This window comes from Protomyctophum bolini (genome assembly GCF_963924005.1).
Source record: "Protomyctophum bolini genome assembly, chromosome: 17".
Lineage (NCBI taxonomy): Eukaryota > Metazoa > Chordata > Actinopteri > Myctophiformes > Myctophidae > Protomyctophum > Protomyctophum bolini.
Window position 1 is genome coordinate 32,120,863 of NC_137878.1, and position 134,759 is coordinate 32,255,621.

At 43.2% G+C, this 134,759-nt stretch overlaps 8 protein-coding genes and 2 long non-coding RNA genes across 10 annotated transcripts in view; 7 read left to right on the top strand and 3 right to left on the bottom strand.

The window, feature by feature from the left end:
• Window positions 1-9,026: 9,026 nt before the first annotated feature.
• On the top strand, window positions 9,027-11,654 carry LOC308331719 (importin subunit beta-1-like; the record flags this gene model as incomplete). Its single annotated transcript, XM_080787210.1, has 1 exon — window positions 9,027-11,654. The coding sequence occupies one exon, from the start codon at window positions 9,027-9,029 to the stop codon at window positions 11,652-11,654; it is 2,628 nt and encodes an 875-aa protein (XP_080643336.1).
• Window positions 11,655-22,140: 10,486 nt separating this feature from the next.
• On the bottom strand, window positions 22,141-45,268 carry LOC308331720 (immunoglobulin superfamily DCC subclass member 3; the record flags this gene model as incomplete). Its single annotated transcript, XM_080787211.1, has 13 exons — window positions 44,968-45,268; window positions 41,413-41,557; window positions 40,613-40,743; window positions 38,746-38,883; window positions 37,688-37,846; window positions 27,503-27,668; window positions 26,353-26,603; window positions 25,883-26,047; window positions 25,383-25,571; window positions 23,392-23,505; window positions 23,002-23,128; window positions 22,647-22,770; window positions 22,141-22,233 (listed from the first exon to the last, which is right to left on the bottom strand). Exons 1-13 carry the CDS (start codon window positions 45,200-45,202, stop codon window positions 22,141-22,143), a joined length of 2,037 nt encoding a protein of 678 aa, XP_080643337.1. The 5' UTR covers window positions 45,203-45,268.
• A 22,882-nt stretch (window positions 45,269-68,150) lies between these two features.
• Window positions 68,151-73,333, top strand: ssr2 (signal sequence receptor, beta). The gene is made up of 6 exons (XM_080788207.1): window positions 68,151-68,233; window positions 69,604-69,761; window positions 70,363-70,461; window positions 70,788-70,896; window positions 71,826-71,903; window positions 72,166-73,333. The coding sequence occupies exons 2-6, from the start codon at window positions 69,604-69,606 to the stop codon at window positions 72,274-72,276; spliced, it is 555 nt and encodes a 184-aa protein (XP_080644333.1). The 5' UTR covers window positions 68,151-68,233; the 3' UTR covers window positions 72,277-73,333.
• A 67-nt stretch (window positions 73,334-73,400) lies between these two features.
• Window positions 73,401-102,802, bottom strand: LOC308331721 (uncharacterized protein; the record flags this gene model as incomplete). Its single annotated transcript, XM_080787212.1, has 11 exons — window positions 73,401-74,324; window positions 76,069-76,298; window positions 85,292-85,550; window positions 85,803-85,958; window positions 86,771-86,880; window positions 87,263-87,425; window positions 87,964-88,135; window positions 91,186-91,275; window positions 91,842-92,020; window positions 101,169-101,458; window positions 102,664-102,802. The coding sequence occupies 11 exons, from the start codon at window positions 102,800-102,802 to the stop codon at window positions 74,154-74,156; spliced, it is 1,959 nt and encodes a 652-aa protein (XP_080643338.1). The 3' UTR covers window positions 73,401-74,153.
• On the top strand, window positions 77,565-84,566 carry LOC308332349 (uncharacterized protein). Its single transcript, XM_080788206.1, has 4 exons — window positions 77,565-77,709; window positions 78,640-78,773; window positions 80,710-80,855; window positions 81,774-84,566. The coding sequence occupies exons 1-4, from the start codon at window positions 77,574-77,576 to the stop codon at window positions 81,991-81,993; spliced, it is 636 nt and encodes a 211-aa protein (XP_080644332.1). The 5' UTR covers window positions 77,565-77,573; the 3' UTR covers window positions 81,994-84,566.
• LOC308332453 (collagenase 3-like) lies at window positions 94,493-99,433 on the top strand. Its single transcript, XM_080788359.1, has 7 exons — window positions 94,493-94,645; window positions 95,156-95,269; window positions 95,629-95,717; window positions 96,236-96,526; window positions 97,144-97,363; window positions 98,151-98,564; window positions 98,935-99,433. Exons 2-7 carry the CDS (start codon window positions 95,176-95,178, stop codon window positions 99,327-99,329), a joined length of 1,503 nt encoding a protein of 500 aa, XP_080644485.1. The 5' UTR covers window positions 94,493-94,645; window positions 95,156-95,175; the 3' UTR covers window positions 99,330-99,433.
• A 2,001-nt stretch (window positions 102,803-104,803) lies between the features above and the next one.
• LOC308331722 (cytochrome b-c1 complex subunit 1, mitochondrial-like) lies at window positions 104,804-106,240 on the bottom strand (the record flags this gene model as incomplete). Its single annotated transcript, XM_080787213.1, has 1 exon — window positions 104,804-106,240. The coding sequence occupies one exon, from the start codon at window positions 106,238-106,240 to the stop codon at window positions 104,804-104,806; it is 1,437 nt and encodes a 478-aa protein (XP_080643339.1).
• Window positions 106,241-110,704: 4,464 nt separating this feature from the next.
• Window positions 110,705-111,628, top strand: LOC308331815 (mitochondrial glutamate carrier 1-like; the record flags this gene model as incomplete). The annotated part of the gene is made up of 1 exon (XM_080787329.1): window positions 110,705-111,628. One exon carries the CDS (start codon window positions 110,705-110,707, stop codon window positions 111,626-111,628), a length of 924 nt encoding a protein of 307 aa, XP_080643455.1.
• A 1,761-nt stretch (window positions 111,629-113,389) lies between these two features.
• LOC308331994 lies at window positions 113,390-121,234 on the top strand. The gene is made up of 4 exons (XR_013965645.1): window positions 113,390-113,527; window positions 115,300-115,475; window positions 115,868-116,011; window positions 118,369-121,234. It is a non-coding gene; the product is annotated as an uncharacterized lncRNA (long non-coding RNA).
• Window positions 121,235-124,624: 3,390 nt separating this feature from the next.
• The window catches only part of LOC308332019, an 11,391-nt gene continuing 1,256 nt past the window's right edge, over window positions 124,625-134,759 (top strand). Inside the window, exons 1-4 of the long non-coding RNA XR_013965648.1 lie at window positions 124,625-124,796; window positions 127,541-127,720; window positions 129,351-129,494; window positions 133,677-134,759. The exon at window positions 133,677-134,759 is cut by the window's right edge and continues 1,256 nt beyond it. This is a non-coding gene — a long non-coding RNA (uncharacterized lncRNA). The remainder of the gene's footprint in view (window positions 124,797-127,540; window positions 127,721-129,350; window positions 129,495-133,676) is intronic.

Here is a 134,759-nt window from a genome sequence, read left to right on the forward strand (position 1 = left end):
TGGCCTGGCTCTATAAGGCCACAACCACAACAACAACAAAAAGGGGGGGGGGTGTTTAAGGTTTAAGGATTAAGCAATTAACCTAGAGTTTCCAACTTAACCTGGCAGGGAAACATGCTGATCATTAAACTGAACTCAAACAGAGGCAAAGCAACAAAAAAGCAATGCTCTTGTAGCCACCACCACACCTGGGTGAGCATTGCAGAGCAGGTGTTTTATAATTATTGGGAGACACTGGCCAGGTGTCTCCCCTTTCACTGATCATATCTGGCTCCACCCTCCAAACCAGCACTGTGATGGTTAAGCAGTATCAGCACACACACAGTTGGACATACAAGGTTTCCACCCGACAGTGACAATATGAGAAATGTTGAGCTGCGTCAGACATTCAATCTGCATCAGCAAGACTGAACAGAAGGAGAGCAGGGCAGACGACACACTGAACAAAGCCAGATGGATAGCAGTGTTACAAGAAGATAACATCGCACGTACACACAGGCACACAGGCACACACACACACACACACACACACACACACACACACACACACACACACACACACACACACACACACACACACACACACACACACACACACACACACACACACACACACACACACACACACGCACACACGCACACACACAAGAAATACTATTTCTCTTTTTTTACTTGAGTAAAAGTATCATTACCACAATATAGAAAGACTCCAGCCACAGTGTTGTGGGATCTATAACACTATATGTTTGGTCCAGCCACAGTGTTGTGGGATCTATATAACACTAAGGGCTGTATTTTGCGTGTCTTAACCAGGTCTTATTCCCTAACTTGAGTAAACTAAAGACCTGGAGAATCAATGCCATTTGGCTATTCTGAGTGGCCAAAGAGCATTGATCACGCCTCCAGGTCTTTAGTTTACTCAAGTTAGGGAATAAGACCTGGTACTTAAGACACGCGAAATACAGCCCATATGTTTGGTCCAGCCTCACAGTGTTGTGGGATCTACTGTATATAACACTAAGGATCTTTGAATGCTCCACAAAGACCTGATTAACAAATAACTGCTCATCTACAAACAAGTATAGCCTGTATGAGTTTATGACACACTTAAAGGGAGTGTAATGTTGATATATGTCATGTTATTAAATAACTTTATGACACACTTCAAGGGAGTGTAATATTGATATTGTATAGTGATATGTCATGTTATTAAATCAATGCTTAATAGCTCTATTGTGATATTACTACCTGTGTGTGTGTGCTTTTAGCACAGGGTGTGTGATGCGTCAGTGCAGTAGTACTGTGTAGAAGTGCTTGTAGTTAGTGCATGTTGCATGCTGCTCCTGCTTGCTACTCTCTGCTTTCAGCTACTGCCGTCGGCTAGCCCTCCTCGCGGGGGGTGAAAAGAGGAGCTGAGTTGCGTAAGTCTCCTCCTGCCGGTACACAGCCTCTCCACCACCAAGACTCCTGCAGTGCCTCCTCGTGGCCACACACGGATATGTGTCCTTGCGGACACCAAACTAAAATGCAGGGGATCTCGGAGCAGCAGTGGGCCCCAGAGGTGAGGTGTGCAGGCCCACCGGTGTGTGGACACGCCCTGGCACCTTACCAACCACTGCCCCAGTTATGGGTAAATAGCATGGGCAGGTGGAGCTCATAGCCGAGGCAACCCACCTAGGAGAAGGACACTCCGAATTAAAACCAGGACTGTGAGGAGTTGCGCCCCACAGTTCTTATATAGCATTGTAAAGTCAACCATGGAAAGTCTAGTCATTTCAAAACCTATACTTCCAGCGGCGGGAGTCCGCAGGAGCCTAGCAGCGGACCGTAGTGCTGGTCCTCCCCCGGGGGGACAACATGACGATTGGACCTTAAACCCGCAAGGGAGGGTTCAGTCCGAAAACAGCACACGGTCTAATGCAATCTTGCGTTGCAGGAAACCATTTATAATGGGAACCTTCAACGCATGCACGGTCAGAGAAGATGGGAGGTTGGAGGAGCTCACACACTGTGCAGAGAGCAGAGGAGTGGAGATCCTAGGAGTCCAGGAGCACAGAAGGGTGCACAATGAGATCACCACCATCAAACACTGCAGGGTTGAGAGTTACACCTTCGTCACCTCCTCGGCATGGAGGAACGAAGCCCAGGCAGCAACCGGAGGTGTGGGCCTGCTGTTGAGCCCTAGAGCACGTAAGACACTGCGGAAAACCCACCGATTCTCAGAGCGGATCCTCATCGCCGAGTTTAGTAGCAGTCCAGTAACAACCATCATGGCAGTGTATTCACCCACCAACGTGGCGTCAGTCGAGGAAGCGGAGAAGTTTTACAGGGACCTAGCAACGGCAGTCCGAAGCGTCCCGGCACACAATTTTCTTGCGATTCTGGGGGACTTTAACGCGAGACTCGGACGAACGGACGCGACATACACTTTCCATGAGGACACAAACCGGAATGGAGCGTACCTTGCCACACTACTCCAGGAACAAGAACTACTAGCTGCAAACACCATGTTCAGAAAAAGAATGGGCAAAAGATGGACCTTCCAGGACCGGCCCACCGGTATGAGACGTCAACTAGACTACATACTAGTGAGACGAAAATGGAGGAATTCCATCTTGAACGCGGAACCCTACAACACCTTTAACTCTGTGGGTTCTGACCACCGGGTGGTATCCATGAGAGTGCGACTTAGCCTCAGGGTCCCCAAGCCAAGCCCCAAGATCCGGCACGACTGGAAGGCATTCGCAGCCGACCCAGGCCTGCAAGCCAGGTACACGGAGGAGGTTAGGAGGCGCTTTGGGCAGCTGGACAAGGGAGCTGAGCCCAGCAGCGAATATGAGAGATTTGTTGTTGCGAATGAGGAGGCGACCAGGCTGTGCGTGCCAATGCTGGACAAAGCCAGAGTGTCCATGCGGTCCAGACATCCGGAGGTTGTAGCTGCACGCAGCAGGGTGGAGGAAGCACGGCTCAACTTTGAGCGCGAACCAACCGTGGAGAGACGTGTTGTACTGAATGAAGCCAAGCAGTTTCTCTTCAGTACATACGACTCCATAAAAGGAGTGGAACTGATGGAGAGCGTACAGAGAGTGCAGGCAGCGCATGGTGAACGGCAATATGGGGAGGCCTGGAAAGTCATCAATGAGATGACTGGGCGGAAAAGAGCTAAGGAGGGACAGGTGGAGGGACACAGCCCAGAGGACAGGGTGACTACCTGGTTCGGCCACTTCCAGGGGCTCCTGGGTACAGCAGAGGATGGAGTTGAGGAGGATGTGCCGGCAATCCTCCAGGGCCTGGACATCGAAGATGGTCCCTTTACGTCCAGTGAGCTTTCCAAGGCGAAATCCACAGTGAGGGAGGGCAAGAGTGCTGGGCCAGATGGCATACCCCCAGAGGTCCTAAAGAACTGTGACCTGGATGACCTCACCCTGGAGTTTTGCAACCTGTCACTAATGAACAACAAACAGCCTGAAATATGGTCTCTGTCCAACATCATTCCAGTGCCTAAAGCTGGGGACCTCTCAAAGCCAGACAACTACAGAGGCATCAGCCTGACTTGTATCACTGCAAAGATTTACAACAGAATGATACTAAACAGGATACGGCATGCCATCGACCCTCTCCTGAGAGAGAACCAAAATGGCTTCAGAGAGAGGAGAACTACCGTAGCACAGATCTTGGCACTGAGGAGAATGATTGAGGGGGTGAGGAAGGATAACTTGACTGCTGTACTCTGCTTCATCGACTTCAAAAAGGCGTTTGACTCGATTCACAGAGGCACAATGGTGAAGATCCTTAAGGCCTACGGTGTCCCTCCCAACTTGCTCCGGGCAATAGAGTCCATGTATGCGAGAACAAGGGCCAAGGTGGTGACCCCAGATGGTAACGGTGAGGAGTTTGATATCCGGGCCGGGGTAATGCAGGGGGATACCCTAGCCCCTTTCCTCTTCATCATAGTCCTGGACTATGCGCTCAGGAAAGCTATCAGTGGACGAGAGCAGGATCTTGGCTTCACCCTAACCCCAAGGAGGTCAAGACGACATCCCAAGGTAGTCCTGACAGATCTGGACTATGCGGATGACATCGGCCTGCTCTCCGACAGCGTGGAACAAGCTCAGGAACTCCTGAACAGTGTGGAGCTGGAGTGTGCCAAAGTTGGCCTTAGGCTAAATGCCAAGAAAACTGAGGTTATCACCTACAACATCTCACCGGAACATCCACCTCTCACAACAGCAGGAGGCAGGAAGGAAGTCAAGGACTTTAAGTACCTCGGCTCATGGGTCAACTCAACCGAGCAAGATCTGAAAGTGAGGAAGGCACTTGCATGGAGGTCCCTGAATGGCATGAACAGTGTTTGGAACTCCAATCTCCCCCGACAAATCAAACTGAGCTTCTTCTACGCAACAGTGGAGTCTGTTCTCCTATACGGCAGTGAATGCTGGACCCTGAAGCCAACCCTGGAGAAGTCCCTTGACGGGTGCTACACCAGAATGCTGCATGCAGTACTTAACATCAGCAAGACTGTACATGTCACTAACATGACTCTGTATGAGGGACTACCGAGGGTGAGCCAGAAAATAGCAGCCAGGAGAATGAGACTAGCAGGACACTGCCAAAGACATCAAGAACTGCCAGCCAGCAAACTGGTGCTCTGGGAACCAACACACGGCCATCGATCACGAGGACGCCCCGTGCTAACATACGTGGATATACTCAAGAGCGATGCAGGAGTGCAAAGTACCAACGAACTGGCCGGATGTATGGAGAACCGAGATGACTGGAGACGACGATGGAGGGCTCGTCTGAGGACGACCTAGAGAGAGAGATTGTGATAGTAGTCATAGCTATTATAGCGTGTTTGTTCAGTAACAGTGCTATAGCTCTATTATGAGAACTAAAAAACATCTCATGGATGCACCTGGGACGTATCCTCAGTGATGTATCCCAAGGTCATCGAGGTTTCCGGTCTGGCAATATCATACCCCTCACTCAGGTGACCCAGCCGGGGTGATCAAGTCCCGACTTACGTCCCAGTAGCTACCCACGATCAGTCACATTAGGGAAAGACAGGGTCATACAGTCCGCCGCTCCCTAACTACTCTGCCGGGACTGGGAGGTCTGGCGCGTGGAAGAACTAGGCTCTGTGTGTATGTGTGTATATATATATATATATATATATGCCTCAGCCTAAAATCTTCATCATTTGAAAAATCCACCGGTTGGTGGCGCTGTAACTGGCCAATGTGAAAAGGGTGGGATATATTCCTCAGCCTATAGTATGAAAGTCTGTGAAAGATTCCACGTAAATTGCATGATGCCTTCATGATTTGAGTCATTTTCAAAAATCCATCTTTAACTCTATACTGTACTTTTAGGCAGACATAAAATAGTACAACAATAGTACAACAAATGTCAGTAACAATGGAGGAATGGAACACCTTTCCAGAATGTAATTTCCAGAACAATGGAGGGGGTGAGCCATTCATTCTCCATCCATGCATAATTTTCATATGACCAACAACAACAAACTTGTTCTCCTTTGACAAACAACATTGATTCTACTATGAGCAATGAGGTAAAAAATAAACATGAAATAAACATGGGGCGAGATATCCGTGCTTTGGGGGCGAGCTATATCCACGGCGAGCCGTCTTTACTTTTCGAAATTCCGGGGCGAGCCGTCTCGGAGGAACTTAAGCAAGACTCAAAGCTTGAAATTGTCAATGCAACCACATTTGTAATTTCCCAGAATTGTGCCTTTCTATAGTTTACTTATAGGCAAGGAAACTATACTTTACTTTTACTATATTTTAAAAGTTTAGTCTGCAATACACATTTATACAATAGGGCCCCTGCTTCATCTCTCTCTAAGGGGTCCTTGGCCTGAAAAACATTGAAGACCTCTGGTGTATACACCTTGCATGAGTTACTGTGAGAATAAAATGTCTTTATGGCATGCGGGTAATAATATGTAAAATTATCAATTTATTCATTATTATTTATGTTTTATTTTATTGAGGATAACTCAATAATTATTATAACTCAATAACATATTATCTAAAGCCAGGAGATTTTTTTCTTTCTTTCTTTCTTTTTCTCATTAAACATTAAGCTATTATGCAGTAGGCTAGGCACGTGCTTAAAATGTATGTGAATAATTATCTGCTTATGTCCATTATGGAATTCGCAACACATATGGTGATTGTGAACTTGTAGGCCCCCCAAAAAGCTTTGTTTTATTCCCCGTAGCCTATCATAGTGTGCTTGCCCACAAGGACAGATCTTCAAGCTGACGACGTGTGTTCTTGTCGGCAAGCGCCGACCGCCGTTGATTGAGCTTAGGGAAAGGCGTGGCGACGATCAGTGCCATCAGCAAGTGTCCTCCACCTCCACCTCCACGGCCCCATGCACACGACACGCACATTAAAGACCGAAGAAGGAAAATCGATGGACAAAGCTGATCAGATGAGAACAGAAGATTATACATGCGTTTCCAATCCACACGTAGAGCGCTGCCCTCTTCATCAATAGCCTATTGCACATATAGCTATACTAATATTATAAAGACTACAATAGTTTCATAGCTATAAATAAACGGTCCGAAAACGGTGATGACTGTTGGTTGCCTATCGCTCTATCCTCCTGCTGTGGAAATTGAAAGTGTTCCCAATAAAATAAACACCACGCAAATAGCCTATAACACTCATGTGTTACGCAACGCAACAGCAGCATCTGCAGGGGAGATTGGGGGAAGACAAAAAGAGAGAGAGAGAGAGTTGGCCGGAGCGATCTCACATGCACTTACCTCAATCTATGCAGGTGTATATTACAGTTTAGAGTTTCACAGAATAATCCACAAAATGTTAAAATCTAGATCCGTGTGAAAGAGAGAAAGGGGGACAAAATAACGCGTTCAGTAGTGACAGTTCCATAGAGCTGTCCCGCGTGCTGAAAGACCGAGCGCTGTCCAAGGTTCTGAAATGAGACTTTGAAGTCTCTATCCATCAATGACGAGCCAAGTCCTTTAACAGATTTCTATCTGACAGCGGGGGGGCGATATCACGGGAATACAAGTAATGGGAGTCATTAATCCAGCGGTTTTCGCGGTCCCGGGGTTTTGTGTGCGGGTCGGTCACGGTTCACAGACTCCATTTTAAGCTACAGATAAGACGACCGTATAGGTGTCAGATGAACTTATCAATAGACGTGTGACGTCACGTCAAGCAAACACTTTTGCTAACTAACACATCACAATGCAGGGCAGACCATGCAGGCACGTTTATCTTCAAGTGTTTGGCTGTGTGAGTAAATTAAGGACCATCTGTATTCCGGATGTCTTGTCATGTGAGATGTGTGTAAGCTATTAATGCTGCCTTGTTCAGGTACATTTCAACATGGGAATGCGGTGCCTTTTCCGTTTTCTATTCTATTGCTTATACTCACTCAAGCAGAAACTCGTGGTCATTCATTGTGATGTTTTGTTTCGGGTCCCCAGTAATGTACTGTAGTAGCAATAAGAATTGAGAATAACATCAAGTGATAAGATCAATAAAGATGGAAGTTTCTTGTTGGTATATGGATAAATTAATAAAGAAATGGATAATTTAATAATTGACTGAACAAACGAATGAACGAATGAACTTAATGAACAAATGAACAAATGAACGAATGGATGAATGAACGTTCATTCATGAACGAATGAATGATTTAATGAACGAATGAATGAACGAACGAATGAACAAACGAATGAATGAACGAATGAACGAATGAATGAATGAACAACGAACGAACGAATGAATGAACGAATGAACGAATGAATGGATTTTTTTCATGTTGAAATATTAATGAGTTGCCATGTGTACTATACCTGGGTTTAGTGATGGTTTTACAAAAGGGTATAGTGTTCTAGGTTAAAGTATCCTTTACAATACTTGAGTAAATGAAGCCTACTCCACCAGGCTGATATAACAGTGATGATATAACAGCATGTACAGTGTTGGCTGTTGTCGCAGAACCCATGAGTGACTACAGCATCATTCCCTGTGACTCACATTCCCATCGATCAAGTTGAAGGCCAACAAATGTCCAGGTTGTGTCAGGGAAGCTGCCTATATGGAATTAATGAGCCGAGAGAGACAGATAGAGAAATATAGTAGTGCAACAAACCCATTCATTTTTCCAATAGATATCCACTTTCCAGACAACGTTACACTGACATGAAGAGTAATGCGCTCCCATCAAACTTTCAGATGCTGTTTTCCTCCCAGTGTGAAGGAAGATTTTTTAGGATGGATGTTTACTGTGATCTCTCGCTCTTGAAATACAGTATATACCTTGTTTTATGTTGTGTGCAACCAATTATGACGATTCTCAAAGCAGTTGTCACCCAAACTCCAGCTCTAGTTGCAGAGGCAGCGCTCCTATGATCACAGCACTAGAGCCTGATCGCACAGCTGTATCCATCAAATCTAATTTATCTTACATGCCCTGGAGGTCTTGAGCTCTACAGTGTTGTTAGCTAAGGTGTCGTGCTGCAGTGCATCTATATAGGTTGAGCGCTCCATGCATCTCCTGGCTTTTCCCTCCTCATGGGTTGATTCCCATCGTCCCACCTGCTTGCCTCTAGTCCCGGGTGCCTGACACAGTGCCCTGCCAGCCTCATCCTTCTCTCTCTGACTTTGTCTGTGCCCCATGGTAGGTCCCTATGGAGGACCACATTTCTGATGTCGTCTGTCCATTTTACACCTAGTGCCATTCACAGCATTCTTGTGTATAGACTCCATCCACGGCCCTTTATTGTTGTGCTGTGAGCAGTGTCAGAGTCCATGTCTAATAGATTAAAATGTTAGGAGGAACTAGTAGAGATTCAGTATAGGCAGGCATGGCAACTGCTTGTGTTGTGTGTGATGTCACGCAATAGCTTTGGACCACCCATATAATCGGTTGGACTTCCTGAGGGAGCAAGCAAACCATTAAGCTTTAGACGCAACTCCAGCGAAGGTAGAAGCAGCAGCCGCCGGTGGAACGAAATGGAGCTCATCACAATCCTTGAGAAAACGGTCTCTCCAGTTCGTAATGAGCTGGAGATGGCGCAGAGGTTTTTGGAGCAGGCAGCTGTCGAGAACCTGCCGACCTTCTTGGTGGAGCTGTCCAAAGTTCTGGCCAACCCGAGGAACAGCCAGGTGGCTCGCCAGGCCGCCGGCCTGCAGGTGAAGAACTCTCTGACTTCCAAGGACGAAAGCGTCAAGAAGCACCACCAGCAGAGATGGCTGGCCATTGACGGCAACATACGGCACCAGATCAAGGCCTTTGTTCTTCAGACACTGGGCACAGAGACATTCCGGCCCAGCTCTGCGTCCCAGTGCGTGGCAGGGATCGCCTGTGCCGAGATCCCGATCAACCAGTGGCCCGAGCTCATACCCCAGCTGGTGGACAATGTGAGAGACCCCTCCAGCATAGAACACATGAAGGAGTCAACATTGGACGCCATTGGATACATTTGCCAGGACATGAATGCGGAACACCTGCAGAACCATGCCGACCTCATCCTAACAGCCATCATCCAGGGAATGGGGAAGGAAGAGCCCAGCAACAACGTCAAACTGGCAGCAACTAACGCCCTCATCAACTCCCTGGAGTTCACCAAAGCAAACTTCGACAAGGAGGCGGAGAGACACTTCATCATGCAGGTGCTGTGCGAAGCGACGCAATGTCAAGACACCCGGGTGAAAGTGGCGGCCTTGCAGAACCTGGTGAAGATCATGTCTCTGTATTACCGGCACATGGAGAACTACATGTGCAAGGCTCTCTTTTCTATCACCATAGAGGCCATGAAGAGTGACATAGATGAGGTGGCCCTGCAGGGCATCGAGTTCTGGTCGACCGTATGCGAGGAGGAGATAGACTTGGCTGAATCCCTAACTGAGGCAGAGGAGCAGGGCCGTCCTCCAGAGAACACCAGTAGATTCTACGCCAAGGGGGCCTTGCAGTACGTCGTTCCCATCCTGACCCAGACCCTCACCAAGCAGGACGAGAATGACGACGACGATGACTGGAACCCGTACAAGGCGGCCAGCGTGTGTCTTATGTTCCTCTCCTCGTGTTGCGAGGACGACGTAGTTCCCCACGTCCTGCCCTTCATCAAGGAGCACATCAAGCACCCCAACTGGCGCTTCCGCGACGCCTGCGTTATGGCGTTCGGCTCCATCCTGGAAGGGCCTGACCTGAACAAGCTGAAGCCCCAGGTGGTGCAGGCCATGCCCACGCTGATCGAGCTGATGAAGGACCCCAGCGTGGTGGTGAGGGACACCTCTGCCTGGACGGTAGGCAAGATCTGTGACCTGCTGCCCGAGGCGGCCGTCACCGATAACCTCCTGCCCCCGCTGCTGCAGTGTCTGACGGAAGGGCTCCGGGACGAGCCCCGCGTGGCCTCCAACATCTGCTCGGCGTTCTCCAGCCTGGCGGAGGCCGCCTACGAGGCCGCGACTGTGGACGAGGAGGAGCCTGACACGTACTGCCTGTCCTCCTCCTTTGAGGTCATCGTGCAGAAGCTGCTGGAGACGGCGGACCGGACGGACGGCCACCAGAACAACCTGCGCTCGGCGGCCTACGACGCCCTGATGAAGATTGTGGAGAACAGCGCCAGGGACTGCTACGCCACCACCCACAAGACCGCTCAGATCATCATGCAGAGACTGCAGCAGGTCCTGCTCATGGAGTCACACATTCTAAGCACTTCAGACAGGATCCAGTACAATGACCTCCAGTTGTTGCTGTGCGCCACTCTGCAGACCGTGATCCGTAAGCTGCGGCGCCAGGACGCCCTGAACATCTCCGACGAGGTGATGGACTCCCTGCTGAGGATGTTCCAGAGCACTGCCGGTTCGGGAGAGGTCAAGGAAGATGCTCTCATGGCCATGTCCACCCTGGTGGAAGTGCTGAACAGTGACTTCCAGAAGTACATGGATGCCTTAAAGCCCTTCTTGTGTGTTGCGCTTAAGAACTATGCAGAGTATCAGGTGTGTCTTCAGGCAGTGGTTCTGGTGTGTGACCTCAGCAGAGCTCTCAGTACCGGCATGCTGCCGTACTGCGACGAGATCATGCAGCTGCTGCTGGAGAACCTGGGGAACGAGAACGTCGACCGGTCGGTGAAGCCCCGGATTTTGTCGGCGTTTGGCGACATCGCTCTGGCCATCGGCGGGGAGTTCAAGAAGTATCTGAAGATTGTCCTGGACATCTTGCAGCAGGCATCCCACACCCAGGTGGACAAGACGGACTATGACATGGTGGACTACCTGAATGACCTGAGGGAGGGCTGTCTGGAGGCCTACACGGGCATCGTCCAGGGCCTCAAGGGAGACCAGAAGCGCGTGGTGCACCCTGACGTGATGCTGGTGCAGCCGTGGGTGGAGTTCATCCTGTCCTTCGTCCACCACATAGCCGATGACGTGGACCACTCAGACGGAGTTGTGGCCAAAGCCGCAGGCCTCATAGGTGACCTGTGCAGCACGTTCGGTACGGATGTGCTGAAGCTTGTGGAGGGTCGTCCGGTCATCAACGACCTTCTGACTGAGGGACGGAAATCCAAGACCTCCACCACAAAGAAGCTAGCAACCTGGGCCACCGAGGAGCTACGCAAGCTGAGGAACCAGGACTGATCGGTATGTCGATGTTGATAGGTGTGGGATGCCCTTGTGATCGATGTTTATTGGTTACCACAGCACAAGTTTAGCTCCTGTCGATGGCAGTGACCGGCCAGCCTCATTATCCTGTAGTTGCTATTTTACCCACCATTGGTACATCCACCCCTCAAACAGATGCTTCTTGGTAACATCCTCATGTTATTCCAGTTAAATGAACTCTGAGGACTGTGCAGTGTAGATCGTGGTCCCAGAGATTAAACAATAAATTAATATACAATTATATCAAATGGGGGTCTTTGGCCCTAATGTAGGTAAAACAAAACGAAGGTCCTTGAAATTTAAAAAAAAGGGTGAGAACCACTGCCTAGGCTGCTGTAACTAGTTACTGTACCTGAGTGAAATCCCCTGTGAAGGCCTGTGGACTGCACTGTACTTGAACTAGCAGCAATACTGCAATATGGCGGCTAAGCCATGCATGGTTTATATTTGAGGGGTGCTGGCCCCTCCTATGCCCATGCTTTGTGTGTACCAAATAGATGATTTGATTGGCTGAGCACGAAATTTGATGTATATGCTGATGTATGATGATAAGAGCGCCCCTCACTTCACACAAGTGTGATTTTTCAAACATCTATGCCTATATGTCCAGCTTTTGGTGTGTGTGTGTGTGTGTGTGTGTGTGTGTGTGTGTGTGTGTGTGTGTGTGTGTGTGTGTGCTAACACAAACGTTGTCCTAATACAAACATTAAATGCCATTGAATGGACAATTTTGAGTGTTCGTGTGTAAGCACAAACATTGCGTAACACAAACATTGAAGACGAAGGGAGGACGCAAATTGTGATTGCCCGGAATGAGATGATGTACGATGATAAAAGCGCCCGGCCTTCACTTCACATGGGTGTGATGTTTTACTTTTTTTTTACACTGGTGAAATCCAAAAGCCGTGCAGCCTTATTAATCGTATGTGCATACAGTGTATGCATGGGAGTGATATAACACAATCCTCATAATAATGATGATTCAGTTAAAGCGGACTCTTCCAGCCTATATATATGTTCAGGCCGATAGCCGATAGCACATGGTTTGGTCCCTGGCTGACTGGGCCATTTGCTGCATGTATCCACTTCCCTCTCTCCATGTTAACCTATAGTCTCTCGGACAGTGACAGATAAAGGCAAACAAGCCCCCACAAAATTAACTAAAATAAATGTAATAGCCAATAGGTCGCAAGTGCAACTTCTCTGTGATATTATACGGTTGATGATCACCATGTTATCACAGTTTAGAAATCAATAATCTGCACATTTTGCTTCGTGCAGGGGGGGCATTGAGGCACTATATGCTGCATTTGTGGCTGGGCAGTTCCACCGACAACACCGCAACACTACAGACTGCCCTCTCTAAAATATACAGCTTTGACATTTAAAAAAGACCCACTCTTGAATGTTGTTGAATGCCAGTCCAGAAACACTATTGGATCCAGAGCCCCTGCATGTATGTGGATGAACGCTCCACCTCCCATACAAGCAGACTGTACTGGTTTAAGCTGTTGTTTGTACTGGTCATACTGGTGACCAGTGGTTTACTTTTTTTTTTCTTTCTTTGTTTTTCTTTTTTGGTGACCTGTGGGTTTAAGCTTAGCTAACAATCTATATAATAACATTCTATGTCTCGCCAGCGGACATATATAAATGTATTTGAAGGTGAAACAAGCTGTGGACATTAAGTAGTTCACCCAAATTACTTATTTTCTATAAAATGGTAAATGGTAAATGGTGCATTTATATAGCGCCTTTATCCAAGGCGCTTTACATAGATTGTGCATTACATTCACCCATTCACACACCGATGGCAGCGGAAACCATGTAAGGCACCAACTAGCACATCGGGAGCAATTAGGGGTTCAGTGTCTTGCTCAAGGACACTTCGACAGTAACTCTGGGGGAGCCCGGGTTCGAACTGGAAACCTTGCGGTTCCCATCCAGGCACTCTACCCCTGAGCCACCGCCGCCCTCTATCAATTGCATACCCTATGAAGCCTTGAATTATTTTTTTTCCTTTTTGCATTCCTAAAGCAGTCTCATACTGGCTGGTTCATCGGTCAGTACGAGACTGACAGAGTCAAATGATTAGCTCTGGAATGTGACAAAATCACCATGAATTCAAGGCTTTGTGCGGTGTGTAATTGATGGAAAATAAGTCCTTTTGGGTTGGGTCAACTACTCCTTTTAAGGTGGCTGCCACCTTTAAAGGTACTCATTGTACAGAATGTATAATCTTTTGAAAAATAGCAGATCTACAAGCTCACAAGACGTATTGTGAGCTTGGCTATTTTCAAATGGCTGAAATGTTTTGTAATAATAATCCAAATCTATAAAGTAACTATTATAGCCTATAACTACATTTTTAAATAGTGGAGTATAAGTAAAAGTATCTGAAATGGGAAATGCTCATGATAGTAAAGTACAAATAGGCTACCTCTACACTGTACAATTACAGTAATTGATATATGCACATAGTTACTGCTACCTAGTGCTGACTTGCAGACTGGAGGTGGCATGCATTTAAATCATCACATTACCTAGCTCTGTTCCTTAATGTCACTACACTCTGCTGGCACCGTGCCTAGAGCACGTAGGCTACTGTGCATGCACTGTGGCAACCCAGGGGAGAATAGGCAAGATTCAAAATAAAATAAGAGGATCAGAGTCAGATTCAACATGTAACTTAAATTGTCTTTTAGTGACTTGTTAGGGAAAGGGGAAAACGGGGCAAAACATCAATTTAGGTTCCTGCTGTCAGGGGCTTGGGCTTCTATGCACAGTCCTGTGGGCAGAGCAGAGAGAGAGAGCTAGTGACTAACGCATTCAGGTGGAGGAAGAGTGCTGTATGCTCTCCCTTGTGGAGTTCAGACAGCCTAGGAGGGAGGGAGAGAGAACGAGACCAGGTGAGCCACAATACATGCACAGCACATCCAAGTGGGTCCAAAGGTTTGAGTTAAATCTTGTACTCACTTGTGAGATAGCCTATCCCTCATACCAGCCTCCTCATGAACAGAGTGATTCCTGCTTCCTCACTCCTCCATTAGTCCAAATTGACTCACCAGGCAGCTTGGGCGTCGGCTATTTAAAAGCTTCTGTTGATTGCCTTACTGGCTGCAGGTGCGTCCATGTCCAAGCTCCCATTGGCTCCAATACCTGCACAGGGTGATACTCCCTCTATCTGTCTATCACCTCCCCCAGCCTCCTTCTGTGGGGAATAGGCCTGGCTGCTTCCCCTGGTTTGCCACAGCACACACGCGCACACATGCATGCACGCACACACACACACACACACACATACACACACACACACACACACACACACACACACACACACACACACACACACACATGCACGCTACCCCACTGCAGGATTTTTTTTTTTGTAATGACAATGTAATGCTGAGTCTAAAATATCAAACCATTAGCACTTTGTACACAGTTGTACAGCTATCTGCAACCAAACGCGTAAGTGTAACACTGCAATCACTGCATAATGAAACCGGCTGCAGACCAATATTTCGAAGGCTCTCAACCCCGACCTAGCCTGGGCACCATTTCATTTCGGTATATGATCCGGGAGGGAGCGGATGATATGGTTACGTCATGTTATAGTATTGTTTTGTAGTCGCCAGACAGGAACAACAGGCGGCGGCAACTTCCTTTTCCCTCTCAATAAAAGCTACAGGCTACGAGAGCTTTTATTGAGAGGGAAAAGGAAGTTGTCGCCGCCTGTTGTTCCTGTCTGGCGACTACAAAACAATACTACAACATGGCGTAATCATCCGCTCAAGCCCGGATCATACGTACTTTTGAAACAGAGACCAGGCTTTCCTCCGAGGTGGTGGAAAGCCTGGTGAGGCGAGGTTAACCCCGACCCAGTTCACCCGAAAAACTACTTCTTTCCTATCCCATGAAGCCTTGAATTCTACTCCTTAAAATGTAAGGAGTAGTTCTCCATGAATTCAAGGCTCCTTAAATCATTGAATTAACTGTAAAACCTCAGAATAGAATAGAATAGAATAATCTTTACTCATGGATATGAAGCATCAACTGATGGTGAAAAAGTAAGAAAATAAACTCCAAATCTTCTCCAAACACGACATATAACTCAATATCATAAATGACATATCACATACCTGATACAATCGTGCGGCTGATGTGTTTATTTTTTTATTTTTTACCCTCTTTTTCTCCCCAATTTATGTCAATTAAGTCCTCCTCCCCCACATCCAACACAGACTTCTGTCTGTGTTGTCACTGCTGTTGTATCGTACTGGCTCACCTGCCAGTGAGGAGCCCCCACTGGGACGACATATAGTTGTAGGGCCTTCGTCCTACTCCTCCCGCCAAATACTCCCTGCTGACAGGTGCCACCCCCAGCCCATAGGAATGCATGCAGTGACAAATATCACCATCTCGCCCCGGCTTCCCTCCCCCTGAACATGGACCTTGTGTTCGCATGGACGTCCGACAAAGCCGGATGCACCACGGTGGATTTCGAACCCACAATAACCTCTGTGGTGGTGGCCGGACAGGGACATGAAAATGCAACAGAAGCACATAATCCTATTCAAATGTCTTTATTTGGTTTTAGGCGCATGGAGAATGTAGACAAAAGAAGCAACGGAACCATGGCAGATGGCAGACAGCATGTGAGCAGACCTGAGAAACGTAGCCCGGCTAAACATGTTAGTATGCTTAAACCCATTTAATCCCATTTAACAAAGAGATTTATATGATGTGTGTGTGTGAATATCAACATGCATAATATACACAAACAAAAATGGTTTCCTAGGACTTAAACCAGAATGACACTTTGGTAGAAGTTTGGGTTGTTAGCCTACATGGTACATGGTGTAAAAACGCCTAATATTGGCTAGATGTCTTCAATATGGTTGCTTTGTTGATTAGAAACCGATAATCCAAAAATAATTTGTGGATGTTACGCATTGGCACAATCTGCTATATATGTTTGCAATACAAGACTGCTCTCTAATCAGTGGAGCAGCGGAGCAAGACTTGTTTGTCTCCAATATTTAGAGTCACGTCATGACAACAACTGCACAACCCAAACCACAACCAAAGTTGAAAAAACCAGCGCTGCTGGTTAGTATATATGGCTATTATTGGCTTAAATCACCCGTGCATAGATTCTGGTGTAAAAAAACAAAAACAAAAAAACAAACACTATGTTAATTGGTACAAGGGGTTAAATAAATAAATAAATACAAAATAAACGGATAAGATGAATAGCATTGTGAACGTAAACAGGTCAGTTTGCTCTGCGTCTGGTATCTGCCAGGTTCCTCTGCCTCCTAAACATTTTGGTCTGAGATGAAGAACGGGAACTCGGGAAGCCTTTCTTTCATCTCTCAACGGTTTTAAAGCTTTCGGTTTTCAGGCTGACTATTACACAGCAGTGGAATGCATCATTAAAGCATCGTTTACATGTCATGGACTTGGTTCTATAGCGGGTTGGTTTCTAGCATCCCTACACACAATTATTTATTTTTTGTTCTTTCTCCTGCTTTAGCAGGCCTTAATCAGCACAGCCAGTGAGTTTCACGTCAAAACCAGGCAAACCTAGAGGTACGCTTCGTTGAGCTGCTTCGTACTGTACCCTACAAGTAACAGCATTACAATAGGGCATAGCTGTGGTAGGCCATTTTGTGGTTCCAAGGATAGAAAACCCATTCAGATTTCCCATAGAGATGTCTGAAAATGTTTAATATTAATATTGTCTAAGCCTGGAACCAAGCCATCCAGGCTTCTGCTGGTCATGATTCACCAGGAGCCTGGATGGCTTGGTTCAAGGCGTAACATAATTTATATAAATATTTATATAAATATATATGGGGGGGGGGGGGTGAATGGGGTTTATATCTGTGGCAGCACAAAATGTCTGCCAGTGCTATGCCCTATAGCTTTGTAATCGCTTGGCAGCTCAACTTAAAGGGGGTATTTCACTTCAAAACAATTCTAATTGCTAATTGTAACATCTACTCGGACATTTGTGTGCACCCTCAGTACCGTATCAGTCACCAGAACCAGGCACACATGTTTTTGATATAGTTCAAATGGGGCATGAATGTCCAATGGGGTTGTATGTCAGATATAATGAATGGCAAATATCTAAATATTAATCAAGCAACTTAAAAAATGATCTGGGATGCACACAGAAGCCAGAGTAGACGTTAAACTTGCCCCAGAAGTGTTTTTTTGTATTTTTTAACCCATTTTTCACCCCTGTGTCAATCATCTAATGTGATCCTGGGCTCTACACACCCTCCACCAACCTAGTCCCCATATATGGGGGACAAGGGGAGAGCAACGGAAGTGTTTTAAAGTGAAATACCCCTTTAACCACTTTCACCCTGGTGTCCCTACTTTGGGCACATCATTATACTGTAGGTGTAATTAATCATAATCATAATATATTTTTTACATACATTTTCACAAATAGTGAATAGAGCTGATTTATAAGCTCACAACGTCTTGCAATGGGACACTTTGTGAGCTTTTATATCATCCATTTCCATCATTCGACAGTGTCGTAAGATGAAAGTGGTCGCCTGAACTCAGTGCCCTTTTGAATGTCAGTGAAAGCCGCTGTGCCTAAACGCCTTCAAAACATCATCAATTCTAACACACATCCTTACACATTCTACTGAAAAATAATAAAACATGGGTCAGGAATTCAAAATTAATAACAATAATATATCAAAAACAACAACAAAAATGAACATTAGCATTTGTTTTGGCAATGTCTCCTGTGCACAGCAGAAATAGACAAATCTAGACAAACCTCTACACAACTCACACTACCAAGAAAGTCTCCCACATAATACTGTATATCATTTTTCCCTCAATTGCTATCATATTTCATTCCTGTGAGAAACGAAGTTGGGAGTTAAAACCAGTGGTGGACAAAGAACTCCACGCCAATACTCAAAAGTACAGATAGGCCTACTCAACAAGTGAAAGCTGCCTTGTCAAACTTGTACTTGAGTACTTGAGGTTAAAAAGCATTTATAAAAAACACTCAAGTATCCAAGAGTACACATAAATGAATAGTACACATAATAATTAAATAATAGTGAAAACAGAAGATCTATTTTCACTATGTTGGAACTATATGGCTTAAGTGGTCATTTTTGTCTCCCTTCCTGGAAACGTGGTGGAGTCGAAAGTACAATATTTGTCTTTGAAGAGTACCGGAGTGAAAGTCATAAGTATCCGAAAATACAAATACCCAGGTAAAGTAGAGATACTCAAGTAAATGTAGTCCTAGTTACTGTGTCCACCACTGGTCAAAGCCCTGGTCAGGCTTTGGTACTGCAAAGCTTTTGAATAAACCTTTCAACACTCATTAATGGCTTAGGCTCAACCTTGAGGAAAATATGGCTTCAAAAGACAACCCACTCTTTTGGTTTGTGAAATAAAACGGTACAAAAAATATATCCCATCATGTTTCGTCTGCCAATAAAATTCAGCATCGTAGGCAGTGGGATAACACACATATGGTCAATAGAGGCCTTTCACTTTGCATGTCTTTTAAATATATATATATATATATTTATTTATTTTTATGTCTGGTGTTTCATCTTAATACATTAATTTATTTTGTCTGATATGCTTCGTATTCATGTTCGAATAATATTGCAATTTAACTACATTTACATTTATTATGTTCTTTTCTTTTTTTTCTTCTTTTCTTTTTTTTTTACAAACCAACCCTTAGATATATGAAATATACTGCAGATGTCGAACCTTATTGTAAATAAGTCAAGAGCATTCTCCTAATACACTAACACTGCACATAAATTAGGTGTTAAGGAAGGAATTCCTTTGGTTACAGCAGCCATGATAATTGGAAGACAGTGCAGTACAGAGAGTATATTTTATATAATGTGAAAGGTCTCTATTGCGTAGCCAACTATATATAAAATAAAATAAACGAATAGTGAATAATAACTTTAAAGCTATGGTGTGGTGTTCCTCATACCACTATCATCCTCAAGGTTGTCATTCTGTCACACGCACACACGTTAATACATTCACATACACATGTTGCTGTGCTTTTGGTTATGAGAAAGTGTCGTTAGACGCTAAAGACAACGAATGTTAAAACTTGTAAGAGGTATTTGGTCACAAAATTCTTTCATCAAAAAGATAGCTAGTTATTTGGCAAAGTTTCAGCTATTTTCAAAAAAGAGTAAGCAAGTATTCCTTTTTTTGTATAGAAAATCTTGAAAATATATACCATTTTCATTTGGATACTCTAAAACGTTTATAACCAACAAAAATTTGAACGTTCCTTGTCGAAGGGGCAGACCACGGTTTACAAGCAAAAAATACTTGTAAATATCTTTAGAAATTAAATTATAAGGAATTTTTTTGGCTTATTAGGTTCAGTTAAAGCACTTTTTCATAGTGACCGCCCCTTAAAACAGGAAGAACATAAACTGAGAAGCAAACATAGTTTCTCTTAAAACAATGGCATGAAGGAAAAACAAGGAAAACCGTCAAAACTCTTACATCTTTGGGTACCATCAAGCTTGGTTTTCATATAAAAACGTATTTTCTTTTCTTCTTTTTTTGGATAGGCTGACAAGGCTTTTTACATTGGAAACTAATGCCAGGTCAATTCCACCACAAAAGAATCACCTTCAATCTTTCAAGGGAAATCTGTATAGCCACCAACTCGGCATCGGCAAGTCTCCCATGGTGACCGATTTGGCATCTGGAGAGTTTCACGTGACAGCGTGGCCTAAGACAAGCCACCTACCGGTATTTGGACTTTGAAATGTTTGTGGAGAGTAAACAAGATGTCAGCTTGTTTTGTTTGTTGGACCGCGTAGAAAAAGCCAGAATCTACCTCATCCCACGGAACAGGTCATTGGATGGGAGAGGCGTTCCTTAAGGTCCATATTTTCCTTGAGGTACCAACGCAACATGAACAATACGACTGTAAGTGAAGAGGTCATGCTTAATTCAAACTCAAAGCTGTTTTCGCTCGCCACCAAGAGCTGTGCTACGTTTGACAAATGACGGCTTCAGAACGACCACGAAAACGTCATTCCAGATCATCGTCCTGTATTTTCTCGTGCACCGAAAAGGAATATTTGAAGCTCCTCCTTCAAAAAAGAAATAGACGGTCTATTCATGAAGAGCCGAAGCTTTGGCAGAGCTAAGCGGGACACGGGCCGCGGACGTATGGCGTAACGGAGCAGGATCAGGGCTCAGGGCGAGCATGACTGTTGTGGTTTCCGCCGAGGTTCCACTCTCCATGGGCGGTCATCCAGGTGGACACTTGGGACGATGGCCATCGTTGGTGGCTCTGGCACAGGGACACTGGCATTGGCACAAGTCCGGGAAGTTGGTGTTATCATTTTAAGGGTAAGGGTTTCATATATTTTATCATCTTGTGTTATTTTTGTTTCTTTTTTGGCAGAGGTAAGCTAGCACAAGCAGCATCAACGGGCTAACGTTAGCCTCGCCTATGGCTCACACATTCTGAGGTAGCTATCTTTGGAGGTATGCAGCTTTTGGTTGTAGTGGTTAGGGGGGTGGGGGGGCAGGGGGGTGTGTAAAGGGATTGGTTGCTTTAGCGGTTCCTCCAGATCGACCCTCCTCAAGGCTAGCACGGTGATAAAGACAATCATTTCACCTCCAATAAGGCTATATCACAAAGGCCGCTCTGTTTGTTAAACTGAAGGCAAACTCTAGTCATGACTCAAGCAGTGAGTTGAAACTTGTACACGGATATCTTTGCTACCTCACGGGCAGTGCTGTTAAATGTTGGTTCTGTGTCTAGAAGGCCCCATTAGTTTAAAATATTTGGCATCATTTGGGGCTTCAAGGTATCATGTAATTGTCACCAGGACGTGGCCACACCCAAAGGAGAACATTTTGGTTACGGGAGGAACACTCCCTGGTGACATAACACGATTATGTTGTATTTTTTTGTCGAAATTCCAACATGACAGGATTTGTTCTTGAGGGACAATACTTTTCCCAAGGCGTGGGTGTTTTCTGCATACACACATGATGTACAGGCAATAAAGGCAATAAGCTTTGGTTTTGAGGTGGGTTAAGGGGATGAGGGAAGGAGGGCGAAACAAAGCCACCAGAATTAAGAGCCAATTTAAATGTTGTCACGCAAAATATGACTATTTCCAGTCCGCAACGCCATTGATACAACATAAATTAGCAATGTCTACTTTGTGTCTACTTTGCTTCGGTTACTTAGGCTCAATAACGTTGATAAAGTTCAGAATTACTTGAGTTTATTCTTTACCCGGTTGAGGTTCAGAATAACTCTGTTTCTCCCGGAGAGCGACAGAGGGTGGTGTGGGGGTAAGGGGTAGGGGGTCTCTGTGTGGGTAGGGTGAGGAGGAGGAACCATGCAGACCACTTGGGCTGGGAGTTGGGGGGTGATATCATGCGGATAGTGCTAGCCAGTGCCTGTGCCAGGTAGACCACCTGGTGAGGAGTGTGGCTCGATGAGGACCTGGCATTGGGTGGGTGGGCATGCCGGACCCCCGTCCTGGGTGGGCGGACAGAGGGAGGAGAGAGAGAGATGAGGGAAGATCGGTGTTACTTTCGTCTACTATGGCGGGAAAATGTTTGTCGTCTAACTTTTTTAACGATGACTAAATATACTGACAATTTTGTCAACAAATAAAAAAAAACTAGAATAAAATGTTAGGGAGGGACTAGTGTAGAACAAATCCAGTAGAACTAGTAGACAAGTCATTTTATGCATGGTTACAATTTACAATGTAGGCATTAAATTAATCCAGTAAGCAAGAACAACACAAGGTAATACATCATAGAAATAGTCATAAACAAGCTAAGAACGTAATATCTGTCTAACAGTAGATTATCTGTACAGTGAAGCTATCAGTAGGCTATACATTATAGAGTGCTATATGTGATTGAGCTGGACTGAAAGGCTACCTGGGGGACCAGATCCACCCTGGAGCTGAGCGCTGTGTCCTTGGGCACTCCATTGTGTCCCTGATGTCCCCCGTTGTCCCTCGGCACAGACCAGCTGTCCTGCGTCCCCTTGCTACAGAACACACTGAGGGACACACAAGGACAAACCTTACTGCAAAACATCCGCACACAGCTCTATATCCACAAGTTTACTATAGATCAGTGGTTCTCAAACGTTTCTTCTAAAAATACTAAATAGCAGAATTGCCGAAAACTAAATGCAAAACTAAATAGAATTTTATTTAAAAGACTAGGACCAAAACTACTTCAAAATGTGCTGTCAAAGTGAACAGGTGTGTGTGGTGTAGTCTCTTACCTGCGTCGGTAACCCAGCATCAAGAACAGAGCACAGAAGATGATGCAGGCCACGCCGATGTGAATGCCAACCACGATGCCACCCAGAGAGCCCTCTCCGTCCCGGCACTGGCACGGTGCCTTGGCACCTGCATGGCGGAGAAAGAGTAGTTAGGAGGTTAGGAGGATTAGTTTAGGTTATGTTAGGAGGATTTCTGAACTGTATACCGCCGGCAAACAGACAAGGATTCATTTGAAATGTCTTTGCTTATAAAGAATAACAAATGGAAGTAATTGTCAGCCATTGCCAAAGATTTAGGCTTTAAATTGCTTTGTTGGCGGGGATGGGGGGGTTGTCGCCGTGCCGAACGGGAAGGGACAAGGCTGGGGAAAGCACTAAGGTTAAACTCACCAGTGTTCTGGGCGCTGGTTCCATCTTCTGCTAGTGACACTAGCCTCTTAGAACACTCACTCTCACCATTGCCATTATAAGCCACCAGACACACCTCATACACCGCCCCGGGTTCTGTAAAACACACACACACACACACACACACACACACACACACACACACACACACACACACACACACACACACACACACACACACTCGTCAGATGCATTTCCCCCGGATATGATATTTTTCGGAGAATGTAAACAGATTTGTAAAACGTCAATGTCATTTCCTTGAGCGGTACTTCCGACAAAATCCCGCTATGGCCGCCAAATTCTAGCAATCCACTCTACAGAGTAGGTCTTGCCCAGCGTGGGGTTTAAGTGGTATAGATTTGTAAAACATCAATGTCATTTCCTTGAGCGGTACTTCCGACAAAATCCCGCTACGGCCGCCAAATTCTAGCAATCCACTCTACAGAGTAGGTCTTGCCCAGCGTGGGGTTTAAGTGGTATATTGCAAATGAAATAATAATTACACTGTTTAAACTAATACTTTGATACAATGATACACAATGTGTGCAGCTCTGGAAGAAAAATAAACACTGAACGCCCTTAGGTGCTGATAATTTTCTATTTTGAACATGACATGTCATGATTTTATTTATTTTTATACATGAGAGTTTCCAGCTTTCCCTACAGGTATTGGAACAATTAACGGTAAAGCCATGTTCCATTGCTTCACAAAGACAGCTGGGGGGTAATTCTATGCTTGTTGTTGAGGGAGTGAAAACTGCATTAGTCTTTATATTGATCCTATTGGATTGACAGGAGGCTCACAGCTTGTACGGAGCTCCCGATTACAGACATCCACCCAGCTTTTGTCACAATCCTGCTCATCAAAGGGAAAAAAAAGCTCTCCTGTAATCGTGCGCCTGCATCGTCCATCGATCAGATGATTTGAACACTGTTGTTCAATCAATCCCTCAATATGTACAGTTTAAATCCGTTATGGATTATGGATTATGCCGCATTTATCTGAAATGCACAACACAGTTTCAGGTTGAAAGCTGGTACCTACCTGCCCGCCTCATATTCATTGTAACCACCTGTTTCATTACAGTTATTCAATAGCGGTCTGGATATCAAGTAGATTAGCTATGTCACAGATCTATGGCACATTTTGATCTGCTACTTTCTGTGTGTGATAGCAGCGCACTACTTCAGTACAAAGGGGGGGGGGGGGGGGTCAAGCAAATTACATCATGTGGTCATCATAACGTGATCATCCAATCAGACTGACAATCATGTTATCACCACACTGGCAGGTGTTTTCAAGAGGAAAATCAATGATCAGGGATTGGAAGGGTGTCTATTGACACAGCAGCGTGGGTGATGCTGATTAGAGTGTGGGTCTTCAACAGGCAGTCTGGGGTCCCTAGGGGGTCCTGAGAGTTGCAACAGTGATTGGGACTTTTTTATTACATTTTTTACTCTAATCACTTGAACCCTATAGCATCCCTACACTAGGAACAGAACCCAAAAACTAGCCGATCTACAAGCCCACTACGCCTCACGCTGTGTATTAACACGCACACCACGTGATTACAACTCAACTAGACTGACTGGGATCAACTTAATCCACAGTTTACTGATCCGGTCTAGTCTAGTCTATAGTCTATAGTTCTCCATTATTTAATTTTTTGAGGGGCGCTAGCCCCTCCAATTCCTGGCTTTTGAAATTACGTCATGTGGCAGCTAAGTCTATGGACTTTTAATGTTTGTAAATGGCAAACATTGACAACGTGAGACGCCATGTGGCCATGATACATCTTGTGACTGATTGCGTTTAATACGATAATAACACACTGCATTCATGTTTCGTAACGTACAGTATATAGTGGCAGTGAATCTGCAAACATTACCAGGCTCCCCACACTTCACAATGAGTGTGATTTAATATGGCAACACTGGTACACTGGTACACGCACGCATACACGCACGCTCACCGAGTTGAGAGAGGGTGTGCACGTTGGTCTGGCGTGCAAGCAGGACGGGCCCCTGGTAGTCAGCGTGGGGGACCCTGCGGTAGGACAGCCTGAAGCCCTGCGTCTGGCCTACTCTGGCGGGGAGCTCCCACAGCACCTGAACACTGCTGCTGTTCAGCACCTTGGTGAAGAAGGTGGGGGCGCTGGGGACTACACACACACACACACACACACACACACACTTGAATTACTGTACACGCGGGGACATCAACAATTTAAGACAGTGATTTTATGAATGCCTTAAAAAGTTATTAAGAAAACCAAGAAAACTCGGATTCACACGCCACGTCAAGGCTTTTATTGGGTATAGGCCCTGAAATTATACGATCACTGGGACATTTCTGGTTTGGGGGTTCCTGTCTTGATGACTACAAACAAACCCAGTGACTACAACATGTGCAACACAGTGGTAAGATATCATCCATGAACCTCCCAGGCTAGTATCTGTTGTGACTCCATACCTCCCCCTAGTGTGGTGACCACCACGGTGCTGCTCTGGAGGCTGGCCCCCACAGGGCTGTAAGCCTTCAGGTAGATGCAGTAGGTGGTGGCAGCGTCCAGGCTGCCGAAGTCATGCTGAAACGTGCTCTTACTGACTGCCTCCTGGAGCTCGCGACTGTCCGGCTCTGAAACACACACGCATGCACGCACACGCACACGCACACGCACACACACACACACACACACACACACACACATGCACGCATGTATACACACACACCAGTGTTGATTTCGACAGCCAATTTTTTATTTTGTTTCATATTTTAGTCATTTGAAATGTTTTAGTGTTAGTCTAGATGTAGTCGACAAAATATACGCTTTTAGTCACTAAATCTACAGTCAGAAATGCATTTCGGCGGGCTTTGATGATGGCAGATTTTACACTTGGTTGCATGCTGAAAATAGCCCATCTACAAGCTCGTACACCCACCTCCGATCTTGCGGAAGTGCAGGACGTATCCGATGATGCTGTCGGTCACCTCCGGCGGGGGCTGCGACCAGGTGACCTGGAGGGCGCTGGGGGACAGGGGGCCGGCGGCCAGGCCCTGCGGGGCGCCGGGCAGGTCGGTGGCCTGTGCCACGGCCAGCCGCGCGCTGGCCTGGTTGGTGCCGGCGCTGTTCTCGGCGATGCACTGGTAGATGGCCTCGTCCGTGGAGGTGATGCGCGTCACCGCCAGCGTGCTGCGCACAGACACATTGTTTAGACCTGAGGCCCATTCTATAAAAAATCTATAAATCCTGATTTTCTGATAAACCTATGTTTCTATGTCAGTGGTGCTCAACCTTTTCCCCCCCATCTGAAAATATGTAGTTCCAGGGACCCCCCAGAAGCAAAGAGTTAAAAACATTTGCTCTGAAAGAATAATGAATATATACCGTATTTAAAGATTTGCGCCACATTTTCCAGATTTTTCAAAAATAGCAGATCTACAATTAAGCTACGAGCTTGTTAGATGTGCTATTTTTCAATAGCTAAAGTATAACATAATGCTTAAAACACCAAAAGGGGTTCCCACCAAAAAAAATCCAAAATTTTGATTTTCTGTGCAGTGTGTCCATTATGCTTGTGGTGTTTAATTGTAATCCTACTGTCCTTGAATTAATTTTAGTATCTGCACTTTACTTTACGTACTGCACTTATACTATTTGTATTTTTGGGATACTATGACTTTCACTCCACTCCACTTCCAAGACAAAACAAAGATAACATTGTGAATTAAGCACTTAATCCATAGTTCAAATATATACTGTTGTGAAAATAGTAGATCTACAAGGTCCCAACACATTGCGATGTGACACATTGTGAGCTTGTACTTCCTGCTATTTCTGCTACTTTCATTATTATTGCTATTTGTTGGGACATTTCTGGGAAAATCTACATTTTAATGCAGCAATGCATTAATATTAAAATGAGAAGAAATAGCAGATATACAAGCTCACAGCACATCCCTCTGTGCCGTGCTGCAGGCTTGCACATCAGCTATACATTTGCAACAATTCTGAAAAATCTAGAAAGTGTCAGAACCAGTGACATTTGGCGTTTGCAGAATGGGCCTCAGGGTTAAGGGCGGTCGTCGTACTTGTTATTGTTGGTCAGTTTGACGTTGTCTCCGGGCGTCAGCACCTTGCCGTTCTTCAGCCAGATGAGGTGGGGTTCGGGGGTGCCCTGGGCCACACAGGTGAATACTGCACTGCCCCCCGCTGGCTTGGAGACGGACTGCGGCCACTGGACGAACTCGGGCGGTGCTGAGGAGAGAGACAGAGAGACATTGGGTTGTGTTATACACTGTGCAAAAAATAAAAAAGGGGGAAAAATGGTTAGGTTTAGACAAACACTGAACAAACACTCTATACAGCAATGTTTACTGTCACAGTATAGAGATTCAACCTTTTAACGTTTTGTGTTGTTTGTTTTAAGCAAATAAACACCACTAAGGCTTCACTCACACCTGCACAACAGATTGTTGTAGCTGATGCATGAGACTTGTTTACTGATGCAAGCTCGCAATGCATTTCCAATGGGAGTCACATGGTTTGACACAACATTTTTGTTGTACGGCTTTCGAAACAAGTCTCATGCATCAGCTATACAACAATCTGTTGTGCAGGTGTGAGTGAAGCCTTACACCACCACCTTTAGCTCACTGAGGAGTCATGCAGGACACTGCGTTGAACAACTAACTTCACTCTCACACACACACACACACACACACACACACACACACACACACACAGACACAGACACACACACACACAGACACACACACATTCACACGGCAGCCAGCCGTCCGTTCGTCCATCGCGGGGGGGAAGATCGGCAGGGTCGACCGTTCCGCGTGACACAGCACTTAGAATTCACACAATGGACATGCATATATATATGCCGTATATATACGTAGCACTGCCGTAATCCCTATCCCCAACCCCCATGCATCTCATTGATCTATTTGACCCTGAAGTCGACCCTTCACCCCCCCCCCCCCAGGAGAGGTTGTGTTAAGCCCCGATACTTGGTAGAGCAAGGGTGTCAAGCGCCAGAAACAGACCTACAAGCTCACAATATTTCATGGACACGACACGTTGAGAGCTTGTAGGTCTGCTACTTTTGGAGAGTAGAATAGAGAAGAGAAGAGAAGAGAAGATAAGAGAAGAGAAACAACTTAATACAAAATTAACTATAACAGAGTAGAATAGAGAAGAGAAGAGAAGAGAAGAGAAGAGAAACAACTTAATACAAAATTAACTATAACAGAGAAGAAAAGAGGAGAGGAGAGAAGTAGAATGAAGAAGAGAAGAGAAACAACAAATTAATAATAAAAACAAATTATATATAGAGTAGAGGAGAGGAGAGGAGAGGAGAGGAGAGGGGGTTGGGTTGGGTTGGGTTGGGTTAAGCCAGAGGGGTGAAAGTGTCAATGAGAAGGCCTATTTCAATAGGGAGACATAAATCAATGTGTTCATGGATTTCTTTCGATATTCCCCAAACTGCTGTGCTCTCATATACGAGTGGAGCCCTGAGTCCTCTAAAGCCTCCCGTATAGGATATAGATCCATCCCACCCATCTATTCCTGCATGACCTTTACTGTTTTCACTGCCTCGTACCGTTGACTTAAAAAATACAATAATAATACAAATATTGTTCTGAATACCGGCTTGTATAATCATATCAGGAATATTTTAATAGCTGACCATAAGCTGATCTATACAAGCTTATACGGAGCGTCACTTTGTGAAGCGATGTGAGCTCGTAGATCATCTGCCCTAGCTGTGCTTTAAATTAAATAGTTTGTAATCGTGATAGCCCTACTGAGTGACCAGTTTTTGTTGTTCTTTCTTTTTTTCTACCCTTTTCCCTGTTATAGGTTTTGAGGCATGTTGTGAACTGTGAAGGACCTTATTCATATAGGACCACATAGTGTCAAACATGAAATAGGTTTTACCTTACCGCTTAAAAGGCATTTATGGTAGTTTGATAAAGTGGAACGAGAAAACGTCCATTGCTCACTCTGTGATAGCCTCGGAAACCCAGACGTTTTTATTTCCAGGGAACTCTGTGATGGCCTTGATAGCTGGACTAGAGACCACAAAGCCATGCAAAGCTATTGGCGATGACACACTGGTCTATCTGTGTGTTTACAGTAATGCTGTCTGTCCACTAGAGGGTGCTAAAGTGAGCCTGTAGATATGCCATTTCTTTTGGGGCAAAATGTTCCCACCAGAATAAGGAAGGATGCTGGAGTTTAAGTGGGTGGTTTTCAACCAGTGGTCTGGGGACCACCAGTGGTCCTTGAGGGGGTTCCAGGTGGTCCCCAGATGGACAGTTTGTAACCAAATGGACCCTCATTAGATCTTTAAATCTTGAGAACGTAAAGAGGGTCCATTTGGTTTAATTTTACGCTCTCAAGAGTGAAAATATTGTTAAACATCTGCATTTCTTCATTTACAAGAAGTCTAGACAATTAGAGAATGTATAAGAATTGCATTTTTTTTGATCAATGTTTAGCCTATACAGTATCAGGCTACTATGCCTACCTGTGTTATTTATCTCTTTTAGTTAAATGGTACCAATATGGTATTTGTACTCAAATATATGCAACATGGAATTGTGGACCGAATCAAACAACAACGTAGAACAACACATTCTAAGTTTTGAGAGCCTGCGAGGCTAAATGTCATCAAATGGTGGTCCTCCATGGCTCAAATGGCGAATGCATAATGGACCTTGATATAAAAAGGGTTGAAGACCACTGCTTTAAGTGGTTAAGGCAGAACACAGCGGGTCAGAGGTCATTCAGAGTCACAGCCTGGCTGAACAGCAGTGCTGATAGGGGAGGGGGGGGGGGGGGGGGTGTCATAAATCATCTGTGATTCACTTGGACTTGACCATAATGACTACATGCTGATTTGGAGGAAATATCTGTTTGTTTGATTTTTTTTAATCAAAATGACTAGTTATTATTATTATTTTTTATTGTTAGGGGTCCTTTATTTCATTATTTTCAAACTAGCATGTAACCGCATTATGCATGGCTTTTCCAACTGCTAGATAGATGCTAGCTTGCTAAATTACTGTTTACTATAGATGTTGGATACTTTTGAGCACATTATGTGCAACATTTTTTATTTAGATAGTCTACCATGTTGTTTTAGAAAGATTCATTGTTTACCCGGCATGCTATAGTTTCAAATACAGAATGTTATTTAGATAGCATATCGTCTAAGACTTTAGACAGATGCTAGGTTCACTGTTACCTGCTATCCCATAGTTGATAATGTATTGTATAGGCCTACAGTATGTTATTTAGATAGCATATCGTCTAAGACTTTAGACAGATGCTAGGTTCACTGTTACCTGCTATCCCATAGTTGATCATGTATTGTATAGGCCTACAGTATGTTATTTAGATAGCATGTTGTTTAGACCAGTGGTTTTCCCTTCCCTTTTCATTTCAAGTACCATTATTTATTCGTCATTTGATGACATCAAGCCTCTCAGACCCAAAACTAGAATATATTGTTGTCGTTGATCCAAATAACAATTCTTCTACATTCTCTAATTGTGTAGACTTCTTGTACATGAAGTAATGCAGATATTTAACAATAATTTAACCCCTCAGAGCGTAATATGAAACCAAATGTAACTTGTATTATACAGTTTCTTAGGTGACTAGACAGCAAAAGTCAACCGCGCGGCTCGATCCAGAACAACGAGAGTTCAAGGTTTCTTTATCTGTCACTGACACACTGGGAGACAGCCAGATGGATAATTAAATCATGCCCTGTGTGTGTGTGTGTGTGTGTGTGTGTGCTTGCGTGAGATTGTCCGTCCACCCCCTCATCTGTCCTCGCGGCGTTAAGATTTAAGCTGTCAAGCACCCCCGCCCGTCCATTTGTCCGCCGATCCATACCACGTATTGATCAGCTATTCTCTCTGCTATAGCCAAACGAGGCTTGACCTTGAATTTCACCAGAGGTCATTCGTTCATTAGATCACTGGGCTTTGTTTTGTATATAGGCCGGTGGTTCCTGTCTCTAGCTGTGCCATCTGCCTTGGCGTTCAAATAAAGCAAAAACAAACGTATGTCGTTGTTGTCGTTGGTGTCCAGAAGTGTTCATTATATATATATATATATTTAACTTTTGAAATATTGAAAATAGCAGATCTGCAAGCTTGTAGATCGGCCATTGTCGCTATAAACTTCTGTGCGACACAATTTACGGAAAACATAACGATATATGTCTCATGTTATCATGTGACTTGTTACATACTGTAAATATATATGACCGGAGTATAGGCAGCTTGCACAGAGCACCTTCAATTTGATATTTCTATGTTAGTATTATGTTTACTATATCCGTGTTGGAAAGTAACCAAGTGTATTAATTCACGTATTGTACTCAAGTACCATTTTGAGATACATTTACATTACTCACCATTTTTCCTATAATTACTGTATGTATGTGGTTCTACTACATCCCAGAGTAAAATATTGTACTAAATATTTTTACTCCACTACAACTTTATGAAAACGTTACTTACAAGTTCGTTTGCAGATTAATGTTACAAAAAAGAAATACACATTAACCAATTAAGACCAACATTTTCTTATGTTGGCTATTTGTGGAAAATAATGTCTATTGTGAGCTTATAGATCAGCTATTTTCAAAAGATTGTTCTGCCCCAAATAGATTAATTCATATATGATAACGAGACCATATGAGGCATGTGAGCTGATATTCATAAGATCTCTTTCAGTATTCACACACACACACACACACACACACACACACACACACACACACACACACACACAGCTGACCACCAGCTGTGCGGAGGCCATGCCCCCCCTCCTAGGGGGAGGGGTCACACACTGTTCGCTTCCTTCCTCCGGGAGCCCATCAATCACACGGAGCTCCGCCCCCTCCCCCCCTCCTATTGGTCCATCTACTCTCCTGCAGGTCCTGAAGGTGGAGGTCAGGGGTGAGAGGTCATGGGGCATCCTTTGACCCTCACTCCTCCCCCTTTAAACACACACACACACACACACACACACACACACACACACACACACACACACACTGCCCTTGTCATCTTTTGTCCCTTCAAGCTGCAATGACCATGAACATGGACCAAGAAACAGACAGACAGACAGTCAGACAGACAGACAGACAGACAGACAGACAGACAGACAGACAGACAGACAGACAGACAGACAGACAGACAGACAGACAGACTTAAAATACCTGTAAACTATAGGGTACATTTGGTTCCATTTCTACACTCAGAGTTACAGATTTGTTCCATTGCATTTGTAGGCTACACTCGATCATTTCATTGCGGACCCCCTGGAAACCCCCTCAGGGACCCCACTTTGAGGAAAATCTGCCCAGTAGTTCTTTGTTCATGGACAGATTACAAGTTCACACATAAACTCACAAGCAAGCCTTTTAATTGATGGGTCTCTAACTATCTCCCATACTCCCATACCACGAATCAAAGCAATGAATGGCATATAAGCATTGCTTTCTATACAATAACAGTTGTGGTCGGATAGAAAATGAAAATGTTTATTTTAATTAATTTTAATAACAGTCAAATCAATTCTTAGATTTTCCCCTTTCTCTCACATACTCCATGTGCAGTACCTCCTTGTACCCCTAGGGGTACACATCCCCCCATGTGAGAACCCAGTGGTTGTAGCCCACAGCGCTCTGGCGTGGTGTCCACTTTGAACGTGACATATATACTGTCAAGTGTCAACAAATCAATACTATAACAATACACTGGCTTATGCCATTGCTTACCGAGCCTGTCTGCTCTAGCCTACTGCAATGCTTCATTCGGTTGACAATGATACAAGAACGTTTAAGACATCACATGCTTTTGTTATAAAGTTAAAGCTCTGTAATAATTGCTAGTGGTTGTTCAGTAACCATGTTAATAGCTCTATAGTAGGTAGTACTATAGGCCTATTGTGATAGTAATAACCATTGACTGTTTGTTCAATAACAAGGTTCTCCATGTCTCTCCAAATCTTTAGGCCTCACTCACACCTAAGACACTTCCTGTGTCTTCTGTGTATCATGGCCACCTCAATGCATTTCCAATGGGAGTCACATGGTTTCATGACACAACCTTGTTGCATGCTGTCTTCAAACACTCTATAGTCTAGCAATGATTACTATCACAACAAAGAGCTATAGAACACTTATTTAACCACTGTTGTTTATGTCAACAACATCACACACACACACACACACACACACACACACACACACACACACACACACACACACACACACACACACACACACACACACACACACACACACACACACACACACACACACACACACACACACGTGCAATTGTGCATGCATGCACTGATGCACACACTCTCAAATATGCAGGACACAGCAATCACATGTGAAAATGTTGTTGGCTACAGTATATTTATCCCAAACACCTAAGTGATTCATTCCATTATCCATCCATCCATCCTTCATCCATCCATTCTTTTTTACATTCTTTTGAAAGTATCAAATGTTTCAATATGAATTTCTATATTTCAGTTTTTACGTGTCATATCTCTTGATTACGCAGCCTAAAAGCCCATACAGACATGACATGTGTGTTTATATTATGTCCCAATGTTTGATGCAAAAAAAGTCAATTATTTTGCATGACAATCGATGGTCAACTTGAATGTTGTCATTGTGACAGCACTGTCCTTCCATCCATGAAGGGAGGAGAGGATCAGTCAATGCTATCAGATTGATTAGTGGAGGGGGACACACACCATTAATAATATTCATTCAGTTATTGATCCACTACTCCTCTCTTTTTGTCTGGAACTGAGAGGAACAAAGAGCTTGTTCACCCTGAATGATGACCCTAACCAATTAACCAACCTATATCAGTGGTGCTCAAACATCTTACATTTCTAGGACATTCATAAGGCTGAGAGTGTACAAATTAGATGAAACCAAAAGGACCAAAAGTGTGATGAGTTAAGTTATAGTTACTATAGTTACTTTGTAGATGTATTGTTACAAAGCATACTTTAACCACTTCAACCCTATTTCAACTATTTCTATTTGAAAATAAAAACGATCTACAAGCTCACACCGCGCCGTGATCCGACGTGTTGTGTGCTTTTAGATCAGCTGTTTTAAGACATTATGATAACTTGCGAAATGGGATATTCTGCATAATGAGTATACTTTTACTTTTGGTACATTAAGTAAATTCTGATGGCAATATGTTGTACTTTTTACTTAAGTAAATTTACTTTTACGTGTATTTCCACATTGCCGTACCTGTTCCACCACTGTAACAATGGAATCATGTTTATTTAACCCATTCTGGACAGGAACCCCTTTTGGTGTTTTAAGCATTATGTTATATATACTTTAGCTATTGAAAAATAGCAGATCTACATGCTCAAAGCGCGGCACTCTTTGAGCCTGTAGATCTGCTATTTTTGAAAAATCGTGAAAATGTGTTGCAAATCTTTGAATATTCTTTCAGAGCGAACGTCATGCACGTGTTTGTTTATGTATGGCTGTGGTGGAGATGTGCCTCGTCTCATTCACGCCGATGAGGGGTGACATATGAACCTCGATGGCCACCGTCCGTGGTTAATGAGCTGGACCCTGCCGACGACCAATTAAAACGGAGGCACATAATGACAGTCTGAAATATGAGGCGGACCGAGTGTATGGACACGCTGCTGGCTGATGGATGGGTCCGTGTCACAGGGAGTGCACGCACACACACACACACACACACACACACACACACACACACACACACACAGGTAGAGCTAGCATCAATGGTTAATTATAAAAAAGGGGTGGTGGGTGTCGTCAGGTCAAAGGTAAGCATGAGGGGCGGAGCCTGGATATCGACTACATCAAGGCCCCGCCCCCTCCTTGTTTGTCCTTCCCCCACTTATAGCCATCACCGGTCAAGACCAATTCCAATCTGCTACAATGTTGTCTAGTACTGTGTTGTATACACACACACACACACACACACACACACACACACACACACACACACACACACACACACACACGGCAGAAATCATGTATCTCCATATCCATCCATCCATCCATCCATCCATCCATCCATCTATCCATCCATCATTTCCAAAATAGTCTATAGCCCTATAGCTATTGTTATGGCTGGTCTGATCAAAGACTGGATAAAAAGTAATACATTAATAAAAAATGTCTTACAACATATATTATCGTCTCTGTCGGGTGGAAACCTCACATGTACAAAACTGTTACTTTTCACTTCAGGATTCAAATTAAAAAACAACAAAAAGTAGCCGATTTACAGCGTCTACTAAAGCGTGGTATGTGGTATGATCAAGTAGGGCGGGGGGAGAGAAAGAAAACATAAACATATAAAGTTAGAATATGAAGATGAGAGGTTTCTGCCCAACAGCAACAATAATGTAAGGAACGCTGTAGGCCTATATTGACATCTTCCCAAACCCGTCTACTCAGCTCTTTTAGGAAAGATAATGATATGCATTATTTGAGTGTGAGCACAAGCGTTACTATATTGACCCATAGTGCCTATACTCGTAAAGTGTGCTTATGGATTTATCGTATCAAACATTGATGTTAACTCTTACCTAGCATTGGTTGTGGGCGCACGCCCACTAAGCCTCTAGTAAAATGTATCATCGACAGCAGTGTTTATTTCTTGTGAGTACAGACGAGCCATTCCTAAAGCCAGAGAGGCCAAAACTGAGATGGTTTGGACATGTACAGAGGAGGGATAGTGAGATGGTTTGGACATGTACAGAGGAGGGATAGTGAGATGGTTTGGACATGTACAGAGGGAGGGATAGTGAGATGGTTTGGACATGTACAGAGTAGGGATAGTGAGATGGTTTGGACATGTACAGAGGAAGGGACAGTGAGATGGTTTGGACATGTACAGAGGAAGGGATAGTGAGATGGTTTGGACATGTACAGAGGAGGGATAGTGAGATGGTTTGGACATGTACAGAGGAAGGGACAGTGAGATGGTTTGGACATGTACAGAGGAAGGGATAGTGAGATGGTTTGGACATGTACAGAGGAGGGACAGTGAGATGGTTTGGACATGTATAGAGGAAGGGATAGTGAGATGGTTTGGACATGTACAGAGGAAGGGACAGTGAGATGGTTTGGACATGTACAGAGGAAGGGACAGTGAGATGGTTTGGACATGTACAGAGGAGGGACAGTGAGATGGTTTGGACATGTATAGAGGAAGGGATAGTGACATGGTTTGGACATGTACAGAGGAGGGACAGTGAGATGGTTTGGACATACGTGTACAGAGGAGGGATAGTGAGATGGTTTGGACATGTACAGAGGAAGGGATAGTGAGATGGTTTGGACATGTACAGAGGAAGGGATAGTGAGATGGTTTGGACATGTACAGAGGAGGGATAGTGAGATGGTTTGGACATGTACAGAGGAGGGATAGTGAGATGGTTTGGACATACGTGTACAGAGGAGGGATAGTGAGATGGTTTGGACATACGTGTACAGAGGAGGGATAGTGAGATGGTTTGGACATGTACAGAGGAAGGGACAGTGAGATGGTTTGGACATGTACAGAGGAGGGATAGTTAGATGGTTTGGACATACGTGTACAGAGGAGGGATAGTGAGATGGTTTGGACATGTACAGAGGAAGGGACAGTGAGATGGTTTGGACATGTACAGAGGAAGGGATAGTGAGTAGATGGACGTTGAGGTTGGAACTGCCATGCAGGAGGCCTATTCACATTCTTCCTATAGGCTGTATGTGTTCCACTTCCTGTCGATTTCATTGGATATCATTGGTCATTTGACCAGTTTCATTGTATTTCATTGGATCAAATCGACAGGAAGTGGAACACACACAGCCTAGGAAACAGGTGGATAGAGGAAGTCCAAAGAGGAGATTTATGGATGTAGTGCAAAGAGGACATGTAGTTAGTTGATGTGAGAGAAGAGGAGGCAGACAGGGTGAGATGGAGGGAAAAGCCGAAAGGAAAAGAGGAAGACATTCCAAGACATTCCAGTCACAAAGATAGCCTGCCATTGGCACTTTCAATGGAAAGCCAACGGATGTATAGCCCAAGCCTTTGCACAAATAAATGTGTGTGTGTGTGTGTGTGTGTGTGTGTGTGTGTGTGTGTGTGTGCATGCGTGCGTGCGTGCATGCATGTGTATGTATGTGTGTGTGTGTGTGTGCGTGTGGGACTCACATTGGACCACCAGGCGTCCCAGCGCTGTGCGTCTCATCCTGGTGCCGGGACGGTTGGCGGCGCACACATACACGCCAGAGTGCTGCAGGCTCACGTCGGAGATCATCAGGTTCCCTGTCCCCAACACCTGGATGCCCTCCACACCGATGGAGCGCCCGTCTGTACACACACACACACAACGATAAGGTTAAAAATAGTGTCAAATGTGTTACTGTCTGTTACCCATTAAATCAGCGGGTCTGCTACTGATGGTAGGCCACTGTTTAGCTGCGCTCCACTGTTATGCTCAAATGAGTGACCCTAAAGAATTGTGAGGCAACATGGCATCTAGGTGAATAGTTGCGAAATGGTCGTCTACAATTCATGATCGTTGTCTAACCAGGTTGCTAAAGCAGCTGGTAAAAACATTCATGGCTGCATAAAGGCCCTATTCATATAGTCTAGTTTTCGGTGAAGAGGTGACCACCGAAACGGTGGTTAGTAAAAACTGAGAGATTTGTGTTGTGTGAACGGCGACCACCGCATCGTGTCATGTTGTAGTTTTCGGTGGTCACCTCTTCACCGAAAACTGGACTATGAATAGGCCTTAACACTGACCTTGTAAGCAACAGAGCTGTAGCTAATCAAATGAATAATGTGTGTTGGATTTTATGTGTGTCAATACTGTCTAGGACGCTTCGCTTTGGCATGCCCTTGGCTCTGGACACACTGGGATTAAATCTAACACACTCATTATTAATGTGTTTTAATTGGTGCGACTGTGTTGCTTACTAGTCTGCCACGTTTTTAACCCATTCAAAATCATTTTAGATTTGAGATTTTAGATGTTATAGCCACATACACATTTCAGAAAACTCTTACTTAGAAGAGTGGCTCTCAAAAATAGCAAACATTTTCAGAATGGGAGAAGGGGACGACGACGACGACAAATGCATATCATTTTGGGGGTCCTTGGCACGATACAGTTTGAGATCTACTGATTTTAGAATCGGCCTCAGGTCTTAATGGGTTAATAAGATGTAGTTTGTAACCAAACAAACAACAAAAAAACATCCTACCCAGCCTGCTCCAGGAGACGATGGGTCGGGGGTTGCCTGTGGCGATGCACTCCAAGATGGCGGTCTGGTGGACAGTGATGGTGATGTTCTGGGGTCCGGACAGGATGACCGGCTCCCTGTACGTCTTGGGAACTCCGCCTGGATGGATGGGCACAGCAGGGAGAAGAACAGCCCATTAAGTTTAAGGGTTTAAGATGGAGTGCCGCATTTTGTATGCGTCTATGGAGTTAACATTACTCTAATAGAACCCCAGGTGTGGATATAATATTCAAATACAGTATGTCTTCCCTGGATATTTTTGGTTTCTTCCTGAAAGCTGAAAGCCTTTGAGTCAAAAGGTCCAATCGAAAATACACCACTTTAGTGACATCATAACACTAACCCCTCCCCCATTATCATACGGCACACAGCTGTGGGCGAGGCTTAAGTTCAGGTGGAAGTTAAGGTGAAAACCAGGTAAACGTAATGAACTGGTGGGTGTGGCCACATAAAATCTTATTTTCACATTTTCTGTACACTTTTTTGAATGGTCACAGAACTCCATATTTAAACTAAAGCTCAAGGCACCCCTGTAAATCAGTGTTGATTTTGGTAGCAAAGTTTGAATTAGTTTTAGTCATATTTTAGTCATCTGAAATGTTTTACCTTTTAGTCTAGTTTTAGTCAACTAAATATCATGTATAGTCGAGTAAATCTACAGTTGATTCAGTTGATTAAAATGTATTTTGGTGGCCCTATATGGCGGCGTAATGCATGATTTCACACGTGGTTGTATGCTAACAATAGCCGATCTCAAGCTCCCAACAGCAGCACGACGCGTTATGAGCTTGTAGATCTGCTATTTTCAGAGCGCAACACCCGAGTGCAACCAAGCATGAAATGACTTATCTTTTATTTCTACTGAATCTCTTCTCCTTATGGAGAACAACTCCAATTGCATTGCAACAATTGCATTGTTACCTTATTACACCTACATTTATGTCATGGTACGCTACGAAAATATGTCTTTCCCCCCAAGATACAGTATGTCACAGAGGAAAATCTAAGAGAACATCCGTTTCCATATGGGACAGATTGAAAATAAATTCATAGTTGACAGGGCAGGGTTTCTACCAAAATGTCAAAGCATCGCAATGCGCTGTGAGCTTGCAGATCAGCAATTATTTGGCAAAGACATTTGGTGTAGATCGAAAAAGAACGCACCAAGTACAGTGCATCTCGGGTCCATTTTACTCATTGGTTAAACTGAAGTGATATTGATAAATTCTAAATGTTACCAAAGTATTCCGCAGCACCCTGCCTAGACTGGGGGTACAGGGATGGGATGATAATTGTTATTAACGTTTATTGTGATAAAATACATTCACAATAATTTGTATCTCAGAGATGAAACTGTATCGTGAAATTGTCCTCCGTCATACACTAGGATGAATTATAGCCTTTGTCGAGCTGCAAATTCAGTAGCTCGTGAGCTTGTAGATCTACTGTTTTTTGCAAACATTCCCCCAGAGTAGAGATGAAAAAGAAAAAAGAGAAGATCCAAAAACCATCCTCTGGTGAAAATGGATATTATTTTTCACTCTACTGTAGTTATTTGGTGTTCGAGTGGTAAAGTATGAGAGGGGCATCATCATCAGACCTGGAAGTTATGTGGGAACACCTACTGAGTGGCAAAAAAACGACTTTCTGGCCTTGACAGCCCATACATCCAAACAGAAAAGTCCTATTGCATTAACCGACGTTAAACATACGTTATATCACTTTGCCACTCGACTTGCCACTCAGTCACTTTAAGCATGCGCATAGCCGCTATTCTTTTTCTCGCAATAACCGTGTCACAGGTGGAGTTGGAGGAGGTTTTTTTTACCCGTGACGTTGAGCGTAGCTTCGTGGCTGTAGCGTGTGTTGGCGATGTTGGCGGCGGTGCAGCGGTAAACGCCGCCGTCCACTGGCTTCACGCCCGTCACCTGGAGGATCCCCATCGGCAGCAGAGTGAACCTGACAACATAATGGACACGTTACTGAGCGTCTTCTCAAACCTGTTTTGTCTCAGGTCACCCCTGTAAATAACTTACTCTAATAGAACCTTACATTTACGGCATATTACGGCACACAAATATGTAAATCTTTGCCCCTAAGATACACAGTATGGAGAGTCACATTCCATTACGACAGACAAATTAAACATCTTCATACTTGATATTTAACCACTTGAACCCCATGTCATCCCTATCAAACGTGCCACAACGTGACGCAAAGTACAAAGACTAATCATTGTTTGTGTGTAGGCTATTCCTGCACTATCTGCATCGAGTGATCTTGGTACATAGAAATGGATTCATTGCTGGTGATTCTGACTTTCAAATGTACATAAATGTTGTTTTGATTGTATTGTATATGTATTGTATTGTTCCACCTTTTGCTTTGCCAATGTAAACGTATGTTCTCATGCCAATAAAGCTATTTGACTTGAATTGAATCTGTGTGGCAGGGGGAGTGATCAATGAGGTCTGTCTCTGCCAGTTCACAGGCACACCTGCAGCACATTGTGCCAAATTAAATGAAGGACAGCTGCTGTGCATAAGGGAGCTAATGTGCTTGTGTTGCAGTGAGAGGCTGGCTCCAGACAGAGTCCACACAAAGCGCCACATTCCTGCCTCTCTCTACCTGTTATCAGTGTTGCTCAGAGGCACATGGTCTTTCTCCCAGGTGATGTGGGCCTCGGGGACCCCGTTGACCAGACACTGGAAGCGAGCCACTCCCCCCTCGTCCACCAACATGGACTCTGGCTGGCGGTGAAACTTAGGCAGAGCTGAGGGGAAAGGAAACACAAGCGCGCGTTACACGCGTGCACACACAAGACATTCATTACAAATAATAATGTGTATTCTGTTTTTCATTTCCATATCACATTAGAACTCATCGATATTGTGTGTGTGTGTGTGTCTACATGTGCACATTCCCACACACACCGTAACACATGCACAAACACACATTTGTTAATATACATTATATCCGTCCCGTGGTCCATTATCTCTCTCTCTCTGTCTGTCTCTGTCTCTCTCTGTATCTGTCTCTCTCTGTGTGTGTGTGTGTGTGTGTGTGTGTGTGTGTGTGTGTGTGTGTGTGTATTCTTAATAACCTGGTCATTGCCATAATCAATAACCCCCCCCCCCCCCACACACACACACACACACACACACAAAGGGTTGGCATGTGCAAATGACTGCGCATCACCATGGTAACACTGACTCTACACTGACCAAACACCACCCAGGGTCCGACATTATTTATATTCACTGGATTAACCATAAACCACTGCTTTTATAGAGCTGTGTGTGTGTGTGTGTGTGTGTGTGTGTGTGTGTGTGTGTGTGTGTGTGTGTGTGTGTGTGTGTGTGTGTGTGCGCGTGCTGTTTTATTTAGACCTGGAACAGTATAACAGTATACATTATTATAACTCTCAATCCGCCCTTTTAGTGTAGTTGTAGTTGTACAGTAGACGAATCCATAGTTGCAGCCATAGCTGAGGTGTATACCAATAACGAGCAGCTTGACACCTCAGTATTGATTCCCTACACCTGGCCTACAGGGCACCGTTCCATGGATTTATTTATCTATAGCAACATCCTTTTTTATAAATATTTTAAGTTATTCAGAAAACCTAGGTCAGAATTTAGAAGGTATTTTTTGGAATCCGTTTAATTTACCGGGTACTATGCTGTTGCTGTATTTTATATTTCTGTCTAATAAACGGTCAACACATCAAATTATGTGAGCTTGTAGATCGGCTGTTTTATATAACGGAAAAGCCTGTTTTCTTTCACATTCTATTACAAAAATAAAAGTAAATAAATAAAAACATTTGTTTGGCATCTTATTTCTGTCCACAGCCCACCACAGGTGCAGTAGGCTACTTCGTTTAGACCAGTCATTGGTTAGACAGTCATTAGTCCGACATCGACAACCTATCTCTACCCTAACCAAAACATAACCGCAAGCACGGGAGCAGCGCAGTTTGAGCGGTGGTCCGACCATTGTTTCCGAGGTCCTTTAAAATATAAAAGGTTACTTCTTGCACCATTGTTCCTTAAGTGCAGTTTAATAAGGGGTCCAGGCCCACTAGGGGGTCCTCAGGCTTAATTACTACAGGTGGTCTCCAAATCTGAGTGTGATAGGAACTTTTTAACTTTTTTTTAATGAATTCAACATAATAATAGAAAAGATGATGTGAACAGACTAATAATTTCCACAACACTTTCGACGATAGTGCTGTCAAACGAGTCTATGAATCTATTTATGAAATCTATTAAAATGTTTAATCTGCAACACAATTGTATGCAATATGTAGTGGGGCGGGGGGGGGGGGTCCCTGCTTCATCTCTATCAGCTGAGGGGGTCATGTGCTTAAAAACCTTGAAGACCCCCGCTTCAGAGGATGAGCATGTCAGAGGGGGTCTTGGGTTGCCAGGTATGGGGCGAAGGTGTTCGCCATGTGACGCGCCATTTATAACCCCCATATGGCTTGTTTTGACAGGGAGGGGAGGGAAACCTGCCGAGAAGCTTGGACCTGGCACAACAACAAAGCCATTCCTCAGCCTCCCGCTTGCCATTTTTATGACTACCTCCCCAACCCGTCTCTCCAGCTCTTTAACAAACAAATACATTGTCAGGTCGGGATACCAATGGAACTCATGCCACAATTATTTTTATTTTATTATTATTATTCTCTCTCACTGATTGGAGGAAATTTTGTCTCGACTTACTTAACTACGCGTTTTGTTTTAACCGGAAAAACCAAACGAAACATCACTTTTAATTTAACTTGTAATTTAGCCCTGAGAGTGGGCAAATGGAAAGGGATGGTTAAAGTTGTCCACTCTCGGAGCTACAAATGGGAAAAATAAGATAAAGGCATAAAAATATGAATGATATACAACGTCCACAAGGGTTTTATGTGTATACAACCCGAAAGGTTGTACAGCAACACGAAGAACAAAAAAAAGCAGTTATTTAGGCCTCCCGCTTTGCCGTTTTCTTTTTCATGACTTTGTGTCGGATGAAGCCGGTATAGGTCACTATAAATAAAGTCTAGGCCTGGGGGGGGGAATGGCCGTACAGCTCGATCTGTGACACAGGGGAGAGAGTTATCCCCGGTTTAAATCAGTTTGATGACTGCACCTTATTGTGTAATCCCTATACCGCTTCAAAGTGCACTCAATCACAATGCTCACATGGCTACTTCATGGCTTTTCACTGCAGCTCTAGCTGCTGCGACCTCTTCTCTTTTTCATTAAACCATTGCTGGCAAAATGTATATCTTACACTTGTACAGGACCACTTCGACCATTTTCAACCTCATCTCCTTGCCTAATGCTCATTGTAAGATGCTACCTTTTCAAACGGTATTATCATTATTATTATTTCACTTTAATGCAAGAACAATACGGCTTCTGTTTCAGCATGATAACTTTCCAGGAACTGGACGAGAAAGACTGTAGTTTCTATTAGCTTGGAATCCCCACCGATGATGTAGTAGGCATGTTTCTGAACTGTCCACCAATGAGACACAGTGTGAGTAGACATGGTGCCATACTATAATGAGCATTAGAGGACCAATTATATAAAGATATCGGTTGAAAATGGGTGAATTGCTATTGGACACTGGTGGTTACATTTGGTTACGCTGTTGTAAGTTATAAGTGATATTTTGGTTAAAGTAAAAAAAACGTCATTGTTAAAAACTTTGAGCTCTATATTGTCATAGTAATCATTGCTACCGTATAGCTTGTTTGTGCAGTAACAGGGGACCCCCTGTCTCTTCAGCTCTTAAACACAGAATACATTTTATCAGGTGGATTGTAAATTCCATCCAATGAGGAGAGAGATCTCCTCATTGGATAATTGGATAACTTTTGTTCCAGTTTCAGTACCTGATTTCGTCAAATTAGTATCTCAACCTAAACATAATGAAAGCTTTTACTTTTGATTCCAATACTTTTGTATAGGCCTACTTTTACAAGTAAAGTTTCAAATACAGGCATTTTACTTTTACACATTGTGATATCCATACTTTTACTAGAGTAATATGGGTCTGTCGGTTGGATCGGCGATGCACCTGCCTGCCTGTGTCCCTTTTATGCCCACACAGTACGTGGATCCCTGATGTCACCAGCATTTGCCCATATGGCCCATATACAGATGTGTGTGTGTGAGACTCACATGCCACCTGGACCTTGGCCTTGCGGCTGACCAGCATGCCGTAGCGGTTCTGCGCGGCACAGTCATACTCGCCCGCGTCGGGGTCGCCACCGTCCCGCCGCTTCTGGAAGCTCTGGATGTGCAGCGTTCCATTGGCCAGCACACGCACCCGCGGGCTGGTGGGCACCGGGACGCCGTTGCGCCGCCACGTCACCATGATGGGACCCTCGCCGCCCCCCACCCGACAGTCCAGCATCAGGGGCCGGTCCCTTACGGCGATGACGTCGCTGGGCTCCTGCAGGAATGCCAGCTCGGACGATCGACATACGTCTGGCGGGGGGCGAAAGAGAGAGAGAGAGAGATTTGATTTTAAAGGGCCCTTTATTAAGCACTGCCGGGTTGTACAGACCATTACATGAGCTCGACTACATGCCTAACTTATGGATTTGATCCCTCACTGTACACAATACCCTTAATGCCCACTTTACACAGTCCTCGAGATTGTCCACCATTTTATAATAGGAATGTTCTACCCTGGTGCCTTTAACAGTCTGGCCAACAGGGTCCACACAGCCCACCTCCTGGGCCCGATTCCTTCAGCTCAGCCAGAAGGAAGAGTAAAGTATGAAATTTACTTTAAATACTTCAAAATTGTCCAGTACAGTACCCCGTAAGGGTCCATTTGTACACTCTCAGAGTTACAGACCCTTCCACTTGGTTCCATTTGTACACTCTCAGAGTTACAGACCCTTCCACTTGGTTCCATTTGTACACTCTCAGAGTTACAGACCGGTATCGGTCCATGTGGGTCAATAGACTCTCAGAGATAGGGTCATTTGGTTGATAACTATCAATCATTGAGTTGCATGGGGACCGCCTGTCTATAGGACCCCCTGAGGGTCCCAGGACCCCACGTTGAGACCCAGTGATATAAAGGCTGATAAAGGGTGGAGAAACATTAGGGGGCCATTTTCACTCCACACACAAAACCATCAGACTTGATTGACAGTCTTTCCCCCCAAAAAAAGATTGCCTTAATAGCAGCCAAATGTTGCAGACCCACCCAGCCAGGGGACAGCAGAACAATGCAGGAAACTTGGGGGAGAAGTGGTGGAAAGTAACTAAGTACATTTACTCATGTTCTGTCAAGTACTCAAGTACAATCACCCACACACTTCTGGATCTGATGCGTATAAGTAAGCTAATGTACCTGTCTGAGACAATAATGTGTATTATTATTATTATTACTACCCTTATTATTATTATGTATTCTCTTACTTGCATGCATGTTGCACAACAACACATCACTGCTTGTACTTGTATAAGTCAGTGACAAGTCAAACATGAGATACTTTTACTTTACTGTCATTATTAATTTTTTAACTATCCTACTTTATTACATCTCATAGGCAAATATTGTACTTTTCACTGCACTATAATTATTTATAAACTGCAGGTAAAAGTTACTTTGTAGATTTTGATTATTATTACGAATACATACCGGAACAAATTAAGCCCTATTTTATACCTTTGTCCATTCAAAAATAGCAGATCTACGAGCTTATAGATCTGCTATTTTTCTAAAGAGTTTGACTTGTTTTGAAAACTTTAGGAAGAAAGAATTGTGAAATGAGATATTCTGCTGCATAATGAGCACTCTTATTTCTGATACTTTAAGTATATGTTTCGATACCAATTAACTCTTAAGTTACAGGACTTTCACTTTCACAGCAGTTACTCTATATCGTGGCATTGCTACAGCATTTTAGATATACAAGCTCATAGTCACTCCGTGCCATGCTATGAGCTTGTAGATATGCTATTTTAAGTATGTAAATCTCTGAATATATATAAGCAAACATTTCTAAGTCAAATCTTTGCTTCTGGGCGTCCCTGGAAGATGCATGGGGGAGAGGGGGTGTCCGCGGCCAAACAACATATCATATCCACATAACATCAACGTATCCAATAAAAAAATTCAGAACCGCTAACATATAGCAACATACGTTTTTCTGTTGGGATTTAGAAGACATTTTAATTTAAAGAATTCCGTCCTCCACTGGTGAGAACAATGCAGGACCTAGGGGTGGATGGGTGGTCATGCAGGGTTTCCTCGCCGGGGTCAAGTGAGGAGAGCCTGCTATTGAACCAGCTGCAAATAACGCACAACAATAGCTTTGCGATGATGCTTAATTCTAACCCCCCAAACCTCTTTAAAAAAAACTCCCATCAGCCATCGTGCAGCCGCCCGCTAATACCGCCATCTGCCCCTTGTTATGCATCCCCTCCGACCCCTCCCGCTCCCCTGTCCCCTTTCACCCATCCTCCTAAGGTGACTTTCCCATGACACCCAGTCGCTCGGTCCCCTTCTCTCGCCTTGACCTTGGGGGACAATCGCCTTCTCCTCGTTTTCTTTAGTTGTGTTTTATATTTTGGGGGGTTGACCGTGAGCAATGCATGTCCCCAAATTCGAAGCACCCCCGCACAGAGTGACCCCGCCATGGTAAGTCGCCGCTGTCTCCCTCCCAGCTGTTGTTGAAAGGTGATGATGATGATATAGGGACAAGCGGGCTGGTCTTGAACTTGTGTGACGTGAGATCAAGTTCAAACGAGGAGCTTTTGCAGCAGCTGTTTAGCAGCGCCACCTCTGTTCTCGTCACTTTGTGCGACGCAAACCCACAGCTTCCATGTTTTGGCCACTAGTGGGGTTCTGGTTCCAGAGGTTCCAGAGGGTCCAAAGGAGAATCAGTTGATATACTTAGCATCAAAATCAGTTTAACCAGTTTGACCACATTTTTGGATATTTCTATATATATTTTTTATATTTCTAAAACCTTTTGACAATTCTTGAAAACATATATTTGTGGATTATTTCAAACTCTTTAAACACAAATCTTCTATTCTGGGGGCTGGCTGGCACAACATACTGTACAGTATTTTCAAATGGGGGTCCGTGGAGCAGCCAAATACAGATCGGATTAAAACGTGGCAGAGAAAATTGTTGTTATGAGGGTCGGCTTGGCACTTTTTGGCACATTTAGTGTCCCCCCTCGGCGTGTTGCCTTACGTGCAGTGCGTATTGTGCGCATACAAGCGACATCGCTGTGTTTGTGTAAACACAAACATTGTGTAACACGAACATTGAAGACGAAGATGAGGATGCAAATCCTGATTGGCCGGAATGAGATGATGTATGATGATGTACGATGATAAGAGCGCCCCTCACTTCACACAGGTGTGGTTTTATTTGTTCTACTGCCATGTAGGCCATATCCATACCAAGCAGGTAAATCAATGCACGCATGCATAAAACATATAGGCCTCAACAGCAGTGCTATTCATGGCAGCTGTTTCTATATGCTGTCAGAATCATGCTATACAGTATTATGCACCTTCCATGATAGAACACTTTCAAGGTATTACACAACTGAATTCTTCGTGGTTTTAAAGGGATAGTTCACCCAAAAAAAACTATATTTTTTCTTATTGATTACTCATGCATGGAGACTTGAATTTGTGGATATTTTTTCGTTTTCGTCGCATGCTAATAATTTGATGACCAGTAGTGGTTCCCTATGGAGACACAAATTGGGCTGTATTTTGCGTGTCTTAAGTACCAGGTCTTATTCCCTAACTTGAGTAAACTAAAGACCTGGAGGCGTGATCAATGCCATTTGGCTATTCTGAGTGGCCAAAGAGCATTGATCACACCTCCAGGTCTTTAGTTTACTCAAGTTAGGGAATAAGACCTGGAACTTAAGACACGCAAAATACAGCCCTTAAAGAGTCTCTTTTGTGTCTCCATAAAGGGAGCCGCGTCCTTTAACTTCCGCCAATAGAGGCTATGCGTGTGACATCATCTTAACCGGAAGTTGTGCGGGAACACATGTATGGGCTCGATAGCCCATACATCCAAACAGAAAAGTCACACAATCTAATTGTATTAAACAACCATAACTCACCACAACACAGCATGGAAAGCTTGAATTATCATTATCCTCTTTCTATAGGCAAAGCTTTTTCCATCTCACAATGCATTGTGAGAGTGTACGTAGGTCTGAGTTAGATGTGAGCTTGTAGAACATGTAATTTGCTCGTAGATCAGCCATTATACAACAGGTCATTTCGAGGAAGCAATCTGATTGGTTGAAACAGCCTTCTATAGCGGTGCTAAAACGAGCATGATCGAACGCCTAATCAAAACATAAAAATCAGCTGATCTGTTCTCCCAGAGTGCAGCCGACTGGGTTTAGGCTAGCGATTTTCTTGAGACATTTGTGGGACAAGGGTGTGCTTTAACTTTCATTAATGCACTTCTGCGCTGCCTGTTTATGGAACTCGCCCTGAGAGCTGATCGTTCCTGCAACAACGCAGGCGTGTATTAATGATGATAAAGCACACCCTCTCGTGTAATATTGCTTAATTGTAACACACACACACACACACACACACACACACACACACACACACACACACACACACACACACACACACACACACATACACACACAATGACAGCAATACCCTAGATTGAGGCAATTTTCACTCTGATGGTGGACATTGGCGGTTATTTGCAGTTATTTGCATGCAGAACATAAAAAAGGTGAAATATGGAGATTACAAGGTTTCTGCCCAACCACAATGACATCGTCCATTTTTTATGTGTAGGGGTGGGGATCCTACAAATGACTCAGCACCAGGGAGGGAGCCCCCTCAAAACCACCATATCCCCCCCTCCCCTAAATGGGACCCTGGGTTCACCGGCCCAGCTCAGCTGTGTCCTGGATGAACTGATATAACCCCCCCCCACCACCACTCTGACAAGCCTGCTGTCCCTTGTCTCTGCTGGCTGCATGGCCAGTGATGAGATTCAGAGACCCCTGGGGGGAGGGAGATGGGGGGACATGGAATGGGGATGGGGGGCTTGCATCCCAGGTTAGAGCAATGCTTATCGAACGCCTGGCACCGAGACCTTTAGGGACCCAACAGTGTCAATCTCCTATAAAGCAGGCAGGCGTGTGGGTGTGTGAGTGTGTGTGTGTGACGTGTGTGTGTGTGTGTGTGTGTGTGTGTGTGTGTGTGTGTGTGTGTTTGTTTTCTAATATGCGGAGTGGACATAAGCAGGGTTATGTCACACAAGGACACTTTATGGTTTGGTTTATGCAACGATTCTCAACCTTATTTTGTTGATAGGCAGTAACACCACGGACCCCCATTTGATACAGGACCGTGTCGAGCCACACTGTAAATGTAAAAGCATCAGCGTTCCTTTAACTCTGAAATTTAACCAAATGGACCCATAAAGCTGCTTGATAAAGGACATAAGGGGAGCTACAATCATTACAGCCTGATTTGCTTTTGGAGAGGCTAACTCCATGGTACCATTTGTACACTCTTTGGAGTTAGGAACTATAGTAGTGAGATTTTTACGGTGTAGTAATAAGCTGATGTTTAAATATGTTTTTCACAGGTTTCAGAGGAATTAGGAGGACTCTCAATGCTTACGAAGTTGCTTTTCAATTTCCCCCAAAATCTCAAAGCCAAAGCCCGTTTTTGCATTTCAATCAAATTCAAAGTTATTATCATATTCATAGCATGACTTCCGTCCGTTTGAGTTCCCTTTTTGGGCTGGTGTTAAGATTTTTAAAGAAAGCCTCTCTGAATGGCGATACCGAAATATACATCTCAATAGCGCACTCTGAATTAGCTCGCTGAAATGTGCACCGGCCTTGACACACTATGGCATTGACAAAGAGATCGATGGAGGGCTCCCTCCTTTTGTGGTTGGACTGCGTTCAGACGTTAAGACTCCTAATCAGTCCGTATGCACGCCTCCGAGGCAGCAGCAACACGCATGACGGATGAAAAGCCAGGGCCAAGCGGCAGGAAAGAACCTCCATAGAAGGGATAGTTCACCCACAAATTCCTCACCCCATGAAGCCTTGAATTCATGCAGATGTTCTTGTTTATTGTTTTGTTTTGTTGCTTTCTTGTTCCAATATTCCAATGTTTGATTCATTTTAACTAAATCAAGTTTTGCAAATGCAAAGTTATACTGTATATAGAAATTATCATAACTCCAAAATAACTCTCAGTGTAATCACTGGGAGGACTATACTGTCCATGTTTATAAGATAAATGCTTTAAATGTACTAAATAGTAAATAGTACTGCTCTTGTTAAGCTTAGCCAACATTGCACAAATGTACTGTTGAACATTACCACTACTGCTGTAATTTAAAGAATACAGGTAACTGTTGTTATAAGACATGTATAGTATCTTGCACATTTGTCATGTTGATGTGAATACTGATGTGCTATTACGATTGCTGCTATAGTACAGTGGTTCTCTACCTGTCCCCACATGACATTCTGTGGGTCCCCAGACAACAGTGAAGTGACTTTTAAGACCCTTGTAATGCCTAAAAAGGGGGGGGGCATCACTGCATTAAAAGTAATCAACAAACTATACTATAAAAACTGGTCAGACAAAGCCAAATTGTCAAATAATGTAAGAAGAAAAGATAGCAGATCTACAAGCTCACAACACACGAGTGAAATTGCATTTTACTTCTCGTACTCGCATGAGCCATCTTGGTTCTTAGTACGTCTATACACCGATGACAACTCACCCTACAACAACACTGAGTCTGTGCAGCATTGGGGATGAACAAAATGTTGATGAGGGTGGCGGAGGGTGCGATAAATTTAGATTTCTTTTAGGAGAGGAAGGGAGGGGGGCTGGCTGTCCAGCGAGCGACCCGACCGACCCCCACTAGTACCGCAGGGCTGCATGGTGGTAACCCCTAGCCCCTTGAGGGTCATGAGAGAGGTGGCGGAGGCAGAATGGATGCATGGGGGGGAGGACAGAGGGAGATGGATGGAAGGACAGCTTGTGTGTCCCACCCCTCCCCAATCCCTTTCGTTGCCCTGCTCAGCCCATTGTTTACTAGAGAGCTGCATGTGAACTTCACACATTGTGCACCATGGCCTTGACACCCAGGAGCCAGAGAGAGAGAGATGGGGAGGAGAGTGTTTCTGAGGGATAGGGATAGCATGCATGTATGATGTGGTCACTGACTGGGCTATTGGCATGTACTTAACTCTGAGAGTGTTCAAATGCAACCAAATGGACCCATCTATCTATCTATCTATCTATCTGTCTGTGATCAGACGGATGGAGACTCTTAACTGTGCTGTCTGATGGTTAACAGAAATCACCAGGTTGTGACCATTATCAAGTCATTACTGTTCTGCATGAAGAAAGATAATGCAATCATGAGACTGGAAGTAAAGTCAAGGTCAGATATTATTTTGTAACAGAGGTTTGAACGCTGTTCCGAATGCGAATTAACATCCGTGGCTAAGTGACTATAGGGAGGTATACCTTAAGACTATCATAGATACGAAAGCAAATGTCAGACTCGTTAAAATCTATGATAGTCTTGATCAAAAGGCTGCCGTAAGCCCCATCATACTTTGATTATTATTATTATTTTACATTTAATTTGAGGCTCTACTTTTACTTTGCTACACTAAAGTAATATTTAGATGCCAATACTTTTGTAGCCTACTTTTATTCGAGTAACTCGAGTATCTATCTAAATGGTTGGCATTGCTACTCCTACTACTTAAGTACATCAAATCAGTGTTTCCTCCGTGGAGTATTTCTTCCACCACTGCGCACACACACTTCCAGAAAAGCCACTTGGTAGCGCATGAGCAGATAGCGGGTCCCTCCTCCTCCTGCCATGTATCCATTACGCAGGGAGGGGGTGAGTTTAAACAAAGCTGTGAATACACGGACCAGGAGGAGAGGCTAGTGGCATGGAACATGGCTGTGTGGAGGGTGTGTAGCCCCCCAAAAACTCTGCCTGGGGGTTGACTCCTTTGTCCGGCTAATAGGAGTTAAACTCAAACCAAGTTCCTTTCGCCACGCTACGCAAACATACTATTGTATCCTGGCTGCTAGGTGCACTGCCCGGGCCCTTTTGTTTAAAGCCATTGATTGCTATTGTCAGTCATATGGCAAGTTCAAAGTCAAGCTAAACAGCCTCTGCACTCCAAGAGAGAGGAGAGCGGAGGTGAAACAGGCCCACCTCAATGTTGGCATGGTGGGATACTGGTATTCTTGGTGTTTGTTTTCCTTCTTCTAATCACTGTAAAATCTGTGATGTTAATTTGAGATTGTACAGACCCATTCGGTTCCACCTGCACTCTGAGGGTCCATTTAGTGTACACACTCAGAGTTGCAGACCTGTAAGGGTCCATTTAGTTTCCCTTGTACACTCCCAGAGTTGCAGGGGTCCATTTGGTTAATTTAAATCAATCATTTAGCTGGGGACCCCCTGGAGCCCTGTCAAGGACTCCTGAAGGGGTTTCCTGGGCCACAGCATCTGGATACTGACCACAACATCTCTATTCTAGGCCTGTCACCATAACAGGTGAAAATACAATAACATTAATTTCATGCATTCAGCAAAGAAATAGATTGCACTGCGGAAATAAACTTCTGCTAAAACAGCAGATCTACAACCTTACAACGCAAGCTTTTCTGTTGATGGCTCTATGGAAACCACGGCTTCGTGGGGCTAACAATCGACACAAATTGCAAATCTACAAGCTCGGCTATTTTCACGGAAGTGATTTAGCGTATACGGTGTAGGTCAAAAGTAGGACGAGGCCTTGTATTGAGTCCTTGAGAATCTGATCAACTAAGTATGGGGTTTAAGTGGTTAAATGCGAGCTTATTGTTTGGGGAGAAAAAATAATCACTTTTTCAGAAGCCAATCCTCAATTTTTTAACCTATCGACAGCAGGGCTGTGGCCATTGATTGATGGTGGGTGGCATGCAGCCATGCACCCATGGGACTGCCTGCTAAGATGTTCCCCATCTGCATTGGGAGATTGGCTGCTCTCTGATTTGTGTTAGCGCCCCCCCACCACCATGGATGTAGAGTACATTTACTGTACTTAAGTAGACTTTTTGACTTACACTTTACATGATTATTTAAATTGTGTATATAGGCCTACTCTATACTTGTACTCCACTATATCTCAGAGGAAAATATATTGTACTTTTTACGATACAGGTATACAACTTTAGTTACAAGTTACTTTGGATTCTGATCATTTATACAGAAACATGCACTAACCACTTAAACCCTACTTTATAATTTGGCTATTTTCGAAGAAGATCGAGAAATACCATACCATTTTCATGCAGACACTTTTATATACTTTCGCTCAAGTCAAATACGGAATGCAGGCCATTTACTTAATGTAACAGAGTCTCTGTATTGTGGTAATGATACTTTTACTCAAGTAACAAAAGAGAAATAGTATTTCTCTTCCACCACCGCCCCCCCCCCCCCCCGACCCCAGTCCTTCTGCCGATCGATAAGCAATAATGTCCAATGTGATGGGAAAAGCCCACCTCCCTGTGTGTGTGTGTGTGTGTGTGTGTGTGTGTGTCCAGCTTCCAAGTTCCAATCACAGAGGCACAGGGGCCAAACAGAAGGGGCCCACACTGACTTTGTATTAGGGAAATGTCATTAAAATCAGAAAGCCTTGTGGGGGCCACTGGGGCCCCTGGAAGACTTAACCCGTTAAAACCGGGAAAGCAATTTTACTGTTATAGTATACTATAGGAGAAAACTTTCGCACACCTAGACATTAGGCATATGCACAGGTGCGTAGGCCGGTGGACATCAATGAAAGCAATAAGGTACACCCGCACACTGTGTATTTGCTCGGTACATGAGTATTGTCTTATTTAATGAAGCAACGTTTCGGTCCCTCCGGACCTTCCTCAGGCTGTTATAGTATACACATACAGTATACAGGGTTGTTCTATCATCGCTCACACAGATACCTTCCAGTTCAAATCTGCTGCTGAGCTAATCAAATTAAACTATATGGGAAAATGAACCGGAACAGGAAATAGGTATACTTTCTGAAAACCATGTACTATTCACAGACAGAGCTACTAGGACAACTTCAGCCATTTTCTTTGTATAATGCTCATGATAATATTGTACCATTTCTGTCTACTCTCAGATGAGGCCCAGGAAGCCGGCTACCGGGCAGTGACGTCATCAACTAAGCTAATAGAAACAGCAGGCTTTCTATTTCTGGAAAGTTAGCATGCTATAATGGAAGCCATATTGTTCTGGCATGAATCAAAATCAAAATCGAACAATTTGTTTGGGGGGGGAAAAAAGAAGAAAAAACAGAGAAGAAAAACTTCCAAATGATGATGCCACTGGTAGGCGGGTTTCTGAACTGTCCACAGCTGCAGCTAATCAAATTATTAATGGGTGTGTTCGATTTAGATTATGTTCAGAGCCATGCACGTGCAAGCATACAGTAGTCAGTATATTGTCAACGCACACATTAACACCATCTTCATATGGTCCTCACTCATGATGCTCATTTGGAGATGGCAGCATTTCTGTCTACAAAATGTCTGCGTCTCTCCCTGGAAAGTTTGCAAGAACCAACTATACCTGTAAGTGAACTAAACCCTATAGCCTATACTGAAATCAGAAGAAATTAAACATCATGAGTCGTTTCAGGCAGAAACCTCATATCTCTATGTTTCAGTTTTCTGAGGGAGTTGGGGGTTTAATGTCCTATTTCGTTCTACAACAGTGTTGCTCAAGAGCAGCAAAGAATAGCAGATCTGCTATATGTCCTTTGTGTGTGTGTGCGTGCACGCCTGTGTGTTTTTATCCTTTTTTACCATTTCCTGAAAAGTAACAGTTTTGGAGTGACAGCGTTTCCAGTTTCCACTCCCGTTCCGTCAGTGACGATATTTGTGCTTTCTTTGTGGTCAGGTCAGTGTTGTGGACAAACAGCAGCAAACCCCATTAGGTCAGACGGATTTGGATTGGGACCGTCAAGACTGTGACATGGGCTGTCACAAAGTCCCCTCGTCATTAGCATAAGCCACCTCTGTCTCCGCGAATAGAGAATAGAGATGTTAGCCATGAGCTCTAGTCACGCCAGTGTGTGTGTGCGTGCGTGTGTGACTGTGTGTGCGTGCGCATGTGTCCAGGGTAATCCCCCCCTACAGCTGCCCGTGACCGTGTCCACTCCACACACCCACCCACACACACACACGTACGTCTTTAATAAGGTCTCAATCCGGGGGTGTCGGCCAGTGTTATGGAGATGAGGGGGTGCAGGGGTCAGGTCAGGGAAGGGGTCGGGTTGGGTTGGGGGGGGGGGGGGTCACCCTATTGTCTCTCTGACTTTTTTCTGGTCCCTTCTGCTCAGACCCCAAAGGTTACCCCCCCCACCCCACAGATCCCCACCACACCTCCTTAATAGTCACAGCCAAAAAACCCGGAAGGTCATAGGTCACTGGTCCTAACCCCCCCCGGCTGGGTGATGGTGGGAACACAAATAAACAAAAGGCTGCTCTCTGCTACCGGTGAATCTCTTATTGATATTATTTATTCATTTTAAAAATAAATGGACCGCTTGCATGGTTTGATCATGCATTATTAGACCACAGGACCCCCATTTGATACCATTTTATTCATCAATGGGACCCCCAATATATACACTGTAAAATGCATTGTGTTTATTTATTTATGTCTGACTGTGTGCAAATGGCACCAATTCCATTTGTGCACTGAGTTACAGACCTCTAAGGGACCATTTGGTTCCATTTGTGCACTGCAGAGTTACAGACCTGCAGTATAAAGGTTTATCCATTTGATTCCAGGTACACTGTCAGAGTTACAGACCCATATGGGTCCATTTGGTTCCATTTGTGCACTGTCAGAGTTAAGGACCCATAATGGTTCATTGGTCCCCTTGGAGGTCCCCAGACCCCATGTTGGGAAACAGTGATCTACCCCCTATAAATAACACACAAAGGAAACCACACAAGCCTAAATAATAAAACAAACATTCTGAACAGAACAATCTTAGTCCTTAAAGTATTTTTAAAGCCTGCATGCATTGTCACATTTCCTAAAATCAATCAATATAAAGATTGAAGTCCTGTGCCATGTCCAAATTGTCCCATGCATGCAATACTTGACCTTGAAACTTTTCAAACTTGATCTTTTCCTAAATCATGTCGATTGTCATGAGCAAATATGTTGCTTTTGTGAGTGGTTTAGTTGTAGGACTCTGAACTGACATAGAGCCTGCCTGCACAAATCTGAAATGATTCAAAATGAGATAAAACAGCAGGCCTATATGTATATACTTTAGTTGAATGTGTCTCCTCAAATGAATCCACTGTTCAAGTAGCCTGTCCTTTAGAATGAAAACCGGTCTGAGGCTACCTGCCCTATAGCTGTGCAGACTGAGAAAGCATCACAGAACAGAAGCAGGTGGATTTGCATGCAAGGATCACTTATGCAAGGGGCCAAGGGCAGCTGATATAACAAAACAAAGCAACTGCAGCTTTCAAAAATTGAACAATTGTATCATGACTGCCTGGCTTTATGAATATCCTAATAGAATATTTTTCCAAACTGTTCCAAAAACTGTTCCAATTACTGGACTTTACTCTTATGGGGGTCTCTATATGGCTCAAAATCATTTCAGATGGGGGTCCTCACCCAGACAAATACATCCTTGATTCATAATTGACATTCTTGAAAACCAATGGTCTGTAATCTACAACTCAATCGAAACACAACACAAATAACCATTTCCACAATATATAATAAATAAATAATGCCTCAAATCCTCCTTTACCATCAGATAAAGGAACGCACGGCACGCAATGATCTCTTTCGGTAATTAGCTCAATCACAGCTCATTACATTGTCAGATATGCATTTAAGTGCCAATTCACAATTTACAGCCTAGCCTATATGCCAAAGAAAGGTTTCCTTTACAACCCAATAAATAGCAACGGGACAGTCGCTCGAACGCAGGTGCGATCCGTGTCATCACTCATCACATAGGCTAACATCAGCAGCGACACTTGTCTCTGGCTTGAAGCCAAGAAAAAACTTTAAACGTATACTCACTCAAACAGACACACGTCGCCAAACAAGCGAGTAAAATCCTCGGTATCATTTTTTGTTTTTTTGGATCTGGCTTTCTTTGGTGTCAAGCGTCGTCTTGTCTCCCCCTCGAACCTCCCAAGATCAAAAAGCTTTGAAAAAAGTATTCCAGCGAAATATTGTGTTTGTCTTTGGTAATAAAAGCTGGAAATGAGAGATTCTAGTTAATCAAATCATGATGTCTATTGTTTTGTTTTTTGTTTTTTAATCCCGGCTGGCTGGTCCCCTAGTGTGCTGGTCATCACGTCCAAAGCTACTTTGACCATACTATCTGTACGCGCACCTCACGGTCAACCAGGCTCATTAGCTATGCAGCGTTATTGCGGGGTGGGAGTGTCGCGGCTCATTAGTTATGCAGCGTTGTCGCGGGAGCGTGAATGGACACGATACACTGCTTCCTGGTAGGTTGGGCCCCGTTCAACCAATCACAGAGTCCGGGCTGTGACTGTGAGAGAGGGGGGTCCGCCGGTGGTGGGGTCATTCATTTGAACGGAGTGGTCTCTAGGGACAGCCGTGTGGTCAAACATGGACACGCGCGCGCACACTTACACCCTGGCCTGACTCTCTCTCTCTCTCTCTCTCTCTCTCTCTCTTTGATTGATTGAAGTAACAGTTTGCAGAATTACAGTACATTTCAAGAATAACTCAATACAAAAAACTGTTAACAGTGAGTGGACGACCCAATAAACTACACTTGTTTACAAGAGGGTCCACCTTGTTCAATTCATCATAACATAGACGTACAAACATACACTTATATAGCCAAAGAACAGGAAATCATCATAAAGGAGGTAAAAGGGGAAAAGAATTAAAACATATACAGTGATGGGAAAAAGGGGTGGATGGGGCGGGGGATTCAGATGTTATGGGGGCCAGCTTTGAATTGCAGCCGTCCGATAGGGCTCTCTCTGATCTCTCTCTCGCACGCACGCACAGTCACACACAGTCACACACACAGTCACACACACACAGTTATGTGATGTTTTCATGGCTCATGAGGCTGCTGAGTCTATGGTGGCCTATGCCCTACCACTGGGTGGGATATGATTTATGATATGACATGGTATGATATATAGGCTATGATATGAATATATGATGTGATGTGATATGATATGATATCACCTAATTTTTCAGGTTTTATATATTTTTATTTCATAAATGAATGCTATTTACGTTTGTGTGTTGGTTAAAAAAATAAAAATTGAACCAATGAAAAGTAGGCTATTTAAAAGCACTTCGGACAAAACATCTTAACTCAAACTGTCTGCTAAAGCAGCTAACTCCATGCACCACCTCTCCCCCTCTCATGCAAGTAAATGAGAATTGGCAGATAAGTCACAATACCAACTTTGATGAGGCAGTATTGCATTGTTAAAAAATATATATATATCCTGAAAGATTAAAATGTTGGAGTTCTCCATGACAGCAGCTATATATACAAGCTTGAACATCTTGAAAGTGTGTGCATGCATATAAAGTGAGTAGTGGCAAAGTAACTTCGGGGTACGTTATTGATTACTTGGATTCAGACATCAGGGAAAGGGGTAAGTTTGATGAGGTCAGATCAACATATGGAATGTCAGAACAGGTCAGCTCCATATATAGAGATCTAAGGGTGGCAACGGGGCAGCCAGGGTTTGATGAGGTCAGATGAGGTCAGATGAACATAATTCATTCTGTATCGGCCATATATGGCGGCGTGACGGACGGACTGACAGGTTTTGCAGGATTTCAGAGTAATCTGCGACCTATGGTCGCAATGACTGCCCCACTGTTCTGAGCAGCCAATCAAATGCACTGCAGGAAGCTGGTGAGCCAATCAGATGCATGTTAGAGCTGATATGAATTCAGAATGGCAATGCCTTTGCCATACCTGCAGTCAAATTAAAGTGCACACAAGCACAAAAATAAATACTCAACCTCTGAACAGGACAAGGATGGAATACTTTGTACTTTTCCTCCTAATTAACACATGTGAGTATATAGCACATTTACAATATTAACAGATTTAATACCGTATAGCGTATATATATATACCGGTATATAAAAGTAGAAAATTATAATAAGCATTATCATAATTAATGTTGAGTCACATTTATTTGTTTTATCTTTTTTTTTTTTACATGAAGCTCATACATACTGTTTGGAAATGTAATGATGACATCTGTTGATCTGATGACCTTCATCAGATCAAATGCTATTTATAATCAAACTGTGTTTAGATTAAACATGCATACATGTTTTTAAATAAATTCCATTGTATTATTTATATTCTTTATGTTCCAGGTGTGGCCCAACTGAACATCTCTCAGCCGATTCCATTTCAAGCAGTGCAGCTGGGTGACGATGTTACACTTGAGTGTTACACATCCTACAGTGTACATAGGGTTGTATGGTACAAATTGACAGCAGTGAAGGGTTTCCACTGTGTGATAAGAAACCTTTATGGAGACATGTACTATTGTGACAGATACAATGACAGTCATGTTTCTCTAGAGAAAGACACAGTTAGACACCACCTTAACATAACAAATGCAAGACCAGAGGACACTGGAACATACTTTTGTGGAGTAAGTCATTCAGACATTACTGAATTTGGACCAGGAACCTTCCTAATGATACACGGTATGTATTTCACCTATATGTTGAATTTTCAGGGATAATAGGTACCAGTAAATTCATTGCTGTTAATTCATCAGATTAGAGCAGTCGGTAATCATGATGTAAAATATGATATATAACTTTCAAAGGTGTGGAGCTGGGCAACAAGAATTCTGTCGTCCAACTGCCGGTGTCCGAGTCAGCGCAGCCTGGAGACTCTGTGACTCTGACCTGTACTGTCTACACCCAGACCTGTGGTGGACAACACCGCGTCTACTGGTTCAGATTCAGAAGCTCTGGAGAGTCTCAGCCTGGTCTTATTTACACACAGGGGAGTATGCCTGAAGCCTGCCAGAAAGCTCCTAGAACTAGTGGACAGTATAGTTGCGCCTACAAACTCACTGTGAGGAACGTGACTGTTGCCGATGCTGGACATTATGTGTGTGGTTTGACCCTCTGTGGGGAGATGTTCTTTGGAAATGGAAGCAGGCTGGATGTTGGGGACTATCGTAACCAGGTGGAGACCCTCGTGCTTCTCTCCATCGGCAGAACAGGAGTTCTGCTCGTATGTCTCCTCATTTTAACCGTCGTATATGTGACCAGAAAATAGGCATAACTTAACCATGATCCACAGCAGTGGTTTCTCAAACTTGCACGCCAATGGGCAAGTCGAAATGTCAACGCGCACCATGCAGTATTCACGTCGAAAATAGCCGATCTACAACACGTTTTACATAGTGATGTGTTCGGCTTGTAGATTACAAAATAATAATACATTTAAAATGTTCGCCTATAATGGTAGGATACCCAAAATAATGACATCAGGTTCAAAGTGCATGGTTCAAATACATTATTTTAGGTTATATATAATTTGCTTCTGCACTGGTAAAATGAGTGTGCAGAAAATTAATGACTGATACAGTAAATAAAATAATAATTTGTGTAGGCCTATAGTTATAGGCCTACACAATACAGTACTGCAATAATACTGTGTGGTTGTAACAAAATCCCTCCTGGGGGTCCCGACCAGGACCACTGGCCTACATGACCAGAAAATACAGCCACACTTATCATAAAGACTTAATTTCCACTGTTTCATCATGCTTTATAATGCCACAATAGCATAAAAAAAAGATTACTGTTGTACTCTATATTATCTTTCTTTGATGATGATATTTCTTATATTATTGGCAAGTTGCAATTAAATGACACATCATTACATGAGGTTAAATTCATTGTTCAAAATGTACTTATGTTCATGACCCAAGAGTCTGGTTATTGGGTGACGTCACATTGATTAATACAAATTTTTACAAAACATACTTCGTGTTGCTCGCCAGTACTGCTGCAAAAAGAATCATCCTCGTTAATTGGAAATCTGTAAAATCTCCTTCTCAGAAACACTGGCTGAATGAGCTTGTGTCATACTGTACCCCTGAGAAAATTCTTTACAACGTGAGAAGAAGGCCTGCTACCTTTGAAAAAATATGGGGCAGGTTCTTCGAGGTGTTTCCTTCGATATCTCCTTCTGGTTGATTTTGTTTTATCTATATTATTGTTATTTTCATATATTCTTTTTGAGTTGATGCTATCAAGAGGTGCTGTGCACAATAGAGTGAGAGAGCCGTGTAGTTTTCCTTTCTAGGGTTGGGGTGGGGGGTGGGTGTGGGGGGGTTTGTTTTTTGTCTCTTCTTTTTTGAGTTTGTCTTGTCTTGTTTAAAAAAAAAAAAAAAAAAAAATCTTGATTCTGTAATTGTTGTAAATGTCTGCATTTCCAATAAATACATCTTAAAAAAAAAAAGTTTTGTAAGAAGAGAAACGTGAGGTGTGATAGCAGGTGTGATAGCAGACCACCTTTCCTGTGTAACAACTAACAAGCCTATTCTTGGTATTAAGGCAGTGTGGTAAACTTGTAAAGTATCACAAAGGAAATGAGGCCCTGAGCTAAAAAACATATTTTTACTAAATACCCAAATGTTCATGTGTATGCATTTTATTAATACAAAAGTGTCCGCTTCATCTGTGAGGGTCATTCCGGCTAGTTCCACACACACACACACACACACACACACACACACACACACACACACACACACACACACTACAAAATAATAAAATGAATAAATCATTTGCACGTGTTCACATAGGCCTAAGAAAAAGAGAATATCATTGTTATTGCACAAGTCTATAGATACTTTCTTCCGATCTGCACCTTTCAAGCTCAACTGAAAGTTCAGGTTCAGGTTCAGGTTCAGCTGAAAGTTTCAGCTCGCCTCTCACTCCTGTGTTTAGTTTCCTTTGGTGCACAGACTAACATGCAGTGAGGACAGGAAGACCGCAACCACAAACTCAGAGACTCAGCCAGCTTCAATCATCACCCACATAATAAAACCTTTCCATCAACAGGGAGGGACACATCCCTCAAGATTTCAAACTTGCCAGTTGCCAAAGTAAACCCCTGCACAAGAAAGGGAGCAAATTAGACCCCGGCAACCTCCGCCCTATTTCTATTCTTAGCTCCATCTCGATAGTATAATGGAAAAAATAGTCTATGAACAGGTTGAAAAGTATCTTGCCACTAAAAAACTAATCCGAACTTCCGAACATCCTCATCATCAAGATCATTATTCGACCGTGGTCGATATCGTGGATTTCACAATATCACGCCAGACTTCCCGGTCCTTCATTGCCACCCCCAGTTCCTGCTTACTGATGCCTGTGTCCCTCGCGATGACATCAGGGAACGACAGTTTTCTACCTCTGGTCTGCTTTGAGGCAGGACTCCAGAGAAGAAGGGAAGATATGACTTCATTGTCAGCTCTGTAGCAGTGGCCGGCAAACTGTGTTCTTCTGGATCGGACTAGTGAAGAAACACAGAGAAGGTTGCCGTATATTAGATTAGTCGATGGGTGGCTTTTCCAAGACAGATTTTGCGCTCTCATTAGAAGGCGGGTGTAAGTGCCATCCAACCGTTTCTCTAGTTTCTTTGAAAGTGTCCATGTCTCGGAGCCATAGGGCTGAGTAAACTAAAGACCTGGAGGCGTGATCAATGCTCTTTGGTCACTCAGAATAGCCAAATGGCATTGATCACGCCTCCAGGTCTTTAGTTTACTCAAGTTAGGGAATAAGACCTGGTACTTAATACACGCAAAATACAGCCCATAGAGTAGAATCGGCTCAACGGTCGTCCTAAATATTTTTACTATTAACATCTTACTAAGCTGGGATGACCAGATCTTATGCATGTCATTGCAGGCTGACCAGGCCATACCCTTCCTAGTTTGAAAGTCCTTTGGGAAGAAGATATATATGAACCCAAATACTTGTAGTCATCAACCTGTTTCAGAGGAGTGTTGTTAAGTGTTTTTATAATGTGGTTATTGTTGGATTTGCATATATTTACGTATTCAGTTTTCGTCTCGTTGAGATAAAGACCAACACAGTTGGAGGCCTGCTCAAGAGACTGAAGGAGAGCCTGAGCGTATTCCAATGATTGACTGATAAGTGCGATGTAATCAGCGAAGTCAGTGTCGGTTTGGTATTTAGGGCCGATTCATACTCTTATTTTAGAGACGAATAAAAGTCAGTTCGGCTCTGTAGTGCCTACAATGTGACGTCATTTGAGGTTCGGGGGGGCGGGTACCATCCTAAAGTCGCCTCTTCGGTGCTACTGAAAATTTCTGACGAGCCGAAATCATTTCGGCACTACAGCGCCGAAACAGCTGTAAAATAGGAGTATGAATCGGCCCTTAGCAGGATGACGAGAGCTTCTCCTAGGGTTTAGTTGGTATAGTAGCCCTTATCATTGATAGTATCAACTGAACATAATCAGAACATCCTACTCCACTGACACATGCCTCCTCTATTTGAGTGACCACATCAAATACAAGGTGGATGCTGGCAAATATATGCAGCATGGTAATGCTGGACCTTTTTTCAAAGGATTTCAGGCTGGAATGGCTTAGGGTTGACAACAGAGAACAGCATCTTGCAATAGTTCTGGTCCACAAGATTCGCTACACCACCAAGATACCCATGTACCTAAATACTTATTTAATGTCATTGAAGTCCACACCCACAACACCAGAGGGAGTTCAACAAAGCATGTGCAACCCAGATTCGGCAAAAAAGCAAGGAACTAAATTAATTTCGCTCCTATGCCACCAAAATGTGGAACGCCCTACCAACAGCCTTTAAGACATGTGAATCCCTTGACTCCTTCCAAACCGCTCTCAAAGGACACCTACGGATGGCTGCAATTCGAAACTGGCCCCAGTAAAGTCTGAGTCCCCCCACCCCCTTCTCCCCTTACTGTACTTATTTTACCTCCTTACATGATTTCCTGTTTTTTATATAAGTCTATATTTATCTCTAAATGTTATGATGAATGGTTTCTGGTTATACAGAACATCCAAAGCACTTTCATAGGCAAAATACATTTCTAAACATTACAGAAACATCCATAACAACTGTCTGTCTAAACATCCATAGTGTCACAAAGTTATCAAACAAACAATAAATAGTAACAGCAAACTTAGGTTGACCATCAAACTGTTGTATGTAAGCCTATGTACTGTGATAACATGGACAAAATACACTTACATATCGTCATTGACGCACAGTCAAAAGGAGGTGTTGCTCTGTCAAACACAAACTGAAACTGAACTCTCTCTGCAGAGCAAGGTGAACCTACTAAATTATAATTAACAGCACAGGTGCCTGTAATGCAGTCTCAATCAGTCCAATCAAAGGCCCTCTGCACATGCCTGCAGTGCAGCAGTGCAGTGCAGTGTGAAGTATCACAGTATCTTACAGCTTCTAGCTTGCCTCAGGATGGTTTACATTTACATTGTCTGTCCTCTGTTCAAAACTTTGCTTGAGTAAAAGCAAAGCATTGAAAGCAGTAGCCTACTTTATTGTTGCAGCTCGTAAATGTGAGGCAGATTTTAATGACTGTATGTGCTGTCGGGTAGATTAGCCTATAATACATCATTCATTTATTTATCACTTAGCCTAATGTAGGAATGTTATGAATAATCTGCTATTTCACAATTTTATAAAGAGTGTTAGATTGATTTATTCATAATGCATGTTTCTCGTGGGGAGACACTACATTCCTGTTTTGGGTGTGGAGCTGAAGAGATTAATTAATAAACCCTGATGCAGTGTTACGACAACTTCACGAATGAACTATGAAAACTAAATATAGCATTCAATACGGAGACAACACCTCCCTCTGGTGGTGATGGTGATAATGAATAATAAAGCTGTGGTACCATGTCCATGAGGTGCATGAATCGAAGAAACCTTGTATGAGGGCTCCTGTTATGGTCTTGACTCTTCAAGGTGTTTTTCTTGACCAGTGAGGAAATCCTGTATACACAGGAATCTTGTTCTTTGGTTGACCTTTTTTATTACATTGGTGGCCATTTTATCACAGGAAATATTTGCCTCCAGGATGGAACCTAGGTAATCTCATTTTTCCATGTGATATTGTCACATGGAAACCGTCATGCAGCCTTGCTGAGATTACTATTTAATCTTTGGTGTAAACAAGTTTTATAGTATCAGCAAGGCAGATGGCTTCTTGGTTAGAGTGGGTGACAATATTATCACACGAAAAGATTAAATGACCTACCTAGGTTAGGTTCCATCCTGGAGGCCAATCTTTCCGGTGATAAAATGGCCACCAACGTAATCAAAAAAGTCAATCAAAGAACAAGATTCCTTTACAGGATCTCCTCACTGGTCAACAAAAACACCTTGAAGACCTTAACAGGAGCCCTCGTACAAGGTTTCTTTGACTATGCATGCACCTCTTGGTACCACAGCACCTCAAAGGCCCTTAAAACAAGGCTCCAGACCTCCCAAAACAAACTGGTCGGGCTCCTACTTGGCCTCACCCCCCGAACCCACCTCACCCCTGCCCACTTTGACAGGCTGGGATGGCTTAGGGCCGACGACAGAGTACAGCATCTTGCAATGGGTCTGGTCCACAAGATTCGATACACCACCAAGATACCCATGTTGTCTAAATACTTCCTTAATGTAAACGAAGTCCACACCCACAACACCAGAGGGAGTGCAACAAACCATGTACAACCCAGATTCGGCACAAACAAGGGACTAAATTATTTTCGCTCCTATGCCACCAAAATGTGGAACGCCCTACCAACAGTCATTAAGACATGTGAATCCCTTGACTCCTTCAAAACCGCTCTCAAAGGGCACCTACGGACGGCTGCAATTTGAAACTGGCCCCCGTAAAATCAATCAATCAAACTTGCCCCCGTTCAATCAATCAATCAATCAATCAATCAATCAATCAATCAATCACTCAATCAAATAGCTTGTAGAAGATCAGCTCTTTTCAAATACCCTAAATTAAAACTCTTGTCCGGTTTTAGAGCCCGCCCACTGTATCCGGTCCTTTAACTAGCCGGTTCCGTATCCGCTCTAGACCGGTTGAGAAGTGAAACCCTGCAGTGTATTACAACTTACCCTCTCCATTCAGGTCCTTCACTGGCACCAAAGGCTGCAGCAGAAGGTCGAGGGATGTTGCACCTGAAAGAGATAATTTCATATTTGTTAGCCATGTAAACTTATTCTTTCTCTATCCAAAAGCTGGTTTGGCCTGTAGCTGATGTTCTTCAGAATTACCACAGTTGGATACTGTGGTAAATGTAAGTCCACCTTAGCCCTGAGACAAGCAGCAGAAAGATACGTGAGCAACAATACATGTAATAGTTTATAGAGAGAAGTGTGAGTGTGTGTCTGTCTGTTTGATTGATTGAAATATTTATTAACAGTTTGCAGAATTACAGTACAATTCAAGCACAACTCGATACAAAGACTTAACTGTGAGTGGACGACCCAATAAAGCATTATACTTGTTTACAAGAGGGTCCATGGTCCACCTTGTTCAATTCATCAAAACATTTAGAGACGTACAAATAGACACTTATATAAAGCCAAAGAATAGAACAGGAATTCATCATAAAGGAGGTCAAAAAGGAAAAGAAACATATACAGTGAGGGGAGAAAGGGGTGGGTGGGTATAGGGTGTGTGGCATATCATTTTGTTACACATATCCATAGGATTGAATTAAAATGCTTTTTATTGTAGAATATTGAATGCACGGGTGCTAACCCGCACACGTGCTCAATCCTAACATTCGTGGCCCTGGGGTGAGAACTTTATATTTTAAATATGAACGTTTATGTACACGTTCACTTTGTAAAAATGTAACAATTAAGTCTCGCCATGACTCGTGAAGAACGAGCGGCGTTATGAGAAACCAAACATTAAAACATTTGGTCCAATAGTGCTGGTATAGTGTGGGTAGTATGGGGCTTTGTCATGTCTTACCTTATCAAACTGTATTTATCCGTAAAAACAAAAAGTTGTTGTCGCTGCATATAGAAGTTGTTGTCACTGCATGGTGCGTCTCGGCGCCGTGACGCAGTGACTGGGGGGCGTCGCCATTTACTCAAACCCGCAACGAAAACCATGCCAGCGTTGAGCTGTGAAACCCGGAAGCGGAAGCGATCCCAGTCTACTCGTCATCAAAGCACGAACTCACAACTTGTGCGCTTGCGCAGCCTCGCTCCAGTCCTTCTACATTGGAGTAACAGAACAGCAGAGCAGCGGTGAGAACCTTCTCCTCCTTTTTCTCTTTATTTTACCTCAAATAGACATTAAATACACACGTTTCAACGCTCTGCCTACATTCGTAAACACGTTTAATAGATTATGGATAGGCGCGGATAATGTTTGAATGTAGAAAAACTATCGACAATTTTATAGCGTAGTAGTAGCCTACCGTCAGTTTGGTCGAGTCAAGTACACGTAAGCGTCCGAGTCTTTGTTTAAGCTTTATTTACCATAAAATAAACATTACGTGTCCACGTTTTAACGCTCTGCCTGGATCCATAAACGTTTAATGACATATTTATCGGTGTGGATGTTGTTGTGTAATGTATAAAATGTTACAATTTGTAGCAGTTTGAATGGTCGAGTCAAGTACACGTAAGCGTAAAGGGCAAGGCGTCTCATGATGATCCACCCATTCACTGCAGCGCGTTCAAATTTAACTCATGACATTGTTTACTAATGTGGATTTATTTAGTACGTTTCACACTTTATTTTAGTTTTTCTTAGTTTTTTCCCTAGCCGATGTACAAATTTCAGTGTACTAGTACAAGTCCAGTGATTTATAAGCGCAGTGAGCATGCAGATCAGCGTCCCGAAATGTTATTTCTTTTTTATGTCTTTAATATTTTTTAAACACTTTTCGAAAATAGCTGATTTGCTAATATCATTGTGCTACAAGTCCAGTGATTTATAAGTGCATTTTGCATTGTTATTTTTTTTTTTATTGTCTACTCTAATTAATATTTGAGTGCATTGAGATAAGGCTTATCAATGTATGCGATGTAGACATGCTATTGCTCGTGTTAGCTAGGCTGCTTAATTGTAGACGTAGGCTAGGTAGATTAGCTACCTCTACTACTGTAACGTAAAAAAAGCACTTTTTTTGGCCAAACCCTTTAAACTGGGTCATTCTCTTTGCAACCACTGCAAATTTGATCTATAGAATCCTCAGTCTTAATTATTAAAGTCCATGTGTACACTCATGTACAGATTGTAATTGGTTCCATCTATGCAATATGCATGTATCTTAGGCCTGTCTCAATTATTACATCATCTAAATTATTTGAGATAATCACAATTATCTTTGCTCAATCATTTCCATGTTCCAACATTTGTCAAAAATAGCATTTACATATACATTTATGTGTCCTGCTGACGTACCCTAATTTAACAACTTAAGCGTTATATTTCGCTGCACAGCGGTGAAATAGGAGTACAAACTCACAGTACGATGCATAGCGACACGGTGTGAGCTTGTAGATTTTCATATGCCCTAAAATAGGGTTTGCTACTCTATAATTAAATGATTGATTATGGATATTTTTCCAGCCCTAACTCAACTGTGTGCGGTTGTGTGTGTTTTCAGATGAGGACTGTGCTTGTGTTTGTGCTGTTGGCGGTGCTGGGAGTGGGAACGGGAGAGGAGGGGGCTCGCCTGCTGGCTTCTAAGGCCTTGTTGAACCGCTACGCTGTGGAGGGCAGAGACCTCACCCTGCAGTACAACATCTACAACGTTGGCACCAGGTACAGTGTGTGTCCATGGCATTTACTATGATGTGCCCAAATCATTGTGGCTCAGGGGTAGAGCAGCCGGTGATGTTAAAATGGGTTTGCATAGGAAGGGGTCGTGTGATGACCGTAGACATAGAAAGGTAGACTCCTCCTTCAGCTCTGGGGCATCTGTACTCAAGTGAGGGCAAGCATCCGCGTTGGTGCCTCACCAGTCTCTCGTAGCCAGACAACTTTTGTGAGAGGCAACAGTCTGGCAACGCAAGACTAGTGAGACACTAGTGAGACTAGAGCAGATAGTCGGGTCTGACAATTCCCGGAAAAGACTCGCTGTGATTGTGATTGGCCAGTAGTCACTTGAGTGGCAGTGTGGCGCAGTGTGCCTTCCGCACGTCCGGCGTACTTCCGCCCTCGTGTCGATAGAGGTCGCTCCAATGAACGGCCAATGAGGCATCCATTTACATACATCTATGACTATACTCAGTGGCACTGCTCCTGGTAGTTGGGTGGGGGTGGGTAGGATGCGTTAAAAATATATGTACAGTAGGCATATATATATTATATATACAGTACACACACGCACACAAATCAATATTATTATTACTTTCCTCCACAGCGCTGCCCTGGAGGTGGAGCTGTCCGATGACTCTTTCCCCCCGGAGGACTTTGGGATCGTCTCAGGAATGCTGAACGTCAAATGGGACAGAATCGCACCGTATCCTTTTAAATATGATGACCAACAGACTCTTAACACAACTCCGTATGTGTCCATCTTGCAGGTGTCATTACGTAGTAGATCTGCAAGCTCACAATGTGCCACGATGGCGAGTTTGCAGATCGTCTTTTAAGTAGTATACAATTAAATACGTGGCCTTGTTTAGAAAAGGCTAAAAACGCAAACATCAATATATCTATCTTTGTATTGCTCTATTACCGTGTTCACTGCCAAAAACACATAATTAATTTGTATGACAATCGTCATGAACTAAAATGTATTGACATATCGTGTGTGTATGTGAACCTTAACCCTCACCCTCCCAGTGCCAGCAATGTGTCTCACACTGTGGTGTTGCGCCCCCTCAAGGCCGGATACTTTAACTTCACCTCAGCCTCTGTCAGTTACCTGGCCCAGGAGGGAGGTAAAGTGGTGGTGAGTATTCTAATGCAGTGGTTTTCAACTTTTCTAATATCAAGATCCATTATTTATTTGGACCACCATTTGATGAGATTTAGCCTCGCAGACTCAAATTATATAATACTATTTTGTTGTTGTTTGATAAGATTTTGTCCGCAATTCCATGCTGTGTTGATGTGGTACCATATGAGACTATAGGCGATAGTGTAGACTTAATGCCGATATTAACAATAATTTAACTCTTGAGAGCAGCACAAAGTGCTATGAGCTTGCATATCTGCTATCTTTTGAATAGCCATAGTATACAAAATGACAGAGGCTTTCTTAGTTTTAATGGGTTAATAAAAACACATGTAAAGCGCAAACTACACCGGTAGGTCAACCAAACCAATGCATTAAAAACTGTCTCGTCCTGATCCGACCATTTTGGTGTTTGGGCTTTAGGGCTGCATCTGTTGATTATTTTATTACGTATGTGATTAATCGAATAACCAAGAACACAAGTTTGTTTTATATATCGGCTAATCAATGTGAGAAATGTCAAATACATTTCTTAAAATCGATTCAAATGTAAACAGTACAGAGTACAGTACTTAGTCCAAAAGGATATCACCGAAAAAAAGTCCTTGAGGTCTTGTTTCCATTCAGTTCCTGGGTATTCATGGAACATGAAAAATGAAAAATTGTGTCAGTGTGAAAATAGATCTACAAGCCCACAACGCCTCGCATCCCGAGCTTGCAAGTCAGCTATTTTCACTACTTTAACCCATTAAGACCTGAGATCAGATTGTACAAATGTCTTCTAAATGGTGGTGCTTCAACCTTTTCATGTCAAGGTTTCGCGCCACATTTTCACAATTTCTCTAAATGAGATCTACAAGCTCATAGCGCGGCACCTGCTATTTTTCAACAGCTAATGTGATGGGTATGTTGTTGTCATACAGGTTGGCTACACCAGCGCTCCAGGACAGGGTGGGATCTTGGCTCAGAGAGAGTTTGACAGACGTTTCTCTCCTCACTATGTAAGTCTTCTGCAAACTGTGCCTCTCACACTTTCAGGGAGCCAAACGTCAGTTTTACATTTTTACTCGGGTCGTGACCTACAAAGATTGTTCTGTGACCCACAAATGGGTCCCGAGTCTCGCGACCCACTGTTTGGGAACCAGTGCCACTGCTGACTACATTCCCTGTCACAAATAGTCCATGGTTTGACGTCAGATGTGTGTTCATTTATCTAATCTAACTTCTCCTGTGTGTGTGTGTGTGTGTGTTCGTGTTCTACAGCTGGACTGGGCAGCGTTCGGCGTGATGACCCTCCCGTCCATCGGGATCCCCCTGCTCCTGTGGTACTCCAGCAAGAGAAAGTACGACTCGCCCAAGGCCAAGAAGAACTAGAAAACAAAAACATTGTTATAATTGAAAATTATCAAACATCCGAAATAGCCGACCTACAGTATATGCTCACAACGTGCTGTGAAACTTGTAGATCGGCTATTTCGGCCATTCAATACCGTCGTAGGACAGGAGTATAAAATAGGGCGTATGTGGATAACTGTGTTTGGGTCTTGGGGAGGAGGAGGGGGAGGGGATATTTGAGTATCTTATTTACCCATATTGGGGGTAAAAGACTCCATGAACACGGCAGCGATCAAGGGCCTTCCTTGACAGTGATTTTCGTTCTTTTATTTTGTTTTGTTGTGTTTTTTGGAGGACCATCTATAATGCGGATGGTAGCCCTACAATGCACATTTATTTAGTGGGTATTTCACCCCAAAAAAAGGCTTAATTTCTATCCTCCTATCACCCCGTGATGGCTTGTCTAACGATCCTTTGCGGCAACCGAAGAATCCAACAAAATAAGAAAACCACGTCATGAATTGAAGTAAAACGGAGGCAGAGATTTAACAACAGCAAAACTATCAACAATATATTTTTAATAAGCTTTGTATGAACTCCAGAACAACGCTCCCAGTGAATGGTTTTGAGAAATTGATGCATTTTTGGGGAGTCAACTACTACTTACACACCAGGAGCACAATGAATAAACCATTTGAAAATGTGACGGCGAACATTTCACATCAAACTATCCATGCAGTTAATGTCTTTCATACAGGTTGATGCTTTGATTTGAAACATTAACCTCAATTTGAAAAAAGAGCATTGCTTTATCGCCACATATTTGTGTTCTGTGTGGATGAATTCGTGACAGTTTAAATTGATGGGAACACCAAAATAAACTTCCAGTGTGTAAGGACCAGTCTAGAATGAACAGGTGTTTATTTTTTTCATTTATTTTATACAAACGGTGGCCTGGACGCACCAGCTATGCTGTTTGGATAGTTTCTTATGTTGTAATTAATTTGTTATTTCTTAATGAAATTGTGGAATTTGAAGTCTTGTCTGGAATGGAAATGTCTGTCTTTTGTTAGACAATAAAACAAGACAAACTTTACGTAGCTGTTATTCTTTATTTTGTGGAACAATGTGAGGCAGTTTGTTTCAGCATCAAGTGCGATTTTAGTAAAGTTTTAGTTAAAGACAATTTCTATTGTTCTCTCACCCCGTGATGGCTTGAATACAGAATTTTTATACTACAAATTATATAATAGCTTATATATTAATACGAGAAATACATATCCAAGTAATGGGCTATAATATACCAGTGGTTATCAAACTTGTTTTTAATTCAACTGTCCCCATGAGTTAGTCCCCATATAGGGTTAAAGTGGTTATTTAATTCTTATGCTATACATCAGTGGTTCCCAAACTTTTTAGGTTGGGACCCAAAAGAGATTTAAGATGGCTCAGGGGCCACTGGGTCCAAGGGCTGCAAGCTAAAAATGTCAGTTATTTTGAAATGTAATACAAATGTACTTTGTAACAGACTACACGACTAGTCTAAAAACACTAAAAAGCCACATTTCCATCTACCAGTAAGACGCCTGAGTCTTACTAGTTAAAATCAAGTCCAAGCTGACATTTCCATGATTCTACCAGTAAGACGCCTGAGTCTTACTAGTTAAAATCAAGTCCAAGCTGACTTGATTTTAACTTGTTACATGTACTGTTTTATTGGTTTGAATAATAATATCTTTTACTTGTTTTTTTTTAAATGTAAAGCATGTCAAGCTTATTTGAGTACCTATGAAAAGTGCTATAAGTCCCAGATAATATTATTATCATTATTACCAGTAAGACGCCTGAGGGCGATAAGCGAGGTCGCATGCACGCATCCACCTGGGTGATAGAAGACTGCTGGGCAACCACTGCTTTTATACGATGCGTCTGGGGTTGGGTGGGGGCAGGGGGGGTCCAGACAGTCTCTGTGGAATGCTTTCATAGATGCTGCTTCCTGGGTCCGAGGTCAAAGGTCGATGTGGCAGCACAGGATGCAGACCTCGGTGCTGCTGCTGGGATGGTGATGACGATATATCATCTGATGCCTAAAAAATAAAACATATAGTTAGGGGATATTCAAATCTGGGAATACATTTATTACCAAGAACTTTCTTCACCCATGTGTTTGTAAAGGTGTCTAGTAACACATCTCAGTTTCATTAGGAGAATATGTCACAGAATATGTGGCTGAAAGTTGGGGTACCATTAACAACCTGTATAAAGGCAAAAAAATCTAATTGTCATTTAGCTTTAAGTAGCATGTGACGGGTCAAACTAGGGGTTTGTAGATGTGCGTGTCCTTTTTGACTGTTTGTTCAGCCTCATCTCAAACTAGGGGTTTCTCTTGATTCTGAATCCATTCCAAGCATTTGTTTTCCATGTAAAACACTCCATGGGCTAAAAACAGCCATAGCCACTTGCCCTAATCACATTTGTGATGACCTAATCACATTTGTGAACACAAACATTGAAGAGAAAAGTGTGTATTGAATACAAAAGTGAGGACACACATTGTGATTGGCTGGAATGAGAAGATGTGACGTATGATGATAAGATTGAGCACTTTACACGTGTGTGATTTTTAGTTGATAGTTATTACTCATCAGATATGCCCCCCTTCCTTTATAAGTCTGTTATAAACTCCATTTTAGCCACTAAAATCAATTAAAAACACTCATTCCTGCTTCTGGTGACTGACTTAAAGGACAATGTCTCAAGTGAAAAATTGGCAACAAAAGTCATCAGAAAAGTCAACCAAAGAACAGGTTTTCTATTCAGGATCTCATCAGTGGTCAGTATGAACACACTGAGGACACTAGCAGAAGCCCTTATTATCCAATGTCATTTTGACCAGGGCCACTGAGGGGGCAGGTGCCCAAACCCCAGAAAAGGGCACATGTGCGCAGCGCGTTTTTGTGGGGGTCCCTCGTGCCATTTCACACCAAAAATGTCTTCTGCTAATGGAGCAAGATGTTCCACAATAACTTGGCTCATGTCATTGGACAGAACAATAAGCAATACATTTCATTAGCATACACGTAAACATTCAAATATATATTATTGATAAGGGCCAAAGATGTTGGGCAGGCCATAATTTTTCTTTTTGGGGGCCAAAGCGCCAAAAGCCCAAATTCGTTCTACTGCTATGCCACCAGAATGTGCATAATGGGCGAGCTGTTTATAAAGTTGTATAAACCACTTTTTCTAAAGAGTGGTATAGCTAATACCACATAACACTTTTGGAGCTCGCCCTCCCTCAGAATGTGGAATGCCCTACCAACAGTAATGAAAAAGTGTGACTCGAGTCCTTGCCCTCCTTCAAACCCGCTCTAAAAGAGAATACTGCAATTTGTAACTGGCTCAATACCCAGTGGAAAAGTGATGTGTGATGCTGATGCATATACTCTATAGTCGCCTTTATTGTTTTCATTAGCCTGAAAGTACCGAAGCTTGTCTTGGCATTAGCGGATCAAACTAGCGCTGGAAACGGACGCAGGCTCACTTAGGGCCGATTCATACTCCTATTTTACCGCTGTTTCGGCGCTGTAGTGCCGAAATGATTTTGGTTCGTCAGAAATTTGCAGTAGCACTGAAGAGTCGACTTTATGGCGGTACCCGCCCCCCCCCCCCGAACCTCAAATGACGTCACATTGTAGGCTCTACAGAGCCGAACCGACTTTTATTCGGCTCTAAAATAGGAGTATGAATCGGCCCTAACACTGACGTCACAAAATTTGGAGCGACGCCCCTCTGCACTTATTGGTTTAGTGCTCCTATTCCACAGTGTACCTCAGCAGCGCTTGCATGCGGTGCAGGAGGACAGTTGCTGCCTCTGGCAGATGGAGGTCTGGAGGGAAGACTGGGTCGAGGAGCCACTCTGCCTGGTGAGGGCAGAATGGGAGGAGCCACTCGGCCTGGTGAGGGCATAATGGGAGGAGCCACTCGGCCTGGTGATGATGAAAGCACTGGAACGCCTCTGATGTTCACCTCTGAGTACACGTGATGCTGGAGGGAGGCTGCTGGAGGAGAGAGAAACAGAGATATATTGGTCAGGTGAGGGAACTCTCTGGATTGCAGCATGGCAGGGGGTCGTCAATGTTTTTTGTCCTTAGATGAGAGAGAGAGAGAGAGATGGAGCAGGGATCCCCATATTCATTGTATGCAATTGTGTTGCAGATTAAACCTGTTCAGAGATTTCATAGATAGTTTATAATGCTGCGTTCACACTGGCAGATGCAAAAGATTCAAAGATGCATTCTCCAGATGACAGTAAAGTAACAATGTAAGGACTTTTAATACCTACTCCTAATACCTAACAAAAATACGAAAATAAATGAAGGGTATTACTGCATCAAAAGTAATCAACACACAAAATAAATAAATAAAACGGGTCAAAATTGCCAAATTGTCAACACCTTGCGTTGCTTGTAGATCGTAGCACTTGCCCTAGCCTTGACGACCTTACAGGCGTATGCAAATGCTCAATTCATGTAACCTAGATAGCATTTTATGTGGCCAATTCATGTAACCTAGATAGCATTTTATGTGGCCTCTAGTGTACATGCATTGTTTCATTATATATAGATATTCCACTTAGTCTCGATGACTATTGTTATGTATTTGATGTATTAAAATATTATTCTGGGGGGTTGCGCCCTGAAAAGGTTGAGAACCACTGCTCTACATCAAACCACTTTTATCAAATATAGCCCATCTACAAGCTCACAATGGCTCAGAGTGAGCTTGTAGATCTGCTATTTTTGGCTAAAGTATTCCTCAGAATAGTTATTACACACGCACGCACACGCACGCACATTGACGGGCAGGAATGTTTTGTTACAATATATATCCCTATCAATGTTTTCTTTAGTTTTTAAATGTATTTATATTTAAAATTGCATGACATGACATCCTGTTATGAAAAAGATTTAGAACGACGTGTTATTATGGCATAACATTTCTGAACTTATGAATTTATTTAGCTATGGACCAAATGGGGAGAAAATGCCTTTGTTATTATCCATTTAATTGGCTTTACTCTGTACTTTTTAAACTGTCAATAGAATGTAATAGAATATAATACAGTAGAAAGGAGAGCTAATGCGCCTCCCGGCCTCGGGGTGTCACTGCTGCATCGGAAAACTGCGCCTGATATAATTTTTTTTCCTCCAACCCCGTTGTTTACCTTTGACCCTGTCGCTGACGCTTCGTGTCGTGTCGCTATCGTCACATTAAAGTGTCGCCACTCGCCAGCCCACTCAGCGTACATAGAGAAGATCGGCGATACACGCAACATGAACATGGAGGAGAAGCTGATCTCCACGGTGTGCGACTTCCCGGAGCTGTACAACATCAACCTCAAGTCCTACAACGACCTCCGAGCCAAGAGCAACGCGTGGTGCAGCGTGGCCAAGGCGACGGGCATGCCGGGTAGGGCTACCACAGCGTTCACACGCAAGCGACGCCCTGGTGTCGCTTGCCGAAAACAGGGGGAAGAAAAAATAGAAAGAAGCGATCGTCTTCAAAGCGACGCGTCGTCGCATCGCGGCCCGTTCCGTCCATTCGCCCCGCTCCATTTGAATCGCTATGCTTCTTCGTCCGTGACTCCGTACGACGTGCTCGCTCGCAGGGGGGAAACAAAATAGACGATCTTCAAGCTCACAACGTGTAGATCGGCGTCCCGTCCCGTCCCCCCCCCCATCTTCTTTCGGCGAGCGACACACCATTGAGCCTTTTTTTGTTTGTTTTTTTAAAGAAAACCTATAGTTTGAGTGATTATATTAGCCTACCGGTACTACTACCATCTTAAATTAAGTGATTGTTTTCACTGTGTGTAAAACTAATTATATGTTATTTACACTTACACGTTCACAGCAATGATGCAGTGATTGTGATTTTCGGCGAGCGATACAACAACGTTAAAGACAAGTGAACCCAGCTATGTAGCCTATTTTGTAATAGGCCTGTTTTTTATGCTCCAGTGTGAATGATTGTTATTATTTTAACGAGATTGCAGATCAGTTGTACAACTAGGCCTATATACTGTAGGTTACATGAAATATCGCAAAGTGGGGAACGGGGACCACCCTGTAACTTTGCTTCCAGCTAAATCAGTTATTAGACAGACTATAATCAAAATCAGCTGTTTGAAAAATATGTTCTGAGCTCATGCAGACCTGCTATTTAAAATGGAAGAATTTAATTCTCATTCCTGTACATTTTCACATTTTTTTCAAAAATAGCCCATAGCGTGATGAGCTTGTATATATGCTATTTTTGAATAGCCAAATGTAAGTAATAGTTATAGTGGTTACAATCCTGGTCCTGGTCTTAATGGGGTCAATGTGTTTGTCTTTGCAGAAGACAAGTGCAAGAAAAAGTGGAAGAACTTGCGGGACACATACAGGAGAGAGGTCAAGCGCACCGGGGCCAACGGAGGCCCCAACAAATGGAAACACAGCTCCTTGCTGAGCTTCCTGGACCCTTTCATGAAGGCAAGCATTAATAGACCAATTATTTGTTTACAAACGTTGAGGCTGGACACTCATGTAATCAATTCCCAACCAGGGGGGCAGTCAGACAGATTTTTTGTGAAGCCACTAAGGAAATGAAAGTTCATATAATGGCCTGTTGTGGCGCTATCATTGGGCTCAAAAAAACCCATAGCCCCATAGAAGTCCATGTATTTGGGCCCAACTTCACCTAGACTGTATTACCTTAATAAACATGGTCATGAATACTTTTCGCTTCCAGTCACTAGTTTAAAGTCTCATTTCTAATGTCATAATATTCTTTTTGGAAAATGATGGCCCCATTTATAAAATAAATGACCATAAAGTCGTGCATGTTCTGAGGGGCGTGGCTACCGTTACAGTCTATGAACGGGATTCCCCACCCACTCGAGTCAAAATAAAAACCAACGAAGAAGAAGGGGGGAAGTCCCGCCTCGTTGTCTGGGCCAGCCAATGGCCAAACTGGGCTCAAACGGATCTTGAAAGATGGCGACTTACAGTGCAAGGGATTTCAGGCTTCATTTTACGTTCACGTTAGACCCGGGGAACGCTTTGTCCATATTTTTTACAGTCTATGTTCCCAACAGATCCCCAAATCTGTTGTTTTGGGGAGCACTTGTTTCAGTCCATTAAACCCTTAATTCTCTTCAGTGTTGTCTGAGGACTATAGGTCGTCCTCATCCTTCCATTGTCGCTTCCAGTCATCCCAGTTATACATCTGGCCGGTTCGTTGGTGCTTTGCACCTCTGCGTCTTTCTTGACTACCTCCACATATATTAATGTGGGACGTCCTTGTGACCGATTTCTGTGTGTTGTTTGGTTCCCACAGCACTAGTTTGCTGGCAGCCAGGATGCTGCTATTTTCTAGCTCACCCGTGGCATTCCATCATACAGATTCTTGTTGGTAACATGTGTACTCTTGCTGATGTTAAGTACTGCACGCAGCATTCTGGTGTAGCACCCATCTAGAGACTTCTGCAGGGTTGGCTTCAGGGTCCAGCATTCACCATATACTGTATACTTCATCGCATAACTGTATTGCGTCACGGCAGAGCACAGCTGATATACAAGCTCACGTTGCATTGCGGATGAGACCGTTGTGATCTCAGAGGTCTGCAGATCTCGGCTGTACTCTGTGCACACGACACCTTCGCGGGATGTTGCACAAAAGGCTTGATGGGCTGCAGCTGCGTGTAAATAGACATACACGCAAAGCTACACATTTTTTAAGATTGAGTGCAGAGATTTTTGTACTTATTCTGTTTTGTATGTGTCTATGGAGTTAAAGATGGAGTGCTGTGATCTTATCTTTGAACTTTGACACCAGGTGTGGCTTCTTCCTGAAAGCTGAAAGCCTTTGAGTCAATTAAAAGGCCCAATCAAAATGATAGTGACATCACAATATCATCCCCTCCCCTACCCTTTATCATACAACAACAGCTGTGGATGCAGCTTCAGTTCAGGTTCAGTTCAGATTCAGGCAGGCCCTGAGAACCTTTCTAAATGAAGGAAGCATGCACGACTCCAACTTGTCTCAAACTCTTCCGGGTGCACAGTCAGGATTAAGTCACACAGGAGAATACCAGCACTCACAGATTAGTCCTTTATGGCACTTTATTTATTGTTTCATTCTGGTAAGGTACGCTGCAAGCAGCACAACAAACACGTTTCGGCCAACGGCCTTCGTCAGCGTTGTGTATCATATACAACGCTGACGAAGGCGCTCCTTCTTCAAGGCCCTGAGAACCACCATCCTAGTATCGGATCGTTACTCGGTGTCGACCTATACACAAGTTATGGTATCAGAATCGGGTATCGGGAAGGGAAAACTTATCAGTACATCTCTATACTTTAGGATACTATATACTTTATGCACCACTGGTGGTGAGATGTGTGTTTGCTGTTCCTCCCTGTGAAGGAGCTGGCCGCCGGGGGAACCATGGAGGACGGCTTCCCCCCCCACTGCTCCCCCGTCTCCCCGCAGTCAGGCTCCGACCAGGAGCAGACCCCACCACTCCTGCAGGCCGCTCCCAATGCCGCCCCCCGCAGGACACTCATCAGGAAGTACGTCCGATTTAAATGGGCAATCTACAACAAATGGCTGATCTACAAGATCACCACTACATGTTGCAGTGCAAAGCGTTGTGAGCTTAATGATCTGCTATTTCTGCAAATAGTTTGTTTTTTAAAGTATAAAATTATTAAATATATTGGTAATACTACATTATAAATAAATAAAAGTCAATCATTAATGTTTTTATGTTTAAGGGTGGTCTAAGTGTGTTTGAAAATGTCTTTTCTGTTTACTATATAGCTGCAGAAACAGGGAGACCCAGGGCCCATTTAGACTGCAGTCACATCCAGTCAAATTGGATTTATTTGATCTCAAATCTGATATTTTGATGGACCACCCCCCTTTCCCCTCTTTCCTTTTCTTTTCTTTTCTTTCATGTCCGTTGACTGAACTACTCGATCAGATGTTGTCTTTCATGTTTACATTTCTTCACTTTATTATTATTATTGTTAGTATTATTATTTATGATTACAATTCTTTTTCCAAATGTGTTACCTTTAATGTCGCTGCTGTCTCTTTGGGGAGACAATGTGAATTTTGTACTGAGAACTTAATGATGCTATGCTGTGTTTGTGTATAAAATGTATTGTTTACCCCGACAATGACAAAAAAAATCACATAATTTGGCCCGACCGTTCACACTGCATTTGCAAGTGACCAGATCGGATCTGTCACAGATCTGTGTTCAGACTGGCAGCCAAATGCAACCTGAATCAGATCTGTGCCACATCCAGATTGGAATCCGATGTGTTTAAATAAGTCTAAACAGTTAGTGAATTTAAGCTAGTGTGTACTATTTGTCATATTCAACCAGGAATATAATTTGATATAAAAAAAACACAATTTAATCGTTATTTGTATGACAATTAATCGTCAACTACAATGTCCAAATGGCTCCACCCACCCAGGAAGGCGGAGCGAGGAGGAGGAGGCGGGTCCAACTCGGACGAGTGGTTTGAGGAGTACGCCATGTCGGTGTTGAACAAGCAGCCGGACGCTGAGGAGTCCTTCCTGCTCAGCCTGGCGCCCATGCTGAAGGCGCTGCCCCCCGAAAAGAGAAGCCTGGCCAAGATAGAACTATTGACAGTGCTGCACAAGCTACAGTTCACCCCTGAACCCACCACTTGAGGGCTACAGTTCACCCTTGAACCCACTGCTTGAGGGCTACAGTTGACCCCTGAACACACTGCTTTACAACTCATCTACACTGCCAGCGATGCCAGCGAGCGAACGATGAAATCTCAATAGAAATACATGTTTTTCAATAAGATTGTCCAGATGTACTGCGAGCGACAACGTGCCGTGCAGCGTCGTCGTCCACCCCTCCTATATTCGCTCGCAGAGACAAGGTTTCGCGGCCCCAAACACTGGTTGAGATCTACACGCTACTATTTATTGGTTATTTGATTGGTTCAGGCTATGTCTCAACGCAATGACCGACGCTCCATATCCGGACTTTCGCGTGATATTGCCGTCGGAATGCTCGCTCCTTGCCTGTATAGATGAGGTGTGAGGGCTACAGTTCACCCCTGAACCCAGCGCTTGAGGGCATTAGATCACCCCTGAACCCAGCGCTCGAGGAGCTGTTGAGGGCGTGGTCACACAGCACTTTGATTCTATACCTGTAAGGGGCGGATGCTGCCAATGCATTTAGATGAGAATGGATAGGGTTGGCCCAATTATTACGTAGTCGTCTAATCGCGATTATTTGAGATAAAAATAAGTAAAAGACGCTCCTTTCTAATTGAGAAGCATTGGCAGAATATATAAAATCTGTGAATTCATGGGGAATTGTGAAGCTGGGGATTTTCTATGTTTTGTCGTATGCCTTTACGGCGATGGTTTTCCACCTATTTTAATTTCAACGATCCCCTATAACTCTGAGAGAGTACAAATGGAACCAAATGAACCCTCACAGGTTAATTTGGTTCCATTTGTACACTTTCGGAGTTACAGCAGACCTGTAAAGGTTTAAGATGTTGCACCAGTTTGTTGTGAAGCCAGATATATCGGTTGGACTGTGACATCTGGGCGATTATTTTACTGTATTTTTTACGACATCGGTATCATTAATTTGGCAGTCGATGTGTCCTGATTTCCAGCCACTTTAAACCTGACATTCCAGTTTTGATTAACTGGATACATGTGATAATCTTCACAAAAAAGAGGAAAAAGGAAAATGCTAATTGTTGTGACGCTAGCTATTTTGGAATTTTCTAGCTTTAATCAAATTGCAAGTTAAAGGAGAATTGCACCCCTAAAATCACTTTTCCCTATCTATTTCACACCCAGTGAAGCTTTGAATTCACAGGGTTATTTTTTTGCATTCTCTTATGGCAGTGGTTCTCAGGGAATCCCCATAACTCTGGAGAGTGTACCATTCCTTTACGGTGAATGAACAATCCACAAAGAAAATACTTGATTTAATTGAAGTCAATTAAACCAGGATTACACAAAAGCTAAACTATCAAAATCAGTTTTTAAGCTCTAGAGTGTAATTAAAGTGTCTGTCTGGTATCCAGTCGTATCCCCAAATGTTGCATTTTCACAGATTTTTTTATTGTATTGCGAAGTGAATAAAAAGGTTACTTTTGCATATCATTTTATTTTATTTTTTAAGAAATTAGGATACGACTCCATAGAAGTCACTTGGATTATACTCTGAGAGCTGTGTTTGGGTTTATAAAGTGATTTGTAAATAGATTTGCTGTTATTGTTTTGCACAACAAGATCTCCATGTCAGGGCTTCACAGGATGATGTGGACCCCAGAGTTTGAGGTGTCGCACACATTTCCTGTGTCTGTAATTGACAAAGCCCGGCTCCGATGACGATTTTATTTATTTGAGATTTTAATTTATTTTTATTCTTCTCTGGGGTCTACTCTGTAAACTAAACCTAGACCAGTGGTTCTCAACCTTTTCAGGCTGTGACCCCCCAAAAGAATCATATTTGAACTGGGGAACCTCGACCCCGACAAGTATTGTAGGAGTTGAGCCATTACATTTAGTTTCAGTTCCAAATATGGTGAAAATAGCCAAGCTGGTAGAGAGGCTATTGGCTAAATGTTTATATTATTTGACAATTCAGACCTTTTTCATTTTAGTATTAAAACGTTCTTAAATATTCACTTTACTGTTATCTGGGAACCCCGCAAAATATTGTCCCGGGTTTAGAACCACTGTCTGTCCTAGACCATCGATTATTAATGTTTTGTCCCGTATTTATTAAAAAATGGCACCATTTTGAATTTAATTAGAACAATAATTGATATGAAAGGTTAAAAATTAGAACACATCAGCTGCATAATTGCAGATACAGAAGAAAAATGTAACAATGGCTGATATAATTCATATCGGTCAGCTACAGCTGAATTACAAGTCAGATGTTTAGTGTTTACAATACCAGTGAGCTGTGTTATATGGACAATGAACACAGGAATGGACTCATACCAAAGCTCACTGCAAACAGAAAAGAAGACAGTTCTTTCCAATTTGTACATTTGATTTGTTTTCTGTCTTTATGTGGATTATTTTCTTGTGTATATTTTCAATTTGTACAAGGTGCAGACTGCAGAGTAACTTCCTTCCAGGTTCTTACAATGACAAAGGGAAGTGAAATAGCTAGTGTAATGGTTTAAAGTGTGTTTACATTTTTTTGGGGGGGGGGAAATACTAAACCGGTATCTTTCCAAATAAAAACTTTGACTGCCATGTTTGAAACAATGCTCACACAACTCTTCTACTTTACTTGAGTTAAGTACCCCGATTTGTATTAGTTGTATTAGCATTAATTTGACTCTTTTGGGGCAGCGTTGGACTAAACTAAGGTTAGAGGACATTGTTGTGCTTGTACATCAGTTATTTATATTATATATAACCCCTAAAATTACTTTTCCCTATCTATGTGAAGTTTTGAATTCACAGGGAGTGTACAAATAGAACCAAATAGACACTTAAAATGAATAAAAAGCCTGCAGTTTCTATTAGATGGATGATGTCACTGGTAGACAGGTTTCTGAAATGTCCACAGCCATCCTCTGAGATACGGACCAAGTGGACAAAAATGGTACCATATTATTATAATGAGCATAAGTGAGGACGAATTATATGAAGATACATTGAAAAAAAAGATCTTCAAAGTACTGGAAAATGTTGCTATTGGTTTGGGGTATCTAGTACGACAGTACGATGCATCCCGAGCGCCTCCCTACGAATTAAGGTCCTCGCTGCACGTCCAACTGGGAGGACACCCTGTGGCAGACCAGATGGGAGGATTACATCTCCACCCTGGCCTGGGAACGCCTCGGGATCCCCCAGGAGGAAGTGGCTATGTTACTCTGGGAAAGGGATGTTGGAACTGTTACCCCCCCCCCCCCCCCGACCCGACTCTGGATAAGCGGTTATGGATGGATGGATCAGTACTTACGGGTTTTTGCGTGTATGTCCGTCCACCTGCCCATAGCGTAGAAGTCAATCTGCTCAGCGCTGCTCTGGTCTCTGACAGCCAGAAGAGGGGTTTCCTCATAGGTATGATCTCTGACCGCTAGAAGAGGGGTTTCCTCATAGGTATGCTCCATGGGGGGCTCCACGGTCCAGTAGGAGCTGGGCTCTCCCCTGGCTCCCTGGCCTCCTGGTCTCTGCAGGAGGTCACAACAACCCTCCGTTTGAAGCTCTGACAACACGTCCTGTCGGCAGTGAAGGGAAAAAAGGTACTAAGTACAAAATACTCAACTATATTGATCTAAGGATAATTTTGAAATGGTCTGGAACATTCTGCACAAGTACAAGTACTATTTACTTTAGCTAATTTAAGTATATTTGATGCAATGACGGTATGCTTACTGTCTTTGACTCAAATAAAATGATTCAGTGTATCTCTACATGGTGGTATTGCGACTATTTATTTATTTATTATAAGTAAAAACAAATGGCAGTACGTGTTGGGGTGCTGGCTGGCGGGCCAGTGCTGTTGGCACATTGACATAGGGGGAGGAGTCAACATGAGCCCGGGTGCGAGGAGGTTTGTTGACCCGGGCATATTCAGCACCTGCTGCACAACACACTGCTGGCCCATGGTTGACTGGAAACACCTCCTGGGAACAACAACAACAATAATAATAATAATAATTGTAATAATAATAAAGAAAAGAAAATGTAATAGGACAACAATATCAGTCACCAGGGGTGGGACATGTGTTTTCAATTAGACTAACATGGAGCTTGAAGTTAAATCATGTCTGATAATTCATATCAAACATCTTGTCACAGTCCGCTCTGATCACTCCGTCCTTATTTAGGTTTTGGACTCATGGCCGCCCCAATGCATTTTCCAAGTCACATGGTTTGACACAACATTTTTGTTTCAGCTTTCGGCTGTGTTCCGACTGCCCCCCACCCCCTCATACAACACAAATGTTGTGTCAAACCATGTGACTCCCATTGGAAATGCATTGTGAGCTTGCATCAGTCAATAAGTCTCATGCATCAGCTATACATCAATCTGTTGCGAAGGTGTGAGTCAGGCCTTAGGGCAGTCCATACTGTCTCCGACCACTGAACTTTTCGTCGGAAAGACCAGACTTAAATTTGTTCTCCGAAGTAGTGTTCGGCGAACATCTGGGAGTGCAGCTTTCAGAACAAGAATTCTGAGGAATGCGTTTCAGAAGTTGCGAGTGATGTCATGTTGTAGTTGTACTGGAGCTTTCCGACAAAAGGTTTGATGGTCGGAGACAGTATGGACTGCCCTTTAGGCTTCACTCACACCTTTTTACCATTTATTTATTTGTCTTTTGAAAATGGTATGTTGTTTTGTTTTTTTAAGGAATTGTTCTGAAAAGTTTGTAGGAATGTGTCATTTGTTTATTTATTTATTTGTGGGTTTTCTTTTTTTCTATTTCAGTCTTGCCTCTGGCTTGTCTGGCGGTGCTGTAGCATCTCCCACATGGTTTTCAGATAGTGAGCAGGATTTCCTCAGCAGCTTCTTGACCACAGCGTACTCTGGGACTGGGTTGGAGTCTGGGAGGACGGACTGGGCAAGGTTATTATCATAGTGAACTAAAACAATGGTTCCCAATAACTCTCAAGCCCCCTTTTCCACCGGGGTTGAACCAGTTCGGTTCTTTTTTCCCACCTAATATTGAACCAGTTGAGAGTGTTACTTTCCCCTTCAAATAAATCGGTCCAGAACCCTAAAAGTTAGGTTAGGAACTGGAACCAAACTGGAACAAAAAAAAATGGACGCCGGTTCCGTGAAGCATGAAAAAGCACCAAGGTTCCAAGAATCTAGAACGGAACCAGTTCTAGAACCAAAGTTATTTTGTTGGAAAAGGGGCCTCAGAGTATACAAATGGAACCACCTGGAACCCCGCCCCCCCCATAAGCTAAGACCTATACTGACCGTGGACTGCAGTGGCAGGGGGCGGGGCTTCAAGTTCCAGCACTGTATCGGGAACGACATGTGTGTCACTGTCTGGCGACGACGGCGTCCGTTCGTTCTGTTCACATGGATGTGTCACGCTGACTCTAACCGTGTCGTCTAGTTCCTCGACAATACCTCCAGACTGAGGGAGAGATTGCAAAGACGTGTGTTGTTGGTAAAACATAATGAATGTTCAATCAAATTAAATTATCATTGATTCTTGGTACATGGTAAATTCACCCATTTGCACACACGTGTGCATGCACCCACCCACGCACGAACGCACACACGCACACATTCCCTCAGTAAGGTCAATGCACATGCTTTCAAGGTGAGAGTTTATGACATAGTAATCTCCAGAAAAGAGATTACATATTTGGGCTGTATTCTTGACAAACCACCTCCTGGTCCAACATCCCCCAATGTAATTATTTTAGACTAAGCTTCATTCAAACCTGCCTAAACAAATACATTCACTACTTCTCAGCCTGGGGCCCATAACCCACCTTTTGTCAACCCATTTTGCTAGCCTGACTCCTTCCCTCAAGGAAAGGAAAATGTATCACTTCTCCCTTAGACGGAGATCTCCATCAACAGCGATAAAGTGCTGTATTAGACTTGACAGAGATCTCCGTCATGGGCAGGGACTGTTAAGATCTGACAGATTAAAAAAATGTCACCTGGTGAGAGTAGGGCTCAGTGAGCATCTCGTCGAACGGACCCACAGGATGTTGGCGATAGTGAGTGATGAGCGCCTCCAGGTCGCTGTGGCGACTGTCCTCCCCAGCGATGAGATAGTTTCCCGTGGCGACCTCCTCCTCGATGATGAAATGACGACACCTGTCCCTCCCTCTGTGGTGAAAATAATAGCCAGAAGTCATAGGCGGCGGGTGCATAAGGCTAGGGAAGGCTTAGCCTTCCCAAAAATTATGCTGGGTATTTTTTTAAATATATATAATATATGTGCGCAGCATTATAGAAGGCTATTGTGTTTGTGTGTGTGTGTTGTCGCTGCCCCCTGGTGATCGCTGATCGGATATAGGCTATACACTATACAGCAACTGGCCTAATCAGCATATGATTGACTAGCCTACTATTGGTATGTCTGTAAACCTCGTCCTTCCAGTCGCTTTGTAGGCAGCAAAGAGTAGCGCGCGCTGGTTTGTTTTGGGAAACAGCAAAACGCAAAATGTCTTTTTCAAGGCAAAGATAAAGTAGCCTAATTCAGAAGAAGAAGCTGTGAGTCGGCTGTCAGAACTCAGTGCCCGCACGGTTCACAGTTCACACCACTGCAGCAACACTGACACGTTCAGCGGAGTGACTGCTGTCTCTGTGCCGTCTAAGAGCCATGAGCCGCGACTCCCGGAGGGGCAGCAACACCGCCGGGTAATCTACACTGACTGACTCGAGACTTGAGAAAAAGACGTCCAAAAGTCGTTGTCTGTGTATAGGCTAATTCATTGGTAAAAGTATGCTAAATAACTCATTTTTAGACCATCTGGGAAATAAATAAATAAATAAATCCGCGGCGGCGGCCTCGCTCCGCTCGGCCGCGAGAGTCCCCCCCCAACGCAATTCTATAGCCTACCCAAAGGTAAAACGCACCCGCCGCCTATGCCAGAAGTATTACTTGTTCAATCAATACATCATATCTCTGCTGTCTGGCAGAAACCACCTACTGTAACTGTGAAGTTGGCCGACCGACCAAGGCTCCAGAAAGACAGAAGAGTCCAAGAATGCCCTTTATGGGTTTTTTATTCACCTTTCCAGACAATGACGAAAAACAAGATTTGGCCAAAATAACAGATGTACAAACATAAACATACTTGAAGACAACACTACTGAACAACACCTAAAACAAGGAGAAGCTGTAACAGGCCATACCCTTACTTTCCAAGTAGCTGGCAGCTCTCACTTAGGCTGTTACCTGTGTGTCAACCAAGGTCTAACTAACACACATCAGCTGCGGTCTCCCCTTTATAGGAGAGAGACATACCAAACTGTATCACAGCAAATTGGCAATTCAATTAACTCACCATAAGCATACAAAGGCCAATGAGTTAACACACCATTACTGAAGGTTTTAACCTGAACTTAAACATGAAATTCCGGACGTCCATTCATACACAAACTATAGTTTGGTTTTAAATAAGATTGCTCTCGAATCAAACACCCCTCCTCCTCTGCAGGACTTGGCACCTTCCCAGTCAACAGGAATGCCACTACAATCAATTCAACTTCAAATCAATAAATACATTTAAAACAATTAGTATCCTTCAGCAATGCATTTCAGTTACAGTATCAATAAATAGAACATACACTTTACAACTTGAACCGCCACTTCCAAGCCGGATGATAATAATTAATTGGAAGCAGGTGTAGTAAAGTTTATGCCATGTCCCCAATCATTGTCTGAGTATAGGGCACGGGCTTAGCCTGGCTCCAGCCCCTGAATCGCTAGCCACATTAAAAATGTATGTTCAGGCGAGGTTCAGACCTCGGTTGGAAATCCAACCGACCAATCAGCGTCGTTTCAACTCGATGACGTCAAACAACAGCGCCGGCGTCCAGACACAAACAAACATGGCTGCCCCCTCTGCTGTAACGTGTGATCGTATCGATCTGGCTATTGAAACTGTTTTAAAAGAAATTACAGGAATAACTTCCTTAAAACCACAACAACTTCGTGCTTTGAAGGCGATTCTTCAAGGGGGAGATGTGTTTGGTTTTCTTCCTACCGGATTTGGGAAGAGTTTAATCTACCAGTTAGCTCCTCTTGTACTGGAGGAAATGGGTCGGGATAAACCCATTATCGTCGTTTCTCCCCTGGTTGCCTTGATGGAGGACCAAATCAAAGAAGCTGCAAGGTTTGGTGTTACAGCGATGCAACTTGGGGTGCACACAGTGACAGTGATATAATTAATGCTCGGTGCTCACTCGTCTTTGGAAGCCCAGAAGCATGGCTAACCACGGACAAATGGAGGAACATGTTGGGCTCCAAAACCTACAAAGATAGGCTTTTTGGTGTCGTTGTGGATGAAGTCCATATGGCATCTAAATGGTATGTGTAACGTCAGTACTCCCCTTCCCCCCCTTATCACTACATATGGCAAATATCTGCTGTGTAAATACATTATCATCCATATCAAATATATAATAATGAAGTGAAACGAAATGAAAATTCAGGCTGAGTGTCAGGCTAGCACGGGCTGCCCCGTGACAGTAACTATAAAAAAATCAGGAAATACAAAAGTAAAAACATCATGTGGAGTTCTAACCAACTGTGTTCAAAATCAAAAACATGAAAAAAGAGTTGTTTCTGCCGGCCGCGACAATAATGCAATTTTGTAGGCTACCGGTATGTATTTGTTTATCAGGGACAATGCACAGGTAAATGAAAAGCAGTCTTATTGGAAATAAATTGGGCCTCTTCTTTACTTCCTTCACAGGTGTTACCATTACCAATGGTACCTAATGATGGCTGTGTTCAGTGTGGTCGGTCCAGGGTGGTCCAGTGTGGTCCACATGGTTCCTTAGGGGGTTCCAAATGGCCCCTTACGGGTGTGTAACTCTGAGAGTGTACAAATGGAACCAAATGGCGCCTGATTAATAGAGCCAGAGGCAGCCCCTGCTGCCAACTATTGCCTGTTAATTGCTCCAGCAGCCAAGCTGTGTACAGCATAGACAGGTACTGTATATCTATGGTCTACAGTACCTGCTATGATTTCTGAAATTATTTAAATTCATGATGTGAGTACAGTAGCCTATCGATGCTTGTAAGGCAAGCAACATGATGTGGGCATGTTAATTATGTTTAAGTGAACTGTACATTTTAGCTCCCAAATGCACATAAATATAATGTAAAGAGTGCTTAAAGAATGTGTGCGCGTCACCGCGTGTACCTGTATGACAGAACAAAACCGATCTTGGATTCGCTGAGTCTGAGCAGGAAGCAGCCTTGTGGTTTGCCCTTTAGCATGTCCTCAGCCTCCCTGTGAGAGCAACATAACACATGACCTTCAATTTACGTGTCGCAGAGATATGAGGTTGATGCTATTTTTGGTGGTTATTTAGGAACACACACACACATGGTTGTGTGTGTGGTGACGAGTTAGTTCCTCTGTGGTTATGAGTCATGTATGAGCATCATTTATTTTCAAGAACCCCCAGCTTGACAGGCATTATAGCTCACAGACCCATGTATTAATGTATTCATTTATCTCTGGACAGATATGACAGATATGACCCTGCAAATAATCGGAGATCGGTCAGAATTTCATAATCGTGCACCCTTAGTACAAGTTCTCAAAAATCTTCGTGCCAAAGACCCCCAAAATGATATGTGTTTGGTTACAGACCCCCCCCATCCGATATTGATGACACAAAAATAATGTGACCGTCAATGGCTTTGTACTCGCAGAAACCCCCCCCAAAACAAAACATTCAGTAGATTTTCTGTGGTCTGAACGTTCAAAGTTCAGGTTGTTTGGGTGTAATTTAAGTCATAAAACCTAAAAGAAAAACTGAAAATGGGATAATAACGGCGCTATAGTGTGACCTGCGTGTAGCGAAGCCGTGCAGCCAGCAGGGCAGGGGCTGTCCGTGCTGACGCAGGCGGGGCAGCTGACTCCTTTGGAACCACAGCAGAGTCTGGGCCCTCAGCACGGCAGACCCCGGCTCCAGGGGCCTCGGGGGCCCCAGGATGAGAGACAGACACATCCTCTTTATTATCACACTCTGAGAGACACAGAGAGAGAGGGAGGCGGGGGGGATAGAGAGAGAGAGAGGGAGAGAGAGAGAGAGAGAGAGAGAGAGAGAGAGGAAGGAAGGAAGGAAGGAGAGAGGGAGACAAAGATAATTAATGTAAATTCTTGACACAAGAAAAGTAGCCTCGTGATCACAGGGGGGGTTGGGAGGCGGGCACCTAAGTTGCTGAACCAATAGGAAGTTGGCATCGGTTTCCAGCGCTAGTTTGATCCTCCCTTCGCTAAGTCCCTCCCCAAACCGTCCTTGTTCAATTGTCACGTTAGCAGCGAGGAGACAGGGCAAGCTGTCCTTCTCCCCCATAGAGATGCATGCTAAATGATGGGATTTCACCATATAAATAATCAGTCATTTCAGTAGCAAGAGCATCAAAATGTCTTCTAAATCTAGTCTACCAGGCCTGCAGTATAGGCCATATGCACTGTACAAATTTGCATGACATAAACTAGAAATATGAGGAAATGACAGAGGGAGAAATCAACTTTTGACGACTACCCGAGTTTTAACAAGAATAGGCACACTTTCAGCAATCATAGCCGATCTACAAGCTTGTATATCGTCTGTTTTTGTTATTCTGCTATTTTACATGCAGTGATTGTATAGTGTTTTAGATATCTGTGTCCTTGTAGCTCAGTAGAGATCTCGCCTTTGGACCACAAGTGCATGGGTTCGATCCCGGGCATCGCAAACTCAGTGTATGGGTTCGATCCCGGGCACCGCAAACTCAGTGTATGGGTAGCACGGCTTGGAGCAGCAAGCTCTTGTGGTAAGTACTGGGAACTGATGGTAGGTGTGGAGGTCCACCTCAGCAATCCATTGTAACAGTGACAGACTCCTGCGTTTTTGGCTGATACCGACAATAAGCCAGCCTCTCCCGACCTACTTTACTTAAATATCAGAAGAGTTTGACCAAAAGCAAGTTAATTCAGATTTTTGGACTTATTGCTGTAGGAAATACTTGCCATTAATATAGTGGTTGCAAAGATATAAATTGACTACCGGGAGTTTTGTGGTGGGAGTTCTGGTCTGGTTTTGGTGAATATTACCACCGGTAGTTCCAATCAGTTGGGGTCTGGGTGCCACTCATTGGATTAGGTTATCAGTCACAATATTAAGTTATCACAATAGTGTAAAGGTGAGTCATGGTTGTGACATTGATAAAGTCACCTCATGTGCATGGTGATGCAGGGACACGTGCATGACCATGCTCAGGCACGCACGCACGACGCACGCACGCACACACACACACACACACACACACACACACACACACACACAGACACAGTATATAGTAGAGTGCTTACAGTATATATGAGGTCAGTGATCAGGCAGCTGTCTTACATAACACAACTGAGAGGAGAGGAGGGGAGAGGAGAGGAGAGGAGAGGAGAGGAGCTTTATTCAATGAATACCTAGCTAACAACACAACACAGCACCTGTAGATCAAATCTGCTAGTGACAAACTACAGCTAATACAGCTAACAACAACACAGGCTAACAACAGATACATACAATAGCCGTAACAGCATGAGTCATTATTTTGATCTCAGCTTTGGGGAAGTTCCACTGTTGTCAGCACTTTGCCAGAACATTTCACAACATCTCTGACAGTTCACTAAACTCTAACCCTCACCCCGTGCGGGATAGCAGTGTGTTTTAGGATTCTGACATCATGCCATAAAAAACGTTCATGGCGTTTATGGATTTTTGCGATGCAACTTTTCAGGAATAGAAAGCCTGCTAATTCTATTAGCTTGGATTCAACATCGATGATGTCACTGGTGGATGGGTTTCTGAACTGCCCACACCCTTCCCATGAGACACAGACCGAGTAGGATAACAATGTGCTATTTTATCACCATCATTAGTGAGGACCAATTGTTTGAAGATAGGTTGAAAAGTGGTGAAGTGGTCCTTTAAGTCTCTTCATCAAAAAAAACAAGGTCACAAAATATACAAGGTTACATCGTGTTGCGTTGCGACACGTTGTGAGCTTATAGATCGTCTGGTTAAACTCCAGGTAAAAAGTTATTTCCGATCTGTCCGAATGGAAGCAGATATTCTCTTGTGTTTTCCTCATGCCATTGTATCGAAGGGGGGGAAAGAGTTATATATTTGACACAAATGAAGGTGGTGCAAAACAATGTAATTCAGGATGAAAAGGTTATTTACAGGCCCTGAGCCAAAAAAAGGTTTGAGAACCACTGATCTAAAGAATGAACCGTTGATACATCAGCCCCGGGCAACACATTCCTCCTTCCCCCTTTCAACCCCCCCCCCCCCCCCCCCCCCGTTACGGTAAGCGTTTACGCAACGCAGCACGTATACTGTACGCACCCCAAGCGGGGGAAATGACGAACAGCCTCACTCACTCACGCATACGAACGTTGTGATCCCTGGTTATATAAGGAGGTGTGTCAGAGGGTTTGGGAGTTGTCAGACCCTCTTCTCTGTGGATAGGAGAAGGTTGTATAGCTATAGAATTGGAAAGTATACGTGTACTCTGACAAGTAACTGTACTTAAGCAACTTTATTTTTGCTTGAGTATTTTCCTATACTATCGATACTTTTGCTTCTACTCCACTACGCTTCGCAGAGGTAAATATTGTCCTTTTTGTTATTTGATAGTTAGTATAGTTTTTTTTTAGATAGGCCTATATATTATTATTTTTATTATTATACATTAACCATCCATATTTTATACAGTAGTTCGGGTATTTGAAAATAGCCCCCGTCACATTGCGATGCATACATTGTGAGCTTTTATATCAGCTATTTTCTGCAAATTCCCAAGCTTGTAGATCAGTTATTTTACTACACATGATAGTCATTTTACTTTGATACTGGTATATTTTGATGCCAATACTTCCATTTGTACTCTCAGGGTTAAGGGGGTCCTTACAAATAAAACATTTGAGGATCACTAGTACTAGTTAGTAGTTGGACTCCTAATGTGCCATATGTGTCGTAGTAAATGTGTGTCCTACATATTCTGAAGGAAACCTGGAGACTTGACACTCAGTAATTAGCCCCATTAGACCAAGTAAAGCCACATTTGTCCGTGTGTACACTGGAGGTGACCCCTGACCCTGCCTTCTTCCACCTCAGGTGTGAGCTACAGTACCAGCATGGATCATGGAGCGGTCGCTACCGTCGTGATCATGATGGCGTCTTCCTGGCTTTGCGGCGGCGCTCCGACGGAACCGCCGACTGTGAATCAGGGTTATTACAGTTTAGCATTTTGTTTTAGTATTTTGTTTTTACCTTTTGTTCTCCATTTCAGCTTAGTTTTGATGAGCTTTTAAAGCGTATTTGCTACCTTAGTTTTTCATGTTTTTGAAAGGGCTTAAGTTTCAGTTTAGCATTTTTTTTCTTATGCATGCATCAGGGGTTCGAGATTGAACGACGCCAGACAAGTAGCAAGAATAGCATAATGAAGATCAGATTTGTCACCAAGACTAAAAGGACATTTTCTGTACGATTTGATTTAGTTACAGTTTCAGTTAGTTATAGTTTCCTGCAAAGCCCTTGTTTTATTTTTTTATTTCAGTGTACTATGTTTGTTGTTGTTTACATTTTAGTGTCCAGTGACAGAGAGCGGGCGGAGGACTACCTCTCACAGTTTTACTACAATGCTCAGCCGCCCAGTTTCAACTCCAGCACCAGGCAAGTAGAGCTGCAACTCGCTTATTCTTTATGGGTATTTCGCAGCTTAATTGGCTGAATCCGCCATTTCTTCGCTGGGTAAACACACAACACAGCTTTCACTATTGAAATTGCATTAGAGAACAATAACATACACATTGTTACATTTCATGGGTTTGTTTCCCTCATTTCACATGTGGGTCAGTGGTTCGAATCCCGGCTCCTCCTGTCCACATGTCGAAGTGTCCTTGGGCAAGGCACTGAACACATTGCCTCCAATGAGTCGGTCGGTGCATGTGAGCTTGCCACCATTGCTGTGTGAATGTGGGAAGTGAGGACGCTGGCTTCCCCTGTTCGCCGCTTCACCTCCCAATGTATGAATGAATGAACCATTGTAAAGCACTTAATTTGAGCACTTGGAAAAGCACTATAAAAATGATATATATATATATATGGTATGTATGTGTGTGTGTGTGCGTGTGTTTTCATAATCGATCGTAATCGATTAAGTAGATTAACCGTTGCACCCCCGCACGCAGGCAGGCCACCATGCATTCCTTCGAGGAGACGCTGGAGAGCATGCAGCGCTTCTTCGGGCTGGAGGTGACGGGCAGGCCGGACGCCAGGACTCTGGAGGTCATGTCGCAGCCCCGCTGCGGCGTGCCCGACGTGGACGACTACCAGCACTTCCCCGGGCGCCCCCGCTGGCGGCAGAGGGTGGTGACCTACAGGATCACCCTGTACACCAACCAGCTGAGCAGGAGGGAGGTGGACGCCACCATCGCCCACGCCTTCAAACTCTACAGCGACGTCATCCCGCTGGACTTCAAGCAGGTATACGTCATGGACACGGTGTTCATTTTGAGGGCACGTTTAGATTTTTTTTTTAATAAATCTGTTGGAGCCAGTTTTATGTTTTCTTTATTTGTTCATTTGGATTATTAGAAGCCTCCACCTCTAATTAGAATCCCTGGTATGTCATGTCAATTTAGTGCACTTCGTGTATAATTTCTCCCCTTCAAAGTAAAAGCTCCCCTGCAGTGATTGTGGAACCGTTATTTGTAACTTTTATTTTGAAAGGTTCACTGGGAGCCAGGAAGAACCGTTTGTTTAAGGTCACTTGACATGCATTTTGGGAACAATAGAAAATGTTTGGTGAGGCCAGGAAGGCATACAGTTTTTGACCGCTTACTCACTTATTATTTCATGTTTTGTTTGGAGATATATTTGGAGATAATAAAGAGTCTTCAGTTGAACTACAAATCCTCTCTGCACCTTTTTTCTGTTGGATGGGCCCTCACCATGTGGAGTTAGAGGTTTGGATGTCGAATGCCTCTACATTAATTTATTATTAATATTTTATCTATCTATCTATCTATCTATCTATCTATCTATCTATCTATCTATCTATCTATCTATCTATCTATCTATCTATCTATCTATGTATGTAGATCTCCAGTGGTACAGCAGACATCATGTTGCTGTTCAAAGCCAGGCACCATGGGGACTTCTACCCATTCGACGGGCCGGGCGGGGTGCTGGCCCACGCCAACGCGCCGGGCCCGGGCGAAGGAGGCGACACCCACTTCGACGACGACGAGAAGTGGGTGCTTGGCCAGAGGGGCATCAACCTGCTCCTGGTGGCCGCCCACGAGCTAGGCCACGCCCTAGGTGAGGTTATTGATTGATTGATTGATTGATTGATTGAATACTTTATTAGTCAGATTTGTGTCCGGTTTGCTCAGTCGGTAGAGCACTCTCCTTTCCATGGGTTTGATCCCAGGCACTGCCAACTCAGCGTATGAGTAGCACGGCTTGATGTTGTGCAGTCAGTACTGGGAGCTGATGGTTGCTGTAGCGCTCCACCTCAGCATACCATCTCCCGTGGTCTAGCGCATTGAAACGGGGACAGACTCCCACACCCTGGCGGATACTGACAATAAGCCTCTCTGACTTACTTAATAGTCTAAAAGGATATCACCGAAAAAAGTCCTTGCTCCTCCTTGTTTCCATTCAGGTCCAGGATATTCAATTCATAATCATAACATGAAAAATAACAATAACATTCAAATCATAGGTTGTGGAAAAAGGAAGGGGGTTACTGTAAGACAAGATAATTGTATCTTCCAATATATTTTGGCTGCATGTCAGTTCTAAGACCCCAGGAATTGTCAAAAATCTTTGACAATAGGGAGAATAGACGATCTACAAACTCACAACATGCATACCGGTACATCATTTAGCTCGGTCAGTCCCACTACCCCATAGTGCAATGATATACTGTACACTTACACTGTACTGTATGTTGGTTTGTTTAGTGTTGAGCGAGAAAACAATGTTGCACACCCTCCTCCCCCCAATACAAATGAACAAAAAGTAACATGTAAAATTAAACCAAAACAGACCCTTTACTACTAAACTAGTAAATGATGACTCTAATAACCTTTGACCCCTACAGGCCTGGGTCACTCTGAGGACCCCTCGGCGCTGATGTTCCCCACCTACCACTACGTCGACACACGTGGCTACGCGCTGCCCGCCGATGACCGCAGAGGAGTGCAGGCTCTGTACGGCACCCGGACCGCCCGGCCCGACCCCAGGCCCAAGCCTAAACCCGAACCCAGGCCCAAGCCTAAACCCGAACCACCCCGGCCCAAGCCTAAACCCGACCCCAAACCCAAACCCGCGCCACGCCCTCCGACCAGATGCGACCGGGACCTGGAGTTCGACGCGGCCACCGCCATCCGCAACGAGCTGTACTTCTTCAAAAATGGCCACTACTGGAAGAAGAACGGCAACGGTTTGACGATGAAGAGAATCAGCTTGACGTGGCCTCGGATCAGCCGTGTCAGTGCCGCGTACGAACACAAAGGTAAAAAAGTGTGGGAAAGTAACTATGTACATTGACTCAATTACTATATGATTTTGAGCTCATTTTTACTTTACATGAGTATGTTCATTCTTCTGTAGCTACTGTTTGAAAGTGAAAACGATTCGAAAAGTATTTGAAAATGTACAAGCTTGTAGAACCAGCTTGCTGATCAGCAATTCATGCACACGTTTGTAGAGCCTTGAATTCATTCAATTTAAAATAATAATAATAATAATTGTCCTCCTAAGCCAAAAATGTAATGACCGGAAAAACTATCTCCAAAGGCTTCATTGGGTGAGTAATTAATAGAATTTTTTTGGGGGTTGAACTCGCCCTTTAACTTCCCTTTATTACTCCTTTCCGCCTATAGGCAAGGACACCGTCTTTTTCTTCCACGGTCGTCAGTACTGGGGAACCCGAGGTACCACAGTCCTACGGGGTTTCCCCAAGCCCCTGTCCACCCTGGGCTTCCCCTCCTATGTCTCGGACATCGACGCCGCCGTTCACGTACCGTCCACGGGAAAGACCCTCTTCTTCTCCAAGAACCTGTACTGGAGCTTCGACGAGGGCTCGTTCACAATGGACCGAGGGTACCCCAGGTCCGTGTACAAGGACTTCCCGGGCATCGGGTACAGTGTGGACGCCGCGTTCCAAAACCACGGCTACTTGTACTTCTCGAATGGCGCCAGACAAAGCGAGTATCACTATCAGTCCCGACGCGTGAACAGAGTGCTGCTGAACTACGCGTGGCTGGACTGTTACTAAAGGAGCAGGACTTTGCCCTGTTTTTGGGGGCTACCAAAACAAACTGCATGTGATGGATGAAGTACTCACATGTTAAAAGCCTAAAATTATCAATACCACCATGTAGAAATACTCCACTACACTCAAAGTGAAATTCCAGTATCCGGAATTTACTTTTATTATCACAATTTATATTGCCATCACAATTAGAAACTTGTTCAGTTATATGAACCTTTTTTTTATCATGAATTGTACATTTCAATATTTTACATATTATATATCAATATTATTTTATATTGATTGATTTTATACAAAGTTCCAATGTTCATTAAATTATTTGTCTCTTGCTGTTTGGTATCTATTAAAAGGGCGTTATGTTTCTTAAAATTTTTGGTGTTTTTTAATGTTATGTACATCATACTGTTTAGATTGCTTTTGAGTGCTTTTGTGTTCACCTTTGACGTGATTAATTGGTTATGGCAATGGAAGCAATGTTTGCTCTGAGCCCAGTGAAGCGAAACAGATGTTTCCGGGACAATTCTGTAAGCGAGGTGCTACCACTCAGTCTGTGTCTTGGGGATGGCCATTTATGTCCATGGAAGTTACAGGCTGCCCATATACTATAATGAGTAGGCTACGACCTCAACAAGTTGGACACTGTGTTAATAATTTTGACAGCAATTTCGTCATTTTTGTCTTTTGAATACAATGTAATTTATTGTAGTCATATTTTAGTCAACTGAAAAGTTTCCATTTTAGTCGACCAAATTGATTTTGTCGACAGAAATGTATTTTGGCAGGCCTTGATGGTGTGATGCCTGATTTTCTAGAATGGAACCAGTTCTGGAAGCAACGTTATTTTGGTGGAATAAGGGCCTGAGTTATAGGAGTCCTTTTAGAACCAATGTACTGTAACTGTTGTGAATTATCTCATGCTGTCTGAATGGCAGCCTCTGGTGGACATTTCCCATTCCCTGCATCCACAATGACACAGGTGTTTGCCATCACACCACTCAACCCAATGACCAATCACAGTTTAGGTGTGCCCTATATAAGCCATTACTCACTCCACAGCCCTTACTCAGTCTCCAGCCTTCACACAGGCAACATGCAATGCAGAACCTGCAGCTCTCATTGAGTACCCAACACCACTCACTTCTCTGCAGCCATGCGTCCTTGACCAATGTAAGCCTTTATGTTCTGTATTGACCTGATGTATTGCTCACTTTGCCATACTATGATTGTTTACATGTGTTCTAGTGTATAAATGCCCAGTGTACCTGTTTATACACATCCATTCTGTTGCCATATATGTTCTGAGCTATATTTGATTTACTTGTCATTCATATGGTCCTTTATTGTCACGCTATAGCTAATATGTACTCCATTTCTTATATCTTGTTTGTAGAAACCATGGCTCACTAAAGACAATAAACTACCGGTACTATTCTGTTGAAAATTAAATATACCTTGGTGTCACATACACTCTCTGACCGGAGAAACTTGGGGATCAGTTCACATCCAACAAACTAACCAGCAGAGAATATTTATTAGTAACTACGCTACACTAAGGCCCCCTTTCCACCAAAATAACTTTGGTTCAAGAACTGGTTCCATTCTAGATTCGTAGAACCTTTAGGGTTCTGAACCAATTAATTTTCAATAGAAAGTGGGGAATCAATCTTAAGTGGGGGAAAAGTAAGGAAGAGGCCCAATTTCATTCCAATATGGCTGCTGTTCATAGAGCCAGTTGAAAGTAACCAAGCCCCCAGTAAGGCTATCCAACGTTGGAAGCTGCCACAACTACCTGGTTCGGTCTCTATCCTTTATAGCTCTATGAAAGTAACAGTTATAGCCTACCTGATCCTTGTGGTCATTGGCTGGCTGCTGTGGTTGTCCCGCGGCTCCCGCCCCATGCAGCTCATTGGCTGCCTGCTGTGGTTGTCCCACCCCATGCAGGTCATTGGCTGGCTGCTGTGGTTGTCCTGCCCCACGCAGGTCATTGGCTGGCTGCTGTGGTTGTCCCGCCTCACGCAGGTCATTGGCTGCCTGCTGCGTTGGCCCCGCTCCACGCAGCTTGATGCTACGTCTGGGTTTGGTGGGCGGAGTCTTGCGGCTGGGGGCCTGTTCAGGTGGAAAGGGCCTCTTCTCTGTGTCATTTGACAACCAGCACGCACGCACACACAATACACACACACACACACACACACACACACACACACATCTTGTGACTAAACTACTCATTTTGTATTGGATTTCCTTTCTAAGCAGGACCTGTATTCACACTTTTCCTGGGCTGTGTGTGCTCCACTTCCTGTCGATTTGATCCAATGAAACTGGTCAGATGACCAATGAAATCGACAGAAACTGGAGCGCACACACAGCCCAGGAAAAGTGTGAAATATTCATTGGGATGCCAGCAAAACAGGAAGAAAAAAAAGAGGTAACTGACGGGCTTTGGACCCAAAATAAATTATGTCAGCTAAATGCATTTTTTTCAGTTCAGACTTTACAGCTAAGTGAGCTATAGGCCTACTGTTTGGCTTGTTTCTCTCGCAAAATCCGGTTCAAGTTACTAGAGAAAACATGCATTCATTACAGTATATGCAGAAAAGTACAATGCTCTGTAGATGCATTGTGCATGTGCTGTGCACAGTGTGCAGCAGCACAGGCGTGCCATTAATGACTGTATAACGCACAGTCACAATATTGCTTTATCCAAAAACAACAACATGATTAAAAGTTTTGGGCCTATAGGCCCAAATGGTGGTCTGAGGCTCAAATGCCCAATCATTAATGGACCTTGATATGAAAAGAGTTGAAAACCACTGCAGCAGCACATTGATATATTAATAATAAGTATTAAGTAAGCAGTTGTTGGAAAACAATATTCACATTTAGGATTTAGCACTTTTGAGTAAAAGCGTCAATACCACAATATAGATATACTCTGTTCTGGTCTGGTGTTCAAAATGTACTTGAATAAAGAATCATAGTGTACTCAAAGTACCAAAAGTAAAAGTGCTAATACAGAATGTCCCATTTCACAAGATTCACACTGTGACACATTGTGAGCTTGTAGATCGGCTATTAGACCAAAGTATATGCTTAATGTATAATGTTTTGTAATACAAAAATCTAAATCTACAAATTAACTGGTAATTAAAGTTTTCTAATTATATTTGCCTCTTTGTAGTGGAGCTACAAGTAAGAGTTTTCTACACCAAATACCTGCCTATGTTGACAGAAAAATAAATAACAAAAGCTTTCTTTTACACATCCAGCATTAACATAACACACAAGTGTGCTGTTTTAATACACAATAATAATGCTATTTAAGAGATATGATTCTAACCTGTTAGGCTCTGATCGTCGTGTGAGTCCATGTTCGCTGTGAACTCTGAACAATGACGGCACACATGTTTCCTCTTTGTCTGTGGTGTAGTTTCTGTTTCTGTTTTCTGTTTCTGGTGCTCCAACCAGGCTCTGGGCATAGTCGTTTTTTCTTCTTTTTTTTGCGATTTCTTTCTACATATTGACTATAGCAAAATACATTGTTCTGAAGAGTGGGACACCTTGTGTATTTGCATGCTATTTTCGTAGGGTTTAGTAGAGGGCATTAATTTAAGAAAGATGTTAAAATAAAGAACAAATGACATAGGTAGGCTGAGTTATATATGTAGGCTACGATTTTATGCACTATAGCTTCATTTTCACGGTATTGGATAAAGAAAGAAGACCATTATTGCATCAAAAGTAATCAACAAACTAATACCTTATATGTCAATATGAGGCAAACATTTTGAATAGCAGATCTAGATACGTTGTGATCTGCCATTTTCACCATAATTTATGGAACACGAGTCAAACTAAATGTATAATTCCTCAAACTAAAACTAATTGCTCAACAACACCATGTGCTTAAGGTGGGGGATTATTTTAGGGGGCTGTGACCTAAAAAGGTGTGTGTGTGTGTGTGTGTGTGTGTGTGTGTGTGTGTGTGTGTGTGTGTGTGTGTGTGTGTGTGTGTGTGTGTGTGTGTGTGTTCAACTGAAGCAGATAATAAGCTTGTGGTTTCACCATGACGCTTCTGGAGGAAGCAACATGACAGACAGGAAGTGGTCATTGTGACAAAGAGCAGCAGCCAGCAGCAGCTGAGCCACATGCAGACACCTGCTCCCAAACAGCTTTCTGGCACCTAATTGGCATTTTAAAATATTAAATTAATCTTACCTGGACTTGTGTGTGCTCCAGCTGGGTGATCTGATCGGATAACCTGATCCCAGATCCTACCTCCTGCTCTACTATAATTATTTCTAACCTGGCTAAGGTTTGTCTTTAGCCTCGTGCCTAGACTATAAAGGCCCCCTGCACCCAGTCGTGGTTTCCACTTGAGAGACTGAGTTTTACCCCAAACGGCCACAGAACTGCTGAAAGTGGTATACACCATTTATGGTATACCGTTTTGTAAAACGGTATAACGTTTAAAAAATCGTACAAAACATTTTTGTTACGGCATACCACTCCCAGGAATGGCACATGTCGGTTTGGAAAGGCACATACCATTTGGAAAAACTTTATATACCATTTTTGTAGAGTGGCATGCCAAATAGCACTTTTGGAGCTCACGCTTTCTCTCGTACTACATAAGACTCTTTTTGAATGCATTTGTTTGTTTGTTTGTTAGGTCGCAGATTACTATGAAAACCTGTAAAACCCACCGCTCCATCAGTCACGCCTCCATATATGGCCATCAGTCCATTACGCCTTGTGACACACTTGTGACACGTCAAGCCACCATATATGGCCGTCAGTCCCACACGCCTCATAATACGCTCCATATATGGCCGTCTCCATATATGAAGATCACGACTCTGACCTCAACAAACCCTGGATAGCCATACATAGAAAAGACAAGACACTACCCCCGCCGCCATCCTTAGATCTCCATATATGGAGCTGACCTGTTCTGACATTCCATATGTTGATCTGACCTCATCAAACCCTGTACACTCAAGACATGCTGGTCCGTTGGTCAAGCTCGCAACCACCCAAAGACTTTGGCGGAGCATGACTATTGACTCACGCACCCTTGGCCACGTATAAGATGTTGGCCATGCCCCCGGCCTCATCTGGCTCTACTGACTCTGCCTCAGGACCCGTGTTGACTACCTGTAGCCTGGCCTACATGGAGAAGATCAACGAGATCTGCAGATATGGAACCAGCCAGCAACTCTACATCTGACCAGATGAATAGTTTAAGTCCTGTAAACGAGTTCACAATAATGTTTATGAAGCAGAAATACATTACGTTCAGTTCACATTCACCCAAAATATGAACGTGTTCATGAACAATCGTTCATTGAACACTTCAGGGACAACACTGGATCTCAATATTGATCGAAAATAAGCGTGATAATCATTCTAGGCCATAATCGCGCAGCCCTAATCTTGGGTGTCACAGCGTCAATGCATGCATTCTACAAAGGTAGAACTTAGAACCTCAGCCAATACATAGCACTGCGCATTCTGTTGTAGTCGGGTAGCTGCTCGATGGGGCCGATAGCGGCTACAGCTGGACACTTATCATAGATGTATTCAGAGCAGATGTCACGCACCATCTTGGGTGTCACAGCGTCAATGCGTGCGTCCCACTCGGCAAGAGGAATGCGCCGGCCATAGTTCAAGATGTGTCTGCCAATATCGTCACAAATCGGCGTCGTCCCATTTTGCTGTCCCACCAGGCTGGCTTTAAGAGCATTTCTGCCTCTGGCGACGTCACTCTCTGTCACCGTGGTGCAAAGGTTCATCCACGCATTCTGTGACAAGTGCATCATGTCGTCGATGTGCAGTCCATCTGTCACAAAGTAAATACCCAGCAGGCCGGTGTCACTGTAGGATAAGTGGAAGCTCTGGAAGCTGTGACACAGGTTGTGTTTCGCTGCCTGGTGAGCCAAACGATTGCTCATATGCTTCCCGCCGAGACATGTAACGTCATAACTGCCAATGATAGAGTTTGCCACCATGAGGGGCACAATGTCTGGGCTGGTGGCGCTAGCTCCTTCCACGGCGATGGCGATGTGTGCCAGGGGCATCGCATCATCACGAACACGGATCTCGCTGCCTGTGAAACGGCAGGGGGGCAGAACGGGGGCGGCGTCATCCCGATACTCGAAAGGCAATCCACTGAAGTGATTTTTGGCTGAGCTGACCAACTCCTCGTGGTTCACATCTCCGGCAGCAGCCAACACCATGCGAGGGGCCTTGTAGTGGCTGTCGATATACTCCACAAGATCCTGACGTGCAAGAACCCTGGCATTGCTGGAGGGTCCCAGGACGCTGTGTCCCAGAGGGGTGCCTTGGAAGGCTGTGGCATGCAACAGATCCAGGCACACCTCCTGCAGGTCGCCTTCCACCTCCTCTAGCTCCCGCAAGACCACGGCCCTCTGCTGCTCGAGGTCCGCCTCGTTCAGCAGGCTGCTCTGCACCACCTCTGACAGCAGCTCCACGGCTTTGGGCAGGTCTTTTGCCAGGGTCTTCATGTAGTATGCAGTGTGCTCCCGGGAGGTGTAGGCACTCAAGTGAGCACCCATGGACTCCACCTCCTGCTCCAGGGCGGACTGGGGGTAGTTCTTGGTCCCCTTAAAAGCCATGTGCTCCAGAAAGAACCCTACTCCATTGTTCCTCTCACTCTCGTAGCGACTGCCGGCACAGATCCACAGTCCAACTGTGCAGGAGGCTGTGTCTCCAGCCTTCTCTGAGGCAATCCTCAAGCCATTCTCCAGGGCTGTGAGGCGGGTTTCTGGTGCTCCAACCAGGCTCTGGGCATAGTTGACTGAGGCCTGTCCATGCTTCAAAGACACAAGGATGTGACTGTGGGATTCTGAGAAGGCTCGACGCAGAGTGCTGAAGACTCGGTATGTGAATACCATAATTTCTGCAGGCAAACTAGAAGTGTAAAAACTACTTAAAACAGAGGTTCTCGTTGGTTCTAAAACAAGTGCAAAGTAGTCAACTGATAATGCAGATGAAATGTTTCAGTTCTGAAATTCTTCGATGACGAAATAGAGTAGGTTTCTGTGGTATTTCAAGCTCTCTGATCCAATTTGAAGAATGTGCTGGTATGATGTATGACTGAAACGATTCAGTTGGCTCCATATATGGAGCTCCAAGTCAAACATCATACATCATAGACCAAGACCACATCCTGGAAGCTCCATATATGGGCCTAGCTGGAACACCAAAGCCTGACATCATATAGGCCCTATCTTTGGGCATGACTATCGGGGGCTCCAAATAAGGAGATGAATGACATCACCGCAATGACAGAAGCACCGCAGCCTAAGACATAAAAGGTAAGTGAAGCCCCGGATTCCTTCACTTCGATCATCGATGTGTCAAGGCACAGAGCATCAACACATATTCCCAGCTTTACCCAGCTCTCCCCAACCTTGAAGAGTCAGGATGCCTCACGCATACCCTTTCCTCACTCCTGAGCAGAAGAAGGATCTCAGGGACATTGCTCACAAGATTGTCACTCCCGGCAAGGGGATCCACGCGGCGGACGCATTGGAAACAATGATTGTGTGAGCAGCAATAAAAAAAGCTTTGTGAGTTGTATACTGTGCCACAGATTAGAAAGAAACAAACAATGAAACACAAACTGTAAAAACAAAGTCCAAACACTATAGTTAAAGACAGCTTGATAGTCAAAAAGCAAGAGGTTGTCTTCCCTTACACCACTTATTGTGTATGAAATAACATTTGACCAAATTTAAAACACCACACAGTATATTGTGTATGAAATAACATTTGTAATGTGTGGAAACGTGAATTCTCCAGCAGGCTTTACAGAATTCTATGATCAATACCTTGCTTTCTGGCATGATTCAGTCAAAAGCTTTTAGATATTGGGATTTAACCCTAGCCTCGTTTAAGGGTTTTGTAAAGATAACTGTTTTCACAAGAATAAGATCTGCTGGAGAGACAGCGAGATCCCGTAGCGACCAACGACCAGGTTGCGACTAGTTGCTTATTGGTCGGGACTAGTTTCTTCCAGGTCGTGACTAGTTTCTTGCTGGTCGCGACTAGTTGTCACTGCGGGATCTCGCCTTTCCTGATCTGCTGGACATTGGAGTAGGCCTACTGTACACTGTACACTGTACACTGTACACTTCCCTGTCAAAAACAAGTTATGTGTCTTGAACATATTACTTATTGTTAACACAGTACTCCTCATGTAATATACTGTAGGCCTAACTAAGATCAAGATAGTTTGATGCACAAGATCAGCTTACAGGATGTGGCATTTTATTGTTTTATCTACCGGTATGCACATGGCTTTTGGGCCCTGTACTGTAAATATATCCTATTTGATGCACAAGATCAGCTTACAGGATGTGGCATTTTATTGTTTTATCTACCGGTATGCACATGGCTTCTGGGCCCTGTACTGTAAATATATCCTATTTGATGCACAAGATCAGCTTACAGGATGTGGCATTTTATTGTTTTATCTATGCACATGGCTTTTAGGCCATGTGAACGATGACAGGTGATTACAGACGCATTCGATGGGATGATTCCTGTTTAGTTCAAGGTATCGGAACACGAGAAAGTGGTAGAGATTTAACTTTTTAATTTTGTTTGAGGAGCTGGTCTTGCTTTGTTGCTCGTTCATTTTGAGTCCCGTTCCGTGAAAACTGACAATAGTCTGTTGCTTATAGGCTGTGGTTTCAGGAACTGTTGTGTGTGTGTGTGTGCCTGCCTGTGTCATCATCAGTTTGGGTTCTTAGCCCGCTTGATTTAGAGATTAGGCCATTAGTCTAAGAAGGCAACAAATTGTATTCACTCTTTATCACAACGTTTATATAAGTGGAGATGCTAATATAACATAATACATAATATTGGAATAATCCCATAGACCCATATATTATTATGGCAGCCAGCATGATGACATCATAATGGAAAACCCAATTGACCACGTAATGTCAGAAGTTAGGAAACATACAATAAACTGACAATAACAGGGTCTGTCTGGATCATCGAAAGCCAAGTAATAGCGCACAAGTGATCGAGTTGTCCAACGTGATTTAAACACAGGCAAGGTTTGACACACTGGTGGAAGATCCTTCCACAGTTTGGGCGCTACAGCGGAAAATGATCTATCCCCTTTGTCTTCAGCCTTGTTTGTGTGATCAGAAGAAAATGATGTTATATTGATGACATCAGCCATGCCTATATGGAGGGATGGTGTATCTAAGATATTGAATTCAGACAATTTGAGAAGCATTCACACACAAAAATATATATTGGGGCTCTGCAGTGTTGCTGCCGATAGAACTAATCTAAAGACTAGTTTGCGACCATAGCCACGGACGGATGTAAATGTGAGCTTGTAGCTATACTTTTTGGTACTTTTTACACAACACTCTTGTTCGACCAATGAAGGCGTTCAATTACGGAAAAAAAACATAAAGGTTGAGCCATGGAGATTCAAGGTTTCTGCCTGACAGTACAATATGACAGAACAGTACAAAACAATTCAGCAATAAAATAATTATGGCATCAATGAGAACAATGACAGCAGTCAACACCCACTCAGCGTGTTCATCTGAGCCTGTTCTTTAAGTGGGCTATGGTTGTGGGCATCAGGCTTTGCAGCAAGCGAACCTCACGCTCTGAGAGGCCGAGGAATAACTTGTTTAAAACGTCTCGGTTACATGAGAGCCTGCGGCCAAAGTGCTTGCTGTCGTGAAAGCGGCCTCCGCCTCCGCTGGAGAGGCCTTCATTAGTATCATATGCATGTCTGTTGTTGTGAAAATGGCTTCCGCCCCTGCTCGTGAGGCTTTCTGTACGGTTGTGAACATCGGTACTCTTGTGAGAACGGCTTCCGCCCCTGTTCGTGATGTCTTCATTACAGTCGTAAACATCCTTACTATTGTGAACACGGTCAATGCCTGAGAGGCCTTCTTTGCGGTCGTAAACGTCCCTCATATTATCATCCGACAGCACCTCGTACGCCACCAGGAGTTCTTTGAACTTCCTTTCTGCGTCCTTGTCGTCTAGGTTCTTGTCCGGGTGCCACTTCAACGCCAGCTTCCTGTACGCTTTTCTGATATCGTCCTGTGGCGCGTTGTTCTGGACGCCTAAGACGTGGTAGTAGTTCTTCATGTCTCCTTCTGTGCTGTGTGGGGGACAGAAACGACTGCAGTAATGTTCCGGAATCTTCCGCCATGTTTATTTATAGCCCTAAACTCTCCCAAGTTGGTGCACCAGCTGCACGCTAATCTGACTTATTCGTCATCATCAAATCACATCAAATGGCCCCTTCTAGTAATAATTACTCCTAGAAGAGGGGAGTTTTATTCTACAAACACACTATTGTTCTCCCTCCAATGAATGTATTTCAGAAAGGTCAGTCGATTATGTGGAGTTTGTTTAGGGCAGTTATGATGTTGTCATTTGTTTGCCAGCCAAATCTATGGACTTTAATGTTTGTTTAGGGCAGTAAATGTAGCAGTAAATCTGGCTGATATAAATACATCTTGTAATCATTTTGTTTCATACAAGAAAGAAGCCAGGATGGACAAAGGAAAGAAACTATACAACTGTTGTGTGGAAAAGCTTCACAACAAACAATAAATTGAAACAGAACCAGATAATTCATAGAAGAAAGAAACAATCCAGGACGGAATAAGGAAAGAAGCATTGTAGAAAATGGTTTAGAAAAAATTCTAATTTTAGAGATGTGGACTACCCTCACTTCACACAAGTGTGATTTTTTTGTAACCTTTTCTGTAACTCCAAAAGTACATTTTATATCCCTTTTCTGATTGGACAATATAATGTCCAATCAGGCAGGAGTGACGTCACATTAATATAAATGGTAAGACGTAATTCATCCACAACACACCTTTCTTGTATAAAGGCATCACAATCAACAGTCGTCCTTGACACAGTTCTTCTAACCAGGAATGGCATACTCTGCACTCAGTAGAACAACTTCATTGCAAGGATTTCACATCATTGACTTTAATGAAAAAGATATCTACGCTGATCCCGAAATCATGAAGTCCACCTCACTGCACAGTGTTATGCCACCGTTAACATATCGAGAGACAACAGGCCAATCGCAAACGCTAATGATTGTACATTACAACATGCATGTGTCAGTGCAACCACACTTGCAATTTCCCGGAATTCCACCTTTCTAGTCTACTTAGTATTACAATATCCATTCTTATCAATTCAGGGAGAAGACAAGACCATTAGATCTCATTATTCCATCATACATAGAGAGACACAGTGTAACTGACCCCTAAAGAGTGGGGCAGCAACTGATTGACCTACCAAACAACCGACAGACTGATTGACACGTCCATTGGCCTCTGCCAATGGCTGACAAGCGGATTAGTCTTCCTGCCAAATTGATCAATGGGGGGATCGCTGGCCTGATTGGAGTGACCTGTGTGTTTCCCATTGACCTGGCCAAAACCCGCCTGCAAAACCAACAAAATGGATCTCGCCTTTACACTAGCATGTCTGACTGCCTTATCAAGACCATCCGTTCGGAGGGATACTTCGGGATGTACCGAGGAGCGGCAGTGAACCTTGCGCTGGTCACTCCAGAGAAAGCCATCAAGCTGGCTGCAAATGACTTCTTCAGGCAACACCTCACGAAGGACGGGAAGCTCACATTGGTCAAGGAAATTCTGGCTGCATGCGGGGCGGGTACATGCCCGGTTATTGTCACAACTCCTATGGAGATGTTGAAAATTCAGCTCCAAGATGCCGGACGAATTGCGGCTCAGAAAAAGCTGGTGGCGGGCACTGTGGAGACCAGATCTCTCACCGCCATACAGCTGACCCGAGAGCTGCTGAGGGAAAAGGGCATTGCTGGTTTATATAAAGGCTTAGGAGCCACACTACTCAGAGACGTTCCTTTTTCCATGATCTACTTTCCCCTCTTTGCCAATCTAAATATCCTGGGTAAACGAGGCGCAGACGGGCCTGCGCCTTGTTACGTGTCATTTGTGGCCGGGTGTCTTGCCGGGAGTACGGCTGCTGTCGCTGTCACCCCTGTAGATGTGATAAAGACGAGACTGCAGTCCCTGAACCGAGGGAGTGCAGAAGACGCATATAATGGAGTGGCAGACTGCGTCAGAAAGATCATGCGTAATGAGGGTCCGTCAGCCTTCATGAAGGGGGCGTACTGCAGAGCCCTGGTCATAGCACCTCTCTTTGGCATCGCCCAAGCGGTGTACTTCCTGGGGGTGGGGGAATTAATTCTCAGCTACTTGCCCAAAAAGGACCACTAAAGGGCCTCACACACCGTCTGCGAACGCCGCGCGTCAATGAACCTATCGCACACCGGCGGCGTCCGACGCGCGTTCACGCCTCGCCTGACGCTCCGATACGCCACCGTTCTATTTTGCCGCGTCGCTGCGCACCTGGTGTGTGTTGGGCTTGAGACTAAGAATGCCCACTCCACCCATCCCCATTTTTAAGTCTCGTCTAAAAACCCACCTTTATACAGAGTACTTTTTCATTACTTAATTAGGCAATTTGTACATACATGCTTGATATTGTTTTGTTTGCCATTATAATTTTGTTACTGTCTGTTTCTTCTTGTTTTTAATCCTGTTCTGTGCAGCACTTTGGAATTATGTTTTGAAAAGCGCTATACAAATAAAGTTCATATCATATCATACCTGCAGCCTTTCCCTCCATCACACAATACACAGAGTGCGGGAAATTGGGTCAAAGCATTATCATTTAGCATTTTGTTGTTTTTTACAGTTGTTTGTTTCAAAGGATATTTCTTTATTACTTCAACATTTTCAGGGCATGATCGTTGAAGTGCATCATAGATCTAACTGCCCTGAGTTGTGTTATTCATGTCCTCACTGTATTGCCTTCACTATTCACGTATTGCGCCCCTCACTTCACACGGGTGTGATTTTTTTCTTTATTGCTCTGTAAAGCACTGAGCTGCATTACATGTCATGAAATATGCTTTACAAATAACCTCGTAGGACCACTACCAGTTGACCTGTCTCATGTCTCGTCTCATGGTCTCATGGTCGGGGGGGTAGGACCAAGTCTCATGGGATTTGTTTATAAACATTTTGGTATTTGTTTATAAACATTTGGGATTTGTTTATAAACATTTGGGATTTGTTTATAAACATTTTGTGATTTGTTTATAAACATTTTGGATTTGTTTACAAACATTTGGGATTTGTTTATAAACATTTGGGATTTGTAAGTCTCATGGGGGGGTAGGACCACTACCAGTTGACCTGTAGTAAGTCTCATGGTCGGGGGGGTAGGACCAAGTCTCATGGGATTTGTTTATAAACATTTTGGTATTTGTTTATAAACATTTGGGATTTGTTTATAAACATTTGTGATTTGTTTATAAACATTTGTGATTTGTTTATAAACATTTTGGGATTTGTTTATAAAAATTTGGGATTTGTTTACAAACATTTGGGATTTGTTTATAAACATTTGGGATTTGTAAGTCTCATGGGGGGGGGGGGGGTAGGACCACTGATCATACAGCTTTGCTGCATCCTGTTTTTATGCTACTGCATTACCATTTGAGGATTTCTTGGCAATATTTTTCATTGCTTTGTGTTATTAAACAGACATTTGCATAATACAAACATATAAAATATAGAGTATAAAATATTGTTTTAAGAAACGAGTAAGGTTGCTAATCTGATAACACAAAACCCCCAGGGGCTTGTTTTCCTATTACAGTAGGTCTTCATCTCTGTATTGCTCTATTCTCTTGTGTATCTGTCATATTGTAACTTCTGCCTGTGCTACCTCTGGGTGACTGATGTTTCCTCCCATGATTAATACATCCATATAACCTGTAATGTGCCAAAAACAGTGATTGTGATTAAAAATGAGTTAAAGCTACTATACAAAACCGCAAAACATATACTTGCAGTTGCATTCCCACTGTTTTGAAAATGTGTGGGGAGTAGAGGGGGGTTGTGGACCAGACTTTTCTTTGAGCAACGCGCATGCGTGAGAGACACATAGTAACATGACCCGCCAGAACAAGCAGTAGTTAAGTATGGGCCGTGTTTTATCCATGGTGGAACAAACAAAGCATCCAGACGGCGACGCAGACGGGATAACCGGGATTCAAACAGCTCTGAGCTCTTCATTGAATAACACAAACTATCCGTGGCTTGAAGGTAAAAACGTAACACTTTATTATCTGACATATGTTCACTGTTCATGGAGAAAAAAAACATGAAACACGGAGCTTCCAGTGAGTGGATACAGAATGCTAGTCAGAGCTCCGGCTCCGTATAATCAGCGAATATAAGGCATTTTTCACTTCCGGTTTGTAAAGGCCACGCACTCCAGTGAACAGCGCATTTATCCATTTACATATATTTTTAAGTTTTAAGTTATTATTGATTTCATTTTTTTACAAAGAAACATAATGTGTGTTGTAGAGCATCGTCTAAATGCGTTTTAATCGTTTAGATGTGTTTTTGTGTGCAAATAAACAGTTTACTCTCGAGGGTACTCTTATTTTTGAAGAGATCGTCCACCGGAAGTCTTATATTCGCTAGCTTAGATTCGCTAATATTGCGTTGTAAGTTGTAAACGTGCTGTTAAAACATGTTACAACATTACAACACATTAAGACCTACATTTAACATGAATGTATTCACATGCTTCACATCATATCAATGTTAGCAGTACATTGGAACTAGACTTGGCTAATAGCCTTATAGCCCTGGTCCAGTGCTTACAGCGAGTCTCTCTCTGACGCCCTGTGGAAGTCCCTTCCGCAGCCGCAGCGATTTTCTCACTCCCGTGCGAGTGTTTACAATTCCCAGCAAATATCTGGGAATATATAATGTCTATTCTCGGAGCTGGGAAGCGTCTCAGGTCACCAGCTTCTCTCTAAAATACACTATTTTAATCATTCGATTAAATTAATCCAACCAGATCATTACCAACCATTTCAATTTACAGTTAGGCTTTACAAGATATCCCAACTTGGTTATTGTACTTACTGTAATAGTGAAGATTTTCTTTCTGTGAATACCTGACAATTTTACAATGAAATGCATGATAGCGTCTCAGGTCACCAGCTTCTCTCTAAAAGACACTATTTTAATCATTCGATTAAATGAATCCAACCAGATCATTACCAATCATTTCAATTTACAGTTAGGCTGTACAAGATATCCCAACTTGGTTATTGTACTTACTGTAATAGTGAATATTTTTTTTCTGTGAATACCTGACAATTTTACAATGAAATGCATGATAGCGTCTCAGGTCACCAGCTTCTCTCTAAAAGACACTATTTTAATCATTCGATTAAATGAATCCAACCAGTGAACTTTGTGAGTAGTTACGTTGTTTTGTTTATTTGCTGGGAATTGTAAACACTCGCACGGGAGTGAGAAAATCGCTAGAGGGCTGCGGAAGGGACTTCCACAGGGCGTCAGAGAGAGACTCGCTGTAAGCACTGGACCAGGGTTAGGCTAATACCAATCTGAAAACCCATCGTCAAAAAATAAAGGAAAAACAGTGCCCTCTTTTCCTTTGAATTTGACGGAGTCAACAGTTTGTCTCGAGAGACTACAAACATTAAATGCCATTGACAATGAATGGACAATTTTGACTGTTTGTGCAAAGCAAACACAAATTAATGCGTGGTAGGTATATGTTGATGGTGACGTAATTACATCATGTATTACATAGACATTACCCTTTTATCTATACCCGACATTGAAACATATTTTAATTACGTCACCATCAACATCCAGTATATATACCGTACATGCATACTGTACATACATACGTTACGTACCAGCACAAATTGAAACTACAGAAACAAGCCCCAAAAAAATCCCAACCAACAATATTTACAAGCAACTTGACATAAAAAGAAGCCCAAAGTTACATGGCAACACTGGTTGTTTCCCCTCTCTCGTTACAGAAGAGCAAAGTTCCGGAGCAGAAGCACCTTTAAAAAGGAGCCTACCAACACCTGGCAGGCAGGCCTGTTCGTTATGGGGATGCCAGGAACCCGAGCCGGGTATTACCCCCTCTCCGAGCGGCAGCAGGTGAACTTGCTCATGAAAATGACAGCTGAAGAGTGCGTCAACAGTCCAGGTTCGTGCTCGTTCGTGTTCGTTCATGGAGGCCACATCTCCATGTTAGCTACGCTGTCTTGTAGTTTTAATTATAAATATTACACTGCATAGCTGCCATATTATATTTGATTCTAATCAAATTCAAAATGGCAGCTATTTTTTTTATTTGATTTGTAATGGTATATCGGAAATCACACACAAATCGGCTCTGCCTTTTGGTCCAGGGAAAAAAGGGAAAGTTTTTTCCCCCTTTGTTTAAAATCTTGTGTATCCATTAAACAAAACAAAAAAGTTGTATTTGATTAAAATGTGATATTTTTAGTATATAATATAATATATCTAATCTATATATCTTCTCTGTGGTATGCTGAAAGATAAATAAAAAGTAATTTCTACTGTTGATTGCCACAGACCACCACAGGGAGACGTCTACACCATCAGGAGAGATGGCCTCCAAGACATATTCAACATTGTCAGAGGAACAGCAAGAGATGCACCAGGGGAGTGGACTGCTTGATGCAAGGATGCAACCTGTCGTAAAGTTGTACAATATAGGTATGTACTGTTTAATGTAGAGCCCGACCGATGCCATATTTTTGGGGCGATTTTGGAGAGACCTACACCACCGATGCCGATGTTTTGGACCGATGTTTAGTAATCAATTAAAATAATAGAAAATACATTTTACCAAGTTAACAATAGAATACATTGAATACATTTAAATAAAATGTTTTGGCACATAAGGCATTTTTTTCAAAATGAAATGCACCCCTATATATGCCCTCCTATATTCAGCATTAGTGTACATTTCCGTCCTACAAAAAGATTAAATTATCAGTGACAATTTTATGTCATGTTGTCTTTTTTAGTTGTAAGTAGGATAGGCTTCAAATAATAGAGCAGTCATACTATTAATATTGTTTTTTGTGGCTGAAATACACAAGGCTGAAATACACAGCATATCTCTAAATCAAGATTCAAGACTTTATTGCCATGTCAACAGAGTTGATTGGAATTTGTTTCAGTGCACTATGCCTTTTATACATTTAAATTCAATGAAGGGATTTTTTGGGTTTAACCAGGGGGCAGTCAGACAGATATTTTGTGAAGCCACAAGGAAATCGGGATTTCCTGAAAGTTCATATAATGGCGCTGTCATTGGGCCCAAAAAAACCCATAGCCCCATAGAAGTCCATGTATTTGGGCCCAACTTCACCTAGACTGTATTACCTTAATAAACATGGTCATGAATACTTTTTGCTTCCAGTCACTAGTTTAAAGTCTAATTTCTAATGTCATAATATTATTTTTGGAAAATGATGGTCCCATTTATAAAGAAATTACCATAAAGTCGCGCTTGTTCTGAGGGGTGTGACTACCGTTACAGTCTATGATCGGGATTCCCCACCCACTCGAGTCAAAATAAAAACCAACTAAGAAGAAGGGGGGAAGTCCCGCCTCGTTGTCTCGGCCAGCCAATGGGCCAGCTGGGTCCAAACAGATCTAGAAAGATGGCGACTTACAATTCAAGGACTGACAGGCTTCATTTTACGTTCATGTTAGACCCGGGGAACGCTTTGTCCATATTTTTTACAGTCTATGGGTTTAACCTGTAAACCTTATCGAAATGGTAACCTGTTAATACTATGGTTAATTGGTTAATTATTATTATGTACCCCTAAAGTCAGTGATGTAAATAGGTTTTCAATGTTAAAAATAAATAATAATATATATATATATATAATATATAAAAAAATAACAGCGGTGCAGGACCGAGAGAGTCAATATGCAGGATGGACTGTAGTAAACATTAATTACTTTTCCTTCCCCCTGCTATATAAACATCAGGACATCGGATTAAATAAACACCGATGTCAGGCATCGGTGCCCAAAATGACCGATACATCGGTGCGACCGACGGATCGATCGGGCTCTAGTTTAATGTACGGGTGGTTTAAACCTTGTCCTAGTAGGAAGATATTTGGAAAACCATTCATTCAAATTCATGATTTTATTATAAATTTATATTCTGTAGTACGGCGATCACTGCATAAATTCTGTGCGGACATGACCGTACGCCAAAACCCATGCTCGAATTTAAGGCAGAATTTACAATCAATTGATAAATGAGGGCCACAATGTGTTACTGTACTAGGAAATTGTATCCGCTCCATAGAGTTCTATCATAGCCACGATCTTTGGCCGCGTTATTCTCGGAATTGAGGTTCAGATTGATGCGTTTGAACAGAACATCGATATTAGGGGCTGATTAACAGCATTGCTGTGAGGTAAAGATTATTCCAGATTCTATCACAGCACAATGAGCACAAATCCCGAAAAGGCGATGGTAACACGTGGTAAAACTCCCTCCATGTCACATTTCTCTGTCTGCACCCAGCCTACCTTAATTATATTTAAACCAAAGACAAATAAATCGCGTGAGCAATGCGTGTCTGTTCTCCAGAAAAGTCTGGGCTTGTATCTAATCAATTTCAGCTTCATTAAAATGAGCAAGGCAAATCTCCCAAGAAAGCATATTTCTCAGAATCGGCGCTGCAGCGCATACTTTTAGAGAAAGGAAGAGGCTTTAAAATAATATACATTTGAAATTCAAAAAGGCTATTCAAAAAGACCAGATGTACAAACTGCTGCTCACAGGAGCAGATGTATGAGCTCACAGCGTATCACTTTGTGCCGTGCTGCGACTTGTACATCTGCTATTTTTTCTTTTTACATTTATAAACAATCTTGAATGTGTGAGAACTACTGATTTTAAAAGGCATTTGTAGAATTGGCCAGAGGTCTTGGGAAGGTACAGCTGCAGTTCTTGAAACTACCACAGCTTTAAGACTGAGGGAGCACCGTGGAATGAATGACAATGAAATAATGAATACTTTTGACATTTTTCCTAGATTTCCAGAGGAGGAACTCCAATCTGGTCATGGAGGAACCGGAGCCTCCACAGATTAAAGAGGAACAAGATGAGCTACTTCTTACACCAGGGGAGGGGTTGAAGTTACTAGGAGTGATAAAAGAAGAAGATGGTGGTGAAAACAGGGAGGCAAAGCCTGTAGCCAGCAGCTCAACTCAACACATGAAAACCCAAGCTATTGTAGAGGACTGTGAAACATCACAAACAACTAGTGATAAGAAACACCTCCACACAGGGAAGAAAGGCTTTAGTTGTAAAGTGTGTGGGAAAAGGTTTAATCGTAAGCAAAGTCTGATGGAGCACAAAAAAGTGATCCATAGAGGAGAAGGGCCCTTTACGTGTAAAGATTGTGGCAAAAGCTTTTGTCGAAGGGATGTTCTAAAATTACATATGAGGATTCATAACGGGAAAAAGACCTATAGTTGTACAGTGTGCAGCAAAAGCTATTTTCATATAGGCCAATTAAAATCACATATGATCAGTCACTCAGAAAAGAGACCCGTTAGTTGTAAAGAATGTGGCAAAATGTTTAAAAGGCAGCAAAGCCTGAGGTTGCACACAAGAATTCATACAGGAGAAAGGCCCCATAGTTGCACAGTATGTTTTAAGAACTTTCCTCATCCGGAGGTTCTACAAATACACATGAGGACTCATACAGGGGAAAAGCCCTTTACTTGTAAAGTTTGCAACAGAGGATTTGGTCAAGGTGCTCATCTAAAATCACACATGAAGACTCATACAGGGGAAAAGCCTTATATTTGTAGCATTTGTGACAAAGCTTGTAGTCACAAGCATGAATTACAATTGCACATAAGGTATCATACAGGGGAGAGGCCCTTCATCTGTATAATTTGTAGTAAAGCATTTCATGAAACTGGTCATCTAAAAACACACATGAGAACTCATACAGGGGAAAAACCCTTTAGTTGCACAGTTTGTGGCAAAACATTTGCTCAAAAAGTTTCTGGCGCACACATGAGAACCCATACAGGGGAAAAGCCCTTTATTTGCACAGTTTGTGGTAAAGGTTTTAATCAAAGGTCTTCACTGAAATTACACATGAGGATGCATTCAGGGGAAAGACCCTTTGTTTGCACAGTTTGTGGTAAAGGCTGTCGTGAAATGCCTCATCTAAGAACACACATGAGGAGTCATACAGGAGAAAAGCCGTTTACTTGTACGGTCTGTGGCCAATGCTTTAGGCAATCAGCTCATCGAAACACGCACATGAAGACTCATAGAGCGGCAAAAAACATTTAGTTAGTAACAAGACAACTCACCCCGTTTCTGTTTTCCTCCCAGAATTCTCCCCAGTGAGGGGTGGGAGAGGCTGGACAGCAGACGGCTGGACTTTGAATTTCTCTATCTATAAACTTTTATGACAGCAAGTACAATTATAATTTATGAAAAGCTACTACAGTGAAGTTGTTGTAGGATATGTGGGGATTATCTCACAAAGTACTATTTGAGTGTGCAAAACCTTACATATACTAAATAATACTAAATTGTTTATAGAGTCAATATAAGTAAAATAATATAGCCTTTCCACAGGAGTATCTTTTTATATTTTTCCAAAAAGAATACAAACAGCCAATAGCATATTACAAAGTTATCCCCCTCACTGGTGAAAATTCCGGGAGGAAAAACGGGCAAGCACCGGGGTGAGTTGTCCAGTATTCGGCAGAGCAGTTCGCAATTCATTTTCAATGGGAGTCACGTGGTTTTGACGAGACAAGCTTGCTCCGTGGCTGTGTTGTGGGGGGAGGGGGTCAGAAGATAGCCATGGAGCAAGCTTGTCTCGACGGGAGGTATGATTAATTCTAACGCGACTAGCAACGAGACCGACTGCGATGGGGCCGTCAAAAATTGGACGGATTGATTTAGATCAAGAGTCATCCACTAAAATGAGCGGGAACATTTTGGATGACGTCATATTCTCCCTAAAAACCATGGACAATTTCAGAAACTTTATTCATGATTCCTTTCAGACCTATGGATTAATATGTAAAGCCTGCATCTTTGTAATATCTGTTTCAATGAGACTCATTTTTTTAAATTACCCTATACTTTATATTTGTTGTAGTCGATGCTTCGTCTATTTACTATTTGGGTTTTTCAAAGTGTTTCTTTGCCTGGAATTAGCTAAAGATTTTAAAGGATTTTAAAGGGTATTTCCCTTTTACGGTAACTACTGAGGTAATATATTGATTCATTTGATAATTTGGTTCCCTTCTAAGGTTCTTACTGACAGACTCCTATATTTCTGTAATACCATACTATTAAGATCATTTATTTGGGGTTATAATAAATAGTATACATTTTTCTGATTGTCTGGATATATTATAGTTTTAAGGGTTTTGGTCCTGAGTCCTGACTTACATTATTTAGTATTGATATTGATCAAAAGTATTCCCATCAAAATGGTTAAAATAGAAGCAACAAATGGTCTACTTATCAGTTATGTGCACGTGAATCACATGGGCCTTTAATTGATTTGGTTTAGCGCCAGGGCCCTTGGGAGGGGTTCATTCAGCACTGTCTGGCGGAGACCTGTGCTCCAAGGAGCACTTTATATGGACACACTATTATGCAACTTGGGACACATTTGCCAACTATTACTGACCATGCCGCTAAATGCAATTATGCAGATGCCACTTAAATGCTCCAGCCCTGAATCTATAGTCTACCCGTGAATAATGAAGTGAAACTAAATGAAAATTCAGAGGATGTGTCGCCCTGAATCTCTACCCTTAAATAAAGTGAAACAAAATGAAAATTCAGAGGCTGTGTCAGTGTCAGGCTTGTCTGTCTGTCTGTGTGTGTGTGTGTGTGTGTGTGTGTGTGTGTGTGTGTGTGTGCGCGCGCGCATTATGGCAATTGCAATACAGATCCATTCATCCAATCTTTCTTCAGTGACAGTTACACTCCTCCTCCAACAGGGGGCAAAAGGTGTGTGTGTGTGTGTGTGTGTGTTTGATTGATTGATTGAAATCTTTATTAACAGTTTGCAGAATTACAGTACATTTCAAGCACAAACTCAATACAAAGACTGTTAACTGTGAGTGGACGACCCAATTAAGCCTTACACTTGTTTACAACAGGGTCCACATTGTTCAATTCATCAAAACATTTAGAGACAAACAAATAGACACTTCTATGTAGTTAAAGAACAGAACAGGAATTCATCATATAGGAAGCGAAAAGGGAAAAAAATATATATACAGTGAGGGGAACAGGGGGATAAAAGAAAACGAAAGACAGAGTGTAGGGCGCCTGCACACAACACCATGCGTTGATGCCATGTGTGCATATGTGCAGGCACCCAACACCACGTCCATACAAAAACATAGTACAATCCATAGTACAAAGACAGAGTGTAGGGCGCCTGCACACAACACCATGCGTTGATGCCATGTGTGCATATGTGCAGGCACCCAACACCACGTCCATACAAAAACATAGTACAATCCAGATAAAAAATCAGCTTTTACAGAGGCCAGTTTCGAATTGCAGCCATCCGTAGGTGCCCTTTGAGAGCAGTTTTGAAGGAGCCAAGGGATTCACATGTCTTAATGACTGTTGGTAGGGCGTTCCACATTTTGGTCGCATAGGAGCGAAAAGAATTTAGCCCCTTGTTTGTGCCGAATCTGGGTTGTACATGGTTTGTTGCACTCCCTCTGGTGTTGTGGGTGTGGACTTCGTTTACATTAAGGAAGTATTTAGACAGGTACATGGGTATCTTGGTGGTGTATCTAATCTTGTGGACCAGACCCATTGCAAGATGCTGTACTCTGTCGTCGACCCTAAGCCATCCCAGCCTGTCAAAGTGGGCAGGGGTGAGGTGGGTTCGGGGGGTGAGGCCAAGTAGGAGCCTGACCAGTTTGTTTTGGGAGGTCTGGAGCCTTGTTTTAAGGGCCTTTGAGGTGCTGTGGTACCAGGAGGTGGATGCATAGTCAAAGAAACCTTGTACGAGGGCTCCTGTTAAGGTCTTCAAGGTGTTTTTGTCGACCAGTGAGGAGATCCTGTAGAGGAATCTTGTTCTTTGATTGACTTTTTTGATTACGTTGGTGGCCATCTTATCACCGGAAAGATTGGCCTCCAGGATGGAACCTAGGTAGGTAATTTGATCCTTCCGTGTGATAATATCGTCACCAACTCTAACCAAGAAGCCATCTGCCTTTTTGAGATTACTATTTGATCCGAAGAGAATGGATTCAGTTTTTCCCAGGTGTAAGGATAGTTTGTTATCAGCGAGCCAGGTGCAGATTCTACCGAGTTCAGAGCTGAGGGTCTTTTCAACCTGCAGTTTGTTCCTGTCCGAGACCAGCAGTGCTGAGTCGTCTGCGAACAGGAACAAGTTGCAGTCACAAGCTGAAGTCATGTCGTTTACATATATTAGGAACAGTAAAGGCCCTAGTATGCTTCCTTGTGGGACGCCACAGCTCACTGGGAGGGGGGGGGACAGTGTTCCGTTCACTTCCACCATCTGTTCTCTCCCCTCCAGGTAGGATTGCATCCAGCTCACTGATGTGCTATCAAAACCAATAGCTTTAAGCTTGTTAACCAGTATGGAGTGGTTCACGGTGTCAAAAGCCTTTTGGAGGTCCAGCATGACCATGCCGCAGTATTTTCCAGCATCCACCTCGTGTTTGATGTGGTCGCTCAAATAGAGAAGGCATGTGTCAGTGGAGTGGGATGTTCTGAAACCAGATTGGAACTCGTACAACAATTTATTAGTGGCAAGATACTTTTCAACCTGTTCATAGACTATTTTTTCCATCACTTTCGAGATGGAGCTTAGAATAGAAATAGGGCGGTAGTTGCCGGGTTCTAATTTACTCCCTTTTTTGTACAGGGGGGTTACTTTGGCCAGTTAAAAATCTCTGGGGACCTGTCCTTGTTTGATGGAGAGGTTAACTATGTGGGTGATGACTGGAGCTATGGAAATGGCTGAGTCTCTGAGAAATTTGGAGGGAATATTGTCATGGCCAGTGGCCTTGTGGGGTTGGAGGGCACTCAGTTTCTTAAGTACCTCCTCAGTTGTTACCATTGTCATTTTAAAATCATCTTTACAAACACCTAGGTTTTTGTAGAAGCCTTTGATGTGCTCTACACCAAAACGCCCAGAGTGGGAGGGCAGTTTGTTAACCAGCATTGTTGCAATGTTTGTAAAGAAGATGTTCAAGTGATTGGCTACATCAACCTTGTCAGTGATGAGGGTGTTATTTGATTTGATGTTTATGTTAGTAAACCTGGTTTTAAGTTTCTGACCACAGCCTAGTTGGTTGTTTAGTAGCTTCCAGAGCTCCCGAGTATTGTTTTTGATTTCCTCGGCTTTATCATTGATAAAGTTACTTTTGGCTGATTTGGTCATGGCAATTACACCGTTTCTTAGCTTGTTACATTGGGTTTAAAGGATGCACAGTTTGGTTTGGAGATCACTGTCGAAGCGCTTGGCTAGCTTGGACTTGCATTTAAGAAGTTCAGAGCATTTGTTGTCTCTGACTTTCATTGCAGTCAGTATGTCCGAATTCATCCATGGCTCCGAGCGGGTTTTGACCCTGATGGTTCTCAGAGGAGCCATGTTGTTTAGTACTGTTGTAAATTTGGTTTTAAAGCCAAGCCATGCTTCTTCGACTAGTGAGCTCCTGAGCACATCGGACCAATCCAGTCTCTCCAGTTCTAGGTTAAAGGCCTCACTAGAGTAGGTTTTGAGGTCCCTAGATATGACTGTTTTGTGACAGTCAAATTTTAGTTTCTGTATTTTGCGGGTACAGAAAATCATAAAATGATCACTGAGCCCACATACAATAACCCCTTTCTTGGAGATTCTGGATTTGTCCGAGGTCAGAATGAGATCAATGACAGTTTGAGTAGAATCACACACTCTTGTGGGTTGGGTAATTAGCTGGCTGAAACCATGCAGATCACAGAGCCGACTAAACGATTTAAACACAGGCAGTTCCTTACGATGCATGTCCGTATTCCAGTCGCCAATCAGGATTTTCTCTACAGATTCCTCCCCAGCTAAGCACCCCTCAAGAATATCATAGAACCCGTGCTGATCAGGCGGTCTATAGACGGTGCCAACTAGTACTGATTTAGCATTTGTGTGTGTGTGTGTACGTGTGTGTGTGTGTGTGTGTGTGTGTGTGTGTGTGTGTGTGTGTGCGTGTGCGTGTGTGGTTTTAAACCCGTTCCCTCCTTTGCGCAATGCGCATGTCTGAGAGTGAGAGACCTATGTTTTTTTCCCATTATTTTTTGTCATTAAAGTGGCTGGTGGGACAAAGAAGCAGGCCTGCCCTACAGTCAGTCAGTGGCAGCCGCAGACGGGATTCAAACAAACAGGACAGCCTCTCATTGAACAACGGAAACGGTCCGCTTCGACGGGCTATCCGTGGCTTGAAGGTATTAAAACACTTTATTAACTGACATGATGTACAGTGTTCATGTATGGAGAAAAAACAACATGGAACACGGAGCTTCCAGTGAGTGGATACAGAATGCTAGCAGTCGATCGTTGTGTGATGTAGCCTACAGAGCCATCTAATATGGCTCTGGTGATGTACAAGTGTTGTTTATTAGATGTTACACAACTTACACTGCCATTACGACCGGACCGGACTCATTAGGACAAAATTAATTAGATGTAGGTCTACCGGCCTTCACATAGGCTATTAGGCCTACTAAACATCCCATCCCATCCGGAATAACAGGCTTTTTTGTTTCTTACTCGTTTATAGCCATGATGTTTTTTTTTATCGTACATTTTTGTCCATCAGTCAGTCACTCAAAAATCCCCATAGCCTACATGGGAAAGTCCCCATATATGGGCAGCCCAGGTCTCATGGAGATCCCTGATGTCATAGTAAATGCGACTTGCTGTCGCAATTAAGCCCATATATGGAGATCCCTGATTCCATCAATATTGGCCAGCAACTATACATCTGACCTTAGCTCTCCATAGCCTTCTACTGCTTCTACGATTCTGCCCTGCAGTGGGAGTTTCGGTTTTAAATCTCAAATCAAAACTAGATAAAGTGCCCCTTCGGCACATGTCTCCACCAGGGCAGGTTAGGTTGTGGCCTCCTGGTGGCGCTATAGTAGGCCAATGTGAAAAGGGTGCCATTTCTTCTTGCCTTGGCTCGGCTGGCAATTGGATGATTTGAGGATTTTTGTTCAAAACGGGCTAATCCTGCAAACGTTGAAAGCCTATGTTAGCCAATTAGGATGGAAAATGATATATCGGACAGATCCGTCTTGAACACATGCATGACTATAGAGATAGTGTGTAAGCCAATCAGTGTAGAATCTGAGAAATCCAGAGATCATGTGGACCGTTTTGCGTGAGATTTGGAAGAAATCTGTGCAACTAACATAAGCAATGTGTTTTACAGAAATCGGCCTCATGGTGGCACTATAACCGGCAGATGTGGAGGGATGCAGGAACAATGTTTTTCCATGGCCTCTAGGGAGTGCCATACTTAAGTTGTATACAGATCAATGCAGTTATAGCTAAAAACAGGAATTGGCCTGTTATAGCGCCACCATGAGGCTGATTTGGGGGGAAAATGTCTGGCATGTCGCATGATGTCGTCTTCTGCCTAGTGGGAATGTGCTTGTATAATTTCACGGAAATTGCACACTGTTAGTGATTCGTGGCATTTTTTCGAAACGGACCAATCGTGTGAGCTTTGGAAGCCAATCTTAGCCAATCAGGATGGAAGATGGGAAATGGTGCCGCTCCGTGTTGATCACATGACTATGGAGATAGTGTATACCGAATTGTGTGATGTATGGAACTATGGATAAAATGTGTACGAGTAATCTACAGTAATGTGTTTTGCCTAAATCGACCTCATGTTGGCGCTATAATAGGCCGTTGAGGAATATTTGGGGCAGAGGTTCGTCGTTGGCATCCAGGGAGTGTGCAAAGTTTGGCATTGATCGGACCAACGGTGCTGGAGATTAGCTGATAACGGACGGACGGAAGGACACACGGACGGAGTGCAAAACATATTCTCCCCCCATGCCTTCGGCCTGATGGAGACAATCAGACCTCTTTAGTGGAAATCTCACGAACGTTTGACCTACTCACCAATACAAAGACGGGTTGTGTCATTAGAAAGCCTACTTTCCTTAGTGGACCCACTCTGAGCCCCCCACCACACGTATAAACGGTACTTTTTGGCCAAAAGGGGATTTTGTTTCCACCAGGAAAAAAATACTTTGTTACTCCAATGCGCCCTCTACCGATATTGCCCAGAGAACTTCCTCATAGAGAATATTTTTCCTCCAGTGAAAAAAAATCCCTTTCTGGCCAAAAAGTACCGTTTATACGAGTGGTGGGAGGCTCAGAGTCCACTAAGGAAAGTAGGCTTTCTATTGTCACAACCCATCTTTGTATTAGTGAGTAGGTGCAACGTTCGTGAGATTTCCACTAAAGAGGCTGGTCTGATTTCGATTTGAGATTTAAAACCGAAGTCCCATAGCCTTATAATGCAGGGCAGAATCGTAGAAGCAGTAGAAGGATATGGACCAGAGCTAATCTGACCTCAAACCCTCCATATATGGAATATATGTCAGAACCTGTTATGACATTCCATATGTTGATCCTTCCCCATCCATCCTTCCTCTTCGATGTCTCCCTTTTGACTGATACCTGTCCATTCAAACTCTAGACGGACCTGCCCCAAAGTTATTAGTGCAGCCACGCCCAGCAGCCAGCAAAAACTAGAGTTCTCAACAGGCCCGAAAATTAAGGCCCTGCCCTCATCAAACCCTGTACACTCAAGAGAATGTCTCCGCTACCACTCTTAGATCTTTATATATGGAGCTGACCTGTTCTGACATTCCATATGTTGATCTGACCTCATCAAACCACATAAAGACCCTCATGAAGTGCTGTGCTATCCAACCCTCTGCACTGGAAGACCTGGCTGCTGATCGCCACACCTGGCGCACCATCAGCCATGAGGGCATCGCACACCTCCAGGAGAAAACAGCGACACCAGCGTTGGCCTGCATAGCCACAGTGTGGGTGTGTGGCACGTGTGTGTGCGCGTACTCAGACGTTATTGGCGGGTTTATAGTATACTGGTATTGGTATCGCCTTAATCCTAGTTTGATTTAGTCCCTCTCTGTCTTTACAGAAAAGCAAGGTTCCGGAGCATAAGCGCTTTAAAAAGGAGCCCATACAAACACCTGGCAGGCAGGCCTGCTGTTCCTTATGGGGATGCCAGGAATCCGGGCCGGGTATTACCCCCTCTCCGAGCGACAGCAGGTGACCATGCTCATGAAATTCACAGCTGAGGAGTGCGTCGACAGTCCAGGTGCGTGCTTGTAATGGAGGCCACACAGATGCCATTTGATTATTGTTTTATTTATATTGAATTTATGTTTTGTTTTATTTCTCTTTTACTGCACGTTCTTACACATAATGTACATGAATAAGGGCCTCGATGGAAATATGCAATTAGCTTATGTGCCTATGTTTTAAAAAACATTTACTCTCGATCAGTTCAGTTGATGGCACTCACTGTCAACGGAAGTTAGTACTACTTTAGACATGACCAACATTGTTAACTTTTCAGGATTAAAATTCAAATGCAGCTAAAATAGCAGATCTATAACGGCATGTGTCACTTTGTGCCACATTTCGAGATTGCTGATCTCTGCACCACCTCACACTAAGTTCAAACTTAGCCTAGTCATAGCTTAAAAAAATTATTTGACTTTAAAGCTAATCTATGACTACTAGGCTAAGTTTGAACTTAGTGTGAGGTGGGAGTATACACCACTTTGAATTATAACAATTGGTTAATTATGGAACTGGCTCCTGCTACCTTTGATGCTTTTGAGTGACACTGTAGTATGCTCAAGTCAGATGTAATGTAATGTCAGATTGATGTAAACTGCTAGCCAAGCTTGGCAGTTGATAGCCTAATAATATATACGGGACTGTTGCACTTTGTGGACGGGGACTGGAAGTTCTGCGTCACTTCAGAGGAATTAAAGGGAGCTGCTACTAATTTGGAAAGACAACGTGTTGCATAAAATCCTTTATTTCTGCGACTAAAGTCCCCTCTCTCTCTCTCTCTCTCTCTCTGTATAACAATTGAAACACAGCGCCGCGGCCAATGGCCATATAGAGGCTTTTTTTTATTACTTCATGATCTTTCTCCACTTCTCCTTCAACGTCAGGGAGGATAAGTAAAAATGCCTTGATCATGTTGCTGGCACTGTCAGTCGCCACACGAATCACGCGTTGATGAATGTTCCAATTTTTCAGCGCACTATAATACTTTTGGTAAATGCACTCTGCACACACTGAATCAACGCGTTTAGGTTCTAAACATGCACCAACGTGTGCCGTGTGCACTGAGCGGCTTGGAGCGGAGGACAATTCTCGCTCCGGAAGCCGCTCTGCAACATTTAAAACACGCTCCACGCTCAGTTCAAAATGCAGCCGCTCCGCTCACATGCTCTGGCTCAAGTTAATTAATCTTATCTTAATTAATTTTAACCCATTCTGACCTGAGATCAGATTAAAAAAATGTCTTCTACATCCTGACAGTTTTCTGAAAAAGCTATGTTTATGTCAGTCGTTCTTCGATTTTTCAAAAATAGCAGACCTACAAGCTCGTAGTGGCGTGCTATGAGCTTGTAGATCTGCTATTTTTAAATAGCTAAAGCATAACATAATGCTAACACCAAAAGGGGTTCCCGCCCAAAATGGGTTAATGTATTTATATTAATATACAGGTACAAACAAAAAACAAGTTCAAACATGGAGTTTTGCCTGACAACGATATACTGAATGTATAAAATGTATCCGATATTATCTTTATAGGGATTAAAGCTTTTATACTTTTTACACTTTGATCTTCTGTGATCTTCTCTATATTACGTAAGGTTGCTGAATAACTAAATGCTATTTGTTTCTACTATTGATTTCCACAGACCACCACAGGGAGACGTCTACAGCATCAGGAGAGATGGTCTCCAAAACATATTCAATGTTGTCAGAGGAACAGCGAGAGGTGGACCAGGGACGTGGGCTGCTTGATGCAAGGATGCAGCCGATAGTAAAGTTGTACAGAATAGGTATATATGCTGTTTTATGTAGGGAGGGGGGGGGGGGGGGTTAAACATGGGAAAATATTTGGAAAGCCTACCAACAATGAAGAGTTAATTGTGTTCAATGATAGGCCATAAGATATTATCTCAAGATATTATCTTGTCTGTACAAGATAATATTTTGTCCATACAAGATAATATCTTGTACGGATGAGATATTATCTTGTACAGGCGAGATAATAATTATCTTGTACGGACAAGATAGTATCTTGTACGGACAAGATCAAATATATTTTGAATGCATGGCCATTCAGGGGCTCCGTACTTTTCAAAACAATGTTACAAAGTTCTTTCCAATACAGAATAAAATGTAGTGCAGTAGAATAAAACGACAATAAACACATTTAAAACAGGTGAACTCAAAATAAAACAATCAATAAATCAAGTGAAAGCCATCATGAACAGGTGGGTTTTTAGCTGTGATTTAAAATAACTCAGTATTGCTAATGTGTCTTAAGCCCGGTCTCCCATGGTGACAATTTTTGGGTAGCCGGAACTTCCAAGAGATCCTTGGTTGCCAATAAGCAAAGAATTCAAAATTGATTATGAAATGAAATACAAATCCCCATCCACACAGTAATAATGCATTAGTATTATTATTAGAAGCACATACTGTGTGTGTGTGTGTGTGTGTGTGTGTGTGTGTGTGTGTGTGTGTGTGTGTGTGTGTGTGTCTCTCTCTCTCTCTCTCTCTCTCTCTCAGTTCTGGCTTTTTACTAAACTTTGCATGTCATCTCTTTCACCTCCTTCCCTCAGGGAGGAGATACCAGTCCATCCGTGCTAGTAGCTCAAGATTGACAAACAGCTTTTTCCGATCGATCACTAAATGAGCATTGACTGTCCCCTCATATGCATCATGCACTATGACTCTGGACTGTGATAACGTATTGGTTCCTTTTTCATCCATCATGCACTTTAAATATCACCATGCACTTTACTCTGTGTTGTATGTTACGTGTTATGTTAGTGTTTTTATGTACTACCAGGGGTGGCTCGTATGTATGGGCAAGGGGGGCTGAGCCCCCCCTATCTTATGGAGTAAAGATGAGAAATTATTATTAAAATGTTTTAGAATAGATACTTTTATATTCTGGTATAATCTAAAGCAGCAACAGCATCAAATAGATACAAGAAAAACACAAAATAGGTCAAAATGGGCTGATTTTTTACAGCCCAAAATGCTTCCATTGGCTTTCATTGCGTTGAATGATTGACAGCTGCCAAGACACGCCTGCTTGGTTTACTTGCCATTGGGGCTAAAATCTCTCAGCCCCCGAGCCAATAGAGGGCTGTGCTCAGCCCTAATGCCCGCCTCAGACCGTGAGGTCATTGGCTATTGACCAATCACAGCACCTGCTCGTGTGTGGTTGTTTATGTGAAACTGAAAGAATGGCGGGTGTAAGTATTTTAAATGAAATAAGTTTATTATTTACTTTATAATCCGTTTTGTCCCGTGTCCGTGGAGGGGAAAATGAATTTAAGAGACTGGGAGCATATCGTCCATTTTGGATCATATAACAAAAGGAAAGGATACGAAGAATACGTTTTGTGAGTTTGAAATTCTTGCTTGGGGCAGACAGCTGACCGGTGACCGCACACCAGACCCACAGAAAGGTAGAGTGGTCTGCTTCATTCATCTCACAAAGTTAAGAAACATAATGGCGCGGCTCCGCGCGGGGGACGCAGCCGGTGTGTGTCGGGCTTTAGTGTTGTTTCGGAGCAGTGTGCGTGCACACGAGCGTGCATGTGTGTGCCTTGCAAGTTGCTTGTTTCGAAACGGCACCGACGCGCACGCGTGCGTGTGCGTGCATGCGTGCGTGCATGTGTACTGTTATTATTAATGACAGTAGGCTGAGCAGCTATACATTAATGTTCAGTGGAGTGTTTGTTGTGGGCATGATGCACTTCTGTTGTTGTGGAGCATTTGCTGTAACAAAGTATAGGCCTGTAGTAGTGTCATTGCTGTACTTTGATATCTGGAATATGATGCTATTGCTGCAGGTTGAACTAGTTGGGTAGCATAGTGTAATAGATTTTCTGAGTAGCACTGCATGGGTACTGGGTTGTTGTGGAATGTGATGCTGATGCTGTTGTTGCTGTAGAGTAGAGACCAGTATTCTGTGAACATGCTGTAGTATAGGGTGAACAATGGATAGCATGTTTTTGTATTGAGTTGTACTGTAATTCTGCAAACTGTTAATAAATCAATCAATCAATCAGCATATACTATCGTATATTGGCCCCGTAGCATAAGACTTCTTAGGCAGCCCCTCCAACCAACATCACCTAGAGCCGCCACTGTGTACTACGTTATGTGGGAGCTCCCTAGAAATGTCGTTGTATGCTCAGTGTATGCTTTGTGTACAATGACAAATAAAAGTCTGTTCTATTCTATTCTAATATGGCAAACGGCGAAGACACAATGTGAAGTTGGCCGAGTGGCCAAGGCTCCAAAAAGTGACAGATTCCAGCAATAGGGTGTTTTATTTCCCCCCCATGCAGGTTATTCACAGTGGAAACACAGGCCTGACAAACAAAAGAAACACTGAAGACTAAACTTACAAAAGACAGAAAATTACTTAAAAGCAAATAGGAAACCAAACCCAGAACTTGAGAAAACTCTATTAGGCTATAAACCCTTCCAAAAAGGGACCCCTAGCAGCTCTCCCTGGGTGTTACCAGCTTGTTGCCCAAGCCACTACTCAACCTTGGCATTCTGCAGCCTCCCTTTTATACTGGGTGAGACCATACCAAGACACAGAACTAATTGGTAACCACTTATCTCAAATAAGGCAAACTATGGCCCATGAGTTAACTTACACAATTATAGTTTAACTAAACCAATTCAAATACCTAGATAAATAGAAAACATAACACAAGAGCTCTTGTAACACAGACAGACACCCCTCCTACTCTATAGCACTTGGTACCATCCTCCACTCAGTCAAGAGGATCACCAGTACTGCCGGAGAGCCAGGTGCCAAACAATCACAATAAAACCCAGATGACAACAAACATATATGCTGTGACAATACCTGCAAAGTACTTGTTCTTTTACAATTCACTGTGAGTTACAACAATAAAAATATGCACTCATGTCTATTTCAACAGTTTTCCAAGTCGGCCAGCAAAGTTAGTTAAATGGGTGAAACTGTCGTTTATGTGTGTGCATTGTTCTCCATCAGTGTATGTGTGTATAGGACACACAAGACTCACAAACATTGGCCAAAGGGTGGCGCTATAGCAATCAATTGAAAAAATGCTAACTTTGAACAGGCATATGTCATGAACTGTTTGACCTACAGCCATGAAATGTCATTACACATATGTGTTTCAAACAGATTCGCCACTTTGACCGCTGACCCTTAGATTTTTTAATATATTTATTCAAAATACTGAATGTAAGATGACTCTGATTATAAGATGACCCCCATTTTTCAAGACTCATTTGTGGATCTATTTCTTATAGGAGTGCTGTGGGCAGTTCAGAAACCCACCCACCAGTCGTTCTGCATCGTTATGCAGATTTATTTTAAACAAGACTTTTTAAGATGTTGCTAACTTTTCGGAATAGAAAGCCTGCAGTTCTTATTAGCTTGGATTCCCCTTCAATGATGTAACTGGTGGACTGGTTTCGGAACTGTCCACAGCCCTCTTATGAGACACATACTGAGTAGAAAACAATTTGTGCTATTTTATCATGATCATCAGTGAGGACCAATTATATGAAGAGTTGAAAAGTGGTGAAGTGGTCCTTTAAGGAGAGAGAGGTTCCATACTTGCATGTTGTGCCTCAGTTCACCTAGGCTGGGGCCGTTACAGCATCTAGACACAAGCATTGTGGAAAGTTTTGAGTCATTATGAACAAAACAAATTGAGCAATAAAAATAAGCGGTTTACCGCTAAACCCGACCGCTCATGTTCTGAGCAACATCTGGACAACATTGCCAGTGTTGGAAATGTTCACCTGTACTGTACCACTCGTTCTGGGATATAATAACATCAGATTATGTTTTTATTTTTTAAATCCAGTCCGGATTTCTCCTTTAATGGGTTGGGACTTGAAACTACCAAAGCTGTAAGACTGAGGGCCACTATGGAATGAATGAAATGCATTTGAATAAATATATAATTTTTTATTTTTCCTAGATTTCCGGAGAGGGAACTCAAATCTGTTCAAGGAGGAACCGGAACAAGAGGAGCTACTTCTTACACCAGAGGAGGGGTTGAAGTTACTAGGAGTGAAAAAAGAAGATGGTGAAAATAGAGTGGCAAAGCTAGCTGAACACGTGAAAACACATGTCATTGTAGAGGACTGTGAAACATCACAAGCAGCTAGTGATAAGACACACCTCCGCACAGGGAATAAAAGTTGTAAAGTGTGTGGGAAAAGGGTTAAAGGCAATCTAAAAATACATATGAGAACTCATACCGGGGAAAAACCCTTTACTTGTGCAGTTTGCAGTAAAGGCTTTAGTCAACGGGGACATTTAAAATCACATATGAATAGCCACTCAGATAAGAGATGTGTTACTTGTACAGAATGTGGCAAAATGTTTAAATCAAAGCAATACCTGAAGTCACACACAATGATTCATACAGGAGAAAGACCCTTTAGTTGTACGGTATGTTGTAAGGACTTTAGTCAAAAAGATATTCTAAAAATACACATGAGGACTCATACAGGGGAAAAGCCCTTTACTTGTAAAGTTTGCAAAAGAGGCTTTGGTCAAAGTGCTCATCTAAGATCACACATGAAGACTCATACAGGGGAAAGGCCTTTTATTTGTAGCATTTGTGGCAAAGCTTGTAGTCACAAGCATGAATTACAAATGCACATAAGGTATCATACAGGGGAAAGGCCCTTCATCTGTGTAATTTGTAGTAAAGGGTTTCATGAAACTGGTCATCTAAATACACACATGAGAACTCATACAGGTGAAAAACCATTTAGTTGTACAGTTTGTGGCAAGAGGTTCAGTCAAATAGCTAATCAAAAAAAACACTTGAGAACCCATACAGGAGAAAAGCCCTTTATCTGTACAGTTTGTGGTAAAGGCTGTGGTGAAATGAGTACACTAAGAACACACATGAGGACTCATACAGGAGAAAGGCCCTTTACTTGTACAGTTTGTGGTAAAGGCTGTGGTGAAATGAGTACACTAAGAACACACATGATGAGTCATACAGGAGAAAAGCCCTATACTTGTACAGTCTGTGGCCAATGCTTTA

Excerpts from the sequence above, each read along its gene's own strand:
- ssr2 (XM_080788207.1), top strand. The coding sequence starts at position 69,604 with ATGAGGACTGTGCTTGTGTTTGTGCTGTTGGCGGTGCTGGGAGTGGGA. Across the intron at positions 69,762-70,362 it reads ATCTACAACGTTGGCACCAG|CGCTGCCCTGGAGGTGGAGC; the intron begins GTACAGTGTGTG and ends TTTCCTCCACAG. Across the intron at positions 70,462-70,787 it reads AAATGGGACAGAATCGCACC|TGCCAGCAATGTGTCTCACA; the intron begins GTATCCTTTTAA and ends TCACCCTCCCAG.
- LOC308332349 (XM_080788206.1), top strand. The coding sequence starts at position 77,574 with ATGAACATGGAGGAGAAGCTGATCTCCACGGTGTGCGACTTCCCGGAG. Across the intron at positions 78,774-80,709 it reads TCCTGGACCCTTTCATGAAG|GAGCTGGCCGCCGGGGGAAC; the intron begins GCAAGCATTAAT and ends CTCCCTGTGAAG. Across the intron at positions 80,856-81,773 it reads CGCAGGACACTCATCAGGAA|GAAGGCGGAGCGAGGAGGAG; the intron begins GTACGTCCGATT and ends CCACCCACCCAG.
- LOC308332453 (XM_080788359.1), top strand. The coding sequence starts at position 95,176 with ATGGATCATGGAGCGGTCGCTACCGTCGTGATCATGATGGCGTCTTCC. Across the intron at positions 95,270-95,628 it reads ACCGCCGACTGTGAATCAGG|TGTCCAGTGACAGAGAGCGG; the intron begins GTTATTACAGTT and ends TTTACATTTTAG. Across the intron at positions 96,527-97,143 it reads TCCCGCTGGACTTCAAGCAG|ATCTCCAGTGGTACAGCAGA; the intron begins GTATACGTCATG and ends CTATGTATGTAG.